General features: G+C 36.7%; 1 non-coding gene across 1 annotated transcript; it reads right to left on the minus strand.

Moving 5' to 3' along the window:
• Window positions 1-53,856: 53,856 nt before the first annotated feature.
• On the minus strand, window positions 53,857-53,985 carry LOC118891543. Its single transcript, XR_005019100.1, has one exon. It is a non-coding gene; the product is annotated as a small nucleolar RNA SNORA25 (small nucleolar RNA).
• Window positions 53,986-144,179: the final 90,194 nt, after the last annotated feature.

Genomic DNA, 144,179 nt, shown 5'->3' on the forward strand with positions numbered 1-144,179 from the left:
GTCTCTAATCCATTTTGAGTTTATTTTTGTGTATGGTGTTAGGGAGTATTCTAATTTCATTCTTTTACATGTAGCTGTCCAGTTTTCCCAGCACCACTTATTGAAGAGACTGTCTTTTCTCCATTGTATATCTTTGCCTCCTTTGTCATAGATTAGTTGACCATAGGTGCGTGGGTTTATCTCTGGGCTTTCTATCTTGTTCCATTGATCTATGTTTCTGTTTTTGTGCCAGTACCATATTGTCTTGATTACTGTAGCTTTGTAGTATAGTCTGAAGTCAGGGAGTGTGATTCCTCCAGCTCCGTTTTTTTCCCTCAAGACTGCTTTGGCTATTCGGGGTCTTTTGTGTCTCCATACAAATTTTAAGATGATTTGTTTTAGCTCTGTAAAAAATGCCATTGGTAATTTGATAAGGATTGCATTGAATCTGTAGATTGCTTTGGGTAGTATAGTCATTTTCACAATGTTGATTCTTCCAATCCAAGAACATGGTATATCTCTCCATCTGTTGGTATCATCTTTAATTTCTTTCATCAGTGTCTTATAGTTTTCTGCATACAGGTCTTTTGTCTCCCTAGGTAGGTTTATTCCTAGGTATTTTATTCTTTTTGTTGCAATGGTAAATGGGAGTGTTTCCATAATTTCTCTTTCAGATCTTTCATCATTAGTGTATAGGAATGCAAGAGATTTCTGTGCATTAATTTTGTATCCTGCAACTTTACCATATTCATTAATTAGCTCTAGCAGTTTTCTGGTGGCAGTTTTAGGATTCTCTATGTATAGTATCATGTCATCCGCAAACAGTGACAGTTTTACTTCTTCTTTTCCAATTTGTATTCCTTTTATTTCTTTTTCTTCTCTGATTGCCGTGGCTAGGACTTCCAGAACTATGTTGAATACCAGTGGTGAGAGTAAGCAACCTTGTTTTGTTCCTGATCTTAGAGGAAATGCTTTCAGTTTTTCACCATTGAGAATGATGTTTGCTGTGTGTTTGTCATATATGGCCTTTATTATGTTGAGGTAGGTTCCTTCTATGCCCACTTTCTGGAGAGTTTTTATCATAAATGGGTGTTGAATTTTGTCAAAAGCTTTTTCTGCATCTATTGAGATGATCATATGGTTTTTATTCTTCAATTTGTTAATATGGTGTATCACATTGGTTGATTTGCATATATTGAAGAATCCTTGCATACCTGGGATAAATCCCACTTGATCGTGGTGTATGATCCTTTTAATGTGTTGTTGGATTCTGTTTGCTAGTATTTTGTTGAGGATTTTTGCGTCTATATTCATCAGTGATATTGGTCTGTAATATTCTTTTTTTGTAGTGTCTTTGTCTGGTTTTGGTATCAGGGTGATGGTGGCCTCATAGAATGAGTTTGGGAGTGTTCCTTCCTCTGCAATTTTTTGGAAGAGTTTGAGAAGGATGTGTGTTAGCTCTTCTCTAAATGTTTGATAGAATTCACCTGTGAAGCCATCTGGTCCTGGACTTTTGTTTGTTGGAAGATTTTGAATCACAGTTTCAATTTCATTACTTGTGATTGGTCTGTTCATATTTTCTGTTTCTTCCTGGTTCAGTCTTGGAAGGTTATACCTTTCTAAGTGTTTCTTGTTTCTTAAGGTAGCATTGTATTGCTATAAACTTCCCTCTTAGAAGTGCTTTTGCTGCATCCCATAGGTTTTGGGTCATCGTGTTTTCACTGTCATTTGTTTCTTGGTATTTTTTGATTTCCTCTTTGATTTCTTCAGTGATCTCTTGGTTATTAAGTAGTGTGTTGTTTAGCCTCCATGTGTTTGTATTTTTTACAGATTTTTTCCTGTAATTGATATCTAGTCTCATAGCGTTGTGGTCGGAAAAGATACTTGATACGATTTCAATTTTCTTAAATTTACCAAGGCTTGATTTGTGACCCAAGATATGATATATCCTGGAGAATGTTCCATGAGCACTTGAGAAGAAAGTGTATTCTGTTGTTTTTGGATGGAATATCCTATAAATATCAATTAAGTCCATCTTGTTTAATGTATCATTTAAAGCTTGTGTTTGCTTGCTTATTTTCATTTTGAGTGGTCTGTCCATTGGTGAAGGTGGGGTGTTAAAGTCCCCTACTATGATTGTGTTACTGTCGATTTCCCCTTTTATGGCTGTTAGTATTTGTCTTATGTATTGAGGTACTCCTATGTTGGGTGCATAAATATTTACAATTGTTACATCTTCTTCTTGGATTGATCCCTTGATCATTATGTAGTGTCCTTATTTGTCTCTTGTAATAGTCTTTGTTTTAAAGTGTATTTTGTCTGATAGGAGAATTGCTACTCCAGCTTTCTTTTGATTTCCATTTGCATGGAATACCTTTTTCCATTCTCTCACTTTCAGTCTGTATGTGTCCCTAGGTCTGAAGTGGCTCTCTTGTAGACAGCATATATACGGGTCTTGTTTTTGTATCCATTCAGCCAGTCTATGTCTTTTGGTTGTAGCATTTAATCCTTTTACATTTAAGGTAATTATCGATATGTATGTTCCTATTACCATTTTCTTATTTGTTTTGGGTTTATTATTGTAGGTCTTTTCCTTCTCTTGTGTTTCTTGCCTAGAGAATTTCCTTTAGCATTTGTTGTAAAGCTGGTTTTGTGGTGCTGAAATCTCTTAGCTTTTGCTTGCCTGTAAAGTTTTTAATTTCTTCTGTCAAATCGGAATGAGATACTAGTTGGGTAGAGTAATCTTGGTTGTAGGTTTTTCTCCTTTATTACTTTAAATATGTCCTCCTACTCCCTTCTGGCTTGCAGAGTTTCTGCTGAAAGATCAGCTGTTAACCTTATGGGGAATCCCTTATGTGTTATTTGTTGTTTTTCCCTTGCTACTTTTAATAATTTTTTTAAAATATATATTTCAATTAAGCATTTTATTTTAAAACAGTTTTAGATTTACAGAAAAATTTCAATGTCACAAAAATTGCACAGATGGTACAGAGAGCTCCCATATGTTCTGTTTTTTTTTTTATCAGTCATCAATTTTATACATATCAGTGTATACATGTCAATCCCAATCGCCCAATTCAGCACACCACCATCCCCACCCCACCGCAGTTTTCCCCCCTTGGTGTCCATACGTTTGTTCTCTACATCTGTGTCTCAACTTCTGCCCTGCAAACCAGTTCATCTGTACCATTTTTCTAGGTTCCACGTACATGTGTTAATATACGATATTTGTTTTTCTCTTTCTGACTTACTTCACTCTGTATGACAGTCTCTAGATCCATCCACGTCTCAACAAATGACTCAATTTCGTTCCTTTTTATGGCTGAGTAATATTCCATTGTATGTATGTACCACAACTTCTTTATCCATTCGTCTGTCGATGGGCATTTAGGTTGCTTCCATGACCTGGCTATTGTAAATAGTGCTGCAATGAACATTGGGGTGCATGTGTCTTTTTGAATTACGGTTTTCTCTGGGTATATGCCCAGTAGTGGGATTGCTGGATCATATGGTATTTCTATTTTTAGTTTTTTAAGAAACCTCCATATTGTTCTCCATAGTGGCTGTATCAATTTACATTCCCACCAACAGTGCAAGAGGGTTCCCTTTTCTCCACACCCTCTTCAGCATTTGTTGTTTGTAGATTTTCTGATGATGCCCATTCTAACTGTAGTGAGGTGATACCTCATTGTAGTTTTGATTTGCATTTCTCTAATAATTAGTGATGTTGAGCAGCTTTTCATATGCTTCTTGGCCATCTGTATGTCTTCTTTGGAGAAATGTCTATTTAGGTCTTCTGCCCATTTTTGGATTGGGTTGTTTGTTTCTTTAATATGGAGCTGAATGAGCTGTTTCTATATTTTGGAGATTAATCCTTTGTCTGTTGATTCGTTTGCAAATATTTTCTCCCATTCTGAGGGTTGTCTTTTGGTTTTGTTTATGGTTTCCTTTGCTGTGCAAAAGCTTTTAACTTTCATTTAGGTCCCATTTGTTTATTTTTGTTTTTATTTCCATTACTCTAGGAGGTGGATCAAAAAAGATCTTGCTGTGATGTATGTCAAAGAGTGTTCTTCCTATGTCTTCCTCTAAGAGTTTTATAGTGTCCAGTCTTACATTTAGGTCTCGAATCCATTTTGAGTTTATTTTTGTGTATGGTGTTAGGGAATATTCTAATTTCATTCTTTTACATGTAGCTGTCCATTTTTCCCAGCACCACTTATTGAAGAGGCTGCCTTTTCTCCATTGTATAGTCTTCCCTCCTTTGTCAAAGATAAGTTGACCATATGTGCATGGGTTTATTTCTGGGCTTTCTATCCTGTTCCATTGATCTATATTTCCATTTTGTGCCAGTACCATATTGTCTTGATTACTGTAGCTTTGTAGTATCGTCTGAAGTCAGGGAGCCTTGTTCCTCCAGCTCTGTTTTTCTTTCTCAAGATTGTTTTGGCTATTCGGGGTCTTTTGTGTTTCCATACAAATGGTAAAATTTTTTGTTCTTGTTCTGTGAAAAATGCCACTAGTAATTTGATAGGAATTGCATTGAATATGTAGATTGGGTAGTATAGTCATTTTCACAATGTTGATTCTACCAATCCAAGAACGTGTTATATCTCTCCATCTGTTTTTATTCTCTTTGATTTTTTCATCAGTGTCTTATAGTTTTCAGCATACAGGTCTTTTGCCTCGTTAGGTAGGTTTATTCCTAGGTATTTTATTCTTTTCATTGCAGTGGTAAATGGGAATGTTTCCTTAATTACTGTTTCAGATTTTTCATTGTTAGTGTATAGGAATGCAAGAGATTTCTGTGCATTAATTTTGTATCCTGTTACTTCACCAAATTCATTGATTAGCTCTACTAGTTTTCTGGTGGCTTCTTTAAGATTATCTGTGTATAGTATCATGTCATCTGCAAACAGTGACAGCTTTGCTTCCCCTTTTCCAATATGGATTCCTTTTATTTCTTTTTCTTCTCTGAGTGCTGTGGCTAAAATTTCCAAAACTATGTTGAATACCAGTGGTGAGAGTGAGCAACCTTGTTTTGTTCCTAATCTTAGAGGAAATGCTTTCAGTTATTCACCATTGGGAATGGTGTTTGCAGTGGGTTTGTTGTATATGGTCTTTATTATGTTGAGGTAGGTTTCCTCTATGCCCACTTCTGGAGAGTTGTTATCATAAATGGGTGTTGAATTTTATTGAAAGCTTTTTCTGCATCTACTGATATTATTATATTGTCTTTATCCTCAGTTTGTTACTATGATGTATGACATTGATTGATTTGCATATATTGAAGAATCCTTGCATTTCTGTGACAGACCCCACTTCATCATGGTGTATAATTCTTTTAATGTGCTGTTGGATTCTAGTACTTCGTTGAAGACTTTTGCATCTATGTTTATCAGCGATATTGACTGTAAGTTTCTTTGTGACATCTTTGTGTGGTTTTGGTATCAGGGTGATGGTGGCCTCGTAGAATGAGTTTGGGGGTGTTCCTCCGTCTGCTATATTTTGGAAGAGTTTGAGAAGGATGGGTGTTAGCTCGTCCCTAAATGTTTGATAGAATTCCCCTGTGAAGCCATCTGGCCCTGGGCTTTTGTTTGTTGGAAGATTTTTAATCACAGTGTCACTTTCAGTGCTTGTGATTGATTTGTTCATATTTCCTATTTCTTCCTGCTTCAGTCTTGGAAGGTTGTACTTTTCTAAGAATTTGTCCATTTCCTCCAGGTTGTCCATTTTATTGGCATAGAGTTCTTGTAGTAATCTCTCATGATCCTTTGTATTTCTGCAGTGTCAGTTCTTCTTGTTTTTTTATTTCTAATTCAATTGATTTGAGTCTTCTCCCTTTTTTTCTTGATGGGTCTGGCTAATGGTTTATCAATTTTATCTTCTCAAAGAACCAGCTTTTAGTTTTATTGATCTCTGCTATTGTTTCCTTCATTTCTTTTTCATTTATTTCTGATCTGATGTTTATGATTTCTTTCCTTCTGCTAACTTTGGGGGTTTTTTGTTCTTCTTTCTCTAATTGCTTTAGGTGTAAGGTTAGGTTGTTTATTTGAGATTTTTCTTCTTGATGTAAGATTGTATTGCTGTAAACTCCCTCTTAGAAGTGCTTTTGCTGCATCCCATAGGATTTGGGTCATTGTGTTTTCATTGTCATTTGTTTCTAGGTATTTTTGACTTCCTCTTCGATTTCTTCAGTGACCTCTTGGTTGTTTAGTATCATGTTGTTTAGCCTCCATGTGTTTGTATTTTTTACGTTTTCCCCCCTGTGATTGCTATCTAGTCTCATAGCATTGTGGTCAGAAAAGATGCTTGATATGATTTCAGTTTCCTTAAATTCACCGAGGCTTGATTTGTTAACCCAAGATGTGATCTATCCTGAAGAATGTTCCGTGTGTACTTGAGAAGAAAGTGTATTCTGTTGTTTTTGGATGGAATGTCCTATAAATATCAATTAAGCCCATCTTGTTTAATGTATCATTTAAAGCTTGTGTTTCCTTATTTATTTTCATTTTGGATGATCTGTCCATTGGTGTAAGTGGGGTGTTAAAGTCCCTTACTATTATTATGTTACTGTCAATTTCCCCTTATATGGCTGTTAGCAGTTGCCTTATGTATTGTGGTGGTGCTATGTTGGGTGCATAAGTATTTACAATTGTTATATCTTCTTCTTGGATTGATCCCTTGATCATTATATAGTGTCCTTCTTTGTCTCTTATAACAGTCTTTATTTTAAAGTCTATTTTATCTGATATGAGTACTGCTAATCCAGCTTCCTTTTGATTTCCATTTGCATGGAATATCTTTTTCCATCCCTCACTTTTAGTCTGTATGTGTCCCTAGATCTGAAGTGGGTCTCTTGTAGACAGCATATAGATGGGTCTTGTTTTTGTATCCACTCAGCCAGTCTGTGTCTTTTGGTTGGAGCATTTAATACATTCATATTTAAGGTAATTATTGATATGTATGTTCCTTTTACCATTTTCTTAATAGTTTTGGGCTTGTTTTTGTAGGTCCTTTTCTTCTTTTGCGTTTCCCGCTTACAGAAGTTCCTTTAGCATTTGTTGTAGACCTGGTTTGGTGGTGCTGAATTCTCTTAACTTTGCTTGCCTGTAAAGCTTTGATTTCTCCATCAAATCTGAAGAGATCCTTGCTGGGTAGAGTAATCTTGGTTGTAGGTTTTTCCCTTACATCATTTTAAATATATCCTACCCCTCCCTTCTGGCTTGCAGAGTTTCTGCTGAAATATCAGCTGATTAGCTTATGGGGATTCTCTTGTATGTTATTTGTTGCTTTTCCCTTGCTGCTTTTAATATATTTTCTTTCTATTTAATTTTTGATAGTTTGATTAATATGTGTCTTGGCGTGATTCCTCCTTGGATTTATCCTGTATGGGACTCTCTGCTCTTCCTGGACTTGATTGACTATTTCTTTTCCCATGTTAAGGAAGTTCTCAACTATAATCTCTTCCATTATTTTCTCAGACCCTTTCTTTTTCTCTTCTTCTTCTGGAACTCCTATAATTTGATTGTTGCTGCATTTAATGTTGTCCCAGAGGTCTCTGAGACTGTCTTCAATTCTTTTCATTCTTTTTTCTTCGTTCTGCTCCGTGACAGTTTTTTCCACCATTCTATCTTCCAGGTCACTTATCCTTTCTTCTCTCTCAGTTATTCTGCTATTGATTCCTTCTAGAGTACTTTTAGTTATTGTGTTGTTCATCACTCTTTGTTTTTCTTTAGTTTTTCTAGGTCCTTGTTAAATGTTTTTTGTATTTTCTCTCTTCTATTTCCAAGATTTTGGATCACCTTTATTATCATTACTCTGAATTCTTTTTCTGGTAGACTGCCCTTCTCATTTGTTTGGTCTTATGGGTTTTTACCTTGCTCCTTCATCTGTTGCATATTTCTGTGTCTTCTCATTTGTTTAACTTACTGTGTTTGAGGTCTCCTTTCTACAGCCTGCAGGGTCATAATTCCTCTTACTTCTGTTGTGTGTCCCCATTGGGTGAGTTTGGTCCAGTGGCTTGTGTAGGCTTCCTGGTGGAGGCGACTAGAACCTGTGTTCTGGAGGGTGGAGCTGGATCTTGTCCCTCTGATGGGCAGGGCTGCATCTGATGGTGTGTTTTTTGGTGTCTGTGAGCTTAGTATGACTTTAGGTAGCCTGTCTGCTAATGGGTGGGGTTGTGTTCCTGTCTTGTTAGCTGTTAGCTGTGAGGCATCCAGCACAGGGGCTTGTTGGCCTTTGGGAGGAACTGGGTCTTAGTGCTGAGACGAAGCCCTCTCGGAGAGCTCTCACCGATTAATATTCCATGGGGCTAGGAGTTCTCTGGTAGTCCAACGTCCTGGACTCAGCTCCCCCGCCTCAGAGGCTCAGGCCTGACCCCTGGCCAGTGCACCAAGACCCAGCATTCAGTAGTTTTTCTGTAGCCACTGTTTCACATGTAGATGTATTTTTTTTTAACAGTAATTTTTTTTAAATTTTATTTTTTATTTATGGCTGTATTGGGTCTTCGTTTTTGTGTGAGGGCTTTCTCTAGTTGTGGCAAGCGGGGGCCACTCTTCATCACGGTGCGCGGGCCTCTCACCATCGCGGCCTCTCTTGTTGCAGAGCGCAGGCTCCAGACGCGCAGGCTCAGTAATTGTGGCTCACGGGACCAGTTGCTCCGTGACATGTGGGATCTTCCCAGACCAGGGCTCGAACCCGTGTCCCCTGCATTGGCAGGCAGATTCTCAACCACTGCACCACCAGGGAAGCCCTGTAGATGTATTCTTGATGTGTTTGTGGAGAGGAAGGTGATCTCCCCATCTTACTCCTCCACCATCTTGAAGACCTCTTGTCATTATATTTTAATTTGGTTTTGTGTAGACTGTTTATAATTGGGTCTTGCTTTTTCATCAAGTCTGACAATCTCTGTTTTCCAAATGGAGTGGTAAGCATAATTATATTTCGTATATACTTACCTATATTGTTAGGTTTAAATCTACTATACTATTAGTTTTCTGCTTGTGTCATTTGTTTTTTGTCCTCCTTTCCCTCTTCTGTCATCTTTTGTATTAGCTGAGCATTTTTCAGAATTCCATTTTATCTCCACTATTTAATTATTAATCATATCTCTTTTTAAAAATTTTTTTTAGTGGTTGCCATAGGTTTAGAATATTCAACTGTAACTTTTCACAGTTTACTCTCAAAAATATTAATGTCCTGTAACTTCATGCATAAAAAACTTGCAAGACTATACTTTCATTTTCTCCCTACCCATCTTAAAAATTTTTTTTTCTCATAGATTTTCTTCTACAGGTGTTACAAACTTCAAAATATATTGTAAGTTTTGCTTTAAACAGTCATTCTCTCCTAAAGAAATTTTAAAATGTGATAACATGGTTTATATTTAACTTACTCAGCTATCATTCATCATTTCAGGTTCTCTTCTTTGTTTTCTGTCCATCTGTTGTAACTTTGTTTTTCCTGTAGAAATTCCTTGATTATTTCTTGTACTGAATGTACACTGGTGAAAGAGTTTCTCAAGCCTTACTTGTATAAGTCTGTTTTACCTTCATTTTAAAAGAATATTTTTTTTTGTTGAATATGGAAAACTAGGTGTATGGTTGTGCTTTTTCCTTTTAGTCCCTTAACGTTGTTTCATTATTTTCCTGCTGGAATGGTTTCTATGTTGAAATCAATTTCTATGGTGATATACACAAAAAAGAAATTTTTTGTATATATCATAATGTGTTCAACCCTATCTGCTTTCATGGTTTTCCTTTTATCACTGGTCTTCAACAATTTGATTGTGGTATGCTTTAGTATTATTTTTGTGTGTGTTTATTCTGCCTGAGTTTCATTGAGCTTCTTGGCTCTGTGGGTTTATAGTCTTAATCAAATTTGGAAAAACACTTGGCTGTTGAAAAATTGTTTCCCCCTCCTTCTGGGGCTCTAATTACATATATAGTGTATTGCTTGATATGTTGCAGAGGTCACTGAGTGAGACTGCATTATTTTTTTGGTCTTCCTTTTCTCTGTGGCTCCTTTTGGATAATTTCTTCTGCTATATTTTCAAGTTTACTAATATTTTCTTCTGTAATCTATAATATGTTGTTATCTGAACCTAATAACATGTTTGTTTCAAGTATTTTAATAGTCATTTGTTCATTTTGGGTCTTTTGTAAATCTTCCATTTCTTTTCTTACTGTGTTTGTTTTCCTCTAAATCCATGACCATCTTTCTGTCACATATGCCCATGGTGCTGTATACTTCCCTTTCTGTGGTAGCCACCACAATTTAAATTGCTCAATTTAAAAACCTTGTATTTATAGATAGCTTTAGCATTGTGAGGAAAGTGACCAAGTCTGTCTTACTCTCCAAGATATCCTCAGAATTTGTCAGTGTCTGGCACAGAGTAAATTCAGTAAATATTCATTGAAAGAATTAATTAGTGAATGAGTGACTTTAAAGAAGTCTTATTTTCTATCCCTTAGATCCTAACCCCACGGTCAAATAGAAATTTTGACTCTGGCATAATGCTGCCAGAAGGTATGAGAATAAGGGCCAAGTATGGATAAATGATTCACCCTAATGATCAGAGTGAAAAATTATTAACAGCCAGGGCAGAAATTGTTACTCTTGGGGAACAGGTTAGCAGGAGACAGGGCTACAAAGGAGAAACAAATTTTTCTATTTGGAAATGAACTGGAATCCAGGATTGTGAGAGCATAGAAGAGAGGAAAGAGAGAAGACAAAGCACCAATACTTCTGTAGGTTGGAGTCTGAATTGCAAAACAGGTCAAGGGACCTTTTAAGAACAAAGGTGGCTAATACAGATTTTTAAAGTTCTGTTTGCTCCAATATAAATCCCATCCATTACTCACACTGAAAAGACTTGTCTAAGTGATGGGTACCCAGGCTCTGTGTGTGTGTGTCTGTGTGAAAAGAGAAGTAGAATGTAAAGAAATGATTACTAATCAACTGAAGAAACTGAGTCCCATGCCTAGTAGTTGAAATTGGGAATAGGGATAGCATGCCCGGGACAGCAAGACAATTCAGAAACTGAGCTAGTTTAGTGAGAGCTTGGAGCCAGAAGTAACAAGAATAGAAGCTCTCCCTACCCTCCTAGGAGTTTGCAAAAATATTGTGAGGTCATGAGAATTTCTGCTAAGAAAGAGTGAGAGTTTGTGTGAATCTTACCTAGATTTTAAGCGATGTGGTAACTCCAGGCAACATTTGGGTCACAAATAATAAGTTATTATTCATTGGGATTGTACTACATGCAGATGCAATGCTTTAAAAATATGTTATTATGTAACACTCATAACTTCTATGAGAGAATTGCTGTTAAAATCCAGTATTAGTGATGGAGAGATACAGTTTGGGGAGATTGTCGCTTATTTAAGGTCACACAGCTTGAGAAGAGGACATTAGTAGGAAATATTCTGGCAGGTGGCTCAAGGACAGGTGGTTAGATTAAAAAAAAAAAAAGTGTAAAATGGAAAACTCCAATTCCTTTCTCGGGAGAAAGACCCACTGAAGGATCCAATTTGACAAGTCGATTTTTCTACTTTTTAAATATATGCACAGAAGAGTCCCAAGGTTGCCATTATTTCTTTTGCACATGTCTTGGCCTGGAAGCTATCTTAGTGAGGCTGATGGTATGATGGCTAAGAGTGTAGGCACCAAATTAAACTCCTAGATTTGGATCTTGATTCCAAAAATGGGTATGTAACCTTCTATCAACTATTGAGCTTCTGAGCCTGAGTTTCTTCATCTGTAAAATAGAGGACATTAGTACTAATGTTGGCTGTTCTTGTGAAAATTAAACAAGATATTGAGTATAAAAAGCTTAGTGCTGCTCCTAGCACGTAGTCAACAGTTAATAACTTATAGTTGTCACATCTTTCCTACTACATTCTGACTTGATTGAAGGATTTAAAAAGATGGGGAAGAGAACAATACTTACCCAGGACCTACAGCGAGTCAGGCATCATTTTGGATACTTTACATACATCATTTGATACCCACAGAAGCCCTGTGCTGTGCTGCATGTAAACTACATTTGGCAGTGAAGAGAACTACAGATTAAAAGAGGTAAAGTAATTTATCCAAAATGACTCACCCATGTGAGTTTGGCTATTAACCCAATTTTTAGGTGAGAAAACTAAGGCTAAGAGAAGGGAAATGCATTCATATATTCATTCACCTAACATGTATTGATGACACATTTGTGCCAGAAGTTCTCTCACTCCAAAGCTTATATCCCACAATTACATACTGGTTTCCCCAGGCTGTGTCCCCATATGGGGGGCAGGTAAGTCTGAGCACTTTGGGGAAATTAGTAGGAAGCTGGTAAGGAATCTATTTACCTGAGATATTCTACATGAAGCCTTTCTGTGTGATGGAGGGAGGAGTTCAAACATAACTTCTTGGGAGACATGCTTAAGGAGGACAATATTTTGTGTGTCCGCAAGTCTAGCCCAGGTTGAATCCCCGGGGAGAGACTACCTGTGAGGATAAAGATACTTCAGTTCCCACTTGACAATCGTAACCCAGGGTTGAGGATATGGACCCACTTGTTAAACCTATGTGTGGAGTACAAGAAATTTAGTTGTAAAGATGACTGAAGTGAATACAGGCATTTATACCTACTTTAACAGAATCTTATTCTTCTGGAGAATATTGGCAGCTTTAGAATTGGTGCTGTATTATGCTTAAGGGCTTTGTGGATAGTGAGCTTCAAGAGGAGAAGGGTAAGAACGTGGTGAGATTGGAGGAAATCTTGTTAACCAAACTACAAGGGGCAGGCAGCTCCAGGCAGAATGCCCAAGTGTGTGAGAGGGTCGTTTGGTTGGTGTAATGGTCATTGTACTTGAAGTCCTGATAGCATTTGAATCTCCTCCTAATGTGATTTGGAGAATTGTCCTTAGCTCTAGTGGTGGGCTTGACTGACCTAAAAGTATTTTCATCCCTCTTGGTGATGATTGTCTAAGAAAAGGACATGTAACTTAACGATGCAAGGAAAAGTATACTGAGTCTTCTGGGAAAGTGTTTTTCAGAGAGCCTCATGGGAAATTGGTCTTTCTTCCCCTCATACATAAATGAGGAACCTATAGCCCCAACTTGTTACTGACAAACAACTACAAAGAGAACCAGAATTAAGATGAAGCTGTACATGGCAGTGGAGAAGTAGAAAGCATACAGGTCTTGGATGATGTGGTTGAAATGGTAGATCAATCCGTCTTGAACCTATTCTACTTCAACTTTTGTGAATTTTTTTTGTAGTTCTGTAAGTTGATTTTAGTTGACTTTTAATTTTGGCTGAAGGCATCCTGATTTGGATAATGGAATCTGACAAACATTTTCCAATTTTGTTTTTGTAACTTAGGTATTAGCCAACTTTGGTCAACACATGATCTATGAGTAGGAAAAACAGCTAAATATAAAGTATTGCTACTAAATTAGTAGAAGGGTTGAACTTGGAACAGATGACAATCTTATTTGGAGGAGGAGGTGTAAAGAGAAAATTATGTTTGGAATTAAGACTGGATGCTGATGGGATGACAACTGACAAAATTAATGCCTTGATGAATTTTTAGACTTGTTTATTCACTGAGAATAAGGGATGTGGTTCACAGGACTTTAGGAGGATGATAAACGTTTTAACAGCTGATATTTGAAATGGGATAAATGAGTTGAAAGATAGGTACTGAGAGGCACTGAGGTCCCAGCTGATGTTGAAGATGATAAATTTAGAATGGAGCTAATCATTTTGTTTATAAAATTCTCTCCAGCAAGCCTTCGGCAAGCAAGAAACAGAAGCACAAGGAGAGTAAAAGGACAGTAGGGAGTACTCCAAAGTTGGGGATTGGAAGAGCAGGTGCAGTGGAAGGACTAACGCCAAGAGAATTGAAAGTTCTAAGAGTAGAGTGTTATCTATTAAAAATATAACAAACATTCTTTGGCATATTAATTTTAAACAAAGTTTTGAATAATATAATCTCATTTGATAACTACAGTGATATTGTGAGGCAGATTTAAAGAAATTATTTTATTGAAATATAGTTGCTTTACAATGTGTTAACTTCTGTACAACAAAGTGATTCAGTTATATATATATATATATATACACACACACATATATATGTATATATGTATACACACACACACACACACACACACACACACACACACAAACACACACATTCTTTTTCATATTCTTTTCCATTACGGTTTATCACAGAATATTGAATATATTTCCCTGTGCTATAGAGTAGGACTTTATTGTTTACCATTCTATATATAATGGTTTGTATCTGCTAATCCCAAACTCCCTATCCATCCTTCCCCCTTGGCAACCACAAGTCTGTTCTCTATATCTGTGAGTCTGTTTGTTTTGTAGATAAGTTCATTTGTGTCATATTTTAGATTCCACATGTAAGTGATATCATATGGTATTTGTCTTTCTCTTTCTGACTTACTTACCTAGTATGATAATTTCTAAGTTCATCCATGTTACTGCAAATGACATTATTTCATTCTTTTTTATGGCTGAGTAGTATTCCATTGTACATATGTACCACATTTTCAGCCATTCATCTGTCGATGAACATTTAGGTTGTTTCCATGTCTTGGGTATTGTGAATAGTGCTGCTATGAACATAGGGGGTGCATGTATCTTTTTGAATCAGAGTTTTGTCCAGATATATGTGTAGGAGTGGCATTGCTGGATCATATGGTAGCTCTATTTTTAGTTTTTTGAGGAACCTCCATACTGTTTTCCATAGTGGTTGTACCAATTTACGTTCCTTTTTTCTACACCCTCTCCAGCACCTGTTGTTTGCCGACTCTTTAATGATGACTATTCTGACTGGTGTGAGGTGGTACATCATTGTAGTTTTGATTTGCATTTCTCTAATAATTAGCAATGTTGAGCATCTTTTCATGTGAAACAGATTATTAATTCTAGTTTACTGATGAGAAATTTGAGATCTGGAAATCAAATTCACTCATTCATCTGGCTCATTTATAAAACTCTTTTAAAAAATGTGTTAGTTCTATGCCGGATTTGGCTTTAGGCACTAAAAATTCAGAAATGCAGGCTATAGAACTTCCCCTCAAAATGCTTACTCTTTGCTGGGAATAGAGATAATGTAGTAATAAATAGAGAATACAGAAGGAAACATAACTATCTATGGAAACACAAAATGTCCCCTCAGTCAGACTATGGAGTTAGAGAAGTTTTCCTGGGGTGGGTAAGATGTGAGTGAGGTTTGAATGAAGAGTGTGAGCTGGCTCGGTAGATGAAGGGGTGAGCAGAGAGGATACATTTACAGGGAGCAGCAGGTGTAAAGGTATGTACTTATAAGAGGGAAAGATGAATTCTGGGAACTGTAGCAGTCCTGTGTAACTGGAGAGCACAGTTCAAGAGGAGAAACCATAGGAATTAAGTGCGGAAATGTAGGTAGCAGCTAGATAACAGTCATACTGCAGAGTTTGTATTTTATCCTAAAGACCTGGGTTCCTCTGAAGGATTTTAAGAAGAGTGCATGATAATAAGCAGTATAAAAGATGAAATGTAGGTAGTATACTTGAGACAGGGAAATCAATTATGAGATCTGGCATCTGGTAAGAAGTGACGAATGGGTTTTAAGATGATGGGAAGACTCTGAGAGCCATTAAAGAGGAACTGACTGAATTTGATAGATGTGGGTAGTAAGAGAGGTAGGAGTCTCGTATAACTCTGGAGTTATTAGATGAATTGCAGTGCTTGCAAGTCAGATTATGGGAGAAATTTGGCAGCTGATAATTATTTGCCTGCTCTCTCCATGATACTCCACTTCATACCTTAAAGGCATCCTCATAGTGTGGTTTTCCCCATAGAAGCTACACTGATGTAATTATAAGTGGAGGAAAGAATCCACTTTCGTAAAGCCTGATATTATAAATGAAGATATACTAGTGTCCTTAACCCAACTGATCATGCAGGATCTTCAATCCCTTTCAAAGTCATCTCGGGACTTCCGGGAATTCCTTTCAAAACACCCTGTCAGCCATAATACCATGGAGACCTTGTGTCCTTGCTTCAGCAACCTGTGTCTCCTACCCTCAAATCCATTGGAAAGGGTTTTAGTGTTGTCTGAGCTGGAACATAAGGACGCCATTTCCTGTGCCCAGGGTGCCTTCTCCTGGTGTCCTCAGAGCCACTGTCTTCTGCAGGTGGTGGGAGGTAGGATCTCCATGAAATAGTGATGTTCTCCGTTCTGTGTCTCACTTCGTCATCTGGCCCCTAAACAGCAACACAGCTAGTGCCAGCAACTCAAATGGTCCTTAATCTATAGTCCTAATCCTGCTCTCCTTGATATTTAAAACCAATCCCAAGGGCTGGATGGGGGAACATCTCCCTTTTTCTGGTCTACCCTAATTTTCCAAATTAGACAATTGCCCCAAACAAAGAGATTTTAAGCATATCATCTCATGTAAAGAAATCCCATAGGGGTCTTGAAGTCTCCATTAGTTTTATAAAAACTCAAGTTGTGTTTGGCTTCACTGACGCATCCTGGTATAATTCATTTTCTTTTTTCATCTCCAACCAACACGCCTTCATGTTTCTACCTATCCACACTCTTCCACTTTTGTCTTCTCCTTTAGAATATACTCTTTTTTTTTTTTTTTTTTTTTTTGTACTGAGAGCTGTTATTCCCTAAGGGGACATGCCTTCTCCACTGCAGATTCCTGGAAAGGAGAGGATGTGCTTTGTAGCAGTCTCTTATTATTCTGCAAAGATATTCTTGATATCTTTTGCCTCCTGGGAAGTTGTTAAGAAGCTAATTTTCTAGCATGTCCTTTTCCCTTCATCCTTTGCAGGTTTGCTGTGTTATTCTCAGTATGTCCAACTCATTTTTAGCCCATAGAGTATTTATGCTGTAAGGAACCCTAGAGAGAGTACCCTATCTACCCCTTCTCTCCATCCTCCCTCAGCTTATAGATAACAGTGTCCCAGAGAGGTTTCCTTGGGGTCAGAACCAGGACTGGTGTGGACTCTCCTGATTCCCCATACCAGTGTACTTGCAATCATGAGAGGTGGGTGAGGTGAATCAACTTAGATCCTCACAATAGCACTATGAGATAAGGCACTTGCAAATTCATTTCACAAGTGAAAAAAGGGGAACTCAGAGACTTAACATGTCCAAGTTCATACATCCAGTTAGCAATGGAGCCATTTTGGATCTATATTCTTTACAGTGGTTCCCTCTGACTTTATGAAAATATGAGAAATTGTGTAATTTTAAATTAAACTTGTAACCTAGGTCCATACTATCCAAGCATGTCGAGGCAGATACACAATATATAACCACACTTTTTGGACCCATGTATTTCCTGAAATCTGGAGCTGTTCCTGTGAATTTGTTGAAAGAGAAATGAACTGTTAATTTATCCTCAAGCCTTAAAAATGCCATTGGAGAAAAACCTTAATAAAAATCCATCAACTTGGCAGGAGGGTATTTTATTTCTGAGAGCTCACCTGTCTGTGTTGGATGAACTATGAGACTAGAGACAGAATATTTCAAGTTTATCACTTGCATTTTCTTGCCAAAGTTTTCTCCGATTTGGGCTGGCTATTTCTTCTTTGATGGGCTGATTGACATGCCTACTTATAAGTAAGAATTTTATAGTTTTTCATTTTTGAGGGAAATTAGATCTGTTCCTCATAATATGGGAATGTGTGTGCATTTTCATCAGCCTCCCATGTAGTTAGGAAATCCAACTAGTAAAAGTGTCCTGCAAATTTAATTGTCTCTAATGGACAATCTTTGACTTTATGCAAACCCTGGGTTATAATAGAACAGACCTCTTATGCCATGAGCTCAGGCAAAATTGATGCTCTCAGGGCCTCTATTTTCTGTTCTTAGAAACTAGATAATCTCTGAAACCTCTTCCAGATGTAGGACATTATGTCCCTTGCCTTTCTGTGATGTCACCTGACTATAAACTGGGAAACTGTGAAAGCTGTTTGGAAAGCAAAAATGATGGAGCAAATGATAGGTGTAATTATTATTTAAATATTCAGATTATTTTTCTTTTTTCTTTTTTTTTTACAATATTACTTATTATTATTTTTTTAAATTAATTTATTTGTTTATTTTTGGCTGTGTTGGGTCTTCGTTTCTGCGCGAGGGCTTTCTCTAGTTGTGGCAAGCGGGGGCCACTCTTCATTGCGGTGCGCGGGCCTCTCACTATCGCGGCCTCTCTTGTTGCGGAGCACAGGCTCCAGACGCGCAGGCTCAGTAGTTGTGGCTCACGGGCCTAGTTGCTCCGCGGCATGTGAGATCTTCCCAGACCAGGGCTCGAACCCGTGTGCCCTGCATTGGCAGGCAGATTCTCAACCACTGCGCCACCAGGGAAGCCCCTATTTTTCTTTTTTTTTCCTAAGTAGCTTTTTTTCTTTTGGAAGGCAAAGGACTACAGGGGATTGTGCTCTACATAAAGTCTTTAAAACTCTGAATTTTTATTTTACAAAATGATTCAGGTTACAGAATACACAGAAATGCATCTCACCTTCTCCTCCTGGTGCAGTGTATTCTGTATGGCAGGACTTAGCTGTTGAGAGTATAGTCACATTGAACCAAGTATATTCTGGGCTTCTTCTGAAAGAAACGAAGAAACAATTGTACCAGGAGAGGCCTGGGGTATGTGTGAGAAGATGGGTTAGTAATATTTATAGTAGAAGGAAAACATAGAAATCATCTGGTCAAAGATTCATGAAATCAAATATCTTTGGAGTCAAGTCAGTTATGTGAGTGAGTGAAGTGGGACAGTGAGGGACTGTGTTGAACTAATGGGGGCAGCATGGCATCTCCAACTGATTAGTGCCATGTTGGGAATGTGGGACCAGTGATGATGATACTTGAAGAAAAGCTAAAATCTGGATTTTAGGGGTGAACCTTTCTGATTTCTAAATGTTGGAGAATGTGTTTCAATTTAAGGCAAGATCTAGTCTATAGACTATGGATTGGAGGTCTCTGATCTCGACCAAGCCCTGTCACTTAAAGTAATTTTTTGTTCTCTTGTTCATCAAATATGTATTGAGTACTTACTATGTAGTTGGAAATGTTCATAGCTTTATGGATACAAAGAGGAGTAGAGCCCAGTTCCAGGGAAGTCAATGATACAAGTGATGGTAATCATATAATATAAGAGGGGTACAATGATAGAGGTGTGTCCAAGATAAAGTAGGAAAAAACACATGAATTTAATTCACTGTATTAGGTGTCCTATATTCTCTTAGCACAGTTTGGGTTAGTTTTTTTTGTTGTTGTTGTTCTGAGTACTTATGCTAATGCTTATGCAAGTGGTATGACAATGCAACAAAGCTACTGCAGAAATAAAATTCCAAAGTTTTATCATACATGATTATTGTTAGATGAAAGATAACTTTCCTTCTGCTTGGAAAAATAGTTTTATCTATTGAAAAATAATAGAGGAGAAGAACCTCAGAGTACCAGTTTTTTCAAACTTTGGGAAATCATCGATCAAATTATAATAGTTAATCCTTGTGAGAGAGGAGATCAAGATGGTGCAGTGGGAAGACTCTGAGCTTACCTTCTTTCACAAACACATCACAACTACAACTACACATAGAGCAACACTCTCTGAGAACGGCCTGAAGACTAGAAGAATGGCGCTTCTGCAACCAACGTTATTAAGAAGACCACACAGAAACTGGTAGGAGTGGGGGAGAAGTAATCTAGTTGGGACTCACACTTTTGGCAAGTGACCCAGAAGAGGAAGGGCATAAAGTAGGCTCAGGGACACATCCTAACGAGCAAGGGGTTCAAGCCCACGTTGGGCAACCTAGCCCTGGGATCTGGCACAGGGAAGATGAGCCCCTATGGTTTGAAATCCTGTGGGGTTTACCAGAGGGCTGTAGGAGACAGAGACCCTGATCCTGAAGAATGCACACACAGAATTGCTTGCTTCCAAGTGCAGAGACCGTAGAATGAAAATGGCCTAGTGCTCTGGCTGGACTGCCTGGTGTGCCTCAGCAGGTCCCCCAGATGGCACTGGGTTCGTGCTCCAGCACCTCCTGCTCTGGCACTGCTCCCCCCCTATTCAGAGACTGCCATTGCTCCACAGAGAGGCAAAACTAGTTCAAAACTGCTACTTCAGGCCCTTGGGCCCCACCCCCACTCCCTGGCCAAGGCAGAGACCTCCATCAAGCCTGAGAGAAGCTCTGACTCATACTGGCTTTGGCTCTAGATCTCAGGTCCTACCTCCCACCAAGGTGGTAGATGTCAGCACACTCTAGGGAAGATGTGGCCCATGTTTCAGACCCAGCTTTCCCAGCAAAACCGCTGGGCACAAGCAGACTGTGTAGGGATGCTTACACACAAGGACATGCCTTTAAGACCAGGATAGGTAACTGTTTCACCTAAATTCATAGAGATAAAGAAAGTCAAACAAAATCAGAAGATCAAAGAATAAGTTCCAAAGAAAAGAACAGGATAAAACTCCAGGAAAGAAAGAAAGAAAGAAACAAACAAAAACCCCAAGCAACCTAATGAAGTGGAGATAAGTAATTTGCCTGATAAGAGTTCAAAGCAATAGACATAAAAATGCTCACTGAAGTCAGGAAAAGAATAGAGGAACACAGAACTTCAACAAAGAACTAGAACACATAAAAGAAGAGCCACAAATGCTGAAGAATACAATAACTGAAAATAAAAGTACATGAGAAAGAATTAAAGGCAGATTAGGTGGTACAGAAGAATGCATAAGTGCCCTGGAAGACAGAATAGTGGAAATCACCCAATCAGAACAGCAAAAAGAAAAAAAAAATTAAAAATGAGAATAATTTAGGGACTTTTAGGACAATATCAAGAATATTAACACTCACATTATAGGGGTCCTAAAAGGAGAACTATGGCTGAAAACTTCCCTAACTGAAGAAGGAAATAGGTGTCCAGGTCCAGGTAGCAAGAGTCCCAAACAAATGAAACCAAAGAGAGACACCAAGATATAGCATAATTAAAATGATAATAGTTAAAGGGGATTTTAAAGGCAGCAAGAAAAAAACAAAGAGTCACATGCAAGGGAATTCCCATAAAGATATCAGTTGATTTTTCAGCAGAAATTTTGCAAGTTAGAAGGTAGTGGCATAATATATTTAAAGGGCTGAAAGGAAAGAACCTACATCCAAAGATACTCTACTCAGCAAGGTTATCATTCAGAATTGAAGGAGAGATTCCCAGACAAGCAAAAACTGAGTTCATTACTGCTAAACTGGCATTACAAGAAATGTTAAAGGGTCTTCTTTAAGTGAAAAAGAAAAGGATATAATAAGAAAGAAGAAAATATATGAAGAAAAAATAACTCACTGGGAAAGTAAATATATAGTAAAGACAGTGGATCAAAAAAATAAAAAATCTAGTATGAGGGTTAAAAGACAAATTGTAAAATGAACTATAACTGCAATAAACAGTTAAAGGGTACACATAAAGATGTAAAATATGACACCAAAACATAAAACGTGGGGTGGTGGGAGGTCAAAAACGAGCTTTTAGAATGTTTGAACTTACCTGCAATAGATACACCCCCCCACACACAAACAAAGAGAAAGCAATCCAAACATAATAGTACAGAAAATCATCAAACCACAAAGGAAGAGAGTAAAAGAAGAACAGAGAAGAATTACAAAAAACCCCAGAAAATAAGTAACAAAATAGTAGTAAGTACATACCTAAAATCAAATTAAGTGTAAATGGATTAAGTGCTCCAATCAAAAGACATAGGTTGGCTGAATGCATTAAAAAAATAAGAGCCATCTATATGCTGCCTACTAGAACTCACTTCAGAACTAAACACTCACACAGACTAAAGTGAAGGGATGGAAAAAGATATTCCATGCAAATGGAAACAAAAAAGAAAACTGGGGTAGCAATACTCATGTCAGAAAAAATAGACTAAAGTAATTCTCTAATAAAAGACAAGGGCATTTTATAATGATAAAGGAGTCAATCCTAGAAGAGGATATAACAGTTGTAAACATACACAGCTAATATGGGAGCACCTAAATATATAAAGCAAATATTAACAGACATAAAGGGAGAAATTGATAGTAATACAATAATAGTAGGGAGCTTTAATAATCCATCTATATCAATGAATAGATCAACCAGACAGAAAATCAATAAGGAAAAGGTGGCCTTAAGTGACACATTAGAACAGATGGACTTAATAGATAACTTTCTGCAGGACATTCCATCCAAAAAAAGCAGAATACACATTCTTTTCAAGTGTATATGTAATGTTAGCCAGGATAGCTGACATGCTAGGCCATAAAAGAGGTCTAAATTTAAGAAGATTGAAGTTATATCAAGAATCTTTTCTGAACATAACAGTATGAATCTAGAAATCAATTACAGGAAGAAAACAAAAAAACAAACATGCAGAGACTAGACAACATGCTACTAAAAAACTAATGGGTCAATGAAGAACTCAAAAAGGAAGTTAAAAAACACCTTGACACAAATGAAAATAGAAATGCAACTTCTAAAATCAATGCGTTGTCAAAAAAGCAGTTGTAAGAGGAAAGTTTATAGTGATACAGGCCTACCTCAAAACAAAAATGTCTAAACCTAACTTTCTACCTAAAGGAATCAGAAATAGAACAAACAAAGTCCAAAGTCAGCAGAAGGAAGGAAGTAATAAAGATCAGAGTGGATATAAATAAAATAGAGACAAAAACCAAAACAAAACAGAAAAGACCAATGAAACTAAGAGCTGGTTCTTTTGAAAAAATAAAAAAAAATTGAGAAACCTTTAGCCAAACTCATCAAGAAAAAAAATAAGGTCCCCAAATATTAGAAATGAAAGAGCAGGAGTTACAACTTATACCACAGAAATATAAACAATCAGAAGAAAATACTATGAACAGTTATGCACCAACAAGTTGGACCTAGAAGAAACAGACAAATACCTAGAAATATACAATCTTCCAAGACTTAATCATGAAGAAATAGAAAATCTCAACAGACTGCTTACTAGTAATGAAATTGAATAATTAACAAAAAAAACTTCCAACAGAAGTCCAGGACCAAACCGTCTCACGGGAATTCACCAAACATTAAAGAAAGAGTTAATACCTATACTTTTCAAATTATTCCAAAAAATTGGAGAAGAGGGACCACTTCCTCAGACTCATTCTACAAGGCCAGAATTACCCTGATACTAAAACCAGACAAAGACACTACAAAAAAAGAAAGTTACAGGCCAATATTCCTGATGACCATAGATGCAGATATCCATAAAAAAAAAAAAAAGAGCGAACTGAATTCAACAGTACATTGAAAGGATCAAATGTCATGATCAGGTGGGATTTACCTCAGTGTTGCAAGGGTGGTTCAGTATCCACAAATTAATTGATGTGATATACCACATTAACAAATTAAAGAATCAAAGCCACATGATCATATCAATAGATGTGAAAAAAGCATTTGACAAAATTCAACATCTATTCATGATAAAAACTTTCTACAACTTAGTATAGAGGGAACATACCTCAACATAATAAAATGCATTTATGACAAACCCACAGCTAACATCGGACTCAATGGTGAAAAGCTGAAAGTTTTTCCTCTAAAATCAGCTTGCCCACTCTTTACCATTTCTATTTAACATTGTTTTGGGAGTCCTAGCCACAGCAATTGGACAAGAAAAATAAATAAAAGCATGCAGATTGGAAGGGAAGAGGTAAACTCTTCACAATATGCAGATGACATGATACCATATATATATATTATATATATTTATATATATATTATATATATATATATAAAACCCTAGACTCCACCAAAAAAGTATTAAAACTAATAAATGAATTCAGTAAAGTTGCAATATACAAAATTAATTTACAGAAATCTGTTGGATTTTTATACACTAATAATGAAGTATCGGAAGGAGAAGAGGAATCAAGAAAACAATCTCATTTACAATAGAATCAAAGAGAATAAAATACCAAGGAATAAATCTAACCAAGGAGGTGAAAGACCTGTACTCTGAAAACTGTAAGACATTGATGGAAGAAACTGAAGATGATACAAATAAATGTAAAGATGTTCTGTGTTCATGAATTGGAAGAATTAGTATTGTAAAAATGTCCATATTACCAAAAGCAATCTATAGATTTAATGTAATCTCTATTAACATACATAACATTTTTCACAGAACTAGAACAAATAATCCTAAAATTTGTATGGAACCACAAATGACCTTGAATTGCCAAAGCAATCTTGAGAAAAAAGAACAAAGCTGGAGGTTTCATGTTCCCTGACTTCAGACTATACTACAAAGCTACAGTAATTAAAACAAGTATGGAACTGACAAAAAAACAGACTCATAGATCAATGGAACAAAATAGAGAGCCCAGAAATAAACCCATGCCCATATGGTCAATTAATCTAAGACAAAGGATGCAACAATATATAATGGGGAAAATATAACCTCTTCAATAAGTGGTGTTGGGAAAACTGGACAGCTACATGTAAAAGAATGAAAGTAGAATGTTTTCTAACACTATATACAAAAGTAAACTCAAAATGGATTAATGACCTATATATAAGGCCCGAAACCATAAAACTCCTGGAAGGAAGCATAGGCAGTATGATCTTTGACATCAGTCTTAGCAGTGTTTTTTAGATTTGTCTCCTCAGGCAAGGGAAACAAAAGCAAAAATAAGCAAATGGGACCTAATTAAACTTAAAGGCATTTGTATAGCCAAGAAAACCATCAACAAAATGAAAAGGCAACCTAATAAAGGGGAGAACATAATTGCTAATGATATGCCTGATAAAGGGTTAATATCCAAAATATGTATATAAAGACCACATACAACTTAATACCAAAAAACCCAAGCAACTCAATTAAAAAATGGGCAGAGGACCTGAATAAACAATTTTCCAAAGAAGACATATAGATGGCCAACAGGCACATGGAAAGATGCTTAACATCACATCAAGGAAATGCAAATCAAAACCATAATGAGATATTACTTCACACCTGTCAAAGTGGCTATTATCAAAAATACAAGAAATAACAAGTGTTGTCAAGGATGTAGAGAAAAGGGAATCTTCAGGCACTGTTCATGGGAATGTAAATTGGTGCAGCGACTGTGGAAAGCAGTATGGAAGTTTTTTAAAAAGTTAAAGTAGAACTAGCATAGGATCCAGTAATTCCACTTCTGGTTATTTCCCCAAGGAAAACAAAAACACTAATTTGAAAGATAAATATACACATCTGTTCATTGCAGCATTATTTACAATAGGCAAGATATAGAAGTAACCTAAGTGTCCATCAACAGATGAATAGTAAAGAAGATGTGGTATATATAAATACACAATGGAATATTACTCGGCTATAAAAAGATGAAAATTTGTCATTTGTGACAAGATGGATGGACCTGGGGGGTATAACGCTTAGTGAAATTAAGTCAGACAGAGAAAGACAAACACTGTGTGATTTCACTTATACATGGAATGCAAAAAATGAAGCTAATGAACAATTATAACCAAACAAACAGACTCACAGATACAGAGAAAAAACTGCTGGCTACTGATGGGAGGGAGGAGCAAAATAGGTGAAGGGGATTAAGAGGTACAAACTGCTAGTTATAAAATAAATAAGTTACAGGGATGTATGTACAGCCCAGGGAATGTAGTCAATAGTTTATAGTAACTTTCTATGGCGTATAATATATATGGTATCAGACTACTATGTTCTATACCTGAAACTAACATAATATTGTTAGTCAAGGGTATTTCAATAAAATACTTGTGAAATACTTTACAGTTTAAAAGGTGCCTTTTAAAAGTAGCAGTAGTGACAAATAATTAGTTGTATTAGAAAACATCTGGAAACACTGGCAGCTGAACTTGTGGGTGGTCTCAGCTGAGCTACATAGGGATGAATGTGTCTGATTTTTTTTTTTTTAAGGAATATTAACGAGAGAATTTTTTTCTTTTGATTGAATGACAAAGGAGGAACTGTTTCTCAGCTTCTGGGGAGGATGAGAATAGAGGGACTGAAATGATCAACCCCATAAGATTTTTATTTCTTATTTCTTTGGCATGTAAGGGAGAGTTATTTCAAGCAAATCCAGCGGGAGTTAAGCTCTTTTCTTTATTTTAATTGAAATATCCAATATTTGACATACAACATTGTGTAAAGTTAAGATGTACAACATGCTGATTTGATATATTTATATACTGTAACACGATGGTACTTGGGGCTATAATCAGTACTACTATCATGTTACATAATTATTTCTTTTTAGTGGTTGGAATAATTACGATCTAATCTCTTACCAAGTTTGATTATAATACAATATTCTCTATATTCACTGTACTGTGCATTAGATCTCTATATTCACTGTACTGTGCATTAGATCTTCAAGCTATTTTTTCTAATGGACATTGGCTTGTGGAGTCTGGGAAGATTGTATAGGTCCACCAGGAAACAAAGCTTGACATGGTGACACTGGAAACATTTTCCCAGTTTCTTCTTGGAATGTAACATTTTGCAGCATGAGGAAGGAGGACATTGGGCATGTGGAATGGACAGCATCCTTGCAGACATTGGCATTCTCTAGGGATAGGAATCATCAGACAGTGGAAGCCTGAGGTGCTGTCATGAAGCTTACTGAGCAAAGGACATTGATCTGGGAAAGCAGGAAAGGAAAGTCGTGGCAGCTGCCTTAGGATGACTGTAGTTCTTAGATCAGCCTGTGCATGTCAAATACCCTTGGGAACTTCCAGAAATAATAGGAGCCAAACAAGGGAGAAACTTTTAAATTCAAATATTCTTCATAAACAGATGAGGGCAAAGGTAGGAAATTGGGCTTATAGCTGTTAATATCACTTCATTTGTACTAATAAATTAAATGTGACCTAGGGATGTTGAGATTATATTAAATTTCTAGAGTATATTCACTTTTTGCTCATAGCGTTGCTATACCAACATAGAGCACATGAAGCTTTTCTATTCATAATGAAACATGACATAATTTCCCAATGCTATTCTCTTCCCCTTCTAGGTGCAGAGAGCAGAGTCTCCCTACTCTACAGGGTTGTGAGAGACTGCCTTTATTCATCATTTGGAAAATCATGTTACCTGAATTGCACAGTTGCACTAGGGTGTTACGTTCTTAGATAAAATTTCAGTATAATTTTCAGACTCACTTGGGAAAGTATCATTAGGCTGTGAATATTTGTTAGTGCCAAGTTGGCACAATCCTGATATCACAAGGTGCTGTGAGGTTAGTCCAGGATTTTGTAGTTATTTTTCACATGGAAACTGTTGACAGGTGGTTGCATGATAAAGATTTATGAAAGCGATGAAATACTGGAACATTTTCCAGGTTGGAAGAGAAGTTATTTGGGGCTGGTGTGAATTTATTTTCCCATGGGAAAATGGGGAAGTAAGCAAGAGATAGATATTCAGTCCATCCTCAAACATGTTCTTGACTCAGAGATATTGTGTCAGCTCTTACCCTTGCCTGCATTGCAATCTGTTGTTCTCCCTTATTTTTCTTCTTTACACACTTATTTGTTCTTTTTCCTTCTCCTGGTCCCCATAAGAACATGTGTCATAAAAGTAGATCTGGACCTTCTCTGTTTGCTTGCCACTGTATTCCTGTCATAAGATGATACCTGGCAAATAGTAGGCACCCTTAAATATTACAATATCAGTAATTTTGATACCATTTGGCAGGATTTCAATAGAAAACTTGGTAAACAAAAGTTTCATGTTAGTTTATATTTTTTAACTGCTCATTTTGAGCTAATTTTAGAAAAGTTGCAAAAATCCTATAGAGTTTCCATAAACTGTAGTCCATCATCCCCTATTTTAACATCTTACATAAACATAGTACAATTACCAAAAGCACTAATATCAATGTAATACTGATACCAGTAGTATCAATATAAAACTACCAAGTAATCTACATACCTTATTCAAATTTCATCAGTTTTTTTTTTTTTTATAATGCCCTGGATTGGTCCAGGAACCAATCTCGAATCCTGCATTACTTTTTGTTATCATTACTAAGTTATCTCCTTAGTCTACAACCTCTGACAGTTCCTCAGGCTCTTTTGTTTTTCATTACCTTGGTACATTTGAGGTCTACAGGTCAGTTATTTTGGAGAATGGTCCCCAATTCGTGTTTCCTGATGTCTTCTCATGATTAGATTGAGGCTATATATATTTGGCAAATATACTACAGAAGTGATGATGTGACATTCTCATGCATTATTTTAGGGGGTACATGATGCTGATCTATCTTACTGCTGTGACGTCAGCTTTGATCACCTGGTTAAGGAGGTGTCTGCCAGGATTCTTCACTGTAAAGTTATTTGTTCTTTTCTTGTATGATGATCTATGATAAATATGATACATATTACATACGTATGATAATTGGGGAGGTTCTTTGAGACTAAGCAAATACTATACCCTTTCTCATCACACTTTTCCCACTAATTTTAATATCTGTTGATGGTTCTCACCTGCAACAGCTATTGCTTTAATGTTTGCCTAAAGGTGATTTTCCATCATTCTTTCTACATTTGTTGATCAGGATTCCTCTGTAAGGAATTGGTGTACCTTCTCTTCCATCTATCTAGCTGTTCAATTATTTATTTATATCAGTATGGATTCATGGATATTTAATTTTTTCTGTGGGATATAATCCAATATTGTCATTATTTTATTGCTCTCATTGTCCCAAATTTTGCCATTAGGAGCTGTTTCATGTTGACTCCTGTTTCCTATCAATGTGGCCCATCAATTTTTGAGCACTTCCTTACTTTCTGGCACCACAAGATATTTCAGGCTCATTTTGTATTTTCTCAGCCCAATTGATCTGGAATCAACCATTTTCCCCAAGAATTCCTGATTCCTTTTATTGAAGAATGGTATTTAGAACGCAGGGTCTTGACTATAGGTTTGCTTATTGATTCTGGAGTATCATTGTTTCTCGGCCCTTTTGGCAGCATACAGAGAATATATGTATTCATACATATGCACATACACATGTGCACAGACACACATCTATATTTCTGTTTCTATTCATAAGAAGCTTATTGATGTTTACTATTGATGGTGTTAAATTAATAAATTAATCTGGGGAGAACTGACATCTTTAGAAGTTGTCATTTCTAATAGGTTAATTTCTTTCCATTTGTTCAACTTTATTTTTGTGTATCTAATAGGTGTTTTACAATTATTCTCACATAGATTTTGTATGTTTATTAGGTATGCACATTTATTAAGCACATAATCTTTGTCCCTATGATAAATGGGGTTTTCTCTACAATTACATCTTCTAACTTTACTGTTAGTGTATATGAAGGCTAAGATGCCCATATTCTTCTGGAGGTGGTTTTAGATTGCCCATAGGTCCTTTCACTAGCTTCCATCTTCTGCATTCTCAGCAGTTTTTCTCACTCTTGCTCGCCTCAAAATCTCAAGATGAGGTAAGAGTGGGGCAGAACATTAGAAATTGTGTACTAGATTTGGTGGTTTCCCTTCTCTGTTATTTTGAAGTATCAACGTTGTCTGTCTTGAAATTAAGCTGAGAGTGTGGCCTTTTATAGATGTATTTTGCCCCTTCCTGTTCTGTATTTTTTTTTGGTAGGAAATACTGAGAAACAGGTAGCTAGGTGGCTACTTGGAAGTCTGAGGTTGAATTTTTCATTTTTGAAAAGTTTTGAGTGTCAGGCTTAGCACAATTGTGTTTTATTGTAATTTATACTTGTAGTTTTACCAGGTTTCTTCCTTCTTGCTTTCTTTTCCACCTGTATATAGGTAGAATAAATATAAATAGAGTTCAGATTGGAACTTAAGCTTGAAAATTCAGACTGATGGGGCAGAGAACAAGAAAAAGAACTGAGGAGTGTGGGAGAATGAGAGGTTGGGAATAAAAGTTCAGGGCAGGAGAAATAGCTTAAGTGAGATTGATAGGGAACAGGTGGAAAGCATGGAGGGAGGATGGCTTGCTGACTCGCTGTGCCCCTTACTGGTTCTCCTTGGGTCTCAGCATCCAGGGCTGTGTCCCCATCCGATCCGAGATTGCTTTCTCCCCTGACTTCTACTCCCTTTACTCAGAACCAGGCTCTAAGTTCATGCAGATGAAGTCCTGCTGGAAATTTGTCTATGGACTCTATCTGTCCATGGAGGGAACACCTTCTCCCTAATGGGTCCTCTGAAAATTCCAGATATACGTTGTTTGCATCTTTCCATGTGCCTTGGTAGCACCTTTAGGATGAGAATTGCTTAGTCCCTAGAGTCCTCTTCCTCTCTGCTGAGTGTCTGTATTTGTAGCTTTGCTTTAATACCTACTGGTACTTTGACTACCCATCTTAGGCTGTTCACCTTCATCTCAGCATTATTTTATTTGTATTAATTTTTTAATGATTAATGGGTTCTTATAAGTGAACCTACTGAATATCGGGCTCTGTGCTAGCACTTAATGATGAATATAGAGAAGAATTATGTACAGTTCATACCCTCAAATTTAGTATAAAACATAAAGCATACCCCAAAAAATTTAGTACAAGGCAGAACGTACAGAAGAAGGGCCTTAACATTCTCTCCTCTTTAAATATGTTTTATGTCAAATTTAAGGAAGGGGAGGATGGCTATTAGAGATGGTTTCTGGGGAGGAGACATCATCCTTCTCATCTCCCCTTAGTCTTCTTTCTCTAGAAGATTCTCTCCCCTGACTCTAATCTGACTATTGCCTGGCTGTGTCTTTGTTCTTTAAGTAGCCCAATTTTCCCTTACCAAAAAAACATTGAACTTGCCTGTCACCATCATTCAGGCCCCTTAATTCTCTGTTTAACTTCCTTTGCTTCGTTTGGCTGTCTGTAACTCTTCTTTTATTCATGCTAGAAGGTGGAGGTGGAGCTCTCAGCTCTAAGTAGGATGTTTAACAACCTGTTGGCCCTTCTGGGTTGTAAACCAATGGATAGAGACTGGAGGAACCTCATGAGACAAAGGATATTACCCTTTGTGTCATTTCAAAATGCAGGGTTTGTGATGGATTCAACTGGAGGAGTGATTTGGGCCTGAGGCTAAGGTAAGATTCTCTGCCTTTTTTTTTACTCCTAAGTTTAGATATTAGGAGCAGTCTTGGAGAAGGTTAAACATGAAGAGTAAGCTCCAAGCACATTCTCCTAGCCATGTAAATAGAGGTTTGAAATTCACTTCACTACATTTGAAGGACAAGAGAAAATAGATGGGCCAGTACTTTTTCAGTGCAACCTTGCTACCTAGATGGTGAAACTCAAAGCACCTTAGTTTGTTACCACCCTTCAGCCTGCATTGTTGTTTCCAATGCTGCCCTTTGTTGGGGAGTGGAATATAGAAAGGAGGGACCACATGGAAACATGAGGATAGTGGAATATGTGTCCTAGCCTGCTGGAGCCCATCTAACTATCTCCCATGCCTATGCACAGTGCTGCCTCTGTGTCTCTGTCAGACAAAAACATGGCTGAAACCACACCTGTTTATCTTTCATCCTGGGCCAATATGCAGCTTTATTTTAATTTTTATTCTCTATAACTCAGATATTAACTCTCTTTTCAATGGTTTACTTGGCAGATAATTATGGACCAGAACATGGCTAGCTTAATTATAAAATTGGTGTGTATGTATAAAAAAATTTCCTCAAATAGTGGTTTGGTATGTAACAGAGTTTCAGAGGGGAAGGAGCAGACACCATACCTACTTTAAAGATATCATCTCTGGAGGTATCTTATGGAACTTGATGAAATTGTGTCAAGAGCCATCCACTTGGCCTCATGCCTTGACATCCTATGGAGTGAAGGGTCAGGGAAAACAGTCATAATGTCTCATGCCTGTAGAGCCGTTTCTGGACTACAGTCCTCTTTGCTTCTTAGCCCACACATTGCTGAAGCTTTTAGATGCCCCATGTAAAGGTTTACTTCTTCCAACACTATCTCTAATTCTGTCTACATTTCAGTTTTCTTTATCTTCCTGATTCTCTGTTGTCTTCTCTCCACAACTTCTTCAACAACCTTAGTCTTCACTCTGTGATTACTTTCTGCTTTATTTTGTTCTGTAAACTTTTTTTCTCCACACTTGAGGGTAGAATTCAGTCTTATGTCCCTGCTAGTACCTTTGGCTTTAGCTAAGTGTTAAAATGGGCTTTCCTCTTCCTTTCTATTTTTTTTAAATAAAATATCTAAGGTCTATACACCTTACTACAATAAACATTAATGTTTTTTCCAAAGTCCAGTACATGTGAGAAATGAATGTTTTTTCAATTAACATACTCCCCATAAAATATTCACTCTGGTGTTAATGTGCTAAAGTGACATTCACCTCCATACCATGCCTGCTTTTTGCTTTAACTGGAAGTGCCTTTGTCTAGAATTTTAAACTTTCTAAGACAATTGGCATAGCCCCCCAGTAGATTTAGTTTGTTCCCCAAATTTCTTCCTTATTTAAAAATGCCTATATGTTTAGGCATGGGTGATCATCTGAGTTTGTAAACTACCACTACCAAGAATGTATTATAATTCAAACATGATGTTTGCATTACAAGGAAAAAGAGATTCTCCTGAATCTTTGGAAACCCCTATAGTTTTAAAAATATTTTATTTATTTAATTTATTTATTTTTGGCTGCGTTGGGTCTTCATTGCTGCACGCGGGCTTTCTCTAGTTGTGGCGAGCGGGGGCTACTCTTCGTTGTGGTGCGTGGGCTTCTCATTGCAGTGGCCTCTCGTTGTGGAGCATGGGCTCTAGGCGCGAGGGCTCAGTAGTTGTGGCTCGCGGGCCCTAGAGTGCAGGCTCAGTACTTGTGGTGCACTGGCTTAGTTGCTCCACGGCATGTGGGATCTTCCGGACCAGGGCTTGAACACGTGTTCCCTTCATTGGCAGGTGGATTCTTAACCACTGTGTCACCAGGGAAGTCCCAACCCCTATAGTTTTGATAGAATGTTTATAACCAGCAAGCATCTAGTAAGCTCTACATGGGGGTGATTATCATGACTTAAAAGAATTGAATTATCACGAAAAACAAAATAACCATTGTATATAAATTATGAAAGCAGTGTTGCCAGGGACTGAGCCTCATATCTTTAGATCATTTTCTTGGAAAACTATCATAATCTGTTGTTTTAAAGGTATTGGTACAGTGTGCAATCCTTTCACTAGAAACTTTGAAATATGTAAGGCATCAAGAGACTTGAAATAATATATTGGATACCCAGCTTATAGAGCACACATTTCTGACTCATTTGGGAACAGTTTGAGTGATGGTGAAACATTAAACAGCTTTCAATGTATGATTAATTCGACCCCTCTGTGCAAATAAAGATAATAAAATTGTTTCATAAGAAATATGTGAGGCAAAAGGAACTTATTCCTACTCCTCATTGACAAACAAAGCAATGTTGCATCAATAGTAATGCAAAAAGGTATCTTGAATCCTAATGCTTGGTGAAAGAATCCTTCATATATTTTATATCAAATATAGTTTTATAATGTGCTGTGAAAGGTGAAATGGCAGGATGTTTCTTTTCTCCACTGAGAGTTTGAAAGGTTTATGGTTCCAGCTCATTAGTCAAAATTAAGTAAAGTGAGAAAAAACCAGTTTTCTGATGGAAGTTTTCAGTAAGCTTGTCAGAAAAACAATAGTGTGCATGAGCAAGCAAGTGAAAGTTTGGCAATATAGACTTATCATTTAATGAGGAACCAAAAAAGGAACCAGAAACAAATAGAAGAACAAACAGAAAACACATTCAACCTTTGTGAACGGTCTTCACTGTTATTACTACAACACAAAAAAGTCAGCATGATATAGCAGAAAAAACCCTGAACTTGTCACAGGCCTTACAAGAATATCTAAACTTTCTGGATCTAAGTTATCTCACAGAAGATAAGTCTAAACTAATTCAGTGGTTCCAAAACACATTCCTCAGATAAGTGCTAATTGATGATAAAATTCTCCTGGATAGAAGGAGAAAAAAATTAAGGATATTAAAAAATTTTCATTCTAAGGACTGTTTTTTAATTTTATATTTTATTCTTTCTCTTTTGGGATTAAAATGTAATAGTAGCTAGTGGTTATATTGAAATCCTAACTTGAACAATGTTGACAACTCTAAGCTAATGACAAAGGTGTTTTTTTTTTCTTTTAAACCTTATGTTTTGATAAATGAAAAAGAAAATTAGAAAACTCAAGATTGTAGGATTTCTATGTGGTTTCCTGCAACCTCTAACTTTGTATGTACTGTGAACGCTTATGAAAGCAATTGCTACAAGTAATATTATCTACAATTTAAGCAACATTTTGGGCAATACTTTCAAAAGTCATTGTAGGGGTAGCTGAGGTAATGGAAACAGTTGAAATCTGACACTCTCCCCAGCTCCCCACAATTAAATGGATCAACAAGAAGATAAGTTAAAAACACACAAGTTTTATGCCTTTAGAGTACCTGGAATACAAAGGGCACTAAAACTTCAAGTTACCTGTAAATAGAAATGTAAACACTAATTTTCAGTAGAACTGTGTTTTAAGTTTCTGCCCCAAACCTTTGTAAAACAGCTATCTGGGAAAACTGTATGGAAGAAAGAAGAGAGGATAGTGCTATGAAATCACTTCTAGAAAGAGAAAGTCCTAGATTTTCACACTTAAAAATGACAGTAATATATGTCCATGCCACTCACTACCAAATGTAAAATAGATAGCTAGTGGGAAGCAACCGCATAGCACAGGGAGATCAACTCTGTGCTTTGTGACCAACTTAGAGGGGTGGGATAGGGAGGGTGGGAGGGATAGCGAGGGTGGGAGGGAGGGAGATGCAAGAGGGAAGAGATATGGGAACATATGTATATGTATAACTGATTCACTTTGTTATAAAGCAGAAACTAACACACCATTGTAAAGCAATTATACTCCAGTAAAGATGTTAAAAAAAAATGACAATAATGAAAAAAAGGAGTCATAGGAGATCAGAGCACTGACATAGGGAAGGGATTTAAAGTGTATGCTGGGATTTAGGAAGAGGTCTTAGAAAGGGAAATATTTTAGGAGAAAAGGAGAATAAAAGTGAGGAAGTCATCCTTTGGAAACTGACTGGAAAAGTTAAAAAAAAAAAAAAAAAAAGAGGGAAATTTCAAACCCTGCCAGACAACACTAAAAAATGGAAGGACAAAAAAGTCCTTCTCCCTGACTCCCGCAAAAAGGCCACATGTTAAAGTGCTACACTGACTGAGGGAATGCATTCTTGAACTAGACATCTTATAAATCACCCCAAATGCTAGCTCTGTCCATGCAATGCAGAGGTGCAAGCCATCTTATCTATACAAAGCTATTTAATAAAAAAAAAAAGAAAATGAGAATAAAAACCTTTGAGCTGATGATAAATTTCCCACAAAGCCAACTATGAAACAGAAAACAAAAGTATCATAATATTCCAAACGGAATTAAGTATCCACAAACACATGCGAAGTAACACAAATCAGAAATTCAAAATTTACTAACAGAAATGGATAGTAAATAAAAAGAAATAAGAATTGATTGGCATCAGTAAATAAAATAGTGAAGTAAAAATGTCAGCAATGACTAAATTGTAAGTGCCCAAAAAAGAATTGATAGAAATGAAAATTTAACAAAGGGCATTGAATGAAGCCATCAAAAATAGCCACTAGAATGAACATGAGAGGAAAAAAATAAAGTGTGTCAGAAAGAAAGTGGTTGAAATGGATGGTCAGGTAAATGAAATCCAACATATGTGTAATTGGAATCTATGAAATAGAAAAAAACAAACAAAACTATAAATCAAAGAAAGTTTCCAGAAATAAAGGACCCAAATTTATTTATTGAAAAGATCTATGAGGGAACCTTGGAAAATTTATCTTGAACAATCAACTCTAAGATACATCCTATTAAAATCATTAGACTTTAAAGACTCAGAAAAAATTCTCAGGGTCTTCAGGAAAAAAAGAGCAAGTGACTTAAAAAGCCAAGAGAATTATACTTGCATTAGACTTCTCAAAAGCAATAAATAAGGGAATAATGGAGGAGTATTTTCAAGAAACAAGGAAGAAAAATGTAAACAATAGATTTTACATTTAAAAAACCTGTCCTTCAAGTGTCAAGACTATAGAAAAACAGTTGGGAAAACAAGGACTCTGATAATTTGCTGGTGAGAATAAAAGTTTATACTACTCTTAGGCACAATTTGGCAACATTTAAGAAAAACTAAATACGTATGTGTCATTTGATATAGCAATCTTGCTTGTAGGAAACTATTCCAAAGAGACGCATACAGTAGTATACACACAATGCATATGCTCAAGTACATTTACTACAGAGTGATTTCCAAGATGTATTGTTAGGTGAAACAGTGTAAAAGAGTATATCTAGGATGCCAACTTTTGTGTATGAGAGAAAAGGAAGTGGCAAATACATATGTATCTACTTATTTTTGTAAAGACAGTCAAAGGAAGAAAAAATAAATAATAAAATTGTTTACCTGCGTTGCATGTACGGGAATGAGGTGGAAAAGATGGAGAAGGGAGTGTTATTTCTTTAAGCATATCTTTAAGGCCGAGAGAATCATACCTAAATTAGACTTCTCAGAAGCAACAAACAAAGTAAGGGAATAATGGAGCGGCATTGTCAAGAAACACAGAAGAAAAGTATAAACAAAAGATTGGTATGCTAACACATATATACGGAATCTAAAAAAAAAAAGGTTCTGAAGAACCTAGGGGCAGGACAGGAATAAAGACACAGACATAGAGAATGGACTTAAGGACACGGGGAGGGGGAAGTGTAAGCTGGGACAAAGTGAGAGAGTGGAATGGACATATATACACTACCGAATGTAAAATAGATAGCTAGTGGGAAGCAGCAGCATAGCACAGGGAGATCAGCTCGGTGCTTTGTGTCCACCTAGAGGGGTGGGATAGGGAGGGTGGGAGGGAGACGCAAGAGGGAGGAGATATGGGAATGTATGTATATGTATAACTGATTCACTTTGTTATACAGCAGAAACTGACACACCATTGTAAATCAATTATACTCCAATAAAGATGTTAAAAAAAAAAAAGATTGAAACATGTTAGTGTCTTTCACATGTAGAAAAAACCACACACACACACACATACAAGAAAACAAACCTCAATGGGGAAGAAGAAAAGGATTCCCCATAATGAAATACAAACAGTTACCCCCAACTATACTCCAGATTAACAACAGAAAAAGATAACTTCTGAAGAGTCTTTTGACAGTATACTCTCAAACTAAAGACAAAATAAATGATAATCAGATATACTGAACTCTGAAAAGTAATTTTATTTTTGTAGTCATATGGCTTAACAATTCTAAAATTACTTTCCATGTATAATATATAAGTAAATATATTTAAGGTAATGGGTGCCATATGTCTCATTTTGGGGGAAAGGAGTTAAAAATTTAGAAAAAGGGAAGATTTGAATGAAGCGTAGTGATGGATTTTAAGTACAGCTATCAGTATGGATTCATAATGTGTGTGTTCATGCTGGTTCATACATGTGTGTGTATACATAAATTGATTTCCTAACACTTCTGTTAAGATGTCCTAGAAGCAATGACATATCAGCAGTGATGATCACATGTCATGGCCAGGTCTTGGTTTCGAAATATCATTCTCCAGTAAAAAGAGCCATTTCTTCTTGGAGACATAGCTGATTTCAGAGCTGAAGGATGGAAAGTACAATATAAACTTAAAACATCTTGCTGTGCAAAAGAAAATATTGCTCAAAGTATTATGGGGACAACTTGAGCATCAAAATGATTAATGATCATAATGGACTATATCCCATTGAGCAAAATAAAAATTTGTTTGTCCACACTGATATACATTTACAAAAGAAAGGCAAGGGGGAGGAGACGTTTTTCCTTGCAGCAAAATGTCAACTTATAATGGTTATTTTTACCTCTATAGTAATAATTGATTCAAGCAAGAATCATCAGTGCTGTTGAAGAAAATGATTTCCACAAAATATACACCTAATTCTGTATTAATTACAAAGGGAAAAATAGTAGCTTTGCATAGGGGAAGCCCGGCAGACCCAACCTTAACCAAGTAATTAGTTACCACCTGCTCAAATGGGACAAACTGACATCATGTACCTCCTGATAGGTCTTGAGAAAGGCAAAACATAACTTCAGTTTCATACCTTACCAAACATGCATAAGCTGAATATAAGCATGAGAAAACATCAGAATTGAAGGACATTCTATAAATTAACTGGCCTACAAACATCACTGTTTTTTCTTTTCAAAAACATCAAGGTCATGAATGAAAAGCAGATGAGTGAACTCATCCTGATGAAAGACACTAAAGAGAGATGATGACTAAATGCAATGTGTGATCTTGAATCAGGTTTTTTCCCCCCATTAAATGATCTATAAAGAATAGTACTGTGAAAATTAGTAAAATTTGAATAAGGCTGGTAGTTAGATAAGAGTATTATATCAATTTTAATTCTTGATTTTGATTACACTGTGTTTATGTAAGAGAATATCTTTTTCTTAGGAAATGCACACTACAGCACTTATGAACAAAGGACTTCAGGTCTGCTATTTAATTTCGTATGTAGTTCAGAAAAAAATGTGAAGAAGGAGAGAGGTAAAGGTAGTAAAATGTTAACAGTGAGTAATCTTGGTAAAGGGTAAATGGAAATTCTTTGAAGTCTTAAAACTTTTATTCAAGTTTGAAATTATTTCAAAATGAAAAGTAAAAAAACCAAAAAAACCAAAAAATCCTTAAAACTAAAGCAAAAAGTCAATGCATATATCTTTAGTACTTATGCTTACAAATTACAGTATCTTTTTTTTTTTTTTTCTTTAGACATCTTTATTGAAGTATAATTGCCTTACAATAGTGTGTTAGCTTCTGCTTTATAACAAAGTGAATCAGTTATACATATACAATAGGTTCCCATTTCTCTTCCCTCTTGCATCTCCCTCCCTCCCACCCTCCCCATCCCACCCCTCTAGGTGGTCACAAAGCACCGAGCTGATCTCCCTGTGCTATGCGGCTGCTTCCCACTAGCTATCTATTTTACATTTGGTAGTGTACATATGTCCATGACACTCTCTTACCCTGTCCCATCTCACCCCACCCCCTCCCCATGTCCTCAAGTCCATTCTCTAGTAGGTCTGTGTCTTTATTCCCGTCTTGCCACTAGGTTCTTCATGGCTTTTTTTTTTCCCTTAGATTCCGTATATATGTGTTAGCATACTGTATTTGTTTTTCTCTTTCTGACTTACTTCACTCTGTATGACAGACTCTAACTCCAATCCACCTCATTACAAATACCTCCATTTCATTTCTTTTTATGGCTGAGTAATATTCCATTGTATATATGTGCCACATCTTCTTTATCCATTCATCTGTCCATGGACATTTAGGTTGCTTCCATGTCCTGGCTATTGTAAATAGAGCTGCAATGAACATTGTGGTACATGACACTTTTTGACCTGTGGTTTTCTCAGGGTATATACCCAGTAGTGGGATTGCTGGGTCGTATGGTAGTTCTATTTGTAGTTTTTTAAGGAACCTCCATACTGTTCTCCATAGTGGCTGTATCAATTTACATTCCCACCAACAGTGCAAGAGTGTTCCCTTTCCTCCACACCCTCTCCAGCATTTATTGTTTCTAGATTTTTTGATGATGGCCATTCTGACCGGTGTGAGATGATATCTCATTGTAGTTTTGATTTGCATTTCTCTAATGATTAATGATGTTGAGCATTCTTTCATGTGTCTGTAGGCCATCTGTATATCTTCTTTGGAGAAATGTCTATTTAGGTCTTCTGCCCATTTTTGGATTGGGTTGTTCGTTTTTTTGTTATTGAGCTGCATGAGCTGCTTGTAAATCTTGGAGATTAATCCTTTGTCAGTTGCTTCATTTGCAAATATTTTCTCCCATTCTGATGGTTGTCTTTTGGTCTTGTTTATGGTTTCCTTTGCTGTGCAAAAGCTTTTAAGTTTCATTAGGTCCCATTTGTTTATTTGTGTTCTTATTTCCATTTCTCTGGGAGCTGGGTCAAAAAGAATCTTGCTGTGGTGTATGTCATAGAGTGTTCTGCCTATGTTTTCCTCTAAGAGTTTGATAGTGTCTGGCCTTACACTTAGGTCTTTAATCCATTTGGAGTTTATTTTTGTGCATGGTGTCAGGGAGTGTTCTAATTTCATACTTTTACATGTAGCTGTCCAATTTTCCCAGCACCACTTATTGAAGAGGCTGTCTTTTCTCCACTGTATATGCTTGCCTCCTTTATCAAAGATAAGGTGACCATATGTGTGTGTGTTTATCTCTGGGCTTTCTATCCTGTTCCATTGATCTATATTTCTGTTTTTGTGCCAGTACCAAACTGTCTTGATTACTGAAGCTTTGTAGTATAGTCTGAAGTCAGGGAGCCTGATTCCCCCAGCTCCATTTTTCGTTCTCAAGATTGCTTTGGCTATTCGGGGTCTTTTGTGTTTCCATACAAATTGTGAAATTTTTTGTTCTAGTTCTGTGAAAAATGCCAGTGGTAGTTTGATAGGAATTGCATTGAATCTGTAGATTGCTTTGGGTAGTAGAGTCATTTTCACAACGTTGATTCTTCCAATGATTCTTCAATATACGCAAATCAATCAATGTGATACACCATATTAACAAATTGAAGGAGAAAAACCATATGATCATCTCAATAGATGCAGAGAAAGCTTTCGACAAAATTCAACACCCATTTATGATAAAAGCCCTGCAGAAAGTAGGCATAGAGGGAACTTTCCTCAACATAATAAAGGCCATATATGACAAACCCACAGCCAACATTGTCCTCAATGGTGAAAAACTGAAACCATTTCCACTAAGATCAGGAACAAGACAAGGTTGCCCACTCTCACCACTATTATTCAACATAGTTTTGGAAGTGTTAGCCACAGCAATCAGAGAAGACAAAGAAATAAAAGGAATCCAAATCGGAAAAGAAGAAGTAAAGCTGTCACTATTTGCAGATGACATGATACTATACATAGAGAATCCTAAAGATGCTACCAGAAAACTCCTAGAGCTAATCAATGAATTTGGTAAAGTAGCAGGATACAAAATTAATGCACAGAAATCGCTTGCATTTCTATACACTAATGACGAAAAATCTGAAAGTGAAATTAAGAAAACACTCCCGTTTACCATTGCAACAAAAAGAATAAGATATCTAGGAATAAACCTACAGTATCTTTTAACCATTTTAATTACAATAGCCTTAAATAATTAGAAAATACCATATCAGTAATATATATATAATTATATATATACACATATATACATATTTAGAAGCTTAGAATGTGAAAATGAATAAGATAGCAATAGATGATATAGATAGCAGTATCTATATTATGTATCTACTGATAAATTATCATTTGAACAACCTCTGTGTTTCTCCCTTCTCCTGCCTTTTTTGATTATTGATCAGTTTCCAGTGGTTGTTAGAAAAAGTAAAAAATAATTTGCTCATGTGCTACCCAGTGCAAAAAGAGAACTCTGAACTTTATACTTTCAAATGAGAGAGAGAAGATTGGTGTGTGTGTGTGTTATTTTGGGCCAATATTTTAACTTCAGCTTGTTTTCCTTTTATTGTTCAAATTATTCTTTACTGTTATTACTGTTATATATAGTCCATTTTTGTATTTACTGACGTTTATGATATTTTTTGCTCACTATTTCTTCTCCAATTTCAGTTCTTCTTTTAGAGTTTAATAATTTTGTTTTTCTTGAAATATATATTTAGTAATTCCTTTAGTAAGAATCTGCTGTTGCTGAACTCTGTTTTGTTTGTCTGAAAAATGTTAATTTTGCTATCCTTCATTACTGGTTAAGCAGTTACAGAATTTGTGGTTAACAGTAATTTTCTCTCAACACCTTGAAGATATATTTTCTCATCATTTTGAAGATACTATTTTTATCTTTCTATATTTTACTTAGTGTAATTATGGATTTTCTGTAGATCTACTATCTTTGTCTCTGTTTCCTTTTATGATACTTCTTTGTCTTTGGTGGTCTGCATTTTCAGTATGATAGATATAGCTACGTATAGACTTCTTGTTGTTCATTTTACTTTAGATTTGTGATTCATAGCAGAGGTTTTACAAGTTTCACTAAAGGATAAAAATTTCTCAGGGAATATCTCTTCAAAATATTCTCCATTTACTGTATTCTCTCTTTCAGGAACTCCAACTACTGGTACTCTTTCTCATTCTGTCCACCATTGTCTCCTACATTTTCTTTCAAGATTTCAGTCTCTATCTCGGTATCTCTGTGCTTCATTCTAGGCAATTTCTTCACCTATATATAAACCAGATAATCAAAGTGTGGTCTGTGGACCAATGCTGGTTTATGGTTTGTTTGTCCATGAGATAAATAGAGAAAACAAGAGTTAGCAATTGGAAAGTTTTATAGCCACTTGACATTGTTGTGACATTATTGTTGTTATTACTTTAAATAAGTATATCAGCCTGAAATAGTGTGCAATTTAAAAAGTGCTGCTTTACTACAGTCTGAAGTGCACAGCTGCTTATACACATACACATATTTGTATGTGTGTTTATTTCCTGAACTGTCATTGGGATTATCTTCTTCAGAAAAAAAGGTTTAGGTATTAAAACTTCTTTGTATCTTCTCTATTTATAACTCTTCTCTGTCACTTCATTTTGCTTATTTTTCTCATCTCTCTCGTCCTCTTTTTAATAGTGTCTGATCTGCTTTATGTTGTTTCCAACGTATTTGTTTCTATAAGAGTTGTGAGTTTTCCCTCCAATCTTATTTCTGACCTCAGCATGTTTTTTTTTTTTTCTTGCTGTGGTCTTTATCACTTATTTCCATAACTATTACGCATCTGTTGAGCTATTTTTAAGGAGGTAATTATTTCAGTACTTCTAATTCAGTTGCTCTCTTTGATTTTTTGTTTCCTCTATGGCAATTTCTTTTTACTATGATTTTCTTTTATCCATTTTTCTTATTCTTTACTCCAAACATTAAAATAAAATTGTGATGTGCTTATATAGTTCTAGGGCTGGTTCTTTTTCACTTATTACTCATCTTTGAATGAGATGAATTCTTTCTGCAGTACCTATTTGCAAGAGGTTCATGCTAGGAAAGAGCCATCATTATGTTTTAGGCTGGCCACCAGAAGTCTTCCTGGTTCATAACAAAAGTTCTTATAATACATTGTATATGTAAGTGGGATTTTTGGCCTTCACTTCTCTCTGGTCATCAAGATTTGGAAGCTGCGGGATCTGACAGACATGGCACAGATCGAATCCCTGCTGTTAAACTCCAGATATTACTGGTTTTGCCTTTTGGTTGTTCCATATATTTGAAGACGTGATCTCTGACACCATTCTCTGAGAGTGCAGCCTGAGATGTCCTCTCATAATCGTCTTGCGTGCTTGCTTGACTTTAGGGCATTTGGAAGATCTTTGATATATTCTGTTTTTGAGGTTGACTTACCTCGTTTCATTAAGAATTGTTTCCATTTGTGTTTCTTGTTAAACTTGTTTTGGGATGATGTCTGAAAGGAAATCACCACCATTTTATAGGTAGAAATCTCATAGTTTATTTTCTTTTAAATGTGATTTTTATGATAACCTCAGAAAAATAACTAGAAAAGGATTCATTTTGTAAAAATTTAGAGTACATCACATTTGTTAAGATTTCAGTTGTATAATACAACATACCTATTGCTTTTTTTTTTTTTTTAACTCCCTCTAGGTAGAAGTGATATCTCTATTACATTTTTATGGATGCTTCATTTCCTAGTAAGCTAGAAAAGTGTGCCTTCTACATTAACACAAGAACTGGATTTGCCAGCAAAATCATACCTAAGAGGCAAACAATTTGATTGGCTTGAATATCTCACCACTATTGTTAGCTCATTGTTTTGAGTAACAAAGTTCTGTAAGTTTTCCCTTAGATTTATATATTTCCTACGTATATCACAAGTCTGCTTGTGCTTGAAGCATTATGGTAATTAGGGCCTGTGAAGATTACAAAGAAAGAAAACTGGTTGTCACCTAGTTCGGCAACTGGCATAATTATGGCAAAGACCTCTGAGGTTTGTCAGATTAGGAAAGTATGTTGTGGGGTGTATAAGGATTCTCTAGGGGGCATGTGACACCTTCCCATGATACAAGATTCTAGTACCATAAAGTTGGATGATAGGGCATTTGACCCTTATATGAATACTGGGGGATCACAAAAAGTCTAGATTCAGATTCCCATGTATTTATTGAGTGTTTATTACATACTTGAGGTTTTCACATCGATAACCTTATTTAACAAATATAGTAACACTTAAGGTAAATGCTGTTACTCTCACTTTATGAATGAAAAAAATGAAAGGCAAGGAAGTCATATGGTTTTCACAATTACACAGGCCAGTTCTTGGAAAAGCTGGGATTGGACTTAAATTTTTAAACTTCTACACCAGGGTTCCTTCCACTCTCTCATTCTGCTTCTAGGTGTATGGTTTCCTGCTATACAGTAATTCTTTTTCCTTTCTTTTTTTTATTGAATAAATTTGATATGTAACATTGTGTAAGTTTAAGGTATATAGCATGTTACTTTGATACATTTATATATTGTAATATGATTGCTGATGTATCAGTATTTATCATTTTACATAATTATAATACAATATTGTCCATATTCATTGTACCATGCATTAGATCTCTGTGGCTTATTTACTACTAATTACAAGTTTGTACCCTTGAACACCATCTCTCTTACCCCTTCTCACCCCCAATAACCACCATTTTACTTTGTTTTTGTCAAATATTAGTCAACAATATATGCTGGAGTTTAATTATGGGCTCTTAATTGTGTACCATTTGTCTATTTTTGTGCCAGTACCATACTATATTGATTTGTATGGCTTTTTAACATAGTTTGAAATCTGGAAGTGTGATACCTCTGGCTTTGTTCTTTTTTCTCAGTATTGCTTTGGCTATTTGGTGTCTGCTGTGGTTTCACACAAAATTTAGAATTGTTTCTTTTATTTCTGTGAAGAATGCCTTTGGTATTTTGATGGCGATTGCATTAAATCTATAGATGGCTCTGGGTAGTACAGCCATTTTAACAATATTAATTCTTCTGATTCATGAAAATGGTACATCCTTCCATTTGTCTGTGTCTTTTTCCATTGCTGTCAGCAAAGTTCTGTAGTTTTTATTGTACAGATCTTTCACTTTCTTGGTTAAATTTATTCCTAAGTATTTTACTGTTTTTGATACTATTGTGAATGGGATGGTTTTTCTTATTTTTCAGATGCCTTATTATTAGTGTAAAGGAGTGCAATTAATTTCTGTTTGTTTATTTTGTATCCTGCCACTTTCCTGAAATCTTTATTAATTCCAACAGTTTTTTGACTTTGGGATTGTTTGGGACTTATGTATATAAGATTATATCATTAGCAAATGTTGACAGTTTTACTTCTTTCCCTTTAATTTGGATGTGTTTAACTCTTTCATCTTGCCTAATTGCTCTAGGTAAGACTTCCTGTACTATATTGAATAGGAGTGGTGAGAGTGGATATTCTCAGTGTTCCTGATCTTTAGGGAAACACTTTCTATTTCTCTCCATTGAGTATTATGTTAGCTGTGGGTTTGTCATATATGGCCTTTATTATGTTGAGGTATGTTCCTTCTATACCCAGTTTGTTAAGGGCTTTTATCATGAAACGATGTTGTACTTTGTCAAGTGCTTTTTCTGTATCTGTTGAAATGATCATGTGATTGTTATCTTTTATTGATTTGATGAATTACATTTATTGATTTGCATATGTTGAACCATCCTTGCATCCCAGAGATAAATCCAACATGCTGTATAATCCTTTTAATGCATTCTTTTTTTTTTTTTTAAATTAATTTATTTATTTTTGGCTGTGTTGGGTCTCCGTTTCTGTGCGAAGGCTTTCTCCAGTTGCGGCAAGTGGGGGCCACTCTTCATCACAGTGCGCGGGCCTCTCACTGTTGTGGACTCTCCCGTTGCAGAGCACAGGCTCCAGATGCGCAGGCTCAGTAGTTGTGGCTCATGGGCTTAGTTGCTCCGCGGCATGTGGGATCTTCCCTGACCAGGGCTCGAACCCGTGTCGCCTGCATTGGCAGGCAGATTCTTAACCACTGCGCCACCAGGGAAGCCCCTTTTAATGCATTCTTGAACTTTCTTTGCTAATATTTTATGGAGAATATTTGCATTTATATTTATCAGGGATATTGGTCTATAGTTTTCCTTTCTTTTGGTATCCTTATCTGATTTGGGTACCAAAGTGATGCTAACTTCGTCAAATGAGTTTAGAAGTATTCCCTCCTCTTTGGTATTTTGGAAGACTTTGAGGAGGATTAATGTTCATTCTTCTTTAAATGTTTGGTTGAATTCTTCAGTGAAGCTGCCTGGTCCCAGAGTTTCCTTTGTTGGGAGTTTTTTGATTACTGATTCAATCTCTCTACTTGTTATTGTCTGTTTAGATTTTCTATTTCTTGCTGACTCAGTCTTGGTAGGTTGTATATTTCTAGAAATGTATCCATTTCTTCTAGGCTATGTAATTTGTTGGCATATAATTGTTCATGTTACTCTCATAATTCTATGTATTTTTGTAGTATCAGTTGTAGTCTCTTTCATTTCTAATTTTATTTAATATTTGAGTCTTCCCTCTTTTTTTCTTAACTAGCTAAAGGTTTGTCAGTTTTTTCTTTTTGAAGAACTGTTTCTTAGTTTTGTTGATCCTTTCTATTGTTTTTCTGGTCTCGACTTCATTTATTTCCACTCTGATTCTTACTGTTTAACTTCCTTCTGCCAACTTTGGGCTTAACTGTTCCTCGTTTTCTAGCTTCTTGAGGTGTAAAGTTAGCTTGTTTATTTGAGATGTTTCTAATTTCTTAACATATGCATCTTATTGTTATAAATTTTCCTCTCAGAACTGCTTTTGCTGCATCCCACAGTATTGATATGTTGTGTTTTCATTTTCATCTCTTTTGAGATACTTTTTAATTTCCCTTTTGATTTATTCTTTGAGACAATGGCTGTTTAGAAGTGTGTTGCTTAGTTTCCAAATATTTATGTATATTCTCACTTTCCTCTTGTTGCTGATTTCTAATTTCATACCATTGGGGTCAGAGAAGATAGTTGCTATTATTTCAAACTTCTTCAATTTGCTATGATTTGTTTTGTGGCTTATCATGCTATCTATCCTGAAGAATGTTCCATGTGCACTTGAAGAATGTGTATTCTGTGACTGTTAGATGAAATATTTTTTTAAGTTTATTTTATTTATTTTTATTTTTGGCTGTGCTGGGTCTTTGTTGCTGCGTGTGGGCTTTCTCTAGTTGCAGCGAGTGGGGGCTACTCTTCGTTGCGGTGTGCGGGCTTCTCATTGCAGTGGCTTCTCTTGTTTCAGAGCACAGACTCTAGGCATGCAGGCTTCAGTAGTTGTGGTGTGTGGACTCAGTAGTTGTGGCTCGTGGGCTCTAAAGTGCAGGCTCAGTAGTTGTGTCATGCAGACTTAGTTGCTACACGGCATGTGGGTCTTCCCAGACCAGGGCTCGAACCTGTGTCCCCTGCATTGACAGGCGGACTCTTAACCACTGCTACACCAGGGCAGCCTTAGATGAAATATTTTGTATATGTCTATTAAGTTTGTTTTACAGTGTGGTTTGATTCAAACATTTTCTTGTTAATTTTCTGTAATGATGAGTTTTCAATTGCTGATAGTGGGGTTTTGAATTTCCCTACAATTATTATATTGTTGTCTATTTCTCCCTTATGATCTGTTATTAATTACTTAATATATTTCAGTGCTCAGGTGTTAAGAGCATATATGTTTACAATTGTTATGTCTTCTTAATATATTTACCCCTTAATGTAATTGCCTTGTATGTCTCTAGTTATTCTTCTTGGCTTGATGCCTTTGTCTGATACAAGTATGGCTATACCTGTAGCCTTTTCACTTCCATTTACTTGGAATATCATCTTTCATACTTTCACTTGGAGCCTATGTGTGTCTTCAGAGCTTAAATGAATTTTCTGTAGGCAGCACATTATTGGGTCTTGTTTATTTATCCATCCAGCCACTCTTCGCCTTTTGCTGCAGTCAGTCCATTTACATTTTTGGTGATTATTGATATGTAAGGATTTACTACTGCCATTTTATCTTTTGCCTACTGGTTATTTTTTGTTTCCTTTTTCCCTCCCACCCAGTTGTCTATCTTTGTAAGTTTGTGGTTTTCCATGGTGATTTGCTTAGGCTCCCCCTTTTTTATGTTTTGTGTTTCTGCTCTAGATTTTTGCTTCCATCAGTTTTATGTAAAATTTTTCAGATAAAATATTCCTTTTTCTGCTAATAGAAAATTATCTTCATTTGCCTATAAAGCTTCAATCCTTTTACTCTTCTCCTTTTATATATTGATGTCACAAATTATTTTATGTTGTGATTTTTCTTGTTATAGTAGCTATAGTTATTTTTAATGCTCTTTTTAAAAAACTTTTATGCCATAGTTAAGAGTTTAATATACTGTTTTAAAAAACAGTCATAGTATTCTGTTTTCCATCTCAGAGTTTTGTGTACTTTAATCTGTTTCAGCTTAAAGAACTTCTTTCAACACTTTTTGTAAGGCAGGTCTAGTGATGGTGAGCTCCCTCAGCTCTTGTCTTTCTGGGAAAGGCTTTATTTCTCCTGCATTTCTTTTTTTTTTTTAATTTTTATTAGAGTATAGTCGATTTACAATATTGTGTTAGTTTCAGGTGTACAGCAAAGTGAATCTGTTATACATATACATATATACACTCTTTTCCCATACAGGCCATTACAGAGTATTGAGTAGAGTTCCCTGTGCTATACAGTAGGTCCTTATTTGTTATCTATTTTACATATAGTAGTGTGTATATGTCAATCCCAATCTTCCAATTTATCCCTCCCCCTACTTACCCCTTGGTAACCATAAGTTTATTTTCTACATCTGTAACTCTATTTCTGTTTTGTAGATAAGTTCATTTGTACTTTTTTTTTTGTAGATTCCACATATAAGCGATATCATATGATATTTGTCTTTCTCTGTCTGACTTACTTCACTCAGTATGACAGTCTCTAGGTCCATCCATGTTGCTGCAAATGGCATTATTTCATTCTATTTTATGGCTGAGTAATATTCCATTGTATATATGTACCACATCTTCTTTATCCATTCCTCTGTCGATGGACATTTAGGTTGCTTCCATGTCTTGGCTATTGTAAATAGTGCTGCAGTGAACATTAGGGTGCATATATCTTTTCGAATTATGGTTTTCTCTGGATATATGCCCAGGAGTGGGATTGCTGGATCATATGGTAGCTCTATTTTCAGTTTTTTAAGGAACCTCCATACTGTTGTCTGTAGTGGCTCTACCAGTTTGCATTCCCACCAAGAGTGTATGAGGGGTCCCTTTTCTCCACACCCTCTCCAGCATTTATATTTGTAGATTTTTTTGATGATGGCCATTCTGACTGGTGTGAGGTGATACCTCATTGTAGTTTTGATTTGCATTTCTCTAATAGTTAGTGATGTTGAGCATCTTTTCATGTGCTTTTTAACCATCTGTATGTCTTCTTTGGAGAAATGTCTATTTAGATCTTCTGCCTATTTTTTTGATTGGGTTGTTTGTTTTTCTGATATTGAACTGCATGAGCTGTTTGTGTATTTTGGAGATTAATCTCTTGTTGGTTGCTTCATTTGCAAACATTTTCTCCCATTCTGAGGGCTGTCGTTTTGTCTTGTTTATGGTTTCCCTTGCTGTGAAAAAGCTTTGAAGTTTCATTAGGTCCCATTTGTTTATTTTTGTTTTTATTTTCATTACTCTAGCATGTGGATTGAAGAAGATCTTGCTGTGATTTATGTCAGAGAGTGTTTGGTCTAGGTTTTCCTCTAAGAGTTTTATAGTGTCCGGCCTTACATTTAGGTCTTTAATCCATTTTGAGTTTATTTTTGTATATGGTGTTAGGGTGTGTTCTGATTTCATTCTTTTACATGTAGCTGTCTAGTTTTCCCAGTACCACGTATCAAAGAGACTGTCTTTTCTCCATTGTATATTTTTGCCTCCTTTGTCATAGATTAGTTGACCATAGGTAAGTGGGTTTATCTCTGGACTTTCTATCCTGTTCCATTGATCTATATTTCTGGTTTTGTGCCAGAACCATATTGTTTTGATGACTGTAGCTTTGTAGTATAGTCTGAAGTCAGGGAGCCTGATTCCTCCAGCTCCGTTTTTCTTTCTCAAGATTGCTTTGGCTTCCAGGGTCTTCTGTGTTTCCATACAAATTGTAAACTTTTTCTTTCTAATTCTGTGGAAAATGCCACTGGTAATTAGATAGGGATTGTATTGAATTTATAGATTGCTTTGGGTAGTGTAGTCCTTTTCACAATATTGATTCCTCTCATCCAAGAATATGGTATATCTATCTTTTTTTGTCATCTTTTATTTCGTTCATCACTATCTTATAGTTTTCTGAGTACAGGTGTTTCACCTCCTTAGGTAGGTTTATTCCTAGCTATTTTATTATTTTTGATGGGATGGTAAATGAGATTGTTTCCTTGATTTCTCTTTCTGGTCTTTTGTTGTTAGTGATAAGAATGCAAAAGATTTCTGTGTATTAACTTTGTATCCTGCAACTTTTCCCAAATTCCTTGATGAGCTCTAGTCGTTTTCTGGTAGCATCTTTAGGGTGTTCTGTGTATAGTATCATGTCATCTGCAAACAGTGATAGTTTTACTTCTTCTTTTCCAATTTTGATTCCTTTCATTTCTTTTTCTTCTCTGATAGCCGTGGCTAGGGCTTCCAAAACTATGTTGAATAGTAGTGGTGAGAGTGGTGATCCTTGTCTTCTTCCTGATCTTAGAGGAAATGCTTTCGGTTTTTCACCATTGAGAATGATGTTGGCTGTGGGTTTGTCATATGTGGCCTTTATTAGGTTGAGGTAGGTTCCCTCTATGCCTACTTTCTGGAGAATTTTTATCATAAACTGGTGTTGAATTTTCTTAAAAGCTTTTTCTGCATCTATTGAGATGATCATATGACCTTTATTCTTCAATTTGTTGATGTATCACACTGATTGGTTTGTGGATATTGAAATAATCCTTGCATCCCTGGGATAAATCTCACTTGATCATGGTGTATGATCCTTTTAATGTGTTGTTTGAATCAGTTGGATTTCTGAAGGATGACTTTCCTGGATAGAGTATCTTTGGCTGGCATTTGTTACCTTTCAATATTTTGAATATGTTAATCCATTCTCTCCTGGCTTATAGGGTTTCTGCTGAGAAATCTGCTGATAGTTGAATGTGGGCATACCTTTGTAGGTTACTGGTTTTTTTCCCTCACTGCCTTTAAAATTCTTTCTTTATTGTTGACTTCTGACAGTTTTAGTATGCATTTTGGAGAAGAGATAGAAAGATACTTCTTTTTGCATTGAGATATAAGGTGTTCTATTAGCTTTGTGAACATGTGTATCCAGTTCCTTCCCCAGATTTGGTAAGTTCTCTGTTATTATTTCTTTGAATACGCTCTCTTCTCCATTCTCCCTCTCTTCTCCTTCTGGAATACCCATTATTCTTATGTTGGCACTTATAATGGAGACAGATAGTTCTTATAGGGTTTCTTCACTTAAAAAAATCTTAGTTCTCTCTCTTCTTCTACCTGAATCATTTCTATATGTCTATCCTTGAGTTCACTAATTCTCTCTTCCATATAATCTGCTCTATTTCCAGTGCATTCTAATTCATTGGAAAGTTCTTCAGTTCCAGAACTTCTGTTAGGCTTTTTTTAGAATTTCATTCTCTTTGGTAAAATACTCATTCTGTTAATTTTATTCCTGAGATCACTGTATTGCCTTCCTGAGTTTTCTTGTAGCTTGTAGCTTCTTGAATTTCTTCATAACAGCTATTTTAAGTTCTTAATCAGTTAGACCACAGTATTCCATGTCTTTGGGTTTGGGAAAATTGTCATTTTCTTTTGGTGATACTGTATTACCATGATTTTTCATGTTTGATAAGTGTATCTGCCACCACATTTGAAGTCTGCTGTATGATTCTTACACCAAATGTGCTCTTGACTTAGTTCAGTTTCCATTAGTTTTACATTAAACTTTAACTTTTTGACTCCCAGCTTTTGTCTGATCCCCAGCGATGGCAGAGACCTCAACAATGTGCTGAAGTTAACTGACTGAACCTCTCCCAAAAAGGTTATAGAGGGTTGGGAAATGAGACTTTTTCCCTATTAAAACTTGATGTGCCTGGGGCTGCCTAGATTATTATTCTTTTCTTCAGTCCCTTAATATCTTTTAAAAATTGTGTGTATGAACAGATAAACCTTTGAGGCACTGAGGACATTTTTTAGAAATAAAAAAAATATGAGGCTATCACATTTTGAACATACAGGTACCACACAGTACCAAGAGAATGGCAACTCAGGAGAGGGGAAGATGGGATAATTGTATGATTCTCAATAATAAAACCCAGGGAAGAAGACCCTGTTGAAGAAAACAAAAGCACAAGTGATAGAGCTTTTGGCCTTTTATATCCTCTAGTTCTAGAGTTCCAGAGGTTACTTTTAATTTTAATTGCCCTTATGTAATGAAGATAGTCTTTCATTACTTTCTCCCTGTTTATTAGCCTATGTGACTTTTGACATAAAAGTTTGGAAGGACAATGTAGGGATGTTAAATGTATAGTGACAGGACCCTGTTTTTCCTCCTTCAGGCTCCTCCAGAGTGGTCACTGCCTCACCATGTTTACGTAAAATGAATCATCAGCATTTAGGGAGTATGTTTGATGGTGTAGGAGGTATTTGTTGGCATAGAGAAGAAAACCACATTGCTTGGGCAATTATATTGCACTACACCCTCTTCATTCCACATGTATCTATCTGGGCAGAAGAAACCAAATTCTTCTCCCACTTCGCTTTGAGTAAGCTTTCTAGAAGCTTGAAGGTCTCTCAACATTTTAAAATTGTTTGAGATCTGAGAGTTACCAACAAGGAAACATATTTATAAACATAAGGCCATGGCCTTCATGTAACCTTTCTATGGCAAAGGAAAAATTATGGGAGAAAACAGAGGGGACTTAAGGAATTGACCTGACTACAACAAAATTTTCTGGGCTGTATGGATGGTACTTGATAGATTCAAGTTTTGTTTTTAACCAGACACCCTACCCATTTTGTTCTTTGCTTTCTCTCTCACACAGAAAGCCTTTAACCTGGGATTTTAGGGTAGTCTTTTTATGAGACCAAAGTCACCTATAATTTTTTAATTGAATTTTGAGTTATTTATTTACTTGCCCACATCACCAATCGTGGCTTATTGTGGGTGAACTGTCATGATTATGAGTGGCTACATTTTTTTAAACTTAATTAATTAATTTTCTTTATTTTTTTGGCTGCATCGGGTCTTAGTTGTGGCACTCAGGGTCTTCGTTGAGGCATCCCTCCCTTCGTTGAGGGATCTTTCGTTGCAGCGGGTGGGCTTCTATCTAGTTGTGGTGCATGGGTTTTCTCTCTTTAGTTGTGGCGCATGGGCTCCAGGACGCATGGGCTCTATATTTGTGGTGCGTGGGCTCCAGGGCATGTGGGCTCTGTAGTGTGTGGCACGTGGGCTATCTTTGAGGCACTCAAGCTCAGTTGTTGTGGCACACGGGCTTAGTTGCCCTGCAGTGTGTGAGATCTTAGTTCCCTGACCAGGGATCAAACCCGTGTCCTCTGCATTGGAAGGTGGATTCTTTACCACTGGACCACCAGGGAAGTCCTGAGTGGCTACATCTTTTTAGGAGCACATAGCTCTATTAAGTGACTGTGGCATCCTCAAGAGAACTTCAATCTCTGGTCATAGTGTTAAGAGGTCCTTGTTTCACAGCTCCACAAGCCCACTTGGAAATGGCCTTCATCTATAATGTTTAATTGAGGCCTATATAAGGCTGCTGGTAAAAATATTAAATTCTCATGCCAGATGTTGACAAGGTGAAGGTGACAAAGCATCCATTTCCTGGCACCCTCAAGTCCTTCAGACTGCTGGAATCACTCTTCCGTGAAATATATGAGTAGAGTGGACTGAGCCCCTATTCCACATGTTGTAGGAAATCCAGCTTCTTCCCCAAGATCTAGAAGAAGCTTCAGGAGTTTTGTTTCTCCTGGCCATCTTTTGCTCTGGTCTTCTCCATCCAGGCATTCCCTGACCTCTATATGTTTCTTTCTTCTGTGACTGCTGTCCTGTTTCTGTGCTGTCTTGGTCATATTGAGCATTGGTTCTATTGCTTCATTTCCTTATAGTACCACCTACTGTAAGGCTGTCACGTGCAACTAACGTTTAATGAAACTTTGGGAATGCACCACACTGATTAATGCATAATCAGATAATAAGCTTGTTGTCTGGTTAACAAACAACAAGTTTGTATATCATAATTAATAAGGCTAAGGGAATTCTTAACATGTTTCCTGGAATGTATACATTAATTTTATTTTAATATATACTTAAGAGTAAAATTGCTCTTCATCCAATTTAGTCTTCTCAATATCTCTCTGAATTGGGTAAGAAATAAGGGAGATATTATTAAAATGCAGATTCTGTCTTAGTAGGTCTGAGGTAGGCCTAAGGTTCTGCATTTGTATAGAGACCACAGGTGATGATGATGCTGCCTGACAATGGACTATGCTTTGAGTTGGAATTATTAGCACAATATTATTTACATAAATTAAAAAACACACAACAGTGATACCCATTTTTTGTAATCCATATGTCATGGTTCACTTTGTGTCACCTTGGCTATGGTAGTCAGTTTGGTCATATACTAGTCTAGATGTTTCTGTGAAGGTATTTGTGAAAGTGATTAACACTTAAAATCAGTTATCTGGAGGTAAATCAGATTATCCTCCATAATGTGGGTGGGCCTCATCCAATCAGTTGAAGGCCTTAAGAGCAAAGACAGATTTCCTGAAGAAGAAGAAATTCTTCTTCAGGTTTGAAACATAGAAACCGTGCCTGAGCTTTTAGTCTGTAGGTTTTGGGCTCCAGATTATAACATCAACTGTTACCTGAGTTTCCAGCCTGCTGACTTGCCTACTGATTGCAGCCTTGCCAGCTTCCACAATTGCATGAGCAAGTTCTCTAAAATCTCAGCCTACCCCCCACTGAGCTCGTGCTCTTGCCCTTGCTCATTCTCCCTCCCTCTCTCTCTGTCTCTCTCTGTCTCTCGCCACACACACACACACACACACACACACGGTCTCCTCCTATTAGTTCTGTTTTTCTGAGGAATCTTGACTAATACAACATACAAAGAACATTAAAACAGAATGTAAAGGTTACCTGGGAGGTGAGAGATGGGAAATGGGAATGTGGTGAGAGAATGCAGATTAATAGGAACTTTGCATGGATCAGTGATGAAAATATGCCATAAACTGGGAATCATTAACACAACTTCTAAACCTTGAGGTTTAACAAAAGAGAGAATTAATAGTGAACATGCCGTTAGAAGCAAAAGGGGGTTGAACCTAAAGCATAGGCAGAAGATTGGTTTTAGGTAAAAGGGGCTGCTCGTCTACTCTAACAGGAGAAAGAACAGGATGGATGATGCCCCACTTTGCTCCTGTGGCTCCCATTTTCATAGCTTCTACAGGATGGAAGTAGAATTGGAAGCCCATTATTGTCTGGAGACCTGAACAACATAAAGAGAGGGAAGAAAGCCATTATTGGCAGCTGTGCAGTTCTAGATGGCATTGAAAGCCGGACATAGCTAACAGAAGGAAAGGAGGCTGGATGCAGAAGGTGACTGATGTTTTATGAGCTGAGATGCAACACTGGTGAAGAAAATACAAAGTGATGCTAGAGGAAAGTCTACACACCAAGTATTGAGGGAGTGGGGCTCAGGAAGAACCCTTATTTAGACAAATGATGTTTGTGTGGTGGTCTGAAAACCCAAACCAATTACCCCTCTTACTGGGACAAAGGACACATATGGTCAAGTATTTTTATTCAAAGGTGAGAGGTCTAAGGGAAAATGTCAGCTTTCCCATAATTGAGCTAGACAGTTTTATCCACACTTTACAGATGAAAAGATTTCTTAGCTTTATGGAGTCAGTGACAAAACTAGTATCTGACATTTAGTCCATTGCTCTAAGAGTGTGAGCTCTGAAATTAAGCAGACCTGGGTTCAAATCAAACCCTTGGATTTGACACTTACTAGGGATGGTCTTGAACAATCTTTCTATGCTTTAGCCTTTTTATCTACAGCAAGGGTATGGAAATAGTTACATCCTTATAAAATTGTTTTTTGAGAACAAAATGAATTCACCCTTGCAAAGTGCCTTGCTTTGCTTAAGACAGGTGCTTACCACACAGTGACTGTTTAATGCCTGCTATTTCTTAATATTAGCTATTAGACACAGTGATCTCAATATCCAAAAACATGAATTGTTTTTTCCAAGTGTGACCCTTTGAGTTCTTGCCTCATCTAGTGACCAATGACAAACTTTTGTTTAGTGAGATGAGTGACCCATGATAACGGTTAAGAACAAAGCTCTTGTCTTTAATAGACTAAATTTTAGAATCGTTAAATACTTGACCTCTTAGAAAATAAAAAGGAAGATAAGATCTGTTTCATGTTTTTTTTTCCCCCCTAAGGGTTCAATTAAAAGTACTTCCATCAAGCAAAGCATTATTACATTATGAGTAATGCATTAGCCCTTTTCAGAGACAAAAAAGATGCAAGGGACCAAAAAGCACACTTTTTACCCCTCAGAATAGTTACTAGTTATGTTGAAGGAATATTTATTTTTGATCTCAGTTAATCTATATTTTTTCCTGTATTATGCCTGTGGATGTTTTTGTCTGAACCAGTATTTTAAAATTACTTCTCTATCAGTTGGGTAAATAGAAGGATGTCATCCCCTCCCTTATTTTCTACTAAGATTCTTGGTTTCCATTTAAGACAGTTTTCACCCATGTTATTATGGGTTGAATTGTGTCTCTCCCCAAATTGATTTGTTGAAGTCCAGCACGTATGTTACAAACTAAACTTGGGTCCACTTGCCTATGCACAGTGAAGCCAATCTACTGACACCGGGTTGTGGTGAAGGAAAGTGCAGCGTTTATTGTAAAGTGCCAGACGAGGAGTCAAGAGCATCTAATTCTCAAAAACCCGAACTCCCTGATGGGTTTCAGGAAAGCAGTTTTAAAGGCCAGGTCAGGGAGGGGAGTCACAGGGCATGTGATCAGCTTGTGCACAGTTCTCTGATTGGTTGATGGTGAGGTAACAGGGTGGTGTCATAGGGGTTAACATTATCCATCCTCAGGCTCCAGTAGCTCTGGAGGCTAAGGGGCTCATGGTCATCAAGTAGTTAACTTCTTCCAATTGGTGGAGGTTTTAGCATGTGTTAAAACAACATAGGAAATGTGCATCGGATACTGTTATCCGTTGAAGTACTGTGTACTTCAGAGAGAAGCTAAAGATTCTGTGATTGCCATGTGACTTTTTTGGAGGTGATGGATATCTTCATTACTTTGATTGTGGTGATGATACCACAGGTGTATGCATATGTTAAACTCATCAAATTGTATGCATTAAACGTGTGCAATTTTTATTGTATATCAATTATATTTTAAAACTGTTAAAATCAGTATAAATAGAGAATGAAAATAAAATGTCAGGGCAGAATTTACTTAAGTATTCTATAGGAATTACAATCAAGTTTTCAACAGCTCAGTAGTAAACATGAAGGACTGTGGGGCGTGTCTTAGCTATACTAAGGCTGTGGCTTATTCCCATCTGAATGCCTTTTCTTTTGGAAGGACGTTAAGCAGTGTCCATTGACATCTCATGAGATTCCTCAGCACTTCATGAAACCAGATATGGAGATGAGAATCATTCCGTGTGTGCATTTAAAAAAAAAAAAACAAAACAGTGTAAGAGTTTAAATGCATAATCAATCTCTAGAAAGATACGCGAACACCTGATAACAACAGCTCCTTAGGGGCTGATAACTGGGTGACTGGGGGCAGCGGAGAGAGGATAACTTTTCATTTGGGAAATTTACAGATATAGGACACAGGAGATAGGGTCTTTATACAGGTAATCAAGTTAAAATGACATCATTAGGGTAGACTCTCATCCAATATGACTGATGTTCTTATATCAAGGGGACATTTAGTGACAGATACAGACAGATCACCATGTAAAGATGAAGCCAGAGATAAGAGTGATACTTCTGCAAGCCAAGGAATGCCAAGGATTTCCAGCAAACCACCAGAAGCTAAGGGGCAAGCATGAAACAGGTTCTTCCTCAGAGCCTTCAGAAGGAACAAACTGTTAACACTTTGACCTTGGACTTCTAGCCTCCCAAACTGTGAAACAATAAATTTCTGTTGCTTCAGCTCCAGCCAGTATGTGTTGCTTTGTCACAGTAACCCTAGCAAGGCAATACAATCTGTATGCAGTGGTCTGGGAGAGGGCATTTTTAGCAGAAGGTCCAGACTTGTTATGTTCCAGCTCTGTCATAGACTAGCTGGGCGACCTTAAGCAACTTAACAACTTTGAAATTGTTTCCTTACATTGTTAGTGGCCTAACAAACAGTCATCTTCACTGTTGTAGCTTCTTTGCTAGCAGAAATTACACTAGAGTGTGAGAATCCTGATACTTGCTTTCTCAGACCCCATTATGATCTGAGGGGCACAAGGAAAAGTTGTCTGGGGATGGCTTGCTTTCTTCTTAAAATGAAAACAAGAAAGGAAACAGCTTTCTTCTTCCTTTCCTGTCAGGCATTATTTCTACATGTGATGCCTGAAACTGTGGCTCCCATCTTGTTACATGAGATTAACAGTCAACACACTGGAGGTGACAGGACAGAAAGATGGGAAACTATTGCTTCTCACTGATGTCACAGAAACTGAACCCAAGCTGGACTTGCCTCACCCCAGACTTCCTGGACTTGCCAAGCCCTGTTCTAAGTGCTTTGCAGGGATTAACCCTTTTTACATTTGCAGCAATCCTAGAGTGGAGATACCATTATTTTCCCATCTTAAACTGAGGAAGCTGAAGCATAAAGTGCTTGAAGTAAATTGTCCACAGTTGCCCACACACCTAACAATAGAGCAAGGATTTAAAAACCAGCATTCTGTCTCCAGAGCCTGCCCTATTAACCACCACACCAAAACTATGTAAACCACTCTCTTTTAAAAAAAGATTAATTTATTATTTATTTATTTATTTAATTTATTTTTGGCTGTGTTGGGTCTTAGTTGTGGCACGTGGAATCTTTTGTTGCAGTATGCGGGCTCTTCATTGTAGTGTGCAGACTTCTCTCTAGTTGGGGCTTGCGGGTTTTCTCTTCTCTAGTTGTGGTGCATGGGCTCCAGAGCACGTGGGCTCTGTAGTTTGTGGCACATGGGTTCTAGTTGAGGTGCACGAGGTCAGTAGTTGTGGCACGCAGGCTTAGTTGCCCCACGGCATGTGGGATCTTAGTTCCCTGGTCAGGGAACCTGTGTCCCTTGCATTAGAAGGCAGATCCTTTACCATTGGACCACCAGGGAAGTCCCTATAAACCACTCTTGTTGGGAATTCTTTTTTTTTTTTTTGATAGATCTTTATTGCTTCGCAGTACTGTGTTAGCTTCTGTTGTACAACAAAGTGAATCAGCCATATGCATACATATGTCCCCATATGCCCTCCCTCTTGAGCCTCCCTCCCATCCTCCCTAGCCCACCCCTCTAGGTCATCGCAAAGCATGGAGCTGATCTCCCTGTGCTATGCTGCTGCTTCCCACTAACTAACTGTTTTACATTCGGTAGTGTATATATGTCGATGCTACTCTCACTTTGCCCCAGCTTCCCCCACCCACCCCATGTCCTCAGGTCCATTCTCTACCTCTACATCTTTATTCCTGCCCTGCAACTAGGTTCATCAGTATATATATTTTTTTTTAGCTTCCATATGTATGCGTTAGCTGACGGTATTTGTTTTTCTCTTTCTGACTTACTTCACTCTGTATGACAGATTCTAGGTCCATCCAACTCACTACAAATAACTCAATTTCATTTCTTTTTCTGGCTGAGTAATATTCCATTGTATACATGTGCCACATCTTCTTTATCCATTCATCTGTCGATGGACATTTAGGTTGCTTGCATGTCCTGGCTATTCTAAATAGTGCTGCAATGAACATTGTGGTACATGACTCTTTTTGAATTATGGTTTTCTCAGGGTATATGCCCAGTAGTGGGATTGCTGTGTCATGTAGTAGTTCTATTTTTAGTTTTTTAAGGAACCTCCATACTGTTCTCCATAGTGGTTGTATCAATTTACATTCCCACCAACAATGCAGGAGGGTTCCCTTTTCACCACACCCTTTCCAGCATTTACTGTTTCTAGATTTTTTGATAATGGCCATTTTGACCAGCGTGAGGTGATACCTCATTGTAGTTTTGATTTGCATTTTTCTAATAATTAGTGATGTTGAGCATCTTTCATGTGCCCTTGGTCATCTGTATTTCTTCCTTGGTGAAATGTCTATTTAGGTCTTCTGCCCATTTTTTAACTGGATTGTTAGTTTTTTTGATTTTGAGCTCCATGAGCTGTTTGTATATTTTGGAGATTAATCCGTTGTCTGTTGTTTCATTTACAAATATTTTCTCCCATTCTGAGGGTTGTCTTTTTGTCTTGTTTATGGTTTCCTTTGCTGTGCAAAAGCTTTTAAGTTTAATTAAGTCTCATTTGTTTGTTTTTATTTCTGTTACTCTGGGAGGTGGGTCATAAAAGATCTTGCTGTGGTTTATGTCAAAGAGTGTTCTTCCTATGTTTTCCTCTAAGAGTTTTATAGGGTCTGGTTTTACATTTAAGTCTTTAATCCACTTGGAATTTATTTTTGTGTATGGTGTTAGGTAGTGTTGTAATTTCATTCTTTTACATGTAGCTGTCTAGTTTTCCCAGCACCAATTATTGAAGAGGCTATCTTTTCTCCATTGTATGTTCTTGCCTCTTTTGTCATATATTAGGTGCCCGTATGTGTGTGGGTTTATCTCTGGGCATTCTATCCTGTACCATTGATCTATATTTCTGTTTTTGTGCCAGTACCATACTGTCTTGATTACTGTAGCTTTGTGGTATAGTTTGAAGTTGGGGAGCCTAATTCCTCCAACTCCGTTTTTCTTTGTCAAGATTGCTTTGGCTCTTCAGGGTCTTTTGTGTTTCCATACGAATTGTAAAATTTTTGCTCTGTGATGAATGCCATTGGCAGTTTGATAGGGATTGCACTCAATCTTTAGATTGCTTTGGGTAGTATAGTCATTTTCACAATATTGATTCTTCCAATCCAAGAACATGGTATATTTTTCCATCTGATATTATTTCATCAGTGTTTTACAGTTTTCTGAGTACAAGTCTTTCACCTCCTTAGTCAGGTTTATTCCTAGGTATTTTATTCTTTCTGTTGCAATGGTAAATGGGAGCGTTTCCTTAATTTCTCTTTCAGATTTTTCGTCATTAGTGAATAGGAATGCAAGAGATTTCTGTGCATTAATTTTGGGTCCTGCAAACTTACCAAATTCATTGATGAGTTTTAGTAGTTTTCTGGTGGCATCTTTAGGATTCTCTATGTACAGTATCATGTCATTGGCAAACAGTGACAGTTTTACTTCTTCTTTTCCAATTTGTATTCCTTTTATTTCTTTTTCTTCTCTGATTGCATTGGCTAGGACTTCCAAAACTATATTGAATAAAATTGGCAAAAGTGGACATCCTTGTCTTGTTTCTGATCTTAATGGAACTGTTTTCAGTTTTTCACCATTGAGAAAGATGTTGGCTGTGGGTTTGTCATATATGGCCTTTATTATGTTGAGGTAGGTTCCCTCTGTGCCCATTTTCTGGAGAGTATTTATCATAAATGGGTGTTGAATTTTGTCAAAAGCTTTTTCTGCATCTATTGACATGATCATATGGTTTTTATTCCTTAAGTTTTTAATGTGGTGTATCACATTGATTGATTTGTGTATACTGAAGAATCCTTGCATCCCTGGGATAAATCCCACTTGATCACGGTGTATGATCCTTTTTTTTCTTAATTTATTTATTTTTGGCTGCGTTGGGTCTTCGTTGCTGCGTATGGGCTTTCTCTAGTTGTGGCAAGCAGGGGCTACTCTTTGTTGTGGTGCATGGGCTTCTCATTGTGGTGGCTTCTCTTGTTGTGGAGCATGGGCTCTAGGCATGTGGGCTCAGTAGTGTGGCTTGCGGGCTCTAGATTGCAGGCTCAGTAGTTGTGATGCATGGGCTAGTTGCTCTGCAGCATATGGGATCTTCCTTGACCAGGGCTTGAACCCGTGTCCTCTGCATTGACAGGCAGATTCTTAACCACTGAGCTACCAGGGGAGCTTGGTGTATGATCTTTTTAATGTGGTGCTGGATTCTGTTTGCTAGTATTTTGTTCAGGATTTTTATGTCTATGTTCATCAGAGATATTGGTCTCTAATTTTCCTTTTTTGTGATATTTTTTTCTGGTTTTGGTAACAGGGTGATGGTGGCTTCATAGAATGAATTTGGGAGTGTTTCTCCCTCTGCAATTTTTTGGAAGCGTTTGAGAAGGATGAGTGTTAGCTCTTCTCTAAATGTTTGATAGAATTAACCTGTGAAGCCATCTGGTCCTGGGCTTTTGTTTGTTGGAGGATTTTTAATTACGGTTTCAATTTCATTACTTGTGATAGGTCTGTATATATTTTCTAATTCTTCCTGGTTCAGTCTTGAAAAATTGTACCTTCTCAAGAATTTGTCCATTTCTTCAAGGTTGTCCATTTTATTGGCATATAGTTTTTTGTAGTAGTCTCTTATAATCCTTTGTATTTCTGCAGTATCAGCTGTGATTTTTCCTTTTTTAATTTCTAATGTTATTGATTTGCCTCCTCTCCCTTTTTTTCTTGATGAGTCTGCCTAGAGGTTTATCAATTTTGTTTATCTTCTCAAAGAACAAACTTTTAGTTGTATTGATCATTGCTATTGTTTTCTTTGTTTCTACTTCATTTATTTCTGTTCTGATCTTTATGATTTCTTTCCTTCTGCTGACTTTGGGTTCTCTTTCTTCTTCTTTCTCTAGTTGCTTAGGTGTAAGTTTAGATTGTTTATTTGAGATTTTTCTTGTTTTCTGAGGTGAGATTTAATTGCTATAAACTTCCTTCATTGAACTGCTTTTGCTACTTCCCATAAGTTTTGGGTTGTCATGTTTTCATTGTCATTTGTTCACATGTATTTTTTTTTTCCTCTTGATTTCTTCAGTGATGTCTTGGTTATTTAGCACACAGTTTAGCCTCCATGTATTTGTGTTTTTTTACAGTTTCTCTCCTGTAATTGATTTCTAATCTTATAGAGTTGTGGTTGGGAAAGATGCTTGATATAATTTCAATTTTCTTAAATTTTCTGAGGCTTGAGTTGTGACCCAAGATGTGATCTATCCTGGAGAATGTTCCATGTGCACTTGAGAAGAAAGTGTATTCTGCCACTTTTGAGTGGAATGCCCTATAAATATCAGTTAAATCTCTCTGGTCTATTGTGTCATTTAAAGCTTGTGTTTCCTTATTTATTTTCTGTTTGGATGATCTGTCCATTGGTGTAAGTGGGGTGTTAAAGTCCCCCAGTATTATTGCATTACTGTTGATTTCCCCTTTCATGGTTGTTAGTGTTTGCCTTATGTATTGAGGTGATCCTATGTTGGGTGCATAAGCATTTATAATTGTTATATCTTCTTCTTGGATTGATCCCTTGATCATTATGTAGTGTCCTTCCTTATCTCTTATAACAGTCTTTATTTTGAAGCCTATTTTATCTGATATGAGTATTGCTACTCCAGCTTTCTTTTGATTTCCATTTGCATGGAATATCTTTTTCCATCCCTTCACTTTCAGTCTGTATGTGTCCCTAGGTCTGAAGTGGGTCTCTTTTTAGATAGCGTATATATGGGTCTTGTTTTTGTATCCATTCAGCCACTCTGTGTCTTTTGTTGGGGGCATTTAATCCATTTATATTCAAGGTTATTATCGATATGTATGTTCCTATTACCATTTTCTTAATTGTTTTGGATTTGTTCTTGTGGGTCTTTTCCTTCTCTTGTGTTTCCTGCTTAGAGAAGTTTCTTTAGCCTTTGTTGTAAAGCTGGTTTGGTGGTGATGAATTCTCTTAGCTTTTGCTTGTCTGAAAACCTTTTGACTTCTCTATCGAATCTGAGTGAGATCCTTGCTGAGTAGAGTAATCTTGATTGTAGGCTTTTCTCTTTCATCACTTTAAGTATATCCTGCCACTCCCTTCTGCCCTACAGAGTTTCCACTGAAAAATCAGCTGATAACCTTATGGGGATTCCTTTTAATGTTATTTTTTGTTTTTCCCTTGCTGCTTTTAATATTTTTTCTTTCAATTTAATTTGTTACTTTGATTAATATGTGTCTTGGTGTATTTTTCCTAGGGTTTATCCTGCATGGGACTCTCTGTGCTTCCTAGACTTGGGTGACTATTTCCTTTCCCATGTTAGGGATGTTTTCAACTATAATCTCTTCAAATATTTTCTCAGACCCTTTCTTTTTCTCTTCTTCTACTGAGACCCCAATAGTTCGAATGTTGGTGTGTTTAGTGTTGCCCCAGATGGATCTGAGATTGTCTTCAATTCTTCTCATTCTTTTTTCTTTATTCTTCTCTTCGGCAGTTATTTCCACCATTTTGTCTTCCAGCTCACTTATTCGTTCTTCTGCCTCAGTTATTCTGTTATTGATTCCTTCTAGTGTATTTTTCATTTCAATTATTGTGTTTTTCATCTCTGTTTTTTCTTTAGTTCTTCTAGATCTTTGTTAAACATTTCTTGTATTTTCTCCATTCTATTTCTGAGATTCTGGATCATCTTTACTGTCATTACTCTGAATTGTTTTTCAGGTAGATTGCCTATTTCCTCCTCATTTATTTGGTCTTGTAGGATTTTACCTTGCTCCTTTATTTGTGACATTTTTTTGCTGTCTCATTTTTTTCTGTTTTCTTTTTTCTTTTTATGAGTGAGATTGTGTTCCTGTTTTACTCGTTGTTTGGCCTGAGGCTTCCAACACTGGAGTTTGTAGGCTATTGGGTAGAGCTGGGTCTTGGTGCTGAGATGAGGACCTCTGTGAGACCTCATTCCAATGAATATTCCCTGGGGTCTGAGGTTCTCTGTTAGTCTGGTGGTTCAGACTTGGAACTCCCACCACAGGAACTTCTGCCCGATTCTGGGCATTTCACTCTGGGCTTTATCACATCTCCTTGGGCATCAGAGTCCCCCACCAGTGGCTGGCAAGTGCCCTAGTTGTGGGAAGATGCTAATTCCATGTCTTCTCACACTGCCATCTTGACTCCACCTCTGTTTCCCCTTTTTGTACTTATAACTCCCTCCTCCAACAGTAAGAAACTTAGGTCCCCTTAATAATTTTTAAAAAAAAAATTTTGATTTTGACATAATTTTAGACAACAGAAAAGTTGCACAGATAGAACCAAGAGTTCCTGTATACTTCTCACCCAGTTTCCCTTAATGTTATCATCTTGAATAACCCTGGTACTATAACCCTGGTACATTTGTGAGAAGTAAAAAATTAACAGTAGTAATTAAACTCCAGACTTCTTTCATATTTTGCTACTTTTTCCATTGATGTCCTTTTTCTATTCCAAAATCCAATCCAGGATACTGCATGGCATTTAGCCCTTGATATTTTTAAAGATACTATCCAAATAGTGCTGGATCTGCAGCATGAACGTGAGGTGTAGGCCTCTTTTCTGTGCCCTTTGATTTAAATTCAAACCTGTGGCCTTTCTGAGTAAAACTGAATTTTTATCTCAGTTTGAAGGAGAGAGGTTTAGAGATGTCAAGACACACTAGTAGGAAATGTCATTGTGAAGTAGTCACTTTCTTTCCCACAAGTAGTAAAACTTCAAGATCACAATATTTCCTTTACAAGAACATGGACAATGTGAATGGTGACTTTATTTTCACTGAGTGGGGTGGGCTCAGATGGACCAGGAGAACTTAGCTTCTGGTAGATTTTAGTTTACCCTTCTCCCTGAAATGAGCCAGGCTGGGTATGAGAAATTTTAAAATGCATTATTTTAATTGTACAAAACTTGGTATAGTCATTGTTCTCTTCATTTCTGGAGTCGAGAAAATTCAGTCATGAAGTATTTAAAGAAATTTTCAATATTACATAGCAGCCAGCATCAGGGAAAAGAAGCATCAGACCCAATTTCCCTGATTCCAAAACTGTGCCCTGCCAGCTGTGTCACATGGCCACTGCCCACCATGGGATCAATCAGAATAGAATGTGTGTATGTGGAAGTACTTGTAACCTTCAAAGTGGAACAAAAGACGAGGATTACAATCACTGCAATTTTTAATAATTTCCTAATTTGTTCTATAACCTTTTTTGATCCCTGTATGTGTGAATTTACATACAGGTAAAGCATACTTAGGTATCACACTTTGAAGATACTCTGAGCAGATGCTTTATCTTAAAATATAAATTTTATTGTCTCATGTGTAAGTGCAGCAGAGGATCTCTATTTCTATATATTATAGATTTCTAGAAACTTATGTAACTGCTAAACATTGAACAGACTTAATATTATAAGAGGATTTCCTTTCACAGAATGCCAAAAATACAGAATCCCTAAATGTATTTTGACTTTTAGATGTCATGTTTGAGACTGTGTTATAATAATTTTGTTTACTATTTTTAATTTTGTTGTTTTTTGTGAAGAAAGAGACTTGACCTCTCTGGCTCCAATATACTTAGCAGTGAGTGCACAATTAATACTTCAAACTGATGAACCTCTGGTTGGGGATAAAGATGTTTGGCTTCTAGTGTATCTAAAAATATACCTCTTTATCTAACTTCTATACCACTTATTACCTTCAGAAAGATACTTAACCTCTTTGGCCCTGATTTACTCATCAGTAAAATGGGATATAATAATCACACCTACCTGATAGGGTTGCTCTGATGATTCAGTAGGATAATATGTATAAAGCTTGTTGAGTAGTGCTTGGCATATAGTAAGTACTACATAAACCATCTGTTAAATAAATAAGGCTAGTGCTTCATTACAACAACAATGTAATGGCAATAAACCTTCATCGATTTCTTTCTATGTTGCCATATTTTACCTCAGTACAGTGGAGAAAAGTAGCTTGTCTTAGTTACATAAGTAGTTAAGTAATAGAGCCAGGATTCACATCACGGGCCTGAATCTGAAGCCTACTCTTCCTCCGCCTAAGCCTTCCAATTTCCTGAGATGATGAAAGAATTTAACATGCTTCTCCAACTTCCCTCCTCCTTGCCTCAGAATGTTTCTGTCATGCCCCTTTCCTTTTCACCCTTGAGTTCCTTCTCTCTTATGTCAGAGGTGTCAAATCCCCTTTCTTTTCCAGTGTGAACTTGTTCACTTTGTGGATGATTCCCTCCTCTGAGACTCTGCCTTTCCAATCTCTTTTTTGATCTCTAGTCTTTCTTTTCACCTGTGACTCACCTCTTCTTCCACGTTTAGTCTGCATCCTCAGTTCAGCCTGGTGTAGGAGTCACATTCTAATCTCATGTCTGCCCCAGTTGTGTTCATTTAGACACACAGGTCCGAAGTTTCTCAAGTCCCTCACTTAGACAGCAAAAGATAACTCCAAGTTTCCAGCTCATTTATCGTGTAGAAAAATTGAAGGCATTGTGTAGACTTCTCACATCTGGGCTGTGCTTGAAGGTAGAGCCTCAGAATTCATAACCAAGGAGTTACCTAGGTAAGTAGATGTTCTCACCCTAAGAACGTTCTGCCATCCTCTTTTCCCAGCTGTTTCAAACTACAGTGTTTTTCTTCCTCTGAGTTTTGGGACACAAACTAGCATGACTTAGTGCTTTAGAGTACACACGAGAATATTATTAGATTTTAGAAGACTCACTATAAAACTATTTCATTTCCTGAAAGCATTTGCCCACTGAACTTTTTTAGCATTAAGCTAATACAGGGTTCTCCAGAGAAACAAAACCAATATGGGGGGAGGGGCAGAGAGAGAGAGAGAGATTGATTGATATGTTAAGGAATTATTACACACAATTGTGGAGGCTGGCAAGTTCAAAATATACAGGAAAGGCTGGCAGGCTGTAGACCCAGGGAAGAGCTGCTGTAGTGCAGTTTGTGTCCAAAGGCAGTTTGCTGGCAGAATTTTTTTTTTTTTTTTAACTCAGGGAGGTCAGTCTTTATTCTCCTAAGGCCTTCAACTGATTGGATGAGAACCACCAACATTATAGAGGATAATCTGCTTTGCTCAAAGTCTACTGATTTAAATGTTAACACTCATCTAAAAATATCTTCATAGAAACATCTAGACTCATGTTTGAGCAAATATCTGGGTTACATGACCTAGCCAAAGTGACACATACAATTAATTGTGACAGCTAGTTAACCTAAAAATAGTATTTTATGGACAACATATTTTATTTTTTATAAATTTATTTATTTATTTATTTTTGGCTGCATTGGGTCTTCGTTGCTGCGCACAGGCTCTCTCTAGTTGCGGCAAGTGGGGGCTACTCTTTGTTGAGGTGCTCGGGCTTCTCATTGTGGTGGCTTCTCTTGTTGCAGAGCACGGGCTCTAGGCACATGGGCTTTGGTAGTTGCAGCACACAGGTTCAGTAGTTGTGGCTCACGGGCTCTAGAGTGCAGGCTCAGTAGTTGTGGTGCATGGGCTTAGTTGCTCCCGTGGCATGTGGGATCTTCCTGGAACAGGGCTCGAACCCGTGTCCCCTGAACTGGCAGGTGGATTCTTAGCCACTGCACCACCAGGGAAGCCCAATGGACAACATATTTTAGAAATACAAGCCAACAGTGCTTTAATGCTAGGCCAAGGGGATTTAGACTTTATCCTGTAACTAAAGAAGAATTCTAAGTTTTGAGCAGAGCTGTGACATGAAGTTCAGGAAGATTATTTCAAAGGAAGATAGATCACAGAAAGGAGAGACTGAGTAAGGAGGAAAAAAGAGAACTTTTTTTTAATGGTCTAGGCAAGGTGAATTATAGGATAAGCAGGAGAGTGATAGCAGGAGTGGGGAAGGCAGAGTGAATTTCAAAAACATTTTGGAGGTACAGGTGAGAGACTGGGTCAACTGACCAGATTTGGGGGCTAAAGAAGGGAAAGTTCAGTGATAGCGCTAAGGCTTTCAGCCTTGGTAACTAAGAGGATGGCCATGGCCCTGGAAGAAGCAGGAACACTGCAGGAGAAGCAGCCTTTATAAGTGCTGGTAGGACCTCATATGTGGATAAATAAATAACAATCTGGCTTCTTAATAATTTAACATTTATTTGATAGCTTATAAAGACAATTGAAAGCTGGAATTAATAACTTCATGGGAGCTGCATGAGGAGAGTACAGCTATGCATATCACTTAATTATTGTGTCAGGCCAAAATTTTTTTTTTCTTTCTAAAGATGAGGAACAGAAGAGATACTGGCAAAAAAACTAAATGCTCTTCAGCCACTAGCTCTTTGCTCAAAAGTGGTGAATACTGACTGGTGGGCATTCACAAAACCAGGCTCTCAGTTATTGCTGAATTCATCATAGGCAATATTGCTGAGGCAGTGAGAATCAAGGTCAAGAGGCTTGTCAGGATTTGATAAAGTCAGTGGCCCATAGTAATAACAGTTCTATTTTTTCTTTTCAATTTTTTCGCTTTCATTTGCCCTCATTCTTTGTTGTGATGAGCAATTCCCTAAGGTTGGCTTAACACGCTGGCTCTGACATAGATACTATTCTCATTTTCTACACTGTTTACAGTTATTTTCCTTTTGTATGGTATCTTTGACTGAGATGCCTACCAGCAGATTTGCACAAAGGAACTCTGTCAACCTTGGAGTTTTAAGAGGAGGCTCATGACATGATTTGCATGCATGCGTAGGCTTGCATAAGCTTAGGCTTGCATAAGCCTATTACTATCAACCAGTGTGGGTTGAAGGAAGTCACGAGAACCCAACTAGTTAGAGTTGGAAGAGGTCATCTAGGCCGTTGCCCTCATGCCACAGATGAGCAACCAGAGGTCTGGAGAAGTTAAAAGACAGTCTGTAAGGTAAAGGCAGGGCTTGGAGCAGGAAGCCTGTGGCCTGATTTCCAGTCCAGGAGTCTTCTGCTACACCATGATCTAAGCACCCAGCCTTGTGACAGACCTTCTGCAGGATACAAGAAAAGTGCAGGCATGAATTATATGTTTGAACAACAGCAATAAAAATTTTCTTAGATAATAAAAGGCACTGGCTCTTCATGAGCAGGGAAAGCTTTAGGTTCATTTTTGCCAGATCATCTCAGTTTGAGTTTTTCCACCAGACTTACAAAACATTGTGACCATTTAAAAATCCTTTTCTTATGAAATCTCTAGATTAGGGCCAGGGATAGTGACGACGATGACTTGCCTATCAAAAAAGGAATTGCTACATTGCCCTATGCTTTTCCCAATTTACCACATATATACCAGCAAATCTTTTGACTGCTGTGCTGCCTGGGATATATCTGGTCAAGAAGAATTACGTTTGTTAAGGCAACATGTGTTGATGTCCCTCATGCAAATTGTCCCTGAGTCGTGGCATATTTTTTGAGTCTAGGGGTTGTTTACGATTGTTGACTTCCTTTGACATGTGCTTTTGAACTGAGGACTTGTGTGTAAAATACAAGTAGCAAATGTGTTTGTGGGCTGCGGGGAGTCACTGTGACCAGTTATGTGTGTGTGACCTAGAAACAAACAAAGCAAATCCCAAACTATCTAGGTGGTAAGAATAGACATCAAAAACATTTTATTAGTTCTGGGTTGGATTCAAATGTGAATTATTTTCACAGGGAAACATGTTGAAGGACTAAAAATGTGGGACAGATGAGTAGTTTTGTATAAGAGCCCACTATGCACATATATGTATAAAGAATGCATAAAACATGAAAGTGGAAGGATGCTGGGTTCTCTGCCAAGTGTAGCATTTAGGGCTTTAGACCACCTGGAAAGCCAAGGCCAGGAGTGAGATGGGAGGGACCAGGTTTGATGTCACTTGAGAAAGATGTAAAACAGGAGCTCAGGAGCCCAGGAGAACTTCCATGTCAAAGCACAGATGGGATAGGCAGTGCAGGCTCTGCAAATGGGGTTAGTGAGACCCAGAGGAGCAAGGAGAGCCTGATGGGCCAGCAGAAAGCACAGCTGGAGAGATGGAGGGAGCAGTTAATATGATACCTGTGGCTTCGTCCATAGTAGAGGAGTGTTTAAGGCTGGATATTAAAGGATACCAAGCTGACTGAAATACTGGGAGCCAGGATTTGGAGGTTTGAGTTTTTGCTCTACTATGTATAATTCTGTGGCTTAAATTTATAATAAATGTTTCATAGAAAAACCTCAACTTCTCTGAAACTCAGTATCCTTACTTGTAAAATGAGTGCAATTATGCTCTTCTGAGTTGTTAATAGAATTAAATGAGAGTGTGCGTGTGAAAGCCCTGGCTAGTAACAGCCTATATGAAAAGATACAGTTTTGTTTATTAAAAAGGAAAGGTGAATGATAGCTTTAGGATATATGTAGTCATTCCTTTGCCATAAAACCATTATAAAACAGTTGTAAATTATATGTATTTCCATTACAAGGTTAGGAAGTGGCTGTGAGAGGTTAGTTTCTTGTCCAAAGGCTTCTTACTTAATCAGAGAATAGTCTCTAAATTTTGAAGAACAGCACTTCTCTCATAATATATTCATTTTACTCCCTAAATCAAGAGGATATAGGTATACACTGACAATTTAAAAAGTAGAATTTATGTATTTCTTTAGTGTAGAAATCATCATTATACCCTCAGAGCATCAGGAGAATCTATGATCTATGCATTTTTTATAGACTCATTTGGGAAATGTCATGGTTTATCAGAGCCACATAAATCAGAGCTTGCTGGATTTAATTCAATCTTTAAATGTCACCTGGAGATGACGGAATAATATTGAGTCAATTTTTTGTGTGTGAGATTAAATAAAAGCAATAAAAGCAGGTAGAGAAATCACTAAAACTTTGAAAAAGATGACTTGAGCTAGGAATAGATATTGCTGGATATAAGAACTTGCAATTTTTCTTAAAACGTAGGTTCAAACACAGCAGGCTTCACTTTCTTTTCATATACCTTAAGCAATAACACTTTTGAACTATTGCTCTTCATAAATGTTTTCCGAATTCTCTCCATTTATTTGCCATCTCTCTATTGCCACATATTCAAATCCTGGTGAAGCAGCCAGGGTAGAGTAAATTATGCTGCAGTCATCAGTGGTCTCCAAATCTCGGTGACAACAAAGGTTTTTTTCTCCACCGTACCACAGGTCCACCCATTGTTCTTTTCCAGTGAGCAGGAAGCCCCCTTGACCGTAGGTTGAGTTTGAGGTCAGCATACAGCCTGAATGTGGCAAGCCGAGTCCTGACAAAAGGAAACTGTTGGCAAGTGAGGCTAGCAAACACGGGCTGCTAGTGGGGGCAATAAAGGCGAGGAGGAAAAAATTACTATCTGTGGCCTTGAGAAATGTTGTCTACTTGGTCTGATGGTCTTGGTGGTGGCTAAAGGGAGTAGCCAGAGGGGAAAAGGAGAGGCCTCAGTGGACATCACTCTGGTATATGATGGTTGATAGAGCAGTCTTCATTTGGACATCTGTAGGTGTCCCACCCACAAAGGCGAAAGAGCCAAAGCAAATACACACACACTTTCACTTCAGTTTGTGGCAAAGCAAATCACATGGACATTCTGAATTCAAAAGGGCAGGGATATATAATTCTCCCTCAATGTGGGAAATTGAGAACAGTTGTAATTGTGAACAATACCTGGATTAGTCACAAAAGATACATGCATCCCAATATTCATAGCAGCACTATTTATAGTAGCCAAGACATGGAAGTAACTTAAGTGTCCATCGACAGATGAATGGATAAAGAAGATGTGGTACATATACACAATGGATTACAGCCATAAAAAAGAAGGAAATAATGCCATTTGCAGCAACATGGATGGACCTAGAGATTATCATACTAAGTGAAGTAAGCCAAGCAGAGAAAGACAAATATCATATATCACTTGTATGTGGAATCTAAAAAATGATACAAATGAACTTATTTACAAAACAGAAATAGACTCACAGACATAGAAAATAAACTTATGGTTACCAAAGGAAAAAGGGGGGCAGGGATAAATTAGGAGTTTGGGATTAAAATATACACATTACTGTATATAAAATAAATAACCAATAAGGACCTACTATGTAGCACAGGGAACCATACTCAATATCTTGTAATAACCTATAATAGAAAAGACTCTAAAAAAAAATATATATATATATATCTGAATCACTTTGTTGTACACCTGAAACTAACACAACATTGTAAATCAACTATATTTCAATAAAAACAAAAAACAAAACAAAACAACCAAAAGGGCAGGGATATATAATTCTCCCTCAGTGTGGGAAATTGAGAACAATTGTAATTGCGGACAATACCTGGATCTATCCTTCAGGTATTTTCTCTTGGGGCATTATATCTTTCAAGTAGTTCCCTGGCCCCAGTGAAAGTTTCCTCTCTGTTCTCTAGACACCTGTGATATTTCCTCCCTCCTTTCAAGGCACATGTCCTTTTTCATCTTTTATTATGGTTATCTGTGAATGTTTTATGTTTTGCCTGATAGGTGGTGGGTGAGCTTTTTTGGGGTATAGATTATACCTTACTAATGAACCTATGTCTAGTAATAGACATTGTACTTAGAGTAGTGTTTAATCTTTTTGCTCAATTAATGGGTCTGGGTAAGAAAATGATCTTTCATGTTTCTACACATGTATAAGAAAAGGCTTCTTAGATCAGTCACCCCCAGGTATTCTGACTTGAGTAAGAGGGCAGATTTTAACAAAGATGGAACAGAATCTCCCCGTCACTTCATATGCTCTCCCCCAGCTTTACTGTGATATAGTTGAGAAATAAAATGTTAATATTTAAATGTACATGATTATCTGATAAACATAAACATTGTGAAATGATTCCTACCACCTGGTTAATTAGCATATATATACTTTCTTGTGTGTGTGAAAATGCTTAAGATCTATTCTATTAGCAAATTATAGTTATACAATACAGTATTATCAACTATAGTCACCATACTATACATTCCTATGAAAAATGCTGTTGGCATTTTGATAAAAATTGCATTGACTCTGTAGATTGCTTTGGGTAGTATGGACATTTTAAAATATTTATTCTTCCAATCCATGAACACAGGAGGTCTTCCCACTTACCTATGTGTTCTTCAATTTCTTTCATACACCTCTTACAGTTTTCAGTGTATAGATTTTTCACCCCCTTGGTTAAATTTATTTTTTTGATGCTATTATAAATGGGATTATTTCCTTAATTTATCTTTCAGATAGTTGTTGGTATATAAAAATAAAACTGATTTTTGTATTTTGAATTTTGTATCTTGCAACTTTACTGAATTCATTTATTATTTAGTGGAGTCGTGAGGGTTTTCTATATGTAAGATCATGCCATCTGCAAATAGAGACAGTTTTATTTCTTCCTTTCCTATTTGGGTGATATTTCTTTCTTTCTCTTGCTTGATTTCTCTGGCCAGGACTTCCAGTACTATGTTGAATAGAAGTGGCGAGAGTGGGCATCCTTGTCTTGTTCCTGATCTTAGAAGAAAGGCTTTCAGCTTTTCAACATTGAGTACGATGTTAGCTGTGCACTTGTCATATTCGACCTTTATTATGTTGAGGTGCATTTTATTGAGAGTTTTTACCTTGGAAGGTTTGAATTTTGTCGTATGCCTTTTCTACATTTATTGAGATGATCCTATGATTTTTATCCTTCATTTTTTTTAACGTGGTGTATCACAGTGCTTGATTTGTGTATGTTGAATTATCTGGTATCCCAGAATAAATCCCACTTAATATAGTGTATAATCCTTTTAATGAGATGTTAAATTTGGTTTATTAATATTTTTTTGAGAATTTTTGCATGTATGTTCATCAAGGATATTGACCTGTAATTTTCTTTTCTTGTGGTGTCCTTGTTTGGCAGTATCAGCATAAAAATGTCCTTGTAAAGTGAGTTTGGAAGTGCTCTCTGCCTTTCAATTTTTGGAAGAGTTTGAGAAAGACTGGTGTTTGTTCTTCTTTAAATATTTAGTAAAATTCACCAGTGAAACTATCTGTATTTTCTTTGTTGAGAGTTTTTGAATAGTGATTCAATTTCTTTATTCATGGTTGGTCTGTTCAGATTTTCTATTTCTTAATGATTTAGTCTTGGTACATTGTATGTTTCTAGGAATTTATCCATTTCTTCTAGATCGTCTAATTTGTTGACATATAATTGTTCATATTCATATCTTAGATTCCTTAGTGTTTCTTTGTTATTCCTTCTAATGACTATCTTTCATTTCTGTTTTTGAGTAGTCTATCTTTTGCTAGTCTAGCTAAAGTTTTGTCAGTGCTGTTTATCTTTTCAAAAAACCAGCCCTTAGTTTCGTTGATCTTTTCTGTTGTATTTCTAGTGTCTATTTCATTTATTTCTGCTCTGATCTTTATTTCTTTCATTCTAAATTAGGGCTTAGTTTGTTCTTCTTTTTCTAGTTCCCTGAGGTACAAAGTTAAATAGTTATTTGAGACCTTTCTTTTCCCTTAATGTAGGTGTTATCACTATAAATGTCCCTCTAGAACTGCTTTTGCTGCATTCCATAAAATTTCAGTATGTTGTGTTTCCACTTTCATTTGCCTCAAGGAATTTTTTGGATGTCCATTTGAAATTCCTTTTTGACCCATTGATCAGAATTACCCCGTATTCTTGCCTCCATATGTTAAGTGGAAACTGAGGAGTAGGTGGAAATATGGCAAATGAAGAATCACTAGGGAGAAGAGGTGTGCTGTATTTAATCATGTTTTCTTTGGCTTTAGATTGTGCAAGATACGGAGGGTCTGTACTTACAGCCAGTTAAACACTAGTCATGATCACAGATACCAAAGAATATGCTGTTAACTCAGGCCTGAGCAAGTGAACTTCTCCTTACTTGTTAATACTTTCAGAATTGCTGCTACTTTGAGTCTTATCAGTTTTTTTAACTGACAATTTTTTAGAGTAGTTTTAGGTTCACAGCAAAATTGAGCAGAAAAGTACTGAGAGTTCCCATATAGTCTCTTTCCCAGTCTTATTAATTTTTACTCTCAGACTTCTTCATACCTATTTAATAAACAGTTATCCCTTGGCAGCAGGTTGGGTCTGATATTGGGTGCGCCCTTTACCCAGCTGGCCACGTCTTGATGGGAGAAGCACAAGAAAAGTTTTGTTAGCAAATACTGCTTGCTTATGAGGCAATAAAAATGAGTAGGCAATATGGTTAGAGAGAAAAAGAGGAAATTACTAAGGAGAGCCTTGGGGAATTGCTGCCCCACCTTGGCAGTGGGTTAAGGAGGTGGGGATGTGGAAGTGGGGGTGACCTGGAGAAAAGGCTTAATCAACTTCAAAAAGATTAAAGGTTTTTAAGCACACAATCCCATAACCTTCTTTTCTCCAACTGTTGTATTTGTCTTTATCTTTGTCCTAATCCTTTCTTTATACCTATCTTTATTAGCTTTTTTGTTTTTCCTCTTGGAAGCCAAAATCCCTCATCACTAAATGGACACAAAAGCTGCATCTGTCACTTTGAGACTCTGTCTGCTCTTAGGCAGGCTGTCTCTAGGCTCACACTCCATTAGCAAAGGCTAATACAGTCTCAAATGCCAAGTCCTCCAGTCCAGAGACTGGAGCTGGTATTTAAATTATATAGTGCACATTCCTTCTGACTTAATATGATTTCATGTGTGAAGGCTCAGAATAGTTCACTGAAAGTTGACTTAAAACATGCATCAGAGAAAGATATCTTAAATGTATTCTTTCTGTAAAACTCTTATCACTCTTATTAATACTTCCAGGAATTGTATGTCCATATTTTGAAATAGTACTTCCAGTTTTTAAAGTGCAAATACACACTGGGTTTTCACTTACCTATCAGCTCCTTAGGAGTCTGTACCCGATCTACTTAACACGGAGAGAAGGAGGGCTGAGAGCATTTTCAATAATTTAAAAAGTAAAACAATTACAGATTTGACAATATATATGTTTAAAATATTAAATTGGGGAATAGAAAACAGTAGTCAGAAGACACAATCAAACTCAGTGTCTTTGAATGCAGTTGTTCAAAATGTTGTTTTAAGGGCTAAAAAACATCAAAAGACCATTCTGGAAGAGTGTGTGGAATTAGTGATCACCTGTCATAGGTGACTGGTTCAACATGTGCCAACTGATAATGAGGGTTAGCATTGTTAATGATTATTTTAAATAGATTTATTTCCATGGTTGTCTGCTCTTTCCTTTTGGTTTTGCTTTAAGCTTCAGAATGAAGGTAAGAAATTCTCACTACACAGACTGTAGAGCTTTGAAGTATAACAATGGGCTCTTCCTTTTTGCCTTGTCTTCTCCAGTAAGTAGTTGCATCTGAGCCAGGAATAGATACAGATCTATCTTGGTTACTTGCAAGAGAATATTTCTTGTTATTTGCTCATTTTTATAAAACTGAACAACTGGGATAATCACAGATCTGATGTGATACCTTTTAATTTTCTGGTTTGTGAGGATTCATAGCCTATGATATGAAATTCTAATTCCAAATGGAGAATGATACATCAGGACATGTAGCCCTGAAGTGTTTAAATCATGCATTTGAGTGTGTATGAACATTGGGATAAAAGATAAAGCAGGAGAGTGAAGATGAGGGAATAGATTGCTCTAGAAAGGGTCAAGGGAAAATATTGTTGAGTGAGCCTTTGTACAAGGCACTCTGCTATGTGCTTTGTAGGTTGCTTCTCACGCAACCTTTTGAGGTTAGTAACCATCATTCCTATTTAGAGAAGAGAAAGCTGAGGGAGGTTGAGTAAGATTAGGGAACACGTAAAGCATTCAAACAGATCCAAGATTTAAAAGTTTTTCTGCCAGGACTCCAGAGCTTACTCTCTCTTACTATACCTTCCTCTCTTTGTGGGGAAGAACTGAGCTGAAAAAGAAGGAAGCTGAGCCAGCACTTTATAGTTTTAGGGTTTGGGACAAAGTGATACCTGCGTAGGCATTAAAATCCTTGGGCTTAAAAAAAAAAAAAATCCTTGGGCTTTGGTTTTAGTCACTCCTGAGTTACTCTTCTTAGACCGGTCTACGTCTCAGCCAATGAATCACTGTCCGTTGTTTGAGAACATACTTTATAACCAGCATTTTACTAGGCTCTTCAGAAGACATAGAGATCTCTAGAAGATCTCTAGAAGCTTTTATTCTGAATCTGAGAATTAGAATGTAACAGTTAGATGGAAAATGGTCTATTAGCTGGCTAAATTGTATGACAACAGCTTGTGGTTCCTCTTGTGGAGAAAAGGGCACAACCCGTGTGCCGTCAGCGTTGTTTATTTTTACGGAATGCTGAAAGTACAACTGCTCCCATGCAGAGTGAGATTGTGTTAATTTTGATGTTAAATGGGACTGTAGGGAAACACTCATTAGTACAGGCGAACACATTTTACCTACAAGAAGGACATTAAGAGATTCAAAAGGAAAGGATAAATAAAGTAAGCTGGAGTCATGACGGGATAGCTTCATAGAAGAAGTGGTTATTTGTATTAGGTCTGGAAGGTTGAGTAGGATTCAACAGTGAGAGGGGCAAAAAGACATTTCAGAGGCATAACCTGAATAGTATTCATTTCACTCATAATAGTTTCTATCTGACCTAATTTCAAAAGGAAGAGACTTGGCAAATACTGGATCCTTAAAAGTATTGATATCAAAAAAAATAATAAAATATTTCAGTTTTCTAATATAATTGCTTTGTGATCAGAAAGCAATTTGTATAATACCAACTTCGAAATTTCTTCCTTTTTTTTTTTAACATCTTTATTGGAGTGTAATTGCTTTACAATGGTGTGTTAGTTTCTGCTGTACAACAAAGTGAATCAGCTATACACATACACACATCGGCATATCCCATCCCTCTTGCGTCTCCCTCCCACCCTCCCTATCCCACCCCTCTAGGTGGTCACAAAGCACTGAGCTGATCTCCCTGTGCTATGCGGCTGTTTCCCACTAGCTATCTGTTTTACATTTGGTAGTGTATATATGTGGTCTGCTAAATGATCTATATTTATAAATATTCTATGTGTCCTTATGAAGAATTCACTAATTATTAATTGTGCCAATAAATCAAAATGCTAAATGTGTTGCTTAGGTGTTTTATTTATTTTTTTAAATATTTGCCTGTTTGAACTATCAGTTATGGAGAGAAGTTAAATCTCACACAACGAGGGTCGATTTATCAATCTCCTCTCTAGTTCTTAGCTAAGAGAGTTTCAGTTTCACTAAACTTTTTTTTTTTTTCGATTCTAGGTCCCTGACCACTTTTTTTCTTAGCATTTACTTTAGAAAACTTGTGATAGTTGTAAATCCTTTCTCTGTCCCTTTGAGATGTAAATCTTTTAAAAAGCTTCTTGCCAGTTGTAAAAACCAGGGTGTCTTTCTCAAGTATCATGGAGCGATCCCTTTGAAATGTAATTGGACAGGCAGCTGGTGCCCTATGAGAGGGGGACCCTAACTGTGGTGGGTGCCTTGCTCCAAGCTGCAAAACTGCCTCCTGTCCTAAAGATACCAGAAGGTTTACTTTCCTTTTGAGTAAAGCCAATTAGTAAGTCCAGATGGCCTACAATCCTCCCACCCCAGTTCCTAAAAAGTTGCCCACCATTTGTTTCAGCAGAGTTGAATTTGGATTGCTTTCTGGCCTGTGTCCCTAATTTTAATAGTCTTGAACATGGTCATCCTTATTTATTTCACTTTGTGCAGCACAATTTTTGCTCTTGTGAAGTTTGCAGTCGATCTAATTGCAGTTCCTTGTAGATTATCTGTTGTTTCTGACAGCTTCTAAGACCTTTTTAGGACCACCTTATTGTTTGAATCAGACTTTTTCCTACTGTGCAGATATTCAGATTTGGATTGCATATCCAAGTGATGGGAGGACCACGTTAACAAAGTCCTAGGGGAGATTATTCGTATTGCTGTTACTTTCCATATGGTGTTAGCGGAGATGAACAGGTTTCCGTTACCGCAGGTGGGTAGGTTTTATCTACCATTCCTTGACTATGTTGCCCCTTTCAGGGTCTTGACTTCAGGTTTGAGTCTCAGATTCAGCTTTCCCTTACATACGCATATACTCTGGCAAACCCATGCCTAGTTTTCTGTTTTCTTCTAAGCCCTAAGTCCCTAGAGATCTGGTTTCTAGCATCAGCGTTGTTCCAGGACAGTCCTAGTTTCTGAGATCATGTATCATTCTTATTTTAACTCTCTGCTTTTCTGTCTTTGCTATTTTTGTGTTTTGGAAATTTTTCTTTCTTTCTTTCTTTTTTTTTTTTTTAACTAGAATGTTGCAACTAAGACTGTGAGCTTTTGTGCCATCAACCAGGAGTATTTCTTTTTTTTTTTTAATTAATTAATTTATTTATGGCTGTGTTGGGTCTTCGTTTCTGTGTGAGGGCTTTCTCTAGTTGTGGCAAGCGGGGGCCACTCCTCATCACGGTGCGTGGGCCTCTCACTATCGCGGCCTCTCCCGTTGTGGAGCGCAGGCTCAGTAATTGTGGCTCACGGGCCTAGTTGCTCCGTGGCACGTGGGATCCTCCCAGACCAGGGCTCGAACCCATGCCCCCTGCATTGGCAGGCAGATTCTCAACCACTGCACCACCAGGGAAGCCCTCTTTTTTTTTTTAAGGGACTCAGCAACACATTTAAAGTATATTTGATATAATTTATTTATTATCTAGGTGCTGAGCACAAAATTACCAAAGTACAGAAATTGGGCCTAATGAATGAAAGTTTGAATTTAATTCAGTAGATTATAGAAATCTTGTGAATAATTTTCTATTGGGAATGTTGTATTTTTTGACAAGACTGTGGCCTGGAAAGAGGTTTATGAGAAACGGAGGTGATACAAGTTGTAGTGATTAAACTTACCTGTGACTAGAAAAGAAAGCATACAGGATGAAGACGAAATGAGGTACTTATTTTCCATAAAACAGGAGAATGCTTTGGTGGCATCCTTCCAGCGACAATAGGGACAATTGATTCCATTACTACTTGACATTTAGCACACAAGTATAAGGTTTATATTTACTTTTCATTATATAAGCATTTGACTCAGACTCAAAACTGTTCCCGTTTTTTTTTTTTTGATGGTTTAACTGTTGCCAAAATATGAAGGAAAACACCAGGCCCTTGGGCTGTTTTACCCCACGTCAGGCACAAATCATTTCTCAGATGTGGACTGGACCACTCCATGATCTCTCTTCTCCCATTGGGGCAGTTAATGGTAATGGTTTTTTAGTTCCCAGGGGTAGGACATGAGACCCAATTAGTTAGTTAATAGGTAGGTGGTTGACTGTACTGAAGGAATGTGTCATCTTCAATCTGAGCGCTGCCCCAGAAAATTATTTGTCTACGGGAATAGCATTTTAATATTTCTTAGCCCCAGTCAAAACTGAATGATGGAAAAAAGAAACTATTCTCGATTCTAAAGAGTTACAAGGATGGGGTATGAGGCATATTAATTAAGAAAGAAGCTCAGTTTTCTGATGTGTGTTCTTGTGACAGAACCTTGAAATCTAATTGGATTGCCCTGGAATGAAGATAATAAATAAGTAGATAAAACCAGACAAAAAGGGGTTTACTTCTTTGGGGCAGGAAATTGGCAACAGCAAGTATGAAGTATTAGCTCAGAGACTGCACTGCCGCATCCCTTTGGCTGACTATTTTCTGTGGCTTACAGAGACACCTCAGATTGATGTTTTGATCAGTGTTTATATTTGGATATAGGAAGAGTCCTTTCATTGATAGATGGGCAGCAACTTCTAAGTGCCTGAAATGACTATGATTAAAGAACTATGAAGAGCCGTTAGTACATGATAGCTACAAAAATTCTTTGTTGTAAAATGCCTTGAGTTTTGGCTATGAGCTTCCTACTCCTCAAGTCTAAATGGTGGTGTTTCCAGGATTTTTATGGCGGGGGTTTTGGCCATTAAGAGTAGTGGCAGTGGTAAGGTTGTATGAAGTCTGGGGGGCTTGTTCCAAAGCTTTATTTGTTTCACAAGCAAACTGCTTTTAATGTTACAGATCAATGAAAATAATAAACATATAAAGGTATTTTTACTCATTTTTAGTACAAGATTGAGGAAGTCTCAATGGTCTGTATCAATAATGTATTTTAATTTGGGGGTCTTGGGGAGATTGATGGCAATAATTAGAGTGCTGACTTGAAACACCCACTGATGACACAGGCTTAGACATCTCTTTAACATTACAAAAATATTTTTTAAAGCTTGTTTTTAAAATACTGGTTTGCCTCCACTCTTTTCCATGTTTTCTGGATCTTTTGATGGTAGAACCCTTTGAAATCCAGATTTTGGGGATTAAAATAATCACAAAGTCTTAGGCTAAATGTACCGCACTTTGTTTTTTACCATGTGCAAGTCTAATATATGTGTTTTTTTCACAGTAATAGACAAATAGGAAAGATTTGCAAGAGATCTCAGAGGTCTCCTCGTCCAACCTCTTCATGCTGCAATAAACTAAAATGCAGAGCAATAATTGTGTTGGTCCCAGTTACTTATTGGGGAAGAGACTGCAGCCTGTTCCTAATGTGGATTCACTGATTTTTCTTTGGTGACAGAACCTAGATTGGAAATGCCCGACTACCTCTTACCATTGGTAAACACCTTAGGATATGTGGTTATGTGACTAAGTTCTAACCAGTAATCCAAAGTGCTGTGTAGTACTTCTAAGATGCCATCTTAAGAAGGAGAAGCTCTTCATCCTCATTTTCTTTTCCACTGCTGGAATATGATAGAGCATCAGAGTTCTGGCTGGAGAACTTGCTTCCACTTTAAACCAAGAAGACAAGAGTCACATCCTAGGGATATTGTAGCTGACAGCTTGAAGGAGCCTGAGTTCTGGTTACAGTGACTGTAGGAGTTCCATATTGGCACTAAATGCTTAACTCTGAGCTTCTATCGTGAGACAGAAACACTGCTAACTTGTTTAAACCACTGTTATTTTGGGTTTTCTATCACATGAAATTGAACCTATTCTTGAGTGTATGTCTGTCTAGTGATTTTTATCATAGTACTGTATAGCTTCCCTAACACAGATTGAATCCATGAAATTATGAGTCATTTTATAATATACTATATTTTCTTCAGTCATTAATTCAATATTTCCTTATCTCTTATGTGATGTTAGGCTCTTTGCTCTGTACCAGCAATGCAGAGAGAAATAAGACATAGTACCTGCCTACCTTCAACAAGCTCATAGACCAGTCAGAAGGATTCATAGGGCCTCATATACTTATGAAACAGAGTTAGGGTAAGTAAAAGCATCTATTAGTGCTTTGGTGCAATAAAACAGGAAGTGAGCAATTGAGGGAGGGTTCACAGAAGAGGAAGTACTTGAGCTGGCTCTTGAAAAGTTTGTTAGGAGTCCTACAGGCAAGAAAGTATGGGTAACTTTTTGTCAGAGAAAATTTTTATAAAGACCTGGAGGTACAGCATACAATGGCACATTACGGGAGGTCTAAGTTCTTTGGAATTAGTAGACATTTGAATTACTGGGAAAATGGAAGGAGGTTATGTTACAGATAGCCCAGATCTTTTTTTATCTGGTGAAAGGATTTGTCACATCCTACCAGCCCTTTTCTTCAGTGGTTCACGGAGGGAAAAAGTGTCATCTGTGCCCTGAACATCATACACTTGCATAAAGATTTGCATTTTGGAACATTTGAAAGTTTTAATAACATTAAGAAGCTAATATTTACTGAGTACTTACTATGTGCCAGAATTATATACTTATTATGCATTATATCTTTTAATACTTATGGTAACTTTCAGAGGTAAGTATTACCATGTCCCCTTTACAGATGGGGAATTTATAACTTAGAAACATAAAGTAATTTATCAAACATTACATATTTAGCAAGTAATAGAGTGGAGATTCAAGTTCAAGTCTCTCTGTTTCTAGAGACCAAGCTCTTACCTATTAAACAATTTAATTCACTTGTCTGACTGTCCATCTATCCACATCTATCATCTCTCTGTAAATCATCACTCCTTAATAGAAAGAGATAATTTATTAGAATATTAGACAAATTCAATATGGACGATGTAGCTGACGGTGAAGTTATTATAAGGGATTCAAATATTTCAAAAGTAGACAAATGACCATCATAAATATATACAATATAATACGTGTGTGTGTGTGTGTATGTGTCTATTTATTATCTAATCACAGAAACCTGGGCTTGGAAGGAACTTTAGAAACCAATCTAGTAACTCTCTGAAACTTTAGAAAAATAACTGTGTTCCAAGGTTATTTGACCTTCTGAATTTTTGGCTCCTTGGAAATTGGCTTGCTATTAATAAATACCTGAGGAGAATTTCCTAGTTATAGCCATGATTTATTGATTTATTGATGAAGGTAACTCAGAGCCATTTGAAATAGGAGGGAGCATTTATAAAGTCATAAATAATGCAGTCTAGTGAGGATGGCAACTGGATGATGACAATTATTCCAAGGAGTGAAAAGTCACTGCCCATAAAATGGTGTTTGGGTTTCATCAGGAGACTTAGCTCCTAAACATCTTCATTGGGAAATTATAAGTGGACAGGCTGATTCTAGAACTTGTTAGGATCAATTTTGCAAAGGACATGGGTCTATAGTAAAGAGTCAGATGACTGAAACTGAATCTGTTACAGAATCATAGATCTGACCACTGTACTTTTGCATTTGTATTATTAATATTTATTTTTTCATTAAATACTGTTTTCTAGTCTTTGCTAGGTATGACATGAGTTTTCACATTGTCAAGGCCCAGCAAATTCCCAGCGCAGTGACTGCTCTTATTTGTGAAATTTGAAATATCTAGGATAAAGAGACAATTTTTTTCTCTAATTTTATTGAGATATAATTGGCATACGACACTGTATAAGTTTAGGTTTTACAGTATAATGATTTGTCTTATATATATTGTGAACGATTACCACAATAAGTTTAGTTAACATCCATCATCTTGTATAGACACACAAAAAATTACATGTATGTACATTTTTTTCCTGGTGATAAGAACTCTTAAGATCTACTCTCAACAACTTTCACATACAGGCATACCTTGTTCTATTGTACTTTGCTTTATTGTGCTTTGTAGAAGCTGCATTTTTTTTTTTACAAATTGAAGGTCTGTGGCAAGCCTGCATTGAGCAAGTCTATCAACACAATTTTTCCAACAGCATTTGCTCACTTTGTGTTTCTGTGTCACATTTTGGCAATTGTAGCAATATTTCAAACTTTTTCATTATAATTATATTTGTTATGATCATCTTTGATGTTACTATTATTGTTTTGAGGCACCATGAACCACACCCATATAAGACAGTGAACTTAATCCATTGTTGAAACGACAACAAAGGATTTAGAATATTACATAAACTTAGTTGATAAAGCAGCACCAGGTTTTGCAAAGATTGACTCCAATTTTGAAAGTTCTACTGTGAGTAAAATGCTATCAAACAGCATTACATGCTAAAGAGAAATATTTCCTCTAAGGATGAGTCAGTCAGTGTGGCAAACTTCATTGTTGTCTTATTTTATGAAATTGTCACAACCACTCCAGCCTTCAGCAGCCATTACCCTGATCGGTCAGCAGTCATCAACGCTGAGGCGGTATCCTCCACTGGCAAAAAATGAGAACTTGCTGAAGGCTCAGATGATGGTTAGCATTTTTTTTTTTGGAAATAAAATAATTTTAAATTAAGGTATATACATTGTTTTTTAGCCATAATGCTACTGCACATTTAATAGGCTACAGTATAGTGTAAACATAACTTTATGTGCACTGGGAAACCAGAAAATTTGTGTAATTTACATTGTTGTGATACTCATTTTATTGCAGTGGTCTGGAACTGAACTCGCAATATGTCTGAGATATGCCTGTATATCATACAGTAGTATTAGCTATAGTTATGTTGTAGATTACATCCCTAGTATTTATTTATCTTATGACTGGAAATTCATGCCTTGTGACCACCTTCATTCAATTCCCTGTCCTCCCACATCCCCCTCTAGTTACCACAAGTCTGATCTCTTTTTCTATGAATTAGGTTGGTTAGTGTTGTTTTTAAGATTCCACACGTAAGTGAGATCATACAGTATTTGTCTTTCTCTATCTGACTTATTTCAATTAGCGTAATGCCCTCAGGGTCCATCCATGTTGTCACAAATGGCAGGATTTCCTCATGTCTTATGGTTGAATAATATTTCATGGTATATACATATACCTCAACTTCATTATCCATTTGTCCATTGATGGGCACTTTGTTTCCATGTCTTGGCTAATGTTAATAATGCTGCTATGAACATGGGGGTACAGATATCTTTTTTCAAATTAATTTATTTTTAATTTATTTTTGGCTCCGTTGGGTCTTCATTGCTGCATGTGGGCTTTCTCTAGTTGCGGCGAGCAGGGGCTACTCTTCATTCAGGTGCATGGGCTTCTCATTGCGGTGGCTTCTCTTGTTTTGGAGCATGGGCTCTAGGTGCACGGGCTTCATAGTTGTGGCACATGGGCTCAGTAGTTGTGGCTTGTGGACTCTAGAGCACAGGCTCAGTAGTTGTGGCGCACTGGCTTAGCTGCTCCATGGCATGTGGGATCTACCCGGACCAGGGCTTGAACCCATGTCCCCTGCATTGGCAGGCAGATTGTTAACCACTGCACCACCAGGGAAGCCCCCAGATATCTTTTTGAGTTAGTATTTTTGTTTCCTTTTTCCCAGAAGTAGAATTACTGGGTCATATGGTAGTTCTATTTTTAAATTTTTGAGAAACCTCTATACTATTTTTCATAGTGACTGTACCAATTTATAATCTTACCAACAATGTACAAGTGTTCCATTTTCTCCACATCCTTTCCAGCATTTGTTATTTCTTGTCTTTTGAATCTTATAGGTGTGAGGTAAGATCTCACTATGGTTTTGATCTGCATTTCCCTCATTGTGGTTTTTGATTTACGTTTTCCTAATTAGTGATGTTGAGCATCTTTTCATGTACCTGTTGGACATTCATATATCTTCTTTGGAAAAATGTCTATTCAGGTCCTTTGCTCATTTTTAAATTAGATTGTATGTTTTTTTTGCTATTGAGTTGTATGAGTTCCCTGTATATTTTGGATATTAACCCCTTATTAGATATATATAGTTTGCATATATTTTCCCCATTCTTTACATTTTTTTTTCTTTCTTCGTTTTGTTGATTGTATCTTTTGCTGTGCAGAAGCTTTTTAGTTTGATGTGGTCCCACTTGTTTGTTTTTGATTTTGTCATTTGTGTTTTAGGTGTCATATCCAAAAAATCATCACCAAGACCCATGTCAAGGAACTATTTTCCTCTAGGACTTTTATGCTTTCCGGTCTTAAATTTAGACCTTTAATCCATTTTGAGTTAATTTTTGTTATGATGTAAGATAAGACTTTAGTTTCATTCTTTTATATGTGAATATCCAATTTTACCAGCACCATTTATTGATGAGACTATCTTTTCTCCATTGAGTATTCATTGGTCCCTTATCAAATATAGTTGACAGTATATGTTTGGGTTTATTTCTATACTCTCTCATCTGTTCCATTTGTCTATATGTCTGTTTTTATGCCAGTACCATACTGTTTTGATTACTATAACTCTATAATATAGCTTGAAATCAGGAAGGGTGATGTTTCCTGCTTTCTTCTTTCTCAGTATTGCTTTGGCTATTAAGGTCTTTTGTGGTTCCATATTAATTTTAGGATTGTTTTTTCTACTTCTGTAAAAAATGCTGTTCAAATCTTGATAGTGATCACACTGAATCTAGAGATGGCTTTTGGTAGTATTTTGGTAGTATTGACATTTTAACCACATTCTTCCAATCCATGAACATGGGATATCTTTCCATTTATTTGTGTTGCTTTTGATTTCTTTCATCAATGTCTTGTAGTTTTCAGAGTAGAGATCTTTCACCCCCTTGGTTAAATTTATTCATAAGTATTTTATGGTTTTTATGCTATTGTGAGTGTGATTGTTTTCCTTATTCTTTTCAGATAATATGTTAGTGGATAGAAACAATTACTAATTTTGGTATGTTAACTTTGAATCTTGCAACCTTACTGAATTCTTTGATTAGATCTAACAGCTTTTATTTTGTGGAGTCATTAGGATATTCTATACACAAAATCATGTCTTCTGCAAATAGATAATTTTACTTCTTCCTCTCCAATTCTGATGCCTTTTATTTCTTTTTCTTGCCTGATTTCTCTGAGTATGACTTCCAGTATTATAATGAATAGGAGTGGTGAAAGTGGTCACCCTTGTCTTATTCCTAATCTTGGAGGAAAGGCTTTCAACCCTTCATTGTTGAGTTTGATATTAGCTGTGGTCTTCTCACATATAGCCTTTATTATGATAAAATATGTTCCTTCTATGCCTAATTTGTTAAGAATTCTTATTATGGATGAATATTGAATTTTGTCAAATGCCTTTTCTGTGTTTATTGAGATGATCATATTATTTTTCTTTCATTATATTAATGTGATGTATTATATTGATTGATATGCATATGCTGAACCATTCTTGCATCCTACAGAGAAATCTCACTTGGTCATAGTGAATAATCCTTTTAATATGCTGCTAAATTCAGTTTGCTAGTATTTTGTTGAGAAATTTTGCATCTATATTAATTAGAGATACTGGCCTTAGTTTTCTTTTCTGGTAGTGTCCTTTTCTGGCTTTGGTTATCAGGGTTATGCTGGCCTCATAAAATGTCTTTGGGAGTGTTCCCTCCTCTTGAGTTTTTTGGAAGACTTTGAGAAGGATCGACATTAATTCTTCTCTGATAAAATTTACCCAAGAAGCTATCTGGTTCTGGGCTTTTTTTCCTTGGGAGATTTCTGATTATTTATTCAATCTCCTTACCAGTGGTTGGTCTGTTCACATAATCTATTTCTTCCTAATTCAGTCTTGGTAGTTGACATGTGTCTAAGAATTTTTCCATTTCTTCTAGTTGATCCAGTTTGTTGGCATATAGCTGTTCATAGTAGCCTTTTATGATCCTTTGTGCTTCTGTGGTATCAATTGTAATGTCTCCTTTTGCATTTATAATTTTGTTGATTTGAGTCTTCTCTTTTTTCCTTGATTAGTCTAGCTAAAATTTTGTTTATCTTTTAAAAAAACCAACTCAAAGTTTGATTAATCTTTTCTATAGTTTTGCTGTTCTCTATTTCATTTATTTCTGTTTTAGTTTTTATTATTTCTTTCTTTCTGCTAACTTTGGTCTCAGTTCTTCTTTTTCTAGTTCCCAAAGGCAGAGAGTTAGGTTGTTTATTTGAGTTCTTTCTTGCTTCTTAATGTAAGCATTTATTGCTATGAACTTTCCTCTTAAAAATGCTTTTGAAGGATCACATAAGTTTTGGTATATTGTGTTTACATTGTTTGTCTCAAGATAGTTTATTTACTTTTTATTTTCTTCTTTGATTCATTGGTTGTTCAGGAGCATGTTATTTAATTTCCATGCATTCATGAATTTTCCAGTTTTCCCCCTGTTATTGATTTCTAGTTCCATACCATAGTGGTTAAAGAAGATACTTGGTGTGATTTCAATCTTCTTGAATTTGCGAGGACTTGTTTTGTGGGCTAACATATAGTTTATCCTAGAAAATTTTCAATGTACGCTGAGAAGAACATGTACTCTACTATTGTCAGAATGTTCCAGATATGTCTTTTAGGTCCATTTGATCTATAGTATTGTTCAAATCCACTGATTAGGACTTGATACTAAGCAGTAAGTGGGGGCTATGAATTAGCTTCCCTGCCTTGGTGGGGCAGGAGAAGAGGGCCCACAGCCTGCACAGCATGTTGTTTGCAGGCTCAAATCAGTAAAAAGTGTTCACTGAATTCCCTGGCCAGACAAGGCCACCAGTTTTGCTTGAGAATAGCCATATGGGCTGTGCTCTCTGTTCAAGTGTCACTGTAAACAGGGGTATTGGATGGGCTATGCAGCTTCCTATGTGATTTGGTTAGGTTCCCTGGTTAGAAGGGTTGAAGAATTTTTTTTTTTAAGCAATGAGTGGGGCTATGAATTTGTTTCCCTGCCCAGGCACAGCCAGAGAGCCAGTAAGACTCTTTGTGTTTTTGACTCAAGCTGATCCATGCCCAAGTTCCTTGGCTGAACAGGACTACTTGCTTTGCTCTGCCAGCCTCTCTGTGTGAGCATTTCTGGGCTATGTAGCTTTCACTGCTCTTGTCAGCCTTTCTGGAGAGAAGGGGCCTGGAGCTACACTCAGCAGCAGGTGTGGCTATGACGTAGAAGCATGGACATAGAAGGGGAATCTCCTGTGCATGGAAGTAGAAGGGGAATCTTCCATATCCAGCACTGGCTTTCCTCTGTGGACAGTCAGCTCTATCTGTTGGCCTCTCTGATCTAGTGTTGTTGGACTATGCAGCTTCCAGGTGCTCTTGGAAGCCTTTCCAGTCAGATGGGGCCAGGGGCTACATTGAGGAGTGGTCCTGGCTATAATTCCCTTGTCACACTGCACCATCAACTTGGTTCTGCAGAGGAGCAAAGCTGATGGTTGGGGCAATTACTCGGGTTCTGCAGGTAAGATCTGGGTCTGTCTAGATCTGAATACTGGTTGTCACTAGCCCCTTCCCCCTTCTTCTTCATGATCAGATTCCCAATGGTCAAGCCCTGCAGATTCCCCTGCAATCCCTGTGGGAGGAGACTAGAGTGGAGGCTCCCAAGAGGTGACCCACAATGCTGGGGGAATAGGATGTCTCCCCTGGGCTCTCTTTTCTCAGTGGAGGAACTGGAGGCTCCAGGGAGACCTCTCTGCATGGTGCTATGCCAGCCTGGGGGAGGGGTAACATGGTCAGCATGTAGCCATTCCTCTTACCATTCTAATGCAGTCTGTCTTGGTCTCTGTGGTGCAGGGGGTGCTTCAGCCTCACCTCCATGCTCTAGGATTCTCTCAGTGGTGTCTTATCCATGAATAGTTGTTAATCGTTCTTCTTGTGAAATGAGAGTAAAGAAGTCATGAATGACCTATGTTGCCATCTTGGCGACATTCCTCCCCAAAAGACAATTCTTAAAGAATTCAGAGAGACAAAACTAGGACACACGAAAATAAGAATGACATCAAATTTGCCAAGAGCAACACTGGAATCAATGTCTTTAAAATTCTGAGTGAAAGTATTTTCAACCTATTATTCTATATCCAGCTATTGTTCAAGCATGACAATAAAATAAAGTCACTTTCAAACATGCAAATACTCAAAAAAATATACTTCCCAAATACCCTTCTTAAGAAGCCACCACAAAATGTGCCTTATTGAAGTTTGAGTACAGATCCCAGCTTTATGGCTTACTGTATAAATTAGGATAATTTGCTTAATTTCCTAGTGCCTTGGTTTCTTCATCTATAAAATGGGGCTAATACCGGTTTCTGCATCATTGGGTTGATGTCAGGATTAAATGAGAAGTACATACAAAGTGCTCAGAATAGTGTGTGGCATGTAGGTAAGCATTCAATAATTGTTGTTAATGATCATTATTAATGTTTGTTTTTATCTAACAGTTTGGACTATATGGAAAGTTGTACCATGAGGCATGATTACAGAGCTGTTAGTAGGTATGGGGAGATTCAGTCATGTATTAAAAGAATAATGAATAAATAAGAGACACTTATTAATGTCAGAAAAATTTTATAGAGATTTTATCATAGCATACGAATTGGGTCAGCAGTAAGTAATATTTACACATTCATGACAATAAAAAATAAATGGAAAAATGATAAATAATTACATTGGGAAGATGAAAGAAAGAGGAATTTAAGTGAAATAAAATCCTTATATACTATAATAGGAAGCCAGTAATAATTCATAAAATTATCTGTGCAGTATAGAAATAGCACTATGGAAGTTTAGTTTAAAATATAGATTTAAATATTAGAAGAAGCAGCTAAATGTGTTGAAGATGGTTGTTCTGTTGGACAAGTTTGGTGGACTTTATATAAATGAAAAACAAAATCCTTCTCAAATTTTGTAAAATTTATTAAAAGAAAAAAGACTTAGATTTTTAATCTAAAAACCCAGTGTGTAGCTCTACCTATCCAATAAGAAGTGATTCTGTCCCTCTTTAAATATTATTTGCCTGAGTGTCAGTTATTTGGTCATTTGTGTAGTGTTACCTTTTAGCTCATCTTTAGAGAAAGATGCAAGATTATAAGGGGGTGGGGGAAGCACAGATCCTCTCCTTTAGAATGAGCAAAGGGTTTGTTGGAAGAGAAACACGAGTTCATTTGCTATGTTTAAAATTTTGTGTGGCAAATGCTGTGGCGTCCTTCTTTGTGGTAGAAGAACAAACTTCTCTTAAACAGCCAAAAGCTATTGCCTTATTCTCAGATGTCAGACTTCAGGTGATAGATGAAGGTAAGAAATAGAATTTTATAATGTTGGGTCACTGAGCTAGCCTAGTGAAGAGGTGGCTTGAGACAGTTGTATGTTTTATAAAACATGTTGTATATTTTTGTTGGTAAATGCTTACAGAAGTATGGTATTAATTCAGAACATTAAGAAATAGTATCCCTATTTTCTTAACCTCCTTATTATTATATATACAAATTCCATTTTGAGAACTCTTGGACTAATATTAATTTACAATAATTTGAACTATGAAAAAGTAGTTAAATTTGGAAAATAAGGTTTATGGCTCATTTTTCTCACCTGAAGGAACATGTCTTACAACACTGTAGTCCTAAAATCAATTATAAAAGAACAGCTGTTCCTTCTGATCTCAGAACGTTAGAATTGCACTGCAAATTTCACTGATTTTCTTTTTTATTCCTCCACTAATTTTGTTTAACAAGTTGTAGAGAATTGACTCATGAGAAAAAGTATTTATACTACTCATAATATGAAAAAAATCCAGTCAGTATCACCTCTTGGTGTAATGATTTCCATGATGACTATGGGCAGTGAACAATGGTAGAGGTGGATCCTCTTGTTCATCCAACAATGTCATCTTTCAAGCTTCGTGGGATCTCCAAAGTAAAGCATTTTAAGTTTCTGGTATTTAGTTAATAGTCCTATATTTGCCCTATATATATAGTGGTTTTGTTGTTTTTTGACACATTACAGATAAATATCTGAGATTGAGGAGACCCCAGACAACATCCTCCAGGTTATCTAGTAGGAAAGAGTCAGTTATTGATTTAAAACAACTTCTTTCCCTAATAGACAACAGTAGCCTCCATTAAGGACCTGGTCACATTGTGTGTTGACTTCCTGTTCTTAGGGTTTCACAAGACTGTCCACCTCCTCTAAGAGCAAGGGTGTGTCATTATCTTCTTTGTATCTCTAGTACATGACAAGTTGCTTGGTATCTGAAAAGCACTTGGTATATTTCTATAGAAAGGATGAAAATATGAATAAACACATTTGTATACTTTACACATAAAGCACTTACTTGACCAATATTTGTCTTGATTAAGTATAATCTGTGTGTGTACCAGGAACTCCAGATTCCAGGGATTCAGAAATCCGAAATTCTTGGTCCCTGACTTGTAGATACTTATAGTCCAAGGTGGAGACATATAAACAGATAAATGTGGTAAATATCTGTACATCTTCACAGAAGATGCAGCATTTGAGTTGGATCAAGATCACTGAACAGTGATTTGTCAGGTAGAGGAAAGGAAGACAGGTTAGGCAAAAGAAACAGAGAGTGAAAAAGGTATGTGTGAAAAAGTTGAGGAATTGAGTGTTGCTGAATGCAGAATAATTAGGAGGGAGAATATTGGCAGAAAACATTTGTGATAAAGCGCCCTTTTTTGATAGTTAATGTTTGTAACTGGTCTTCACTCTAAATGAGATGGCAGATTTTTAGGTTGGTTATTTGTGTGTGTGTCCACATGTGGAAATATCCCATCTTTAATTTTTTTGATAGAGACGCCTTCAAGTTCATATATTGTATATTAGAAATACCAAAATCAAATGACAGCAGTATGAGAACTTTTACATTTGGTATAATTTTGAATGCATACCAATAAAACTATTCATTTACTATTCTATCTAATTTCTATTTTAATATCTAAGTCCAAAATAATAAAAATAATTTTGCCTGAAAAAATTCTTTGCTGTGCCAATTAACAGCTTAAATTGTGATTAAACATTTACAGATTGTCTCTCCAGGGAGCCTTACATCTGGGGGACATATCTCTTCCATGGATATCTGTTACCATCTAAACATAACTAATTTTATTATTCAAATGCAAGGTGTTTTTTTAAAAATCACACTCTCAAAAGGAAAAGAAACAGGCTATGAAGAAGTCTCTTGACCTTTTAATATGTATTTTAAAATTTTTATATGTATTTCAGCTGCGCTGAAAAGTATAATAACAATATTTGACTTTATTCTGTCACAATTAATAATATCAAAGATTTAGCTTAACATGACTATATAAATCTGAAAAAATCAACTGCTCTTAAGCAAAAAATGATGAAGGGAAATTAATTGGAGTAATTGTCATCATATTTTATTGATATCTGGGCTAAATGAGTTAACATACAGGAAATGTTTAAAATAGTACTAGGCGCATAGTAAGTGTTTAATGAATTTTAGTTATTGTTATTACATAAGTTATTTTTAGCTTTTGTCCCATATTATTTTATATAGTACATTTTCATTCATACTGCAAAGGTCAGAGATTTTAGATTGATGCACTGAGGAGACAATGTAGATACAAAGTGATTTATAAACTCTTAAGTGGTATATAAATCAAATTAGTACTTTTGGTGAGTAAAGACGCAATGTAGTAGAGGAACATTTCAGCCTTAGAGTCAGATAGGTCAGGGGAAAACCTGAGTGACCTTGGAGTTATCTCTTCCCCAAAATAGGAAAATGAACGACAAATTCACAAGGTATCTGTGAAAATTTAAATGAAAAAATATGTAAAACATTGTAAGTGTCCAACATTCCAGCACAGATCAGAATTATTTCTTTTTCCTTTTTTTTTTCTTCTCTTATTGAGTATCTGCTAGATGCCTGTGTATTAGTTTTCTATCACCGTCATAACAAAATACTGCAAACTTAGTGGCTTCAAACAGCAGAAACCTTACTTAGAGTTTTGTAGGTCAGAAGTCTGCTGTGGTCTCATGGGCTAAAATCAAGATGTCAGCAGGCTGTGTTCCTTTCTGGAGGCTCACAGGGAGACTTCAGTTTCTGCTTATTTAGATTGTTGGAATTATTTCCTTCCATTTGTAGGAATGAGATCACATTTCCTTGCTGGGTATCCTGTGGAGGCTGTCCCCTCCTTCTAGCAGTCACCTGCTTTCCTTGGCTCATGGCCCCCTTCTTCCATCTTCAAAGCCAGCAATGACATGTTGAATTCCTCTCATGCTATCTCCTCCTCCCTCCATATGATTTCACTAATCTACTCCTCTGCTTTTAATGACTCATGTGATTAGACTGGGCCCGCTTGTATAATCCAAATTCTCTCCATTTGAAAGTCTGTGACCTTAATGATATCTGCAAAGTCCCTTCTGCCATGTAAGGTAACATATTCACAGGTTCCTAGAATCAGGAGCCTCTCTTCTGTCTTCCACAACTAGGTATTTTGCTAAGCAATTTGCAAAATAATAGTAAAAATAATAATAAAAAGACAAGCCCTGTGCTAAGCGCTCTACGTGTAAATTTAATAGTCAAACCAGCCCAATTCAATAGGTACTAGTGTGGGCCTTACTAAATAAATGAGGAAACTGAGGCAAGAAAGAATAAATAACAAAAGTCGCCAAACCAGTAAGCTAGGGTTTGAACCCAGGCAGTCTGATCTTGGAGACCAAAAGTAATGTGCCATCCTTATTGAGTCCATTGTGAAATGGTTGTTGGGGAGATGGGGAAAACAATAATGAAGTCACACATATAAATACAATGATGTAATTGTGATGAGTTCTAGGCGCGAGACATGCATAGTACTAAGAAAGCCTGAAGTTGAGAGATTTGACCTACTGTATAAATGCTAGGACTTGCCTGTTACCTGAGCTCTGACAAATGCATAAGAATTAAGTATTGATAAAGTCAGGGTGGAAGAGCAGTTCAGACAGAGGGCTCAGCCTCTGCAGATGGCCTGTGGCAGGAGGGCCCTTCGCCAATACGGAAACATTGAAAGAAGGCTTTTATGGCCAGATGAGAGGGAGTAAAGGGGAATGTAAACCGAAAATGAGGCTGGGAAAGGAGGTGGCAGCCAGACCACAAAGGGTTTGAAGCTGCGTTAAATGTTTGTGTTGATCCTAAAAGCTTTGGGAAATATTTTCAGGTCCTGAGTGACATGATCAGGTTGATGTTCCAAACAGTAAGTTTGGCTCTAATGGGAAAAACAGGTTGGAGGAAGACCAGTGGCAGGCAAATATTCCATGGGAGGATATTGCATACCACTGAGGCTTGATGTTAGGAGCTTGGACGATAGGCAGAGGGGGTTGATGGAGGTAAGTTGAGGTATTTCAAAGATATTTAGCAGGTAAATTATTTTTCTTTAAGGGTGATACGCTGGAAGTGGAGATGATGAGGTAGCAGAGTTTATTACTTTTTCCTTTTCCTTTCTTACCCTTTTTGAGATTCATTGGCATCTTGTGAAGCAGTGTTTCTCATTCTGGGCCTCTTGGTCCTTCTTCCTTCCCTGGAGCTCCTGATTCTGGAGGTCTGGCTTGAGGCTCTGGAATTCTGGAATTGAGTTTAAAAAATGCTTTATTTTTTAGAGTAGTTTTAGGTTCCCAGCAAGTTGAGTGGGAGATACAGATATTTTCCATATATCCCCTGCCTCAAAACACACACACACACACACACACACACACACACACACACACACACACACACACACACACACACACACACACACACACACACACACACACACACACACACACACACACACACACACACCCCTTCTCACATTATCAAAACCCCCCACTGGAGTGGTACATTTGTTACAATTGTTGAACCTACATTGACACATCATAATCATCCAAAGTTCACAGTTTACATTATGGTTCATTTTGGGTATTGTGCATTCTTATGGGTTTGGACAAACCAATAATGACATGTATCTATCATTATAATAGAGTAGTTTCACTGCCCTAAAAATCCTCTGTGCTCCACTTTTTCACTTCTCCCTCCCCTGCCCAACTCTTGGCAACCACTGAACTTTTTTACTGTTTTGATAATTTTGACTTTGTCAGAATGTCATATAGTTGGAATCATACAGTATGTAGACTTTTTGCATAGGCTTTTTTCACTTAGTAATATGCTTTCAAGATTCCTCCATGTCTCTTCATGATTTGATATCTCATTTCTCGTTAACACCAAATAATACTTCATCATCTAGATGTACTATAGTTTATTTACCTACTAAAGGACATCTTGGTTGCTTACAAGTTTTGGCCATTATGAATAACGCTGTTATACATATTCGTGTGCAAGTTTTCATGTGGCTGTACGTTTTCAGCTCCTTTGGATAAATACTAATGAATGTGACTACTGGATCATATGATAAGGGTCTGTTTAGTTTTGTAAGAAACTGCCAAATGGTCTTCCAAAGTGGTTGTGCCGTTTTGCCTTCCCACCAGGAATGAATGGGAGTTCTTGTTGCTGCACGGCCTCACCAATGTTTGGTGTTGACAGAGTTCCAGTTTTTGGCACTCTAATAGATATGGGGTGGTATCTCGTTGTTTTAATTTACATTTCCCTGATGGCATATGATGTGGAGCATCTTTTTATATGCTTATTTACCATCTGTGTATCTTTTCTGGTGAGGTGTCTGTTAAGGTCTTTGGCCTACTTTTCAACTGGATTGTTTATTTTCTTATGGTTGAATTTTTTTTTTTTTAATAAGTGGCAGGATGATAATGCTGAATATTTTTAAAAAATTTATTTATTTTTTTTGGCTGTGTTGGGTCTTCGCTTCTGTGTGAGGGCTTTCTCTAGTTGAGGCAAGTGGGGGCCACTCTTCATCACTGTGTGCGGGCCTCTCATTATCACGGCCTCTCTTGTTGCAGAGCACAGGCTCCAGATGCGCAGGCTCAGTAGTTGTGGCTCACGGGCTCAGCTGCTCCACGGCACGTGGGATCCTCCCAGACCAGGGCTCGAACCCGTGTCCCCTGCATTAGCAGGCAGACTCCTAACCACTGTGCCACCAGGGAAGCCCTTATGGTTGAATTTTAAGTGTCCTTTTTATATTTTAGATAACAGTTCCTTATCAGATGTATATTTTGCAAATATTTTCTCCCAGTCAGTGGCTCATCGTCTCATTCTCTTGGTAGTACTTTTTTCAGGTTGTTTTTTTTTTTTTTTTAAGTACCTTGTTGAACATTCTTATGTTCAAACAAGTTTGTGAAACATTGACAGAGAGAGAGTGTTAAGTCAGTAGTTCTTAGTACTGGCTGCACATTAGAATCACCTAGGGTGTTTAAAAAAAGTCTTTGTACTAGGCCTTGCCTGAGTCAGTTAACTCAGAGTTTCTGTGAGTTGGGTCTGGGCATTGGTGTATCAATAGGTGATTGTAATACGCAGCCAGTACTAAACTCTGAGTTAAATTGTGATCCTAGAGCGCATATAAGAAATAGACCCAGGGTAATGTGAAAATGCAGGTATACCAAGCATATGCTAAAGATGATTTACAAATCCAAACAAAGATACATGATTCAAAATGAAATTGATAAAGTAGTAAAGGAACTGAATTACGCTGCATCTACTGGGATGTTTTCAAGTTTTTCCAAATGAATGTGTAAAATTATCTTCTTCCAGCAGAAGTGATTCACTAGTGTAACAAATACCACACACGTGTATTTTCTTTCAGCCAGACATAAAAGATATATATTAAATTTAGAGTACCTTTTCATAAAAGGAATCATGGCATTCAGATGAAAGTAAAACAATTTTGGTCATAATCATCAGCATGCTCTGAAGTTACCTATGTAATAAACTAAGGTAGACCCATCATTTTTGTACTTGTAAATTTTATATTTTGATTTCTCAAAGTTTTTTTTAAAAGGCATTAAAAACCTGCAGTTTGTTATTGGATACCATTGTCTACTGTTGATACAGATTTACATTCAAGCTGAAGCATGCAACAAATAGTAGAACTACAAAAATGATTCCTATAATCATTAAATTTTAAAATAATACCAAAGACCTAAAGATTATCATATCATTCACTAGTGATTTAAAGAGGCCAACCTATGTCTGCAATAATATGTAGTAAATACCAATCCAAATTTTAAAGACACAAAGGTCTAGGCGTATACCTGGGTTTCCATTCTTATTTAATTTTTATTTGAGCTGTAATCATTATTTATTCGAGTTACTTGATATACAATAAACTGTACTTAACACGTATGATAAATGTATGCCTTTAAAATGTACAATTTAATGTTTTTAACATATTTAAACACTGGTAAAACCAGCACAACAAAGATAGTGAACATAAACATAACCTCCCAAGTTTCCTCATGCCCCTCTGTAATCTTTGCTCCTACCCTTCCTTGTTCCCCACCTCTATACGTAAAGAATGTGCTCCTTTTCTTGTGTAGTTTTTTTGTACCCAGCATAATATGTCTGAGATTCATCTACGTTGTTGCATGTACCAATAGTTCATTTCTTATTGTTGCTGAGTAGTAGTCCATTATATAGATATGTCACAGTTTATTTACTTCTTAATGGACTTCCAGAGTGTTTCCAGTTTTTGTCTATTACAGAGAAAGCTGTTAGGAACATAACGTACAAGTTTTTGTATAGATATATGCAGCTCCTAAGGGAGCAGATTGGCTGGATCAAATGATTAGTGTGTATTTGTCTTTTAAGAAGCTGCCAAACTATTTCACAAAGTAGTTGTATCAGTTTATATTCCCACCAACATTTTCTCCGGAGACTAACCCTCCGAAGGCCTGTCTATGAATCTTTCAGAATTTGGATGAGGCAAGGTGACTGGGTCTAGTGCTTTCACTGAATCTTCCTGTTTCTAATATGGCACTTCACCCTGATATTTACTGTGCCTCACTGATCGCAGATTCTGAGACCCTTGGCCTCAATTTCTCCATAAAACAAATACGTTTTCTCCTGGGGGGTTGAAGAAAAGGAAAATCACTTGTTTTCATGGGGTCACAAAAAGAGACACAGTCTAATTGCTCTTGTACAGTGCAACGGCAATCCCTCATATTAAAAGTCATGCCTCATCCCCCACAGGGATACCAAACATCTCCAGTATTTGAAGTTTTCCATGGTTGGAAAAGACGAATTAGCATATTTCTCATTGTCATCTTCCTTAATATCCACTTAGGCTACACTTCTCCTTTCTACAAAGTCAGCTATCACTTGAATCATAACTCTATGATTATAACATTTAAAAAGGAACCTAGAACACCCTAGAGGACATTAGAAAGAAGTAAAATAAAGGCAGGGCTAATATTCAGCCAGTGTGCATTGTTACACCATCCAAGTTAAAGTACCAAAACACTTTCAAATGGATTGGTTGTTAGTTGCTACCCCAAGCCTCCTGCCCCTTCTGTGGAGCTATGGATATCTCTCATGGTTTAGCAGCTGGTGAGGTAATGTCTTGCATAGCAGTGGGAGGCTTCTAGGACCGTCCTCTAGCACTCACCTCTGTCCATTCTGATAGACTGGCATGTGTTCTGATTGATCTCTATCTTTTCTGCTTAGTTGGCATCTGGTTCTGATAGGTTCCTGTCCATAATATACTATGTTAAATAATAGTAATATCACCCCTGAATGAGGAAATTCTAGCCCACATTATCTGAGGAGGAGTTGAAAGAAATGAAGTATTAGTTTGAGGAGCAGATTCAGGAAGGATATTTTAATTATTTTCACATACAGTACGGCTTATTGACGTATTTGAGATAAACTACAGATTTAGATCTATGATAGGTATAATCTCAACAAACATGAGATTTCTAAAGCTTAAACCTTTCCAAATTTCAAATGAACTGTTTTATTTATTCTCTAGCCTTGGGCATAATATATATCTAAATTTAATATCTATCTATAGTATGTTACTTAAAGCATAGAAACATGATATTAAAATATAACAAATCACCCCATTAGAATAATTATCAAAAAGATGTTGCTAAGAGTGCGGAGAGAAGGGAACCCTTGTACACTGCGGGAATGTAAATTGGTACAGCCATTATGGAAAACAGTATAAATCGGTACCTCAAAGAGATACCTGCACTCCGTTGCTCATTGCACATTATTCATATGGAAACAACCTATGTGTCTATTGATGGATACATGGATAAATGTGGTATAAATACACAGAGGAATATTATTCAGCCTTAAAAAAAGGAGATTCTGCCATTTGTGATAACATGAGTGAACCTGTAGACATTATATTAAGTGAAATAAGCTACACATAGAAAGAAAAATACTGCAAAATCTCACTTATATGTGGGATCTAAAGTTGAATACATAGAAGCAGAGAGTAGAACAGTCGTTATCAGGGGTAGGGAGGTTGGGGAAATGGGGAGATGCTGATGAAAGCATACAAAGTTGGAGTTATGTAGGATAAATAAGTATAGAGATCTAATGTACAGCATGGTGACTATAGTTAAGAACACTACATTGTATACTGGAAATTTGCTGACAGAGTAGATTTCCAGTGGTCTTCCACACACACACAGATGGTAACTTTGTGATGAGATGCATATTAATTAGGTTAACTGTAGTAATCATTTCACTCTGTATATGTGTATCAAAACATTATGTTATACACCTTAAATGTATACAATTTTAAAAACAAATGAACGTTTTATAACCATTAGAGCAATATATACTTTTGTAGATATTAATGCTGGAACACTTGGAAAGTAGCAAAGGATGAATAAGAAAACAGAAAACTCTATTTCACAATCCAGATAGAATCATAATTAATATTTTGGTATTAGTTCTGTGATGGTTTTTCCTAGTAAAGGAAGTAGATTTGTCTCTCCAGGCCCTCTTGTGTTATAACTTTAATATTTGATCACATCTTTTAAATATCTACATTACAGAGATTTCAGACCCCTTTTTTTCTGGATCACAGGAGGAAGTTCATTCCTCTATCCAAGAAATTTCTGGAAATCCCCCAAATATATGTATAGAATATGCAGAATATGTACCGTGTATGTTTAGCTATGTGTATGTTTAGGATTTTTTGTGTATGTTTAACATTTTGTTGTTGTTGTTATTTTGTGTCCTACATTTGCTTTAAATCTCCAGAATTATCAGATCACTTTACACTATCTCCAGGGAGTTTCTGGGCTATATTACTCTTCTTCTTTTTTTTTTTTAAAATTAATTAATTTATTTTTTTTTGGCTGTGTTGGGTCTTCGTTTCTGTGCGAGGGCTTTCTCTAGTTGTGGCGAGCGGGGGCCACTCTTCATCGCTGTGCGCGGGCCTCTCACTATTGCGGCCTCTCTTGTTGCGGAGCACAGGCTCCAGACGCGCAGGCTCAGTAGTTATGGCTCACGGGCCCAGTTGCTCCACGGCAGGTGGGATCTTCCCAGACCAGGGCTCGAACCCGTGTCCCCTGCATTGGCAGGCAGATTCTCAACCACTGCGCCACCAGGGAAGCCCTATATTACTCTTCTTTCAAGTCATTCACATGGTGAACAGAAGTCCCTCATTTAATTTCCCCAAATCATAGCTATGATGAAGCTGTGGTGTGTCATAAAACTTTAGTGAATGCAGGTACCTACATCCCGGCAGGGGAAGTATATTACTCTGCTACTATTACTAGTTTCTCTTAGTGCTCTGATACAAACCCAACCTCAGGGTTCCTGCCTAGCTCTTGGCAGGCTGCTGCCTGGTCAGAAATATCTTAGCTCCATGAATGAGTAATATACACCACCTTATACCATGGATACCAGAAAGCAAACTTCCTGGATGCTAGAGACAGAAGCAGGTCCCGTCTCCTCTTGTCTAAGGGAGCTTTGCTCATTTCATGATATTGAATGTTTGACAATGGTAACATCCATTCCTTCTTGGAAACCCAAATCTCACCTGCAGTGGTGTGGTTAGGCTTTCCTGGCCCAGAAAACACACTCATGATGTTGCCAGTACATTTCTCAAAGGTTGAACTATTTAGTCCTAAATAAATTCATGTGGAATACCAACAGTTCAGAGTAAATATGTATTTGTGAGGGAAAAAAAGGGATCTAAATTTCCAAAGGCAAGTGCTACTCAAATAAATATACATACTTTACATTCACACATAGAACACATAATATTTCAGTCTGCAGTCTCTGCATTGAGATTTGTTAAGATTCCATAATTTTCCTAAATCAAGTGGCATGTACTTGCTTTATATTTGTGTCACTAAAGCACCTAGTCTTGTAGTCTTATCCCCCAAACACTGAATTAAAGTGGTAAACAAAGGAAACAAAACTGTTAGCAATGCAAGTGCCATTTTTCTACCTCTTTCTTTAAACAGCCTTACTGAGATATAATTTACATACCGTACATCTCACCTACTTAAAGTATACAATTAATTGGTTCTTAATATATTCACTGACATGTTGCACCCATCACCACCATCAATTTTAGTTTTCATCACCTCAAAAAGAACCCATAGCCTTGATCTATTGCCATCCCTAAGCTTTCATCCCTTCCAGCCATAAGCCACCACTAATATATTTTGTCTCTATAGATTTGCCCATTCTTGATATTTAATAAAAATAGAATATTATTATATATGGTCTTTCTGATTGGCTTATTTCACTTGGCATAATGTTTTCAAGGTTTATCCATGTTGTGGCATGTATCAGGACTTTTCCTTTTTATGGCCCAATAATATTCCATTGTATGAATACCACATTTTGTTTATTTATTCATCAGATGGACATGTGGGTTGTTTATACCTTTTGGCTATTATGAATAATGCTGCTACAATCATTTCTGTACAAGTTTTTGTGTGGATGTATGTTTTTATTTCTCTTGGGTATATACCTAGGAGTGAAAGTGATGGATCATATGTAAATTGTAATGTAGTTCTATTTTTCTTCCTTTAAAAGTAAAGTTATGGTGAGTACTCTGGTATAAATTGTATATGTGTATATATGTGTAGACATATACACTTGCATACGTGTATATGTATTTACAAATATATGCATATGTGTGTATATATACACACAAATATGTGTACATATATCTCACATAAAGGATAAAAAGATGAAGATAAAAATTTTTAAAAATCTATAAGCCTATCATTCAGTGATAGACCCTTTTGGGTACATATCCACATATAAATATATCCAAGTTTATATCAAAATGTATATAGTTTTATGTACTTCCTTTGATCTCTAACATTGTTATAAACATTGGATGCATTACTACATCATATAGAAAATAGGTCTACTCCTTCAGTATATGGACATAATATAGTAAAAGAAATCCTTGGGTACCAAATAAATTGGTGAGGAAGTCAAATTGTGATATATATATATATTTTTTTTTGCAAAGACATGTGATACAAAACAAAAGAAAATGCTCATGTTAAAGACAATTTTACAACAAGCTAGCATTGGTTCAAATGCCTTTTAAAAGAAGCAGAATGTAAAATTCGAAGAATATACCTTAGAAGACACCAACATTATTGTAACACTTCCCAAAGCTCTGAAGAAGGTGAATCAGGAGAAAGGAATACAGCAAAGAGAAAAATATTAAGATTAGTTGATCTTTTTTGTTTTGAAATTGGATAGTCTTCAGAATTTTTGTTTACATATTTATGTATCTATCATCTATCTGTCCAACATATGTGAATGTGTATATTCAATGTCATTTTTATTGTTTATTTTTTTCCCTAACTACTGTTTATGACAAAATGAATTTGTCAATCACGGTTTTCCCACTTTTGGCCCTTTTCAGAGATATAATCTGTGTTTGAAGGAGTATGTAGGAGAGGTCTTCCCAGAGGAAGGGAAGATTTTATCTAGGCCTTTAAGGATGCATTTGCTTCCCAGCCTAAAATCAAACAGTATGTAAAACAAATCAAAATTCTTTCTCAGGTTTGGAACACAGTGCTTCTGGGACAGTTTTTGGCAACTTCTACACGTATAAATAAGCACACGTTGCAAGTATCATGTAGCAAGAGATTCTGGAAGTCAGTGGTCAAAAACCAGAAGGGGAAAGGTAATCTGAGGCAACTGACTGAGAAAGTGCAGAGTCAGACAAGCTGCCTGAAAAGGAAAGTATTTCCCTGTGGGAGGTGACCTAAGAGATGTTCTGATATGTATTCTATGCTTCTTTCCCAGAAAGCTCTGTGATAATACCTTGAAAGCCACAGAATATTGGCTAGCACATATGGGTGAGTGGCCTTCTGGGGGTCTTGGGGCACATAAGTTTCATGGGGGCGTATGACTTCCCCCTAATTCATGTTTTGTCCGACTGGCACCACTACATTAACTGCTTCCTCACTCAAAGTATGCATTTATAAAATTCCTACCAAAAGGTTGGGGAAGATCACCAATTCACAGGGAATAAAATGTCATTAACAGTGGTAAAAGGATAGTGTTCAAAAGGCAGCTACTAGTTATTTCTTAGCTACGTGTAAAATGTTACACTATCTTGATTTTTAAGTTAATCGCAGAAGCAGAGAGTGGGGATCCCCTTCTCACATCTCAGTGTTTATTTCCTAAACTGAAGGTGTTTAACCGAATGATCCATAAGATTCATTTTAGCTGGAAATTTTAATGGGCCTGTGTGAGTTCTTTGTCTCAAACAAGCACAGGAATATCCAAACAAGCACTGGATTCCTTGATCAAAAATATTTAATGGCTTTGAACTGCCCCAGTTTTTAGCTTGCTTTTCAAATACCTTTGACTAATATGTCCCTTGGTCTACTCTCTTCAGCTTGCCTCCTAGCATTCCTCAGTAACATCCTCCACTGAAGCTGTTGTTCTCCTAATTATATTTCACATACGACTTGTTTTCTCCTCTTTTCTTTGCTATGTTCTTTCTCCTTCCTCCTGTAACATTTTTTTTCTTATCCAAATTCTACTCAGTGTTCTTATTTCAAGGCCACTCTACTCTTTTCTCTGATGCATGCTAGCTTAGCAAGCTTGGACCAGTTACTTAAAATTTCCCTAGGCCTTAGTTTCCTCATCTGTGCAATGGAGTTCATAAGAGTACATGGCTAATACAGGTTTCTTGAGGGTGCGTCAGTGTAACCTATTGGTATATAGTAAAAGTTCAGTATATGATGATGATGTTGATAAGTATTAGTTATTATTGTATATTTGGTCTTAGTCATGATAGGCTTGCCTTAATATTTTAATTTCACATCCGTTTGAAAAATTGTTTTAAATTAGAACTTATTCTTCCCGTACTAGTTAGCATATGATTTTACCCCCCAATTCCCTCTTCCACCTCTGTGAGGAAAATAGACTGATCTTTATGAGAAAGAAAGGCTCCTAGTATCTAAAATAAAAAAGGCAGTTTCACAGCCTCACCTCTTCTGGTCATCTGCCTCAGCTGTGCTTTACTTCTTTGAGAGTTTTTAGCCCATCACATACTCTCTCATCTCTTCCCTGGCTCACAGTGGTAAACTAGAGTACATGCTATAGAAATGAGCAGGAATAACTCTACTGTCCTCCTGATCTACAAGCACGTGAGTTCTGACACGTCATCAGAGTACATTTGATGGGCAGGTAATTGGCATTCAGCCCACTCTGCCTTCTTAGATGCCATTTAAATAATCTCCTGCAAGTAAATCAGATGAAGACAAATACTGTATGATTTCACTCATATGTGGAACATAACAAACAAAATCAAAATAAATGAACCAACCAAACCAAACAAAAACATGTAGATGCAGAGAACAGAGTAGTGGTTAACAGAGAGGAAAGATGAAGGGTGAGGGGGAGAGTGACATGTGTAAAGGGAATCAACTGTATAATGATGAATGGAAAATAAACTTTTAGTGGGGAGCGGTGTGATAGGGTATACAGATGTAGAAATATAATGTACACCTGAAACTTATATAATGTTATAAATCAATTAACTCAAAAAACCTCAAATTCACAGTCACTAGAGAAGAGTATTTCTAGTGAATTATTGAGTGGTTACTTCATATTACAACTTAATAGCTAGATAAGCAGAAAGACTTAGAAACATTTTAGTGAGACCCATACTGCTGAATGTACTTTATAAGCACAGAGAAATCATCATTGTTTCTAAAATTCCCATGCTCACAAGTGAACAAAAGCATATTTGAGTGGGGCAAATTTCAATTCCATTCCAGGTTTGGGTTGTTTAATTGCTTATTTTTAGAAATACCTAGGACACTGAAATTGTTGAGTCATAGGCAGATTATTTTTTGACTTGGTAATTATGTCAACCCAAATTATAGTTTTTCTCCTCTGAATTATACTTGGATCACTAGGATACCTGCCCTGCAGATTTGTCAGTAAAATCAGACAGGCGTTTGTAAACAGAGCTTACAATTTGGCCCTTAGGTGTTCATGTTTTAGGAATCACGTAAAGTTTATGAGCGTTCTAGAGCTCTGAGTGCTACTGCAATGAGATACAATTATCCATTTCTTGCCAAAGAGCAGCCATCTTTCATGCTGTAGAACCCAGCAGTCACTCAGGGACCTGGCCATTTCTCTAATCATTCATTCATCAACCGTGTATTAAAATGCTGGGTATCCAGAACTGCTCTGTGCCCTAGTGATACAAGTGTGAACAAGCGTGTTCTCTTCACTCCAACTGTAACAAAAAATAACGTTATAAAACCTAAAGAGGACCTCGGGAGCTTTCCAGCATCAAAACTATGTGACCTTGGCCAAGTCCAAACCTTTCTAATATTGATTTCTTCAACTATAAAATAGGGAAAGTCATATCTATCCTGGTTAACTTGTCTTCAAGTGATCAGATAGGCTGATACATGTGGGAATACTTTGTAATAGGCAATATAAATGTAAGATTTCTTTTTTTAAACGCAACACGCTGGTGGTTTTGAAGACTTTCAAGCATTCTTCTCAAGTATCCAACTTGCTAGGGAACCAGGAGGACTTCAGAATATCAGAGGATTGTATACGTCTTGTTTTGTTTTTTTTTTTAAGCTAGATACATCACTAGAACTATTGTAACACACACACACACACACACACATGGGCAAAACTGAATATATGCCTGTCATAAAACAAGTGAGAGAAAAAACACTTCCTTTCAAATCTTTAATGCTATTAGGAGCTTTAGTTTTATTTTCCACAAATGTAACATGGTTTTGTATTTTTAGAACTTTATAATTCCTAAAATCATCCAACATACTGCTGAATTTCACATGCTTTTACTTTTCAAGCCTCTACCTACCTCTCCATTTATTGTAACTTTGGAGCAAATATGAAATTTATGAACATATAGTAATGCTTTCAGATATAGACTTGTTTACTGTGTAACTTGTTCTCTCTTTGGTAACATATTGAACTAACATGATTTAAAAACATTTACATAGCTTGGTATATTTGGAGGGCATGAATATATCTGACCCCAGGGGATATTTTTACAACTGTCCAATAAGATAGGAAAGAATATTGCTGAGAGAAAAGGATGCAACTGTAATGTATTTGTTTATAATTTATTAAAACCATCTTGCCCAGATTAATTAGTAAGTGAACAAATTTTAGAATGTCACATAAGTCATATGTCAGGATTAACCCATATAATTAAAATGTGGTTTACCAATTTCTTTTCTCACATTATAAATTATTGGCATTGTAATTGCATTAGTGCAACTGTGTTAATTTCTTTCATATTTAAAATCTGCCCACAGGGATGGATTTGCTTATATTGATGAACCAAGAGATGGGTTGTGAGATTCACTGCTAAGGTTGATCTGACTTGTAGAAAGCTGATATGTTTATGTTAATGCAGTGTTAGGTTTATTTTTCTCTTCTGTATAATAATCCAGTAGCTATATGGATCTCAGGTTCCTTTGGTGGGGGTGGGGGAGGGGTGTCAATGCTTTTATAGAATAGAAAATTTAAAAACCAGACATCGGCTAAAGGTGAATTGGAATGAGTAGAATTACATACATGGGTGGAAGTATATAAATTGAGACAATCTGGAAGACCTGAAATAGTCACATGAAAGAGGTTCAGGAACAAGGTTTCAGCAAGATGCTGCATTTGCATGGGTGAGAGTCTTACACCTACTAGGGTGAGTTCATCTCCTGGCTATTCTATCGATGTCAGGATGCATGCATTTCATTTACAAGAATTCAAGTGCATATAATCATCAAAAAAAATGAACCAAGAAAGAAAACAAATCAAGGAAAAATAATCATTTACATTGTGTGAGTGAGTACACCAGTAATTTCCCTCAATAAGCAGAAATGGCCTTTCCCTCAGTGGTTCTTAAGTTGCTTATGCCTTTTAGAGTCAGCATCTTGCTAAACTAAGTGGAACTTTAGTGTTTAATCATGGTACTGTTTTAAGGGGACAAAGTGTCTACTTAAATGAATGCCAAACACTTCAGAATGATTGACTCAGAGGCTGGAAGAAAAAACAGCAGTGATTCATTTATTGAGATACTTCCCCCCACCCCCCAATTTTATGGGATTTTCAAGGGTAATGATAACATGTTTTCCGCCTTGCAGCTTGATGTTAGAACCTAACCTGGAGGAAGCTATGACTCCTCTGTATTACAATTAAGAAGAAATATATTTGGCCAGTACCTGGTGTTTAATTAAGGCAGATACTGGACACTGCTGGATACTGCAGGTCTGGGCAGAGGGCACTTCAAGTCAGCAGAGAGCTAATGGAACAGTCTGGCAGGTCCAGAGTGGTAATCAGTTTTCAGAAGTAAACAATGACACGTTAGGAGAGCAGTTACTAGGATTTCAGGCTTGAAACAGATTCTAGAGATGGAGAGATGAGCAAAGACAGAGAGGAGAAAACAAGAAAGAAGGGCTAGCAAATGGTATTAAAATTGACCCTAGTATAAAAGTCACTTGATTTCTGATATATTGGATCAATTTAAGGTTATGTGTCAATTATGCACCATAAACGTTTCAGCAATTTCTTTGACACAAAATCCAAAATACTTTATTTCATAATCAGGTTCTTTTAATCCTATTTGTCTTGGTTCTTTAGCTCCCTTAAGTATGTGGCTATATTGGTGGAATCAAGGATTATTTAAAAAATAATCTTATATAGTGCAGCTCTTGTTATACTATAAATACACTTGAGGGGAAAATTTTCTTTGCTTCTTGAAAGACCTTAAGAGGGGAAAGAAAAAATACTGCAGGGATATAGAAAAAAATATGGCCTAAGTAAAATAGTGAGATTATTTTCTTTCTTCTTTTAATCCGGCAAGCGTACATAACAGCTTCCTTAGGAAAAGATTATTGTTGTAGATGGTTTGCCCAAGGAAGCAGACGCTAAGGTGGAAATAAGGGTGCAGGAAGTTTATTAGGGAGCAGTCTTGGGATCAACTCCAGCTGAGGCAAGGGAACTAGGAAGATTTGGGCTGTGATGCGGTCACAGTAAGGACTCAGGTCTGAAGCTGGGAAAGCCCCTTCAGAGTTGTTCCTTTCTGGGGGAGAAGTGCTGAGCCCTTATGTCCCCATATCAACCAGTCCTTGGGTAGGGGCTGACTGGGGAAGAGGGAATCTCATTCTTTGAGGCCATTTTCAGTGGGAGAAGTCCCTCAGTTGTGAAGTGCGTGGGGGAATGCCACATTCACAGCAGTCCATGTCTTGCCCTTGGACCCACTTGTCTCCATAAGTTTTGGAAGCAGCTCCTTCAGGACTCTGGTGGACCACTTTATTGGTGGAAACTCATAAAAAGAAACGTTAATGGGAGAAATGGCACCTCCTGCTACTGTAGTTGGCCTCGATGCTAAACTCGGTTAGGATCCTTGCTAGATGCCTTACCCTTGGTTAGTTCCTTAACTGGTTGAGGAGATGTCCTTGTGGGTGACCTGCATCCTTGAGGAGACCCAGTCCCTGTTTACCATACCTTTCTTAGGGTATGGCTGTGACAACTGTGGATTTGTGATCAAAAGTGGGTGAGGGGGTGCTAAGATACGGCATTCACCCGAGTGCCACACGTTTCTCCCTACTGCAGTCTGTAACAGCAGGTCTACCTCTTCTTGATAACTAGGCCAGTAACCCTTGCCCCTTTGGGTCAATCACCACAAAAGATGGTGACCTCTCCTTTTTTGTTGCTCGCCCTGGACACATGGTAACCAAAGTGCCTGAGTGGCAGCCATATCTTCTGACCAATGGGAGTTCTGCTGTATCTACTGATGGAAGGTTCTTCCTCTAAATCTGCAGAACCCAGAGTTTTAGGATTGGTAAGCACACATTCCCCACATGGCCACTGGTGGTGATGGTAGAGGGGGCCATTACTGTTTTGGTGCCTTTATTCTGAAACACATATGTTGTTTCTTGCGGAGACAGTGTACCATATAATGGTCCTTGATTTAGCACACTGAAGGATGGCGCCCCATGCTAGCAGGATATGGTCTCTCCTCTGGGACCTCAGCAGCACCTTCAGCAGGCCATCCCAACACACTATTAGGCCAGCACCGTGTGGGGAGTGAAGTAAGTACCAGTGGATTTCATGGTTGTGTACGTGCCCACAGCCTTATTTCCTTTGGTGCAAAGTGAGTTTCTTGGTCTGGTGGAGAAGGTGCAGTGTGCTCTGGCAGTGGATCAGATGTTCTTTCTGTAAGGCCTTGGGTAGTGGTACTTATTGAAGCCCTACCTGCAGTGTGTGGTGATTCCTGTCAAAATGAATGACTGTGCCATGTGGGGGGCAGAAAGAGTCCTGTGTAGCCACCTGACCACTAGGTGGCCAGTTGGTTTCCAAGAGATAGTGCTGTAACAGGGCTCGTTATTGATCTTCATTGCCTCATTTGGCTATGGCAGTAGCTAGATAACCCTAGCTGAGTGAGATTTTGCGCTCCAGTAGTTCTTCTTTTTCCACAGGGGATATGTTCCATTACCCCCAGTGGATGCCTGAAACTGTAGCTAATACTGAACCCTATATATACTATGTTTTTTCCTATACTAGTGGGTGGTTAGTGTAGATACACTGTCACATCCGGGTGGGACAGATTTCATCATGCTACTCAGAACAGCACATGATTTAAAACTTATGAATTGTTTATTTCTGGAATATTCCATTTGATATTTTCAAACCATGGTTGACAGTGGGTAACTGAAACTGTGGAAAGGGAAACCACAAATAAGGGGGGTCAAGCCTACTGTATTTGATTCATGCATGCCTCCTCTCTCCATAACAGAGTTTATCTTGAATGTAACCTTGAAAATTTTGATCTGCTTTCCTGCTTTAACAACTGCTATCCATAATCCCCATGAATAGTGCTTCTGTGAATCATCCCAGGGACGTATGGTCTACTCTTATCAATTGCCTGTTCACATGCCATTTTCATTTTTTTTTTAAACAAACAATTTGAGCAAGTTGGTATCTTATTTTCAAGAGAAGACTCAAACTCAGATACTAATTCAGAATCAAATTTATTCTTAAAGTAATAATTTTTATATATTTAGAGATTTTTTTTTTTTTTTACAGTATTGAAATTAATGTCAGTGCCATTGAAAGTTCGTGAACACTGATCTGTGTACAAATAATCCAGTGGAGGAATGCAAGGAAATGCTCCCAGGAACATAAACATCTTAATTTACTTATTTATTTATTTATTTTTGGCTGTGTTGGGTCTTCGTTTCTGTGCAAGGACTTTCTCTAGTTGTGGCAAGCGGGGGCCACTCTTCATCGCGGTGCGCGGGCCCCTCACTATCGCGGCCTCTCTTGTTGCGGAGCACAGGCTCCAGACGCGCAGGCTCAGTAATTGTGGCTCACGGGCCCAGTTGCTCCACGGCATGTGGGATCCTCCCAGACCAGGGCTCGAACCCGTGTCCCCTGCATTGGCAGGCAGATTCTCAACCACTGCACCACCAGGGAAGCCCCATAAACATCTTAAATAGAACTTGCGATTGTGTTTCAAAAACTCTGTTTATGGATACAGTCGCCCAGTGTAAATGATATACTTTTTTTGTTCTAAATTTTTCAATCTAGGTTTGCTCCACAGTAGAATTAGAATTTGAAACACTGTGTCTGCAAACTTAAGGAAGTTCAATTGTGAGCTGAATTTCTGCTTCTAAATTCGTAAGAGTTTAAAAAATGAACTGTCAGTTAGAAGCTTGAGGAACTTTCTTGAAAATATATGGGCAAAGAAATGTTGCTCTAATTGCTCTGTTGAAAGAGTACGGTCTTAGGAACTCAAACTAATCAAAAGCCTCAATTAACAGAATTTTTCTCTCTTTCTTTTTTTTTTGGCCACATTTGCATTTCATGAGAAGGAGACAAGGAGTGAGAAAATAGTTCATATTCAAGATCTATCTCCCTCCAGAAAAGCATCTTGCAGGGATCCATGAGCCTAAGTGGATTCAGTCCAATGTTAGCACATCCCATATCTTCAGTCCCTGTGCAGAGTAATGATGTTTAAAATAGTGACTTGGAGGTACTGAAGGATCTAAAATGATCAAAGGAAGATTCAGTAATGTTCAGGAGACTGTTCTTATTTAGAAAAAAAAAAAAAACTTTAAATAGTGAAGAGTTGAGAGACTGACAAGTTTTTGAAATTGGTTAATCAGCTAATCCATTTCCCAAGGATTCTGCTCACCTAAGGTCTTAACTGTGTTTGAATCACCTCATACCTCACTTGGAGGCAACATATCCTCAAAAGTTCAGGCAAAACTTCCTTAAAGCTCTAATTTTAGTTCAGCTTAGTTTTTGTTTTTGTTTGTATGTGTGTTTTTTTCCTTCTTTCTTTTTTTTTTTTTTTGCATTTCTGACTTTACTTCTTCAGGGTTACTTTTTTCCTCTTTGTGGGGGCATTTTACATTTCTGTTGCTACCTCATTTCAAAATATTGTTTATTTCTAGAATTCATAATTAAAAAATTTTAACCACATCAAATATATAAGGATTTTTGGTGGCTCTGGGTAGAGTGGTCATATCAAACAGAAGTCAGAGGTCACCTTGCTGACCCAGTCTAATTTCCAGCCTTCCTCTGGGGTCATCCCTCACTCAGAACTTTGACAGGGTGATCTTCTGGTCAAGTGGTCCTCCCCAGAGAATGTAGCCCCCAGTCTAGAAGGGAGTGACTCCCTCAGGTTCATCAGTTTTATGTACGTTCTGGCCTCCTCCCTTCTCTGCCCCATTGGGTTCTAAGGAATAATATCCACCTCAGATTGAGTTTTTATTTCTTATAAAATGATTATTTAAAATTGGCTCCTCTCCACCTAGTCCTTGAAAAAAAAAACGGCCCTTGATTCTACAGTTTTAACAATCTTAATTCAAGTTCAAGTGCCTCATTTTACAGATGAAATGGAAGCTCAGAGAAGGAAGGTGATTTACCCCCAAATATTGATCTATTTAGAAGCAAGCTAAAGCTGTAACTTTGGCCTTCTGCACCTTTCTACATGTGTCATTTTTGTTCCATTTGAGACTGGGGTGATTGTAATGATGAGGGATCACAGGATTGATTATACACCTTGTATAGCTGTCTATTAGAACTATAAACCTGAATATATGTTTCCTACAATACTTAACCATGTAATAGAAGGAGATAATGTGATTTCCTGTCTTGTAAATTATGAAAAAATACCTCCTGTATCTTCTTTTATTAATGTTTGGCATATTGTTAGTCTTAGAGATAAAAAAATTGCCACAGTGTAATTGGGCATAAATTTTGCCTGTTTGTTCCTCCCTTTTAGTAGATGCTGCCACAAAGCAATAAATAGTTACATTGCATTAGGAGAATAAAAATTTATAAGAATATAACTTGCCAATAAGTTTAATGATGGTGATTTTTTTTTCCTACTCAGTGGAAAAAACTGTTTGGCTTTTGTGTCAAACAATTTTTAGTTTATTTTTCTTTTGTGGCTGGGTTTATTTTAGTCATGCAGCAACCAGGTGGTATGAGAACACAAAAAACTGCAGGAAATCAAAATTTAGCAGATAAATTTGAAAACCATGTTCACTTAGCAAACAAATGCCTTTCACAATTTCCCAACTTTTAATAAAACTTGAACCCACAGAAAAGTTGAAAAAGTAGTGCAATAAGGATACATATACCCTTTACCTATGCCCAGTAATTACTAACATTTTCTGGCATTTGCTTCTTTTTATCTTTTCCTCTCTCCACACACACACATGTTTTGGAGAGCTGCATTACTTGAAAGTAAGTTGCAGACATCAAGACACTTCACCCCGAAGTACCTCAGGTCTTTTTCCTAAGAACAAAGACATTTTCCTATGTAACTACAACAACAATCCCAGAAAAGACATTTGCCACTGATAATTGGTATTATGTAATGTACAGTCTAAAGTAAACATCTCTGTTTGTTCCTAAATATTCTTTATATCAATTGGGGATCCCTTGTAGGACATTTGAACCTGTCCCAGACATCTGTTGGGACATTTGGTCCATGCCAAATAGTCCTTTGTATTTGGTCCTGTCCAAAATGTTCTCTATTATATCTGCTGATGGGGCTCAGGGCAGGCCACCCCCAAATATGCCAAGGTGGCATATTTATTATTTTGAATTAAAGTTACTTGAGAAACAGCTGGCACAAGAACACTCATACCCTCCTTTGTTTCCCTGGAAGTGGAAAACAAAGCTTTCATGGGAAGGTATCCTTCCTGTTGCAGGAGGATGAAAGGCTGGAGATAGGGAGTTTGAGGCTGAGGAAACTATATAAACAAACGTTGTTACTCTTCATTAATTTGCTACCCCAAACAAAAACTCCTTTGTCTTGCCAAATCTTCACAAATAATTGATTTTGTCTAAAAGGGTAGGTGAACAGCATGCTTCAGTCACTTCTTAGGTCCCATAGCTAAGGGGCCTCTGTATGTACAAAATTAAATTTGATTTTCTCTTGTTTATCGATCTTGTGTCAATTTGATTATTAGGCCAAACAAAAGAACCTATAAGGGTAGAAGAAAATTTTTCCTCCCTTATACTGTTAACAGTTTCGGTTATACAGATTTCTTTTTGTCAGTATTGTCCTGAAGTTGATGGCCATATTTGAGTGTAATCATTAAGCACCTGGTAATAACTTGTTCATTGCTTTGCTGTTCATATTTTAACACTTCAATAAATCTCCAAGGATGCTGCACTACCATCAGCTTTTGAAATTTACTGTACCAACCTTCCACTGCATTGTTTGTCCTGTGATTGCCATCCAGCTCTAATTTATAGACATTCCAAGTTTCTGGTGGAAATCTTGGAGCCTCTGGTTGTCTTCTGCTCCTGCCATGCCTTCCATGGACATACACTCTCTTAACATAATACATTAAGTCATCTAAATTTTCTTCTCCCTTCTCCACAATATACTCAAATTTTCATTTAAATCTTCCACAGACACAAATGAAGTCCAAACAACATGGATGCACATTATAGATGTTACTTTCCATTGTCATATACTCACATGATGGACCCAAAGAAGATTTTTGCACCACAGTGATTGTGAAAAGTGAAATAAGCATCCTTTTACTTGTGCATCTGTTAGGAGTAGTTGAATTGCATTCATATTTGAAATGTCAAAGTCCCTCATGCACAATGAAGAGTTAATGTAGAGATTTAATTCCCATACAAATGCAAGTACTTCATTCTATATGTATCTACATGTGGTTCTAGTCTTTTCATTGTTAATGTATAAATCAATGGTGTAGTGTAACCCAATACTACACTGTGGCCAGTAAGTAACTGAGTGAACTGTGTTGGTGCTGGCTTGAAGGTGCCATCCCTGAAAAATCTGTTTATGTCAATGTGTTCATTGCCTGTTTTACATAGAGGCTTGACCAAACTCCTCCTTTCAAACTCCACCCTTATTGAATGTCTCCCCCACATCCAACCAAATGCCCAGTCACACATTAATGCACCATGCCTCATGAGATTCCATCCTTCTCTAACTGTAGGACTCTTCCTTGGAAGGCTTAGTTAATATAAATTCCATTCTTTTGCAAGATTTGAAGCCTGACCCATCTACCTAACTCCATGTGCTAGTCTACTGAGGCAAGAAGGGTTACTTTGGCCTTAAAGCCACAACACAATGGGATATATTTGAACCCAGTGACATTTTCTAAGCATGGAAATTTTTGACAGGACCAAATATCAAGGGTCATTGGACATGGACCAAATATGCTCATGGACATTTTTGATAGGACCAAATTTCAAGGACCTTTTGGCGTAGAGCAAATGTCTAAATGGGCATTTTGGATAGGACCAAATGTCTGTAATCTCAGGGATCACATATTGGATTTTCTTGCCATGTGTCTAATCCCTTTAATCTAGAATATAGCTCATACTCTGCCTTTTTTTTTCTTTGTCTTCTAAAACATTGACAGTTTTGATAATACTAGATCAACTGTCTGTATGGTGGAATGTTCTTCAAACTGGATTTGTCTAATCGTTTCCTTTGGATCAGGTTGTGGTTAAAATGTTTTGGAAAAATTTGCCATTTTTATATATTTGCCATTTTATCACACCAGGAACTTCATGTCAGTTTGTCCTAATAATGGTGAAGCTATTCGTTTTAATGTAGGTTTCTACTTTGTAATTAAATCTGATGAATAATAATTGGAGAATCTATGAGTATCCTTTTTTGTTGTTTTGTCTTTAGCAAACTTTAGCCTATGGTTTTAGGATTAATTTCTTTCCTGCATCTTGCATTACATTGATGGTTGCAAAATGGTGATTATTTAATTCAATCATTCTTCTAGATCAGAGGTGTATGCATTTTTTTTTCAGTAAAGAGCCATACAGTAAATATTTCAGGCTTTGTGGGTCACATATGTTCTCTGTGGCATATTATTTTTTTCTTTTTTTTAATGGAAAAAATATTCTTAGCTCATGGTCTGCACAAAAACAGCCTAGAGCAGGATATAGGCCATGGGAGGCAATTTGATGACCTCTGTTGTAGATGATGCTGAAGAGCTTTCCCTTCCCTTGTAGAATGTGTGTGTGTGTGTGTGTCATTGTAGCACATGGACTCTTTTTTTATTTAGTGTGAAATAATCCATTATGATAATTATTCCTTTTGATACTCAGATTGTCCTGATTTGTCCAATAGGAGCAAGAGCTTCTGTGATTTTGACAGGTCTCCTTTAGTCTTTGACCACCTCCTTCCTTTTTGGGTAATACTTTGTTCTTTTCTTTCTTTTCTCAGACCTGGAAAAAAAAATTTCTCCAAGGAGCCCACTTTTCTTTTAGTAATGAATGGTATTTAGAAAACCAGCTCTAGTAGCTACAAGTATTCATTTGTGTTGAAGTATCTTTGCTTCTGCGTACTTTCAGTGAACAGAGCTAGGAAGTGTTTGTGTGTGTGTGTGTGTGTGTGTGTATACATAATTTCTCATCTTTTCTCATTTAATATTTTCTTCTTCCATATTGAAAATCTTGCTTCTCAGCATCAACATATTTGCTGTGTCCTAAAGTACATGCAAAATAGTTCCAAAATTATTATCTCCTGGGACAACAAAACTTACTAAGTAAAGTTCAAGATTTCTTTATAGCTCTTTTCTTATTAAATACCTTACTTAGATTGTACAATCAGAGTACTATGTTATTTGAACTATTTTTGTGTAGTTGTCAAACTAATATATAGCAAGCTTAAAGTTTTTTTCTGTTTCTATATCATTTTAGTGTTAGTTTTACTTCATTAGTTTTTACCTAATTTTATTTTTGATATGAAAACTACATAGCTCAAAATCAAAACAGTAAAAACAGTATACTCGGAGGTCTTATTCTTATTGCTTTCCCTTTTATTTATTTTTTGTCCACTCTGTTGGTAACCATTTTCATTACATTTTTACTTATCATTCCTGTTTTTTTTTTTTTGCAAAAATCACTAAAATGCATGCATGTGTGTATGAATGCATGCATACCTACAGACATATATATTTTTATTTTCATTTTCCATGTATAATAGCATTATACATATGTATTTATATATGTGCATGCTCCTTTACACCTTACATTTCCATTTAACCCTATATCTTAAAAATGACCTATATCAATTTTTAAAGATCTTCCTCCTCCTTTTTGATGGCTGTGTTATTCTCCATTATGTTAATATAGCAGAATATTCACACGGTCTTCTGTGGGTGGGCATTTAGGATTTTTAATATTTTGTTATTACAGATAAAAACATTATGTGTAACTACATGCAAATGTTTCATAATTGTGGAGCTAGATTTCCAGGGTAAAATTCTTAGAAATGGAATCATGAGTCAATGGTAAGCATATAGATTTGTTAGGTTTGCCAAATATCCTCCATAGTGGATGGACCACTTTGAATGCCCATTAGAAATGTATAAGATTATCTCTTTTCCATGGTGTCATCAGTAAGTTGTTTACTGTCATTTATTTATTTTTGAACATATGATTGGTAAGAAGTTTATTTTGATGAAATTTTAATTTGCATTTCTTTTGTTATGAGTAAAGTTGAACATTTTTCCACTTTAAGAGGCATTCATACATTTTTTTTCTTGTGACTTGTCTATTCATAGCTTTTACCCTTTTTCTATTTTTTTGCTCAATTTCTAACAGGTCTTTATATATTAAAGGGATGAGTCTTTTGTCTCTGCATATTGCAAATACTTTCTCATAGTTTGTTGCTTGTCTCTTTAATTTTTAATTTTTGTGGTCATAATAAAGATATTCTTTTTTTATTGAGGCATAATTGACATATAACATCATATTAGTTTCAGGTGTATAACATAATGGCTCTATATTTATATATAGAATGGACCCTTGAACAAAATCAGTTTGAACTGCATAGGTCCACTTATGTGGATTTTTTTCAATAAATACTACAGTTGTACACCATCTGAGATTGGTTGAATTCGAGGATGCAGTGTCATGGGTGTGGAGGCTCAACTCTAAAGTTGTACATGGATTTTCAATTGCACATGATGCGGGAAGGTGTTGGTTGGCCCCAGCAACAACAACAACCCATACGTTGTTCAAGGGTCAACTCTATTTTGAAATGATCACCACAGTAAATCTAGTTCACATCTGACACCATAGTCAAAACATTTTTTTTCTTGTGATGAGGATTTTTAAGATCTACTGTCTTAGAAACTTTCAAATAATGCAGCATCCATTAATAATAAAAGCTCTCAATAAACTGTGTACACAGGGAACACACCTCAGTATAATGCTGTATATGACAAGTCCACAGTTAACCTCATGCTCTATGGTGAAAGATTGAAAGCTTTTCCTTTAAGATCAGGAAGAAGACATGGGTGCTCACTCTTACAACTCTTATTCAGCATAGTCCTGGAAATCTTAGCTAGTGCGATCAGGCAAGAAAAAGGAATAAAAGGCATCCAAATTAGAAAGAGGAAAGTAAAATTGTCTTTATTTGCAGACTATGTGATATTATGTGTAGAAAACACTAAAGACTAAACCAAAACACTGTTGGAACTAATCAATGAATTCAGTAAAGTTGCAGGGTATGAAATCAATTTACAGTAATTAGTTGCATTTTTATACACTAACAACAGAATATCTGGAAAAGAAAGGAAAGAATTGCATTCACAATAGCATCAAAAACAATAAAAATACTTAGGAATAAATTTAACCAAGGAGGTGAAAGTTCTGTACAATGAAAACTACAAGACTCTGATGAAAAAAATGAAGGCATAACTAAATGGAAAGAGATCCCATGTTCTTGAATAGGGAGAATGAATATTGTTAAAATACCCATACTACCCAAAGCAATGTAGAGATTCAGTGTTATCCCTATCAAAATTCCAATGTCATTTTTCACAGAAATAGAAAAAATAATCCTAAAATTTGTATGAAACCACAAAAGACCCCAGTTACCTAAAACAATCCTGAGAAAGAATAACAAAGCACTTCCTGATTCAAACTATACTCAGTGGGGAAAGAGTAGTCTCTTCAACAAATGGTAATGGGAAAACTGGGTATCCACAAGAAGAAGAATGCAGTTGGACCCATTATTTTACACAACTCACTAAAATTAACTTGGAATGGATTAAAGACTTAAATATAAGATGTGAAACAATAAAACTCCTGGAAGAAAACATAGGGAAAGAGCTCCTTGACATAAGTTTTGGCAACAATTTCTTGGATATGACACCAAAAGTACAAGCAACAAAGACAAAAATAAGTGAGACAACATTGAACTTAAAAAGCTTCTGAACAGCAAAAGAAATCATCAACAAAATGAAAAGGTAACCTATTAAATGGGAGAAAATATTTGCAAACCACTTATAGGATAGGGGATTAATATCCAAGATATTTTAAGACCTCATACAAATCATTAACAAACAATTCAAATAATTAATGGGCAGAGGACCTGTATAGATATGTTTCCAAAGAAGAAATCAAAATAGCCTGCCGGTACATGAAAAGGTGCTCAACATCACTAATCATCAGGGAAATGCAACTCAAAACCACAATGAGGACCACTGGCTTCAAGATGGCGGAAAAGTAAGATGCGGAGATCACCTTCTTCTCCACAAGTACATCAGAAATACATCTACATGTGGAACAACTCCTATAGAACACCTACTGAACGCTGGCAGAAGACCTCAGACCTCCCAAAAGGCAAGAAACTCCCCACATACCTGGGTAGCACAAAAGAAAAAAGAAAAAACAGAGAGAAAAGAATAGGGACGGGACCTGCACCAGTGAGAGGGAGCTGTGAAGGAGGAAAGGTTTCCACACACTAGGAAGGCCCTTCGCGGGTGGAGACTGCGGGTGGCAGAAGGGGGAGCTTTGGAGCCATGAAGGAGAGTGCAGCAACGGGTGCAGAGGGCAAAGTGGAGAGATTCCTGCCCAGAGAATTGGTGCCGACCAGCACTCACCTCTCCCAGCAGCCTCAGGAGCAGCGGATTAAACCTCCACAATCAACTTGCTGTACCCTGCACCTGTGGAATACCTGAATAGACAGCGAATCATCCCAAATTGAGGAGGTGGACTTTGGGAGCAAAGATATATATTTTTTTCCCTTTTTCTTTTTTTGTGAGTGTGTATGTGTATGCTACTGTGTGTGATTTTGTCTGTATAGCTTTGCTTTTACAATTTGTCCTAGGGTTCTGTCTGTCCGTTTTTTCTTTTTTCTTTTTAATATTTTTCTTAATAATTATTTTTTATTTTAATAACTTTATTTTATTTTATTTTATTTTACTATATTTTATTTTATTTTATCTTCTTTCTTTCTTTTTATTTTTTCTCCCTTTTATTCTGAGCCATGTGGATGAAAGGCTCTTGGTGCTCCAGCCAGGTGTCAGGGCTGTGCCTCTGAGGTGGGAGAGCCAACTTCAGGACACTGGTCCACAAGAGACCTCCCAGCTCGACGTAATATCAAATTGCAAAAATCTTCCAGAGATCTCCATCTCAATGCCAAGACCCAGCTTCACTCAAAAACCAGCAGGCTACAGTACTGGACACCCTATGCCAAACAACTAGCAAGACAGGAACACAAGCCCATCCATTAGCAAAGAGGCTGCCTAAAATCATAATAAGGCCACAGACACCCCCAAACACACCACCAGACGTGAACCTGCCCACCAGAAACACAAGATCCAGCCTCATCCACCAGAACACAGGCACTAGTCCCCTCCACCAGGAAGCCTACACAACCCTCTGAACCAACCTTAGCCACTGGGGACAGACACAAAAAACAACAGGAACTACGAACCTGCAACCTGTGAAAAGGAGACCCCAAGCACAGTAAGATAAGCAAAATGAGAAGACAGAAAAACACACAGCAGATAAAGGAGCAAGGTAAAAATCCACCAGACCTAACAAATGAAGAGGAAATAGGCAGTCTACCTGAAAAAGAATTTAGAATAATGATAGTAAAGATGATCCAAAATCTTGGAAATAGAATGAAGAAAATATAAGAAACGTTTAACAAGGACCTAGAAGAACTAAAGAGCAAACAAACAATGATGAACAACACAATAAATGAAATTTAAAATTCTTTAGAAGGGATCAACAGCAGAATAACTGAGGCAGAAGAATGGATAAGTGACCTGGAAGATAAAATAGTGGAAATAACTACTGCAGAGCAGAATAAAGAAAAAAGAATGAAAAGAACTGAGGACAGTCTCAGAGACATCTGGGACAACATTAAAGGCACCAACATTCGAATTGTAGGGGTCCCAGAAGAAGGAGAGAAAAGGAAAGGGACTGAGAAAATATTTGAAGAGATTATAGTTGAGAATTTCCCTAATATGGGAAAGGAAATATTTAATCAAGTCCAGGAAGAACAGAGAGTCCCATACAGGATAAATCCAAGGACAAATACACCAAGACACATATTAATCAAACTATCAAAAATTCAATACAAAGAACAAATATTAAAAGCAGCAAGGGAAAAACAACAAATAACACATAAGGGAATCCCCATAAGGTTAACAGCTGATCTTTCAGCAGAAACTGTGCAAGCCAGAAGGGAGTGGCAGGACATATTTAAAGTGATGAAGGAGAAAAACCTACAACCAAGATTACTCTACCCAGCAAGGATCTCATTCAGATGTGATGGAGAAATTAAAACCTTTACAGACAAACAAAAGTTAAGAGATTTCAGCACCACTAAACCAGCTTTACAACAATGCTAAAGAAACTTCTCTAGGAAGGAAACACAAGAGAGGGAAAAGACCTACAAAAATAAACCCAAACAGTTAAGAAAATGGTAATAGGAACATACATATCAATAATTATCTTAAATGTAAACGGATTAAATGCTCCAACCAAAAGACATAGATTGGTTGAATGCATACAAAAACAAGACCTGTATATATGCTGTCTAAAAGAGACCCACTTCAGACCCAGGGACACATACAGACTGAAAGTGAGGGGATGGAAAAAGATATTCCATGCAAAGGGAAATCAAAAGAAAGCTGGAGTAGCAATTCTCATATCAGACAAAATAGACTTTAAAATAGAGACTATTACAAGAGACAAAGAAGGACACTATATAATAATCAAGGGATCGATCCAAGAAGAAGGTATAACAATTGTAAATATTTATGCACGCAACATAGGAGCACCTCAATACATAAGGCAAATACTAACAGCCATAAAAGGGGAAGTCGACAGTAACACAATCATAGTAGGGGACTTTAACACCCCACTTTCACCAATGGACAGGTCATCCGAAATGAAAGTAAATAAGGAAACACAAGCTTTAAATGATACATTAAACAATATGGACTTAACTGATATTTATAGGACTTTCCATCCAAAAACAACAAAATACACTTTCTTCTCAAGTGCTCATGGAACATTCTCCAGGATAGATCATATCTTGGGTCACAAATCAAGCCTTGGTAAATTTAAGAAAATTGAAATCATATCAAGTATATTTTCTGAACACAACGCTATGAGACCAGATATCAATTACAGGGAAAACTCTGTAAGAAATACAAACACATGGAGGCTAAACAATATGCTACTAAATAACCAAGAGATCACTGGAGAAATCAAAGAGGAAATCAAAAAATACCCAGAAACAAATGACAATGAAAACACGACGACCAAAAACCTATGGGATGCAGCAAAAGCAGGTCTAAGAGGGAAGTTTATAGCAATACAATCCTACCTTAAGAAACAAGAAACATCTCAAACAACCTAAACATGCACCTAAAGCAATTAGAGAAAGAAGAACAAAAATCCCCCAAAGTGAGCAGAAGGAAAGAAATCATAAACATCAGATCAGAAATAAATGAAAAAGAAATGAAGGAAATAAAAGCAAAGATCAATAAAACTAAAAGCTGGTTCTTGGAGAAGATAAACAAAATTGATAAACCATTAGCCAGACTCATCAAAAAAAAAAAGGGAGAAGACTCAAATCAATAGAATTAGAAATGAAAAAGGAGAAGTAACAACTGACACTGCAGAAATACAAAGGATCATGAGAGATTACTACAAGCAACTCTATGCCAATAAAATGGACAATCTGGAAGAAATGGACAAATTCTTAGAAATGCACAATGTGCTGAGACTGAACCAGGAAGAAATAGAAAATATGAACAGGCCAATCATAAGCACTGAAATTGAAACTGTGATTAAACATCTTCCAACAAACAAAAGCCCAGGACCAGATGGCTTCACAGGCGAATTCAATCAAACATTTAGAGAAGAGCTAACACCTATCCTTCTCAAACTCTTCAAAATATAGCAGAGGGAGGAACACTCCCAAAACTCATGCTACGAGACCACCATCACCCTGATACCAAAACCAGACAAAGATGTCACAAAGAAAGAAAACTACAGGCCAATATCACTGATGAACATAGATGTAAAAATCCTCAACAAAATTCTAGCAGACAGATCCAACAGCACATTAAAAGGATCATACACCATGATCAAGTGGGGTTTATCCCAGGAATGCAAGGATTCTTCAATATACGCAAATCAATCAATGTGATACACCATATTAACAAACTGAAGGAGAAAAACCATATGATCACCTCAATCGATGCAGAGAAAGCTTTTGACAAAATTCAGCACCGAGTTATGATAAAAACTCTCCAGAAAGTAGGCATAGAGGGAACTTTCCCAACATAATAAAGGCCATATATGACAAACCCACAGCCAACATTGTCCTCAGTGGTGAAAAACTGAAACCATTTCCACTAAGATCAGGAACAAGACAAGGTTGCCCACTCTCACCAATATTATTCAACATAGTTTTGGGAGTTTTAGCCACAGCAATCAGAGAAGAAAAAGAAATAAAAGGAATCCAAATCGGAAAAGAAGTAAAGCTGTCACTGTTTGCAGATGACATGATACTATACATAGAGAATCCTAAAGATGCTACCAGAAAACTACTAGAGCTAATCAATGAATTTGGTAAAGTAGCAGGATACAAAATTAACACACAGAAATCTCTAGCATTCCTATACTCTAATGATGAAAAATCTGAAAGTGAAATTAAGAAAACACTCCCATTTACCATTGCAACAAAAAGAATAAAATATCTAGGAATAAACTTACCTAAGGAGACAAGAGACCTGTATGCAGAAAATTATAAGACACTGATGAAAGAAATTAAAAATGATACAAATAGATGGAGAGATATACCATGTTCTTGGATTGGAAGAATCAACATTGTGAAAATGACTACTATCCAAAGCAATCTACAGATTCAATGCAATCCTTATCAAACTACCACTGGCATTTTTCACAGAACTAGAACAAAAAATTTCACAATCCCTATGGAAATGCAAAAGACCCCAAATGGCCAAAGCAATCTTGAGAAAGAAAAACGGAGCTGGAGGAATCAGGCTCCCTGACTTCAGTCTATTCTACAAAGCTACAGTAATCAAAACAGTATGGTACTGGCACAAAAACAGAAATATAGATCAATGGAACAGTATAGAAAGCCCAGAGATAAACCCACACACATATGGTCACCTTATCTTTGATAAAGGAGGCAAGAATATACCGTGGAGAAAAGACATCCTCTTCAGTAAGTGGTGCTGGGAAAACAGGACAGGTACATATAAAAGTATGAAATTAGAACACTCCTGAACACCATACACAAAAATAAACTCAAAATGGATTAAAGACCTAAATATAAGGCCAGACACTATCAAAGTCTTAGAGGAAAACATAGGCAGAACACTATGAGATAAATCACAGCAAGATCCTTTTTGACCCACCTCCTAGAGAAATGGAAATAAAAACAAAACTAAACAAATGGGACCTAATGAAACTTAAAAGCTTTTGCACAGCAAAGGAAACCATAAAGAAGACCAAAAGACCGCCCTCAGAATGGGAGAAAGTATTTTCAAATGAAGCAACTGACAAAGGATTAATCTCCAAAATTTACAAGCAGCTCATGCAGCTCAATATCAAAAAAACAAACAACCCAATCCAAAAATGGGCGGAAGACCTAAATAGACATTTCTCCAAAGAAGATATACAGATTGCCAACAAACACATGAAAGAATGCTCAACATCATTAATCATTAGAGAAATGGAAATCAAAACTACAATGAGATATCATCTCACACCGGTCAGAACGGCCATCATCAAAAAATCTGCAAACAATAAATGCTGGAGAGGATGTGGAGAAAAGGGAACACTCTTGCATTGTTGGTGGGTATGTAAATTGATACAGCTACTCTGGAGAACAGTATGGAGGTTTCCTAAAAAGCTAAAAGTAGAACTACCATATGACCCAGCAATCCCACTACTGGGCATATACCATGAGAAAACCATAATTCAAAAAGAGAGTCATGTACCACAATGTTCATTGCACCTCTGTTTACAATAGTTAGAACATGGAAGCAACCTAAGTGTCCATTGACAGATGAGTAGATAAAGAAAATGTGGCACATATATACAATGGAATATTACTCATCCATAAGAAGAAACAAAATTGAGTTATTTATAGTGAGGTGGATAGACCTAGAGTCTGTCATGCAGAGTGAAGTAAGTCAGAAAGAGAAAAACATATACCGTATGCTAACACATATATATGGAATCTAAAAAAAAAGAAAAAAAGAAGATTCTGAAGAACCTAGGGGCAGGACAGGGATAAAGACACAGACGTAGAGAATGGACTTAAGGCCACAGGGAGGGGGAAGGGTAAGCTGGGACAAAGTGAGAGAGTGGCATGGACATATATACACTACCCAGTGTAAAATAGACAGCTAGTGGGAAGCAGCTGCATAGTACATGAAGATCAGCTCGGTGCTTTGTGACCACCTAGAGGGGTGGGATAGGGAGGTGGGAGGGAGATGCAAGAGCGAGGAGATATGGGGATATATGTATATGTATGGTTGATTCACTTTGTTATAAAGCAGAAACTAACACATCATTGTAGAGCAGTTATACTCTAATAATGATGTTAAAAATAAATAAATTAATTAATTAAATCAAAAAAATTTCTTTTGTTGTATTGGCAAGTTTGAATTTTTGTTCTTGTTCCTTTATAGTAATCTTTTTAATTGTAGTTTTAGTACTCTTTTCCTTATTTGAACTTTGATTTCGGTTTGGATTCTTTAGTTTGTCAGCTTCAAAAGAATATATTTTGATTCCCACTTCATACCTGTTGATGGGGGCGGGGGGGGAAAGCACAACTTAAAGGTGGTGAGTTATGTTTAATTCAGGACCTTACAGAGGACTGTACCTTGAGAGACCGCTTCTCAGGTAGGTCTGATGTACTGTTCTGAAGAGGCCAGGATACCCAAGAGTTTTTGCTGAAAAAATAAACAAACAAACATGTGGTCAAACATCAAAAAATTACTGCTATTCACAAGTCCTACCCCCCAACATCTCAAGTTAATGATTTTAGTGCTTTTCTATGCATGGGAAGATGCAAGAGTCTGGACTCATTAAAATTAATCCTTAGATGTGCATCTTAACTATGGCCAGTATCCTGTTCTTCTCCATCCTGATTCCTTTCAGAGCACATTATCATGGGCGGCTTCAGCGGCTGATGGCTTAATAGTGGGCAATATTTGTTGTTTACTGGAAAAGCAGGCAACATTCTTTATTTACTGAAATGTCAGGTGACATTCTTTGCCCACATTCCAGTGGGCAGTCCTTGTGCTTATTCAACTTTCCTTGTTCTCTTTTCCCTCTCCTCTCCTGTTTTAGTGTTATTTACATGTGTTTTCCAGCCCTGTCTGTACCATTGTTTTAGATTAGATTTACTTTAAATGTATTGAACACAATCCCATCCTTTTGTCAGTCATCTCTTGATGGCATGAAGCTAGCTCTGCAGTAGATTTTACCAGGAGATTTTGTGAATACAGTATTCCATGAGGTCTTTGATATTTAAACTGTTTTCTAAATCTTGATGCTTGATGGACAACTTGGTTAGATTGAAAAATCTTCAGTTTATACTTTCTTTCCCTGAGTTGCTTGAAAGTGCTGCTGCACCCTGGTCTTGCTCTCTGTTGCTATTGAGATATTTGATGCCAATTTTATTTTTTTTCCCTTTCTAAATCACCTAATCCTTTTGCCTGGAGGCCCAAAGGATCATATTTTTCATCTTTAAAGGACCTTTTGGTATATAGATTTAGATTTTCTATTATTTCTGCAAAGTTTCTTGGATTATGTTTTTAAATATTCTGTTTCATTATGTTTTCTTCAGTGACTCCAATAATTTTTTAGAGCTTCGCTTACTTACCATATTTATCACCATCCCTATAATCTTTTTTTTTTAACTCCTCCCTTTACCTTATTTTCATTTTCTTGGATATTTTCATATTTCTTTTTAATTCTCCTTATTATATTTTAAGTTGTACTTATTGTCTTGCACAAAGCTTAAATTTTGCCTTGATTTTAGAGATGAATTTTTTGTTTTTCTTCAATTTCCTGAGTTCAATTATCATTCCATAGCTTCCCTTTTTGTCCATTAACATTCAGAGATTTAAATATTTAATTCAAAACCTTTTAAAATATTTGCAAATGCTTCTTTAAAGATATTTAATTCAGCTTGGGATATTGCGTTTCAAACTTTTGGTGCTTTGTGTTTACATATTTGATGGAGATTTTTATCAGCTAAAATGTTTTCATTTATTTTTTTTCTTAGAATAGCTTTGTATGGATGGTTTCTGCCATTTTTCATTTATTTTAACTGTCTTACATTTTCTGGGATTAGCAGTAACAGATGATTCTGCCTGTTACTCTGAACTTTTGGTGGTTTCCTACATGTCTTAGTTAAGAGTACCCTGTTCTTTTGATGCTGTAAAATCTTTAGTAGATTTTTTCCAAGGGGAGGGGTGAGGAAAGAAGGGGATGATATGTCTTTTAATTTTGTGATTTTTTTCCCCATAGGAGCCATATTTCCACTGCTTACTTCTTCACAAGCCTTAAGAAATAACACTTCCCTAGATTGGTGCCATGAGTCCCACACAGTGGGACTAGAACTTTGATCCTCAAAGTCTCAGACTTGTTCTTATGGTTTCCCTTATTCAATATGTGACTCCCTCTGGGGTTGGTTTTATCTGTATTCCACCAGGGCTAGGGCCCCACTGTCCTCTCCTCTATTCTGTACAGTCTCTACCTGACTGTCTACTCTTGAGTGGAGTTCAAAGCTGAGCACTAGTTTCAGATATTTGTTTTACTTACATGTGTATTGAATTATACTGTATTCTTTGTCTCCCAGTTTGTGCTTTGACATAGTTTATGGGCAGTTTCATTTGTTTGTTTCTCTCTGTGGTAGTTGTATGATGGGTAAAGACCTTAGATTCAGGAAGTTGCCATTATTCCATAGGAACCCTGTATTCTTTCAAATGAATATGTTCATTGCCTTTACTTAAAATATTGAGCACAAATCTGAGTGCTCACTTGAAGGGGGTGTAGCAATTATGTTGTTAGGGAGAGGTTTGCAGACTTGAGCTGGGGTGAGAGAACTGGGTTGATATCTCAAACGTTAGATCATTTGAATAACTACCTTGTAAATGGTGTTTTTACACAATTTCAGTGCCTGCATTTGTATTTTAGTTTACAAATGCTCTGGTGTCAGGAGAAGATCAAATGACCTGGGAGCACAGTATTTGGAATGGAGAATTGTGTCAGTGAAATAAATAATTCATCCATTAAGTACCTGCACTCAGGCAGTCAGGACAATATCTAAAAATGGTAAACATATGTCACCTTTATAAGTATTATCCTAAAACTGTTTGTTAGCTGTAAGCATAGTAAGTACACAATGAAGACATTTTCTTTAATTATTTTTGATATTGTATTTTTAAGTGCACTAGTGCAAAATTCAGTATTAAAAATAATGATTGGTAGTTAGAAATGAGTCTATCGTTAGAAAGGAAAAATGATAATGATGGCAACTTAAGTGACAGTCTTATGTTCAAAGTAAAAAAGATTTACAAAAATTAAACATATTACACAAAACTATATTACTTTACTATTAAATTTTTTATAAATGAATCGGTTTTAACAAGTATCACTTTTAAATACTGTTGATACTGGAATTTTTTTGATCTTATAGTTGTTGCTAATTTTAAAATTTTAGATGGTTTTCTAGTTATATAAGAGCTGTAAGTATAGAGTTTATTCTCATTTTTATGCTTGTACATATTTAAATAAAATAATTTCAGTATATGCTAGGAGTCTATGAGAATTGTTTCCCTTTAAATTGTGTCTGCATTACTCAAGTTTGAGAAACCCTGTTATGGTATATTATAACTTACATTGTTATGGTGTGATATGATTTACATTAAATAGAACTGAATTCAGTTCACCACCCTGTCACTTATAAGCTTTCTAAGCTTCAAATTCCTTACATCTAAAATGTGGAAAATGATTTCAATATCATAAAGTTGTTTAAACGAAAAGAGATAATATATGTGCAGTGATAGTAGATGTTTACAATATTGTAGCAATTATTGTTATAGTTGTGATTTACAGGCAGTTAAGTACTGCTGTGAGAATCACTAACTGTTGAAATTCTACCATAATTTTGAAATGGGCTCTCTACTCTCCACATGAACTCTTTCATAGTGCCTCTTTCTCCTCAAACTCCTACTCTGAGTTGCTACTATATTTGCCTCAACTTCAGTGGGAACATAGGAGCCACTAGAAAAGAACTCTCTCTTTTATATCACATCTAGAATATACCAGTATCCACACTTAATTTTTAAATTTCTTCCCATTACAAGGATGATAAGTTCCTGCTCTTTTCAAAGACCATTCTCTCCAAATGTGCTCTATTCCACCCTGCCTTTTAAGGACTTCTCTTTCTTGAATATCTCTTCTTTCTCTTACATTATCAAACTTTTTTCCTATTGAATTACTCCTACCAGAATTCAGACAAGCTCCTTCCCTTGATTCTAGATTGCTATCTAGTGACATATTTCTCTGTTCCCCCTTTTCACTAAAACTCTCAAAGGACTGTATATCTTCACACCCTCTTGTCTCACTCACTCTTCAGTCCATTTCAGTCTGATTGCAGCCCTGCTACTCCCTTTAACCTGCTTTTGCCTTATTCACCAATGACTTCTATATTACCAAATGGATCTGGGTAAATCTTTTTTTGACAAATAACACTGTATATATTTAAGGCACACAACTTGATGTGTTGATACATGTATAGTATACATTATGAAATCATCTCCACAACAATGCTAATTAATTTTCCGTCACTTCATATAGTTACCTCTTTTTTTTCCTCCTGGTGAGAACATTTAAGATCTACCCTTTTAGCAAATTTCAAGTATATATTGATAGTACAGCATTGTTAAATATAGGCACATTGCTGTACATTAGATCTCTAGAACTTATTCTTCTTGTGTAACTAACACTTTGCATCCCTTTCCCAATGTCTCTCAATTTTCTCCTACCCCAACCCCTGTCAATCACCATTCTACTCTCTGCTTCTATGAGTTTGACTATTTTAGATAGTACTGATAAGAGAAATAGATATGAGAAATCATGCTGCATTGTCTTTCTGTGTCTGGCTTATTTCACCTAGCATACTGTCCTCCAGAAACCCTCCATGCACAATTTCTTTCTTTGTTAAGGCTGAAGAATAATACATTGTGTGTGCATGTCTGTGTGTGTCTGTCTGTCTTTATCCATCATCCATTGATGACATTTAGGTTGTTTCCGTGTCTTGGCTATTGTGAATAATGTTGCAATAAACATGGGAGTGCAGATATTTCTTTGAGATTCTGATTTCATTTAATTTGAATATATACCCAGAAGCGGCATTACTAGCTTGTAATGTGGTTCTGTTTTTAATTTTTTGAGAAGGATCTGCACTGTTTTCCATAATGGCTGTACCAAATTACATTTTCACCAACACTGTACTATGATTTCCTTTTTCTGTACATCTTCACCAATACTTATCTTTGACTTTTTGATAGCAGTTCTAACAGGTATTAGGTGATATCTGTTGTGATTTTCATTTCCCTGATGATTAGTGATGTTGAGCACATTTTCATATATCTGTTGTCTTCTTTTGAGATATGTGCACTCAAGCCCTTTAACCATTTTTGGATTTAGATTTCTGTTGGATTATTTGGGTTTTTGTTTGTTTGGTTTTTTTTTGCTATTGAGTTGTATAGGTTCCTTATATATTTTGGATTTTAACCCCTTAACAAATATATAGTTTGTAAATATTTTTTCCCATTGCATAGGTTACTATTTCATCTTGTTGATGGCTTTCTTTGCTGTACAGAAGCTTTTTAGTTTGCTGCAATCCCACTTTTCTATTTCTGCTTTTGTTGCTGGTGTTTTTGGTGTCATATTTAAAAAAAAAATTACTGTGCAGACCAATGTCAATAAGAATTTTCTCTGTTTTCTTCTTATAGTTTTCCAGTTTTAGATCTTATGTTTAAGTCTTTGATCCAGTTTTTGCTTACCATTTGAGATAAGGGTCACAGTTTATTCTTCTTCATTTAAGTACCCAGTATTCTCAGCACCATTTATTGAAGAGGTTATCCTTTCCCCATTTTGTGTTCTTGACACCTTGTCATAGATTAGTTGACTCTATCTTTGTGGGTTTATTTCTGACCTCTCTATTCTGTTTATTTGGCAGTATGCCTGGTTTTATGCCAGTGCTATACTGTTTTGATTATGTTACTTTTGTAATATATTTTTTAATCAGGATGTATGATGGTTCCAGGTTTGTTCTTCTTTCTCAAGATGGCTTTGGCTATTCGGGGTCTTTGTGGCTACATAGGAATTTTAGGATTGCTTTCACTCTTTCTGTAAGGAATGCCATTGGATATTTTACAGGAATTGCATTGAATCTGTAGATCACTTTGGATAGGATGGACATTTAAACAACACTAATCCTTCCCATACATGAATATTGTATGTCTTTATGTTTATCTGTGTCTACTTTAATTTCCTTCATCAGTGTTTTATAACTTTTGATATACAAGTCTTTCATCTCTTTGGTTAAGTTGATTCCTAAACTTTTGTATGTTGATTTATGCCTCCTTCAAATTTACTGAATTAGTTTATTCTAACACTTTTTTTGTTGTTGTTGAATCTTTAACATTTTTTACATATATAATGTCATCTGCAAACAGAGACAACTTTACTTTTTTTTTTGGATGCTTTTTATTTTCTGAGTGGACATTATTGCTTTTTTGCTGACCTTAGAGGAAAAGGTTTCAGCTCTTTCCCATTGATTCTGATGTTATCTGTGGGCTTTTCATATATGGTCGGCATTGTGTTCAGTTCCTTCTTTACCTATTTTGTTGAGAGCTTTTATCGTGAATGGTGAGTGAATTTTATCAAATGCTTTTTATACATCTATCGAGATGATCATATGATTTTTTCTTTCATTTTCATTAATGTGGTGTTTCACGTTGATTTGTATCAATATATGCTGAACCATCCTTGCATCCCAGGAATAAATTACACTTGATAATGGTGTTTGATCCTTTTAATGTGCTGTTAGATTTGGTTTTCTAGTATTGTATTGAGCATTTTAACATCTATGATCATCAGAGATATTGCCCTTAGTTTTCTTTTCTTGTGGTGTTCTTGTCTGGTTTTCATATCAGGATGATGTTGGCCTAATAAAATGAGTTTGGAAATGTTCCCTCATCTATTTTTTGGGAGAATTTATGAAGGATTGGAGTTTATTCTTCTTTGAATGTTTGGTAGAATTCACCCATGAAGCCATTTGGTCATGGGATTGTCTGTTGGGAGGTTTTTGATTACACATTAAATCTCCTTATTTGTTATTAGTCTGTTCAGGCTTTCTATTTCTTCTGGATTCAGTTTTGATAGGTTGTATGTTTCTAGGAATTTATCCATTTTTTTCTATGTTATCTTATTTATTGCCATATAATTGTTTATAATACTCTCTTAAGATTTTTTAATTTCTGAGGTAACCACTACTATGTCTCCTCTTTAATTTCTGATTTTGAGTCTTCTCTCGCTCGTTGAGCTAAAGTTTTGCCAGTTTTGTGTATCTTTTCAAAAAACCAAGTATCAGTTTTGTTAATTTTTTTCTATAGTTTTTCTGTCCTCTATTTTTGACTTATTTCTGTTCTAATCTTTATTATTTCCTTCCTTATGCTAACTTTCAACTTAATTTGTTCTTTTTCTAGCTCCTTGAGATGTATAGTTACATTTATTTGAGATCTTTCTTATTTTTTAATGTAGGCATTTATCACTAACATTCCCTTTTTCAGTACTGCTTTTGCTTCATCTTTTAAGTTTTAATACATTATATTTTCATTTTTGTTTGTTTCAAGATACTTTTAAAGTTCCGTTTTGATTTCCTCTTTCACTCAATTGTTCTTCAAGAGTCTGATGCTTATTTCTCACATATATGTGAGTTTTCCCTTTTTATTGTTGTTACAGATTTTTTGGTTCATTCCATTGTGGTTGGAAAAGATGCTTGAAATGATTTTGATATTTTAAAATTTGTAAGGACTTGTTTTGTGAACTAGCGTGATCTTATCTGGAGATGTTTTGCAAGTGCTTGAGAAGAATGTGTATTATTCTGCTGTTGGGTGGAAAGTTCTGTATATGTCTGTTGAGGTCCATTTGTTCTATGTGTTGTTCAAGTCAGCCATTTTTTGGTTCGCTTTCTGTCTAGATTTGTATCCATTATTGAAAGTTGGTGTTGAAGTCCCTCCTATTATTGTATTGTTAGTATTGTCCTTCAGATCTATCAGTATTTGTTTTATATATTTAGGTGCTCTGATGTTGGGTGCCAATATATTAATAATTATTATACCTTCCTGTTGAATTAAGCCCTTTATCATTATCTAATGATATTTTTTGTCTCTGAAGGCAGTTTTTGACTTTAAGTCTATTTTGTCTGATGTAAATATAGCCATTCCAGCTTTCTTTTTGTTACTGTTTGCATGGAATATATTTTTTATCTTTTCACCTTTCACCTATGTGTTTTTAAAACTAAAATGAAACTCTTGTAGATAGTATGTTGCTGTTTTTTTTTTTTTAATCCATTCAGCCACTCTATTCTTTTTGATAGGGACATTTAATTCATTTACAATTAAAGTGGTTATTGATAGGTGAGGACTTATCACCATTTTGTTAATGGTTCTGTGTTGTGCATTCCTTCTGTATCTCTCTTCCTCTATTGCTGTCTTCCTTCATTATTTTATGACTTTTTAATGATTTGCTTTGACTGTTTTCTTTTTTTTCCTTTGCTGTACTTATTACAGGTTTTTGCTTTCTGATTAGCTTGAGGTTTGCATAAAATATCTTGCAGTTATAACTGTATATTTAAGTTGATATCAGCCTAACTTCAACCACATACAAAATCTCTACACTTTTACTCCCACTTTTTGTGCCAGCACTTGGTATTCTTCTTTTTTTTTTTTAAATTTATTTATTTAATTTATTTTTGGCTGTGTTGGGTCTTCGTTTCCGTGCAAGGGCCTTCTCTAGTTGTGGCAAGTGGGGGCCACTCTTCATCGCGGTGCACAGGCCTCTCACTATCGTGGCCTCTCTTGTTGTGGAGCACAGGCTCCAGACACGCAGGCTCAGCACTTGTGGCTCACGGGCCTAGTTGCTCCGCGGCATGTGGGATCTTCCCAGACCAGGGCTCGAACCTGTGTCCCCTGCATTTGTAGGCAGATTCTCAACCACTGCACCACCAGGGAAGCCCTCTTCTTTTTATATTGTGTGTCCATTAACACATTATTATATTTTAACTTTTATGATAGGGTTAAAAGTAATTTTTTGTCCTATTCTTGAAATATTCTTTTCTTTGGGCTCTAGATTCTGCAGTTTACTGGTTTTCCTCTTACCTGTCAAAATATTTCTCAGCTTTTCCTGATGGATCAGTACTGCACCTCATTGCTAGGCCCTATTTTCTTTTCTTTTTAACATTTCTGCCTGTGTGAGTTAACCTATGTCAATGTCTTTAAATGCTATTTATATACTGTTCTGATCACCTTCTTTTCACCTTGTTGGTGAATGAGGCATCCAGTCCTAAATAGTATAAGATGGCTGAACACGTGACGCCCCACACTTGGCAGAAGAGATTGGAAACAGTTTTTTAGATGCATATATTCACACCCTGGTAGGAGGACATGGAGACCATGTGAAGTACTGCAACATGGGGGTTGCACAAGGGAATAGAATGGACAAGCAAGGGCTGTAGGAAGCAGGCTTTGTAGTAACAGGATGGTGGTGTACCCCACCTGGGTGGACGTGGTTGGCTTGTTTGAATAATTCTGCAGGCTGTCAGGTGAAATTCTTAGGCTAAGGACTGGGTTAGGTAGAGCTGTTCCAGGTGATATGGGAACCAGCTGCCTGGGGAGAATTTCCTGCTGGGTGGAGGACCATATCTGGGGAGATCAGGAAAGGCCTCTGGGGCCTTGTGAGCCTCAAAGACTCACAAATCTTAAGTCTTAATACTCAAGTGTTAAGGGAGCACTTGAAATTTGAGGTCCTACAATATACATACCACTGGTTCCTAAATGTATATTTCATTCCAAATCTTATGTCTGTGCTCTATACATTTTTATCATACTGCCTCCTTACATTTTTCCACTGACATATCTCACAAGCAAGTTAAACCTAATATGTCTGCAGTGCCACCCTCCCCCCATCACCCCACCTTAGTTTGCCTGGTTCTCTGCAAGCTTTTAGTGATTTTCCCATGGATTCACTGACTTTCCCATTCTATCTCTGTTGGTTTTCTTTGCTTAATATCTTCTTTCAGTACAATAAATTTACTTATTAAACAACACTGCCCTTGCAACACAGGTTGTGCCACCTCACTGTTTCAAATTCATTAAGAACTTCCAACTGCATATTGAATAAAATATAAAGTTCTTATCATGAATCTATAATGGCTTGTAAGACATAGCTTCTGCCTCAGTTTCCAATGTCTTCCTTTCCAGTCTCTCCTTTGCTTGTTATACACTAGCCCCCTGTCAATACTTCACTTCTCTGAGTTCCTCAAGCTCTTTCCTACCCTAAGATCTTAAAGACATTCTGTTTCCTCTGTCAGGTCTCCTTTTTCTCATTTATTTTATGGTGATTACTCCTTATCCTTCTGTACAATCTTCCTAATCTATATTTCCCTCAATTCATTATTCTACCTAAAAGCATCCTATTCTTTTTCTTTAAAAGATATATCAAAGTTTACAATACATATGGACTATGTGTTGACTATTTATTGTTTTATACCTCCAATATGAGTAAGGACTATTCTTTTAGTCATCACTGCGTATCTATTTTTTGACACTGTTTTGCACACAGTAGGGCTCAAGAAATATTTATTGAATGAAGAATTTAAGAATGAATACATTAAGAACTTAATTGAAGCACAGGAATTTGTGGGTCAGGTTTTATTTTAGTTTAGCCCAGCAGTTCTCAAAATTTTGTTCTGAAGCTCCCTTTACACTCTTAAAAATTATTGAGGACCCCAAAGGGCTTATTAAAATGCCAGTTATATCTATTGCTATTTATTTTATTAAAATTAAATTAATACATTTTAGAAATGTTTATTACTTCATTTAGAAGCAATGATGACATCATTATATGTTAACATAATTTCATGAAAATTTCAAAAGCAAAAACAATTTAGGTCAAATGGTTGACATTTTTTACATTTTTACAAATCTCTAGGGACAACTTAATAGAGGACGGCTGGATTTTCCTATCTGATTCTGCATTCAGTCTATTGCCACATCATACATCATATAGCCCCTGGAAAACTTCACTGTACACTCAGGAGTGGATGAAAGTGAAAAAGGCTAATAACATCCTAGTGTTTGACCTCATGGACCCACTGAAAGAGTGACCCTGAACTGTTTGAAAATTATGGTCTAGATCATCAACTATTTGTTGAGTGGGAGTGGCATGTACTTTTCCTAGACACATTCAGAGGTTTAGGTGAGAACTGGGCCAGAGTCAGAGAAGTAACAATCAACAGAACCGGTTTCTAATTCAGGTCTTAAACACAACACTGTAGCATTAGATATGCCTATTTGCTTAACTTCTATGGGGATTAGTTTCTTCCTCTATAAAATAGAGATAATTGTAACTTTGTTAATTCCTCTACAGTGCTGATACATGTGATATGGCAGATATAAAGTGGCTAAAAGAAAAATTAGCAGAGGCAGACAAATGCACAAAGTTACTTGGTTTTCACCACCCTTGCTTTACAAAATGAATAATAGATGCAGGATTTTCTCTCCACGAGGCTTCTTTCCTGGTAGATTTAGTTTTTCCTTGTGCCCTCAGGGCTAGAGGAAAAGTATTGGACTGATTAATGATTTTGTGATGGGTCTCTATTTTGAGTGGAAAGTGTGGAAATAGGTGAGAGAAATCTTGCTACGATTTTGTGAAAATCTATTGTCCATGAAATTCATTGATTTATGTAATGCAAAAAAGTCAGTTGTGATCTATTTCATGTTGATTCTCTATTCACTGAAAAAGAAGAGATTAAGTGGCTGTCTCAGCAGTTTAGCTGCCCTTAGCAACAGCTCTGCGGCAGCAAGAACATCTTTTCTAACAAGGTGTTTCCTATACAGAATCAGAGAAGAATGTCATGACAGTTTTCTTGTCTTAAGCCCCACAATGTAACTGTCCTGTTTTGCAAAGTCTTGTTTCTGGTAAAATTCAGACTCATATGCAGTACATCTCTAAAAGTCATCAGATTTTGTAGTGCAAATGAGAATTTAATGTTTCAAAGAGTAAGTTACTGTTTCTTCATGTAGTTAATAGACTGGAAAATAAGGGCAACATTTGTGCTGTTGTTCAAATCCTCAAAATGGCCAAATTGTAAACTAGATGTGTTTCCAAATTGTTGGATTGTCACAACTTCAATAAATCCTGAAGTTAATGATAATCCTGAGGCTTTACAAGGGAGGGAGATTAGCTAGTACTACATTCCTACCCCACCTACTCAAACTCACCCAGTGAGACACACACACACACACACACACACAAACACAGAGTCATGTGAGAGAGAATTTAAACAGCCTAAAATGACAGGTAGTTATCCTGTCCTTTATTATGCTCTTGATAATCTGATACTTCATTCCTATTTACTTTAGAACAGGGTTTCTCATACTTCCATGTGCATCAGAATCACCTGGAAGCCTTACTAAAATACAGATGCCTGGACACCACCCCCAGAATTTCTGATTCAGTAAGTTTGGGGTGGGGTTCTAGGATTTGCATTTCTTACAATTTGACAGGTCCAAGTTCTGCACTTTGAGAAATACTACAGAAGCCTGATAGAGATCTTGTTTTCAGATAGTGCTCTCAGCTCAGACACACCATCCTTCAAGTATTTACTCACTGTATGACCGAGGACAGTTTTGTTTTTCTATGCCTGAATTTCTTCCTCTGAAAAGTGGGCATAACACATCACAAGTCTGTTGCAAGTGTCATATGAGATAAAGAGTTTAAGCCTGGTACCTGGATAGGTGAGTGTTCTATAGTTCTTAATGTTTTTTTTAAGAATTAGCTTCAATTCAAAGTTGGATTCTCTGCATGTTTGCAGTGTGAATATTTTATGTTGATGATTGAAAACACATTTCTTGATATCAAGAAAGCCAAGTGAAAACATATATTAAAGGAAAATAAAGTGATCAAGTGATCAAATAACACTGATAAATCAGGTAAAACAAAGACTAGGAATTGACCATTGGATCTAACAACATAGTACTAACTTTCAAGACTTCTGTAGAGCAGTAGGCATAAGGTCTGATTCAAGCGAATTCAAACAAGAATGGAGAGGCCGCTCTTGCCTTCTGAGATGGCCCACACTCTGTCTGTGGAGTGTGATTTTCTCTAAATAAATGCACTTCTTACCTATCAAAAACAAAAACAAAAACAAGAATGGGGAAAAGGAGACTATACATATTGAGACAGCAAGTACCAACCCACAGGCGGAGAGTACCTGTAGGTACCCAACCCACAGGTGGAGAGTCTAACAATGAAACAAAAATTGACACTGGTTTATTTTCTCAATTCCAGGGAGGGAAAAATACCTTTTGTAATTTTTTATTTTTCAACCAAAATTTTAATTCTAGATTTTCCACAGACCCTACGATATTTTGGCCGAAACTGAACTGCATACGTGCCTTAGCTCTTATTGGATAGGTCATAATTTTTCTGTATATGTGTTTTAGATTATCTCATCATATATGGTTTCTTCTCTAGCTTTCACACCATTATCTGTAGGAGTGAAGTGTGGATCCCAGGTCTTTAAATATTCTTGCTAAGAACCACCCCCCTTCCTCACCAACACTCACTGCCTCTCTGTTGAATCCTGCTCAAGGATCCAGAACTAATCAGATTGTGCCCTTCATTCTTCTATCAATTATTCTGTGAACCCCGATATTTCCAAGTCACCCCCCATCATCCATATTCATCCCTTACTCCAATAAGTCTCTACTTTTTATGAAATCTCTCTCCTTTCTTTCTCCCCAAACCTTCCAATGAATACTCTGGGACTATGTCTATTATTAACACAACCCTCTGAATTTTTAACCAATTTACCAAACATTTGTTCACCTCCTTGCTCTCTGACACTTAACCCTCTCTAAAGAAACTGTTTCCCATGAAACCTCTGAAGGAAGTGGTGTTTTTTCCCTCTGTTCTTTTCTGCCACTGGGCCTGGAGATAGTTAGATACTCTCTTGATACCTTTCAGACCATTCTTCTTAAAAATACTCAGATTTGAGGTTCAAGCTATCAGATTATGCTGTTCATTACTCCACCTTGCTACAAGCCTCCATAGACCTCCAGGTCTCTTTCTCTCCCACATTCCTTCAAACTCCTACTATCTGTCAAATTTATTCATATTCACTTTCTCTCTCTTTCTCCCCAGTGTGTATATATATACACACACACATACTGGAATGTATATGCGTGTGTAATTTTATTTATATATATATATTTTATACATGTACAGAGAGAATGAATTTGCTATATACTAAATGGTTTAATTATCCACATATCTGCCATCTCAGTTCTTTGACTGTGATCCAGTGGTCACATCCTTAACCTTAACCCTATCTCAGGCATTCACTTCTATGTTCATAACATAGATGTTGCCATTACCAGTGATTGCACTCCTCCAAAATCTTCATTTTAAACATCATACTCTTCAAACACTATTCCTCTTTTTCCAACTCACTCTCTCTAGTGTCCAGACCCCCCAAATTCTTAAGCCCAACTAGGATCTACAATCCATTGATTTTAGTACTGTTGCAGTATTTCCACACATCACATGTCCTCACTTCCACTTTCTTATAGAGTTTATAATCTATTATCATAATCACCACTTTGCAAATGCCTTCATGGCCTCTTTCTTCCTATAATGTATACTTCCAGAAAATTCTGAAAACTGGCTAAATCCTATTCTCTTCCTACTCCCCAGAACTGAAATAATGTTGACTGTTTTTGTATATGTATATATATATTTTTTTGTTATTGGTCAATTGTGTGTGCCTCTATTGAAGGTCAACCCTTTACATTTACTCTGGATCCCATCCCCTCTCAAAGGCATGACTCAAGTGATTGTCCTGCCTGTCTCTTTTGCATCACCGATCTCCTCCTCTTACTGGTTTATTCAAATGAGCAATAATATTCTCAATTAAGAATAAAACTTGCTTAACCTCACATCCCTTCTCTGTCCTTGCTCTATTTCTCTAAGCTTCTTTCAGCAAAATACTCAAAATAGTAGCCTATACTTGCTGTCTCAATATGTGTAGTCTCCTTTTCCCCGTTCTTGTTTGTTTTTGTTTTTGATAGGTAAGAAGTGCATTTATTTAGAGAAAAACACACTCCACAGACAGAGTGTGGGCCATCTCAGAAGGCAAGAGCGGCCTCTCCATTCTTGTTTGAATTTGCTTAAATCAGACTTTATGTCTACTGCTCTACAGAAGTCTTGAAAGTTAGTACTATGTTGTTAGATCCAACGGTCAATTCCTAGTCTTTGTTTTACCTAATTTATCAGTGTTATTTGATCACTTGATCACTTTATTTTCCTTTAATATCTTTTTCACTTTGCTTTCTTGATATCAACATCTGGTTTTCCTACTCCACTGGCACTTAATCTTCAGTTTGATTTTTCTCATTTTCAAAGCCTCTGAATATTGGAATATTCCAATGTTCAGTTATCAGACCTCTACTATTTTGTTTTCATACTCCCTAATGAGGTGATCTCACCCAACTGTAAAGACTTTAAGTCAGCTGTTGACTTCCAGATTTATATCTTTGCCTCTCCTAGAATACAGATTCATATATTTTATGACATGCTCAACATCACCCTGCAGATGTCTAATAGCTATTAAAATTTATCATTTATAGAAATGAACGCAGCTACACCATGCCTTGTCTTTCACATCTCAGTTGATAATATTTTCATCCTTCTTTCTTGCCTAAGCCCAAAACTGTGAATTCATCTGTCATCTCCATGTTCCTTTTGTCAGCAAAAGCTGTCAGATCTATCTTCAGAAATAATTTAGGATCTGACCACATCTTGCCATTATTATGTCAACACTCCAATTCAAGCACCATCATTTCTTAGCTGGGCTATTGCAGTAGCCTCAAAGCTGGTCCCCTGGCTTTCTTCTGCCCCACACCCTGCCTTTTACTTTCAACATGGAAATCTGAGTAATCTTTTAACAGTGTAAGTCAGATCATGTCACTTACCCGATTAAAACTTCTCAGTGGCTTCCTATATTTCAGAGTAAAAGTCCAAGTCTTTATAATAACCTCTAAGGCCCTAAACATTATAGCTGCACTCTTTCCATTCTAACCTCATTTAGAGCACATGTGTTCTGGTTTACATGCTCTTCCCTGAATGTACCAGGCATGCTTCTACTTCAGGACTTTTGCAGTTGTTTTTTTCTCTGCCTTGAGTGCTCTTCCCTCAGATATCTGCATTGTTCACTTTCTCAATC

Source organism: Balaenoptera musculus, chromosome 2 (genome assembly GCF_009873245.2).
Source record: "Balaenoptera musculus isolate JJ_BM4_2016_0621 chromosome 2, mBalMus1.pri.v3, whole genome shotgun sequence".
Lineage (NCBI taxonomy): Eukaryota > Metazoa > Chordata > Mammalia > Artiodactyla > Balaenopteridae > Balaenoptera > Balaenoptera musculus.